Raw genomic sequence first — 101,179 nt, forward strand, 5'->3', positions numbered from 1 at the left:
AGGAGTTTCCTTTCCCTTGTTTTAGGCTTCCTGCTGATTCCTTTACCATTTCCTGCTCAGCACAGGGCCTCGGAATCTAATCGCTGTGGTACAAGGACATAAAAAGTGCACATTTTGACCCTCCTCAAGAAGCCCGTTGGTTATGAAATCTATATATGCTACTCAAAAAAAAAAAAAAAGAAGAAGAAGCCAGTTGGAACCAGCCAGAAGTGTGTCCACAACCCCGGGACTCCTCCAAGTGCAGCAACCAACCCCAGCACTCACCAGCCCAGAAAGCTGTTCTCTTTGGAATATTGGTTTCAGTTTGAAATATCAGCTGTCATCTTTGGTCGCTTTTAATCCTAGCCTCCAATTTAGAACCCTGGCACCAAAACAATAATTCCTGTCAATAGCATCAATAAATTTCCCGCAACCCTCAGGGCTGATTAGAGCTTGTGCTTTAAAATGGTCATTTTGGAAGCTTTTTCCATTTGGGAACTTCATTTTTTTTCCTTCTCTGGGTCATGTTTAAAAACATTTGCCGTATTCATAAGCATCTGCTCTTCTCCCGCTACACCAACAGCCACCAGTTTCCAAATAGTCTTCCTGTAGTCTTGTTTCCCTAGTCCTCTTCAAGCTACTGAAGAGCAGGACAAATGCACGCAGCAGCCAGAAGTCCTGGGTCCAAGCCCATGTCCTTCACTTACTCCTCGTGCGTCCATCATTCTAGCTCTAACAATGGTGTGGATGTCCTCAAAAGCACACGGCACACGCTGTGAGCGATGTATTGGCAGCACTCCTCTGGGCTGGGCACCATCTTCTTGCTCAAAGATTCCTGCATTAACCAAGTAAGAAACACATCTTTCCTGTGTGTTTCCCTAAACCTCAACCTCTACAATATGGATGTTTTTCATAATTTTTTTTTTTTTTTGAGACAGTATCTAACTCTGTCCCCCAGTCTAGAGTGCACTGGCTCAGTCATAGCTCGCTGTAGGCCTGTAGCCTCTAGCTCCTGGCCTCAGGCAATCCTCAGCCTTGGTTGGCCTCTCAACGTGCTGGGATTACAGGCATGAGCCACTACACCCCCACTCATTTTATTAAAGCTCCGAGTTCAAGATTCTAGCACTTAGCAGCATCTAACCTCTCAAAGAAAAGCCAAGAAAAAGTCTTGGCTCATTCAGGCTCTTGACTCTGAACTGGGCACTGCATCAAAAAAAATAAACAGCAAATAGATCCTGTACCACATCTTTATGTCTCTGGAGGCCTAAAGGATGACCCTTGCAAGAATTTTTGAATTCTGGAACTGGAAGGGCCCTTAGAAATCATCTAGTACACCCACTCAAATGAGAACAGTGCAAGTCCAGAAAGATTACATGACTTGCTGCTGGTCGGTCACACAGTTGGTGAGTGACAAACCTGGTCTAGAACTCAGGTTTCCTAACTCATACCCCAGTGACAGGTAAGGAATGAAGGGGAAACAAGATTAAGATTTGTAAATAATCAGAATTCTTCCCTTTAGTTCATTTCTTTTAAAGGTACACACTACACATTTTTGTTTAGAATGATAAAATGACTGGGATTTGCTTTTTTTTTTTTTAGAATGAGTCTTGCTCTGTAGCCCAGGCTAGAGTGCCATGGTGTCAGCCTAGCTCACAGCATCCTCAGACTCCTAGGCTCAAGCAATCCTCCTGCCTCAGCCTCCCGAGTAGCTGGGACTACAGGCATGTGCCACCATGCCGGGCTAATTTTTTCTGTATTTAGTTGTCTGGCTAATTTCTTTCTATTTTTAGTAGAGACGTGGTCTTGCTGAGGCTGAGGCTGGTCTCGACCTCCTGAGCTGAAGTAATCCTCCCGCCTTGGCCTCCCAGAGTGCTAGGATTATAGGCGTGAGCCACCGCACCCGGCCTGGGATTTGCTTCTAAATAATCTAGTTTGAGAAGGAGATGAGAAGGGTATAGTGGTGGTGTGATAATCGCCGAAGCTAAGCAATGGGTATAATGGGTGGATAAGCTGCATTATACTACTCTCTCTACTTTAATTTATTTTTGAGAATTTCCATAATAAAACTTTTTTAAAAAAATCATCTTTTTAAAAAGATATCTTTATTTTATTTGGAACCCATATAAATAAGAAAACATCTCCTAATTCACGGAAGGACATTGCATAAAAAAAGAAGGCATTTCTTGAAAGTCATATACTATACTTTAAAAAAGTAAAAAATAAGGCCAGGCGCTGTGGCTCACGCCTATAATCCTAGCATTCTGGGAGGCCAAGGCGGGAGGATTGCTTGAGGTCAGGAGTTCAAGACCAGCCTGAGCAAGAGCGAGACCCTGTCTCTACTAAAAATAGAAAAAATTAGCCAGTCAACTAAAAATAGAAATTAAAAATTAGCCGTGCGTGGTGGCTCTCACCTGTAGTCCCAGCTACTCAGGAGGCTGAGGCAGGAGGATCGCTTGAGCCCAGGAGGTAGAGGGTGCAGTGAGCTATGGTGACACCACGGCACTCACTCTAGCCTGGGCAACAGAGTGAGACTCTGTCTCCAAAAAAAAAAAAGTAAAGAGAAAGAAAAGAGGTCTTTATTTGACTTCTTAACTCTTGCTTTTTCCCCAGAACCCACTATCTATCAATGCTACTCTAAAATTTTCTTGTGTATCTTTAGTTAATTATCTTTTCTAATGCTTACTATGGAGAAGCCAGCAGTTGGGGAATTACAAGGGGGTACTTAAAATAAAGGACAGTCCCTTGTCACCTTCACTACTACCATGTCTGGCTTTTGGCAATTTGAAGTAGCACACACCACTTCCCCTCATCTTCCTTTATTGCTTTTATTTTATACCCTACCCTGTGTACTACATAACCCCACCCATGTCTCCAGAACTAACTTGATTGTTGATTCCAGCCAATTCTATAACCTGTCCATTTTACCACCTGAAGACTCTAAGCTGCCTCCAAAGATAAGCAAACTGTCCATGTTCCCAAACTCAGTGACAATATTTCCTAGGCTTCACACCCCTACCTCACTCCTATTTTCTACTTCCCCAAACCATACCAAAATTACGCTCACATAACTGCAGTCATATTTAAGGTTATCAGTCACTAAGAAACAGAGAAGTTCTTGCCCCTTAATTTGTAACCACAGAACATTAACCAGATCTTCAACGGCCATTTCGTTTCAATCCTCAGAGGCTGACCACATTTACCAATTAAGTTACTACACTTTAGTTGGTTCTTATTTTTTTGCTAGACTCCAGGCTTCTTTTTTTTCTTTTCGGTCTTGGTTACAAACATAAAATATGAACAGAATTGTACGTAGTGAAATGCTATTTAGAAACTACATGGCACAGAGATGGTATGAATGTTTTTCTCATGGTGAATTTTAACTTTTAATCCTCACTAAAGAATAAAAGATGCAGCCAGCCTCTATCGAAAAAGATAGTATCTACTGCTGGAATCAGCTGCTTCTCTTCTCACATCAATGAAATGCTCTACGGCTTAATGACCGTTATCTGATGATATTCCCAAACGGACTGAACTTCCAGGTCAGCTTGGCACGGGCTATACATCCCCCCCAAGGCACCGAATGAATGAATAAATTTTGTACTAAATACTTCTATGTATTTTTTTGCATGTGCTAGTCTTGGCATCACACCAAGATTATACCAGTGATGTAGTTTTGACTGTTATAGAATATAATGGGCTCAAATAACTGTTGATTTCCAAAAAAGTAACAGTAGTATTTTCCAGACAGTAGGATGATAAATGTTTCTTGTTCGTCTTTTCCAAAACTATTCCAAATTTTGTAGAAAAAGGTGAGTATCATATTAATAGGAAAAAACGCTCAATAAAAATATTTTGATTGTGTACAAAAATTGGACTTTAAAAAACTCCTATTAATGGAGGTTATACTTTGGATAACCTCCACTGGGGCACAATGAGACTAAAGAAGTTTGTTCAGAGATTAGCACTCAGGGACCGCCTGATAAAAATAATTTGCCTCAAGACAACATAGCTGGGAAAACTACAGATCAGAAGAGAGGAGTCCAGTTCTCAGGAAGGTTGAAGGGAAGAAGACTTGTGAATTAAGTCGATAGTCCAAATCTCATCACGAATGAAACAAGAATAGTTCCTTTTCAGATAATAATACTGCTAGCTCATGGGGGTGAAAGTGACATCCCTACTACTCCTTCCAAGAACTTGGAACTAGGTACATGAGACCCCTTAAGCAAACTTACAATAGTGAACTGGGGGAAAGACGTGCAGATTCATCCTAACATGGCAGACTTTGGGGAGGAGGAGGCAAGGAGAGGCAGTCCTGTCCTCAGAATCAAGCCAGCCTTCCCCAAGGCACATCCTACCTCAAAGACCAGCTGAAATCTCCTTGAATAGGATAAAGGGGCTTTTCCCTAGGGAGACAGGGGTGGGAATGGGTGGGCAGGACCAGTCTGCAAAATATCTCCTTCACAGCACCCCTGATGTTTTCAGATTTAGCTTCATTCTGAACAAAATGGACCCAAGGTGCCCAGAAAGTTGCTGTCTGCTCTCACTCCGCTGCCTGTGGTTAGTGAGGCCCCCATTAGAGCGAAGCTGCTTGTGCTGAAAGCGTTTGTGAAAGCCGGGACCCTGCAGCATCAGCTCCGAGGGTCGCCCTGCCAATGCTGGCTTTTAAACAAGGCCACTTCACAGAGCTTCCAAACGGAACCCAAAAAGGCACTGTGCTTCCCACCCTAGGCTCTGCCTCAACTCCCCTAGTCTCAGCTGTTGTTCAATGAGGGTACGATCTCAACAGTTGCATCTTTTTAAAATTTTGTTTTATTGACAAATAAAAATATACATTTACTGTGTACAACACGATGTTCTGAAATATGTATACGTTGTGGAATGGCTAAATCGAACTAATTAACATGCAGTACATCACATACTTACTGCTTTTTGGGGTGAGAACACTTAAAATTTACTCTCAGCGATATTCAAGAATGTAGTCCACTGTTATTAACTCTAGCCACCATGCTGTACGACAGGGCTCTTCAACTTATCCCTCCTAACTGAAATTGTGTCCAATGTTTGCTTCTTAATAGAGGATGATAATTAGCGAAAGATTGAAGATCATTTTAGAATTTAATCCTCAAGAGAGGTTAAGGTAAAGGGGTGGGGCTTGTGGGGAGGGAGGAAAAGACCGTTAGGGAACAAGCAAGAGCTTGCTCAATATGTCTCAGTTCAGGCCCAGTGCGGTGGCTCCCACCTGTAATACTAGCACTTTGGGTGGCCGAGGCAGGAGGATCCCTTGAGGTCAGGAGTTAGAGATCAGCCTGAGCAAGATGAAGACCCCCATCTCTACAAAAAATTAGCCGGGCGTGGTAGCACAAGCCTATAGTCCCAGCTACTCGGGAGGCCGAGGCAGGAGGATCACTTGAGCCCAGGAGTTTGAGGTTGCAGTGAGCTACGATGATGCCACTGCACTCTAGGTTGAGTGACAGAATGAGGTACTGTCTTGGGGAAAAATAGTATATATACACGTGTGTGTGTGTGTGTGTGTGTGTGTGTATCTCAGTTCAAAATCACACTCTTGGAATGTGGGGCTTGCCTTGGGATCCTCCTTGTTCCATGTGACCAGAAGACTGCCATCTCAGAGGCTTTCCAGTTATCATAGTGTGATTAGGAGAGTTCTGGCCCAGCCTGACTAGGCCACACAAGCTCACCGCCAGGAGCCATCCTCCTGTCACTTAAAACTGCATTTATCCAACATGGTAGCCACACGTGGCTATTAAACTCTTGACATGCATCTAGTCTAAATTGAAATGTGTGGTATTTGTAAAATATACATTGGATTTTGATATAGTAAGAAAAAAAGTATGTAAAATCTCGTTAATAATTTTTTAACATTGATTAAATATTGAAATGATAATATTTTGAATATACAGGGTTAAAAATATATTATTAAAATCAACTTCACCTTTCTCTTTTAAAAATATACCTACTTCAAGAAAATGTAAATTACATATGGCTGACATATAAAAAAATTGAAATTACATTCATGGTTTGCATTATATTCTATCGGACAGTGGCTGGCTTAGAAAAATGGTGGCTCTTTTAAAATTAAGGAAAATCTTGGTTAGAAGAAAGAGATAGATGCATGACCTAAAAGTGTGCCTGCACTGAAAAATGTCCCCTACGTAGGCAGGCCTCAATGAAAAGCACTCAGACATCGTTTGCAAGAACAAATGTAACCCAAAGACAAAAGCACACAGTGGTGGCTTTCACTGGAACATTTCAGATGCTGTTCTGAGGACTTCGTGTATATTAATTCACTTGATCATCATAGCTGTTCTGTAAAGTCATTTTTATATTAAATACCTATTATACAGATGAGGAAACTGAGGCACATTTAATGGCTTAAATGCAGGTGGGATTTGACTTCTGGCAACCTGACCTTAGATCCCGACTCTTCCCTGTTCTGCCACCCCACACTTGAGTTCTCCTTCGTGGGATGTACTTTCCTGGGGGGACTTTCTTTGTCAGTCCTGTTTCCCCAGCAAGCTCATCTCACCTCTGCCCTGGCATTTAAAACCAAACACTCCTGTCTGTCGTGGGTGGGGAAAGCCCTCGTCTAGAATCACAGGTCTCTAAATCCCAGAGTTCGGGCAGAATCCACTATCTGCCAACATGATGCTCTCAAGTCCCTCTTTTTAACAACTCTGTGGATTATGAGAACACAATTTTGCATTTCTGGCCCCTACACCCTAAAGGCTAGGACACTCTGCCAGGTTTTATTTTTTTTTAATTTGTCAAAGACCGTTTTTTTCACTGTTTGCATAATACTTTCCAAACCTTCCCAACGGACGGACGGATGGACGGTTGCTTGCGAATGTTCTGAGCCCCAGCTAAGGAAGTGCTCACGGGGAGCACCTCGGGGCGCAGCTCCCACAAAGGGAGGATGGGGACACGCTGGCGAGAGGAAAACTTCTGCCTCTTTCACCTCATTTTTTTTCTTGACCAAAGGCCGAGCTTCTGCCTTTCTTTTCCTCAGAAGCCACAGAAGTCAGCTGGTTTTGCTTTATTTTAAAAAGTATTAATAATAAGAATAATTAACTTATTCACCCCAGAAAGATGCTGCCATTGCCATCTTATTTATAACATTATTGTTATTATTAATTATTAGAGAGCACACGCCGGCTGGTGAGCACTGGTGCTGGCTGTCTCCTTTACAGAGGAGACCACCGAGGCCCGGGCAGTGATCGCCTTACTCAAGGCCACGTCCCAGTTGTGAAAGAACCTGGATCAGAGCTATTTCTGGCCACATTTGTCTGATTTCCGTTGGCCCGGGAGCTTGGGCCCAGCGAGGTCCCCAGGGTTGGGTAAATCACCCCACCCGCAGGGCAGCCACAATGCAATTAGCATAGGCACGCAAGCCCCCCTCCCTCCCTCCCCTTGGCCTTTCTCAGACTCCTTATCTTTTGGGCGGCCCCTTCCTGATGTTTGTGTCGGATTTTATTTCTTTTAGGCTCTAGCTATTCCCTCCATCTGAAATGCTCTATTCCCAGACACTGGCAGGGTTAAACCCCTCGCCTCCTTCAAGTCTTGGCTCAAATCTCACCTTCATAAGAAGGCAGATGCTGGCCCCTGCTTAATGCCACACCCTCTCCGTGCCCTGCCACAGCCACGTCCTTTCCTTTTTCTGTGGCATTAACTCATCGTCTGCCACCCCCCACTAGAATGTAGCTTCCTGAGGACAGGAATCTCGTGCTCGCTGATGTACCCCCAAGTGCCCAGAAGAGGCCCTGGCCATAGTAGGTGCTCAATAAATACTGGCTGAAATGGAAATTGTTCAAAGCTGTTCTTGATAAGCACAAGCTCAGATTGTAAAACCCTCAGGGCCAGGATCCAGGAAGGCATCCCTGCCATACCCTCTCCTGGCACATAGGCCCTCAGGCTCAAAGCAAACTCTAACCTATATAAAAATGTCAGGGCAGGAGGGATTAGGAGTAACTTTTTCCCCCCTGCTTCTTTACAGTTTTATTTCTAAATGTTCTAGAATATAAAAATAACAAAGTAAGCACAAATAAAATTCTGAGCAGAGACAGAGGACCCCAAACAGTGCGTGGCTTGCTTTGGACCCTGTGTGTACCCTGAGCGTGACCCTCACTGTCCTGAGCATAAGCAGTGGAAGAAGAGAGCCCGGAAAACTCCAGGCACTTTCCTGAGGGCTGAGGACAGGAAACCAGCCTAGTGGAAAGGTGCCAGGTACGGGCTTCGGAGAAAAATGGGCTCAGAGAGATTTTGAGATACGGTAAGACGATTCTCAAGAGTGTGAAAGAACGTGCTGATCCGCAGTTTTCCATCTCCACGGGGGATGGAACAAGAGAAAATATTCCTAGTCCAGTGAGACTTAGAATGCCTTACTTAGAAGGAGATTAAATATCAGCAGAAAATAATGAGGGGAAATTTGAAATTTCCAACTCTGGAGTAAAATATCTTTCGATTAAAAACAAACAAACAAACAACATTCATAGAACAAACACCATGCTCCTTTTCCAAATTCCTGCGGCTTCTAACCATCATGGTAACAGGGTGGCAATAAAATGGTGTGGTTAGGAGCTGGGGCTTGGAGTCAGACTACTCGGGTCCAAACCTTCCACTTCCTAACTGAGATCCTAAGCAAGTTGTTTCATGTCCTTGTGCCTCAGTTTTTCTTTCTTTTAAGTATGGGATGATAATTGCACCATCCTCACAGGAACATCGTGAGGATCGAACCAGCGAACCAGCGCATCCTGTGCAGACCTGGCCCGTGGTGAGAGCAATGCCAGCAGCAGTCGGTGCCCAGTGAGGAGGCACTGTCACCAGCAGGGGCAAGTCAGAAGTGCCAGGAGGTATATGTCATTTCCCAGAGGTGAAGGGCTGGAATAGGGACCAGAAGGGTCACCCTGAGTTTAGACAGAAGCTAAAGGAGACACACTAGATCTGGAACTGAAGGATGGGAAGTCTGGGGGTAGGTGGTGGTGACAGGGTGGACAATTGGAAAGTCCAGGAGGAAAAACAACAGAAGCAAAACCTTTCCGAGGCCGGGCGCGGTGGCTCACGCCTGTAATCCTAGCACTCTGGGAGGCCGAGGTGGGCGGATCATTTGAGCTCAGGAGTTCGAGACCAGCCTGAGCAAGAGCGAGACCCCATCTCTACTAAAAATAGAAAGAAATTATATGGACAACTAAAATATATATATACAAAAAATTAGCCGGGCATGGTGGCGCATGCCTGTAGTCCCAGCTACTCGGGAGGCTGAGGCAGTAGAATCGCTTGAGCCCAGGAGTTTGAGGTTGCTGTGAGCTAGGCTGATGCCACGGCACTCACTCTAGCCTGGGCAACAGAGTGAAACTCTGTCTCAAAAAAAAAAAAAACCTTTCCGAGAAATCTTAAACCCACTTTGTTTGACCTTCTTCATGGAGGTGAGGAGGGCCTGCCGCGTGCCAGGCAGGGTGTGGGTGTGAGATCTCACCTGAGCCTCACGCAACTCTGCCAGGTTGGCCCCCCATCCCCGCCCCACAGGCGAGCGGAGACTCAAGGCCGGCTGGCAAAGGGGTGGGAGCCAGGACAGGACCGAGGCCTGCGCCCAGATCTGTTCCCGGGCCAAGTGTTATCAGAGCAGCGATCACTCGCACGTGCCACGCAAGCAGGCGCTGCTCTCGCACTTCACACGGACAGTAGCAACCGTGTAACCCTCCCCACCGCCCCCCGAGGACCGGACTGAAGAGGAAACTGAGGCTATGATTTGATCCACTGAGGCTGAGCTCCAGCGGGGCAAACACAGGGACCGGTCCAATTCAGGGCAGGCTTCCAGAACTCAAGCTGAGGTGGGCTCCAGTAGGGCTCACCCATGGGGGACAGTCCAGACGCCATCAATCCTGTCCCCACTGCGCAGCCAGAGCCAGCTTGAGAAAACATAAACCAGGTCATGGCTTGCCCCTTCAGACCCTCCCAAGGCAGAGACTACTAATCAAGCCCAATTTCTCCCCAGCAGAAGTTTCCACTGAAGGCCTCTTAATCCAGGCCTCAAACTCTCCTCGGGAGGGGCTTCTCTGACAGCGTCCTTGGGCGGCGTCTCCTATTCTGCAGCCTGCAGGTGAAGCAGAGAGAGGGGGGCCCCAGCGTGGGCGGGTGAGGCAAGACCCCCCAGAGGCCCAAGTCCAGAGATAAGCAGGCCCTGGAGACACCTGACCTCTTGCCTCAGAACCCTAAGCGGGTAACCATTACCTCGGGGAGCCATGCAGGATGAGGTTAGGGCCACCCTGCTTGTCCTTCCCAGGCAGTGGAGACGGGAGGTAGGGCCACTCCCTGCCTGGGCCCAGTGTCCTCTGGACATCCCAGCCCTCTCCCTACCCTGACCCATCTGCACACCATCCTGGTGCCATGACGCCAGGAGGTAAGCTCCAGGGCAGGGACTCCCAGGGCAACTGCGTTTTTGTGGCTCAGACACAGCGGGACCCGGCACTGACTGTAGCACACCCTGGGGGCAAGGAGGGCGCCAAGCCACGCTGCCCAGGCCGGCATATGGCTCTGACATCTGCCGGCCGAATGCCTTGGGGAGCCTATTTAACCTTCCTGTACCCCAGTTTCTGCGTCTGTTAAAATGGGGCTAATACTACTTCCTTCACAAGGATGTATGAGGATTAAATGAATTGAAACAGGAAGCCCTTGTGGTGCCTTGGCCCATACTTGCTTGATGGTGTTAGCTATTAATTAGCATTATTATATTTAGTTGCATGATACTAGGCAAGTCACTTATCTCTGAGCCTCCATCTTTCTTCCTGTAAAATGGGGATATTGTCTACCTCACACGGTTGTTGGGAAGATTGAAAGAGAATATCGTGCAGGGGGCTTAGTGCCCTGCCTGGAAAACAAGGGGTAAGAAGCCAGCCATTCTGTGCATTGCATCCCATCCCCTCGGGGTCTTGCAGGTTAAGGGACCAACTAGCTGTGTATATTAATTAATATTAGTAGGCCAGGTAGACTCTCTAGAAAAGGTAGAATTGGTCTGACCTTCCCCGACTAGGAGCACCTTATGAGTAGCTCCCAGACACAATTTCCCCCAACTTGATTCAGTGGTTAATTTTTTCCAAAGGAGAGTCAACTTGTGGCTCTTTTTTCGTTGAAGAAATGGCTCAGAGAGGGTCCCTTTCCGGATCTCTGCCTGAGCAGAAGCCTTCAAAACCCTGCTCTCAGAGAGTGACTGCCGGTGGTGTTTCAGAGGTAGGTGAGGAAAAATCTGGGGTTGAGACTGTCACCAATCAGCAAATACCAAGCCATCCCACTTGCTCCTCCCCACCAAGCCAATTCCTCCCATGTCCTGACGTAAAGCCCCTGGCAGGGCTGGCATGGCCGTTGACCTCAGCACCAGGACCCCAGGAGGGGAACGATGGCAGTGAATGCACCGCCACCCGCTCCACAGACGCCCACACTGAGAGCAAGAGGGAGGCCAGTCTGCACTTATCCATTGACTCTGGGTTTGAAGCCAAACGGGGACATCACTTGGGCTGCTGCCTGTCCCCGAGGGCAGGGCTTTACCACCCGCACTAGACTGGGAACCCACAATGGGGCCCATGTCTGACAAAGGGTTTTTCCTCCTCTTTTGTGATTTTATTTACAAAAGCTTAGGAGTATAAATAAATAGATAAATAAATAATTTGGTTACACATGTACTAAGCCACTTTAACTGAAAAGAACTAACTTATATGCAATCAAGACGAGAGGCACAGGACTTGAACTTTTCCTTTGGTTGGTAGTTTTGGGGACAGATGTGATTTCTTTTCTCAAGGCTTTATCTCCTGCAATCAAAATGCCTCTGGGTACCTTCAAAAACAGCTGACCTTTTAGCATAAGCTGCCCACTGAGCCACTGGTTCAACAAGTACTTACTGAGCACCTACTATGTGCTAGATATGGCCCTACTAAGTGTGGGGCTGTGGGGAGATGCATGAACAAAATGGACCCAAGCCAGGCACGGTGGTGTGCACCTGTAGTCCCAGCTAGTTGGGAGGCTGAGGAGGGAGGATCGCTTGAGCCCGGGAGTTTGAGGCTGCAGTAAGCTGTGATCGTGCCTGTGAATAGTCACTGCACTCGTAAGAGACCCCATCTCAAACAAAGGAAAGGACCCAGCCCTCAAGGATCTCCATCTAGTCAGGACACCACAGGGTCTCTGCCACTCAAGTCCCGGTTGTATCCATCATGGAGCACTGCCACAGAGTTTGATTTTTATATTGCAACAATGGTGTAACAGTCAAAATTTAAGAGAAAGCTTCAATGGTCACTGCCCATAATCTTACTGCCTTAACACAACTATTTCCATTTGCCTTTGCCTTCTAGTTTTTAACTACAATATATGCATGCTGTTCTTTCCTGGTTCTTGTCATTCTGGTTCATGTACCAAAATTCCAAAACTATTACCCTGTTGTTGGACTTCCACGATTTGAGGGCTGTTTTGGTTTTTGGTGTTGTGGAAAACTGCAGTGTTTGTCAACCCAGCAATGCCCGTGGGGCGCCTACTTTGTCCAGGTCCTGTGCTGAGATCACTGGGGGCCCAGGGCATCACCAGCCAGCCACGGTCCTCACAAGCTTAAGGTCCTTGGGCCTCATAGACTCAAGGCACACCAGCAAACTCTTTCCATAAAGTGTAAAGACACTTTGGAAGGCATACAAAGTGAATCATCCTGAAAGCCCCAGCAAAAGGGACGCCAGTCTGAGGAACCCAAAAGACTTACACGTTTTCAAAATGACTGAAGTAAAGTGTTTGAGGAAGTCCCAGCTCCTCCTAAGTTTTAGTCACCAGCGGAGCTGAAACTGTCTCTACCCAAGGTTGCAGTTCTAAATGGCAACTCTTCTGATCTCCTTGGTGACTGAGGGAAACTTTATTTCAAAATGAACCTTCTCACCCCACTGACCCGACAGGAAATCCCAGACCCCCCTGCTGCCCACTGGGAGTGCGTGGTCTGGCCTGTGTTCGGCACAGGGGAAGTACCGCGTGGGCTGGCCTCTCTGGACCTTCCTTCCTCCTCCCCGCTTGCCACGCCAAAGAGAGAACGGGAAAGAAGCCCTAGAAAGAGAACTACAGCTTGGGTTTCCACGTTAGCGATTTTTCCAGTGTTCCCTTAGAAATAAAAACAAGAACACACATTCACTTACTCTACTCCCCCAGGACTTTCTCCTCTATAAAACGCAACTCCCTGGTCTCCACCCGACAACCCCAGCTGCCAGAAACTGATGGAGAAGAAAAACCAAAGGTGCCCGGCTGGAAACTCGAGCTGCCTAGAGCAAGCTTATGTGTGTTTGTGGCTTCTCCCACTTCTGCTGCACTCCTAGGCCCCGCAGGGCCAGCTGTGCACCCAGTGGTGTGGAGAGGGAGAGACGGTTCTTGGTCAGATTTGCCCTTCTGGAAACTTCCGCACAGCTTCTGCACAGCAGAGCCCCTTATCATCTTCCCCTCCAGGGCTGGCTCCAAAGTCTTTCTCCTGTCTCATCACATAGGATCACACTGCATTGTGAAGAGCAGTGTACTTGACCCTACAAAGCCTTGAGTCTGAGGGCAGGACACAGAACCCACAATGACAGCCTTGTCAGTACCCTGGAATCCTTGAATACAGAGCCCTCTCCAGAAGCTGTATCTCTTCCCAGTCTTTATGAGATAGGGGATCCAGGACAAGCCACATCCAGATCCAGTTATCATCACCAGGACCCTCCCCACCACTAGAGGGCCACGTGCTAAGTCCACTGAGCTCCTTGGTCTGAATTTCTCTGGCTTTGAAAACATTTCAGAAGAGGAAATGCCCCACTAGACTCAGCTCAAGGGAAGGGGATCCCCAGTGGTACTCAACAGGTGCGACTCTTATTTCTTGACAAACCCCAGGAGATGTGGAGGGATCTGCAGAGAACCCCAGGTTGTAGCCAACAAGAGGCTTACAGAGGAGCCCAGAAACTCTAGCTCCTGGTTCTCAAACTCGGCCAAATATTGGGGCTTGGGGCTTTAAGGAATCCTGACGTTAAGGGAATGGGCATTTGGATCAATGTGTGACACAGCATAGTCACCTGTCCATGGTAGACTCTAGGTGGTGGGTACATACCCAGCTGTTCACTGCAGAATTCTTTCCATTTTGCTGTATATTTGAACATTTTCATAATACAATGTGTAAGGCTGGTGGCAGGCCCCCCTCCCCTCCCTAATGGAAAAAGAAGAAGCCCACAAGACCTGCCAAGGACAATGCCTGCAAGGCCCAGCTAAGTTAAAGGACGACCACACCTGGATGGTTACCCTGATAAGGGTCTCGGTTCCTAGAGTCCACACATACCACCGGCCCCTCCTATTTCTCAATACCCGCCCTAAAACTGCAACGGAAAATTCCTTGCTCTCCCCACCGTAAATCTTCCTGCCAAACAAACCCCTATCCCCAGCCCTAAAAACATATATAAGCACACTCAGACTTCTGGGCAATGCGACTTCTCAAGTTTCTCTCTCTCTCCCAGGACCCAAGAATCTCGCCCAGGCCCCTCTCTTGGGGCCCGTTACCCTCACCCAGGAACACCCCAATAAGGCCTCTTTACTTACCTCTTTCAACTCTGCTCGTCTTTCTTTCTCTGGTGCTGGTCAATCCAAAAAAACCTTACACTTGGTGCTGAAACCCGGGAGGGTGCTTTGACTTTCGGCTGCACCGCCCCTCCCGTGGACTCCGGTCTTAAACTTTACACAATGTAGGGAAAGAAATCCTGAAGCCTAGTTTCATCCCAGTCATTCTTACTTAATTAGTGCAGGCTGTGCATTGAGAGTTGCAAGAACTCCCCCGTGAGTCTTCTAATTGGACCCAATTGCCCCAGTCTGGGCCCGGTGTGGGCCAGACCAGCAGCATCAATATCACCTGGGAACTTGCTAGAAATGCAGATTCTCAGGTGCCCCAACCCAGGTGCAGAGTCAGAAACTCTGGGAATGGAGCCAACAATTGGTGTTTTAACAAAACGAACAAATGCTTTCCAGTGATTCTGGCGCATGCTACCTAAAGTTAGTGTTTCCCAAACTTGGCTGCACATTGGGATCACCTGAGGAACTTTGGGGGCAAAATAGACAAAACTCCAGGATAAGCTTGAGACCTCTGGAATGAGGCCTGCAGGGCAGGAGGCCTCCACATAAGGAACAGTGCCCTGCCCAATCCAGACGAAATCAAGGGTATCCGCTGCCCTCAGGGTAATCCAATGGGACAAGGGACTTCCCTCCTCCCAGGCAAGTCACCAAGTATCATAGGAGAAGATGTGAATAGGGTGGTGAGGATCAAAAGGGATCAAGTCTCCTGCTTTCTGACAGAAGAACTGAGGCTCCAAAAAATGGAGCAACTTGCCCCAGGTCATGTGCCAGGCAAGGGGAGCGCCAGGGTTTGAACCCAGCTCTGTCTCCAAAGACTGGGCCCTTCTTGCTTCCAGTTAGCCAAGCTAAGACTCAGAGCCAGGCTTCCAGACTCTAAGCCCAGTCCTCTTTCCTGATAGCCACTATCAGATAATGCAGGAAGGACTCAGAGCGCTTACTGAAAGTCACAGCCAAGCTCTCCTCAGAATAGAAGAGGTGACGGTGAAAGAGCAGCCCACCCAGCAGCTCAGAGCACGGAACCAACAGAGCTTCTGAGCAAAACTTTAGAGTCGGCAGTCCCAGCCCCACCACGACCCCTACTTCTCAGCCTTCCCAGCCTTGCGCCCAGCTCTCCGTTGTCAATCATTTCCCAGACCCTTGGTCTAGGTATTTTTGGAACAAAGTGACTGAAATCTAAAACATGAAAATGAGCCAGGCGCAGTGAAGGCTGGAGGATCACTTGAGGCCAGGAGTTCGAGACCAGTCTGGGCAACATAGCAAGACCTACCTAGTCTCTACAAAAAAAAAAAAAAAAACATTAGCTAGGCGTGGTGGCACGTGCCTGTAGTCCCAGCTACTCGGGAGGCTGAGGCAGGAGGATCCCTTGAGCCCAGGAGTTCGAGGTTATAGTGAGCTATGATGGGGCCACTGCACTCCAAGCTCAGGTGACAGAGCAAGACCCTGTCTCTAAAAAATAAATGAATAAAAATTAAAAAAATAAACACTAAGATCTGCCTGGTGATCTTTTGTGAAAAAATGGACCCTATTATGTCCCAAACCAAACCACATCCCAGGAGAATCACTAATGCATGCCCAGAAAAGGCAGGAAAGTTCAGACTTGTAGCCACTCACCCCTCTCTGACACCTGTGCCTGGCCCTGCCCTGTCCCTGCCTGTGCTGAGCTGCCAGGGACAGGAGCCAAGGAGTCTCTGGGCTTGTTAAGAATCCTGCTGTTCTAGAGAAAGTAGTAGGGTTTCTCCATACCTAATAAAATCAGACAGGAAAAGCTTAAGGGTCTTTTACATACAATAGAACCATCTTCAGGTCAGCTGACAGCCTGGTTCAAAAGAGGGGCTCAGGTTGCAACTCAGGGTCTACCAGAACCAGAAGGCACAGATGTGCAGCCGGCCAGGGAGACCCACCCTTGAGGGACAACAGATTCCAGGTGCCAGGTCCTTTCTGGCCTGGGGTTAACTTCTTGCATTTGTGACTTGGTAGAAACAGCATTGGAATTAAATGCAGGAGATGGTTTCATTTATCAATGCATCCATCTGTTTATCCATTCCTCTTTCATTCACTCGTTCACTCACTCAATAGACAGGTTTGGAGCATCTGCTATGAACCTGGCACTGCCAGGCACCAGGGAAGGAACGGTAGTAGACACCCCAAAGAGTTAAGCCATAATTTTTCTCAAAGGAGTCCATGTCCCTTCAAAGTGTTCTTAACTCCAAGGGACATCACCAAACCCCTTTAAGACATTGGCAAACACTCTTCTCAGAAAAATGACTATAACCATAAAATTATTCACATAATTTTAGGGGTTTTAATGAACCTTCAGAATTAGATTTCCCAGTTTGATGACTTTTATATGGGACCTGCCACCAATTCTCATGGACACATCCTTTCCCTATTCTAGGCCTCAGTTTCCCCATCTGTAACATGAATTCTCTAGACTCCCTTAACCAGATGGTCCCTGAGGCCCTCTCAGATCTCAAAGATCAATGATTCCAGAAGTCCTCCCATTCCTGGAGAGCTGGGCAGCTGGAACAGGGTCAGGAGGGAAAAAGCACGTATGGCCTTAGAAGTACTTGAGTGTGAACAGGTGGAAGGCGAAGCGTTGCCCTTGGGAGAGGGAGAGCGAAAGAATGTTTGGTCCCAGCCCAAGATACCATCGGTCTTCCCCTAGGACAAAGGTTGTCTGGATAGGACAGTAATAAGCCTCTCGGGAAGGTTTAGGGACTATGGTCGTACCCAGAAGCCACCCCTTTAATTAGAGGAATTCCCAGGAGGATGAGATCATAGAATCCCCTATCCATTCAACAAATAGTTACTATGTAGGCTGGGGGGTTGGGAGTGTGGAAGTGAACAAGCCAGAGGAGGCCCCTGACCTCATGGGACTTCCTTTCTGGAGAAGCAGATCAACCACTCACATGTAAAACAAGCAAGGTCACTTTAGGTAGTCACAAAGCAAGAAGAGAATAGAGCCGGTAATGGGATAGTCAAGGGGCAGGGCCTGCTTTACCCAGGGACTGAACTAGCCAGCCAGAAGAGGATGGGGAAAGGGCTTTCCAGGCAGAGGGAACAGCAGAGGAAAAGGTCTTGAGGTGGGAAAAAGCCTGGCAAAGAAGGAAGTTGTGGTGGGTGGGGCTGGGGGCTGGGAGGCAGGTGGGCCGCACTGCCTGGAGCCTTGTAGGCCGGAAGGAGCTGGAAGCCACTGGAGGGTTGTGCAGAGAAGAAAGAATGGATGGATGTCTATAAGGCTCTAGTGCAGGGGTCCCCAACCTATGGTGAGTTGTATAATTATTTCATTATATTTACAATGTAATAATAACAGAAATAAAGTACACAATAAATGTACTGCGCTTGAATCATCCCGAAACCATCCCCTGCCTTCTGTGGAAAAATTCTCTTCCATGAAAACGGTCCCTGGTGTCAAAAAGGTTGGGGACCGCTGCTCTAGAGGATCCAGCCCCTCCCTTTCCCCAACCACACTGGGCTCCTTGCTGTTCTACAAACGCGACCTTTCCGACCACTCCTACCTTGAGTCCTTAGCCCTGGCTGTTCCCTCTGCCTAGAGTGCTTTTGCCCCAGATAGCCAAGTGCTCCCCTTCCTCGGCAACATCTATCATCTCTGCTCAAATGACCCCCTTTCTAGGAGGCCTCCCAACCACTGAATGTTAAATTGCAGTCCCTCCTCTGCTCTCTTATCTCCAGAGCATTTACCCTTTTCTAGCAATCAAATACTTTGCATACTCATTTGTTTATTGTCTGTCAGCGTTGTCTGATGTCAGCTCCCTGAGGATTTTTGTTTGTTTTGTTGAATCACCCAGCAAGTGAAACAGTGCCCCAACACCAGTAGGTGTTCAGGAAATATTTCGGGAATGAATGAAGCCATTAAGAGGCAGCTGCAGTGGTTCAGACACATGTTGGGAAGGATGGTGGCGGAGGAGATGGAGGTACAGGTGGTGAGCATCCCGGAATGTCAGGTTGGCTGGTCCCACCCTGTTCCCCAGGTATGAGGCCAGGCTCAAACCTGCCCTCCTGCTCTCTCCCTTCTATTTGGCAGCATCGCCTGAAGTAGATCAGATGGGGGAAAGTCATTTTTGAGACTATTCCCAGATCCCCAAATTTCCTGCAAAACATAAATAAGTAGCCAACTTAAATTTACTCAGAATTTAATATATTGTTTTCCCATTCATTTTTTTTTTTTTTTGAGGTAGAACTCATATACCATAATAGTCACCCTTTTAAAGTGTACAACTGGGCCTGGCACGGTGGCTTACGCCTGTAATCCTAGCACTCTGGGAGGCCAAAGCGGGAGGATCACTTGAGCTCAGGACTTTGAGACCAGCCTGAGCAAAAGCGAGACTCCGTCTCTACAAAAAATAGAAAAATTAACCAGGCATTGTGGCGTGCAACTGTAGTCCCAGCTACTCAGGAGGCTGAGGCAGGAGGATCGCTTGAGCCCAGGAGTTTGAGGTTGCTGTGAGCTAGGCTGACACCATGGCACTCGCCCAGGCAACAGAGTGAGACTCTGTCTCAAAATAAAAATAGATAAATAAAAAATTAAGTGTACAACTACATGGTTTTTAGCATATTCATAACGATGACCATTATCTAATTCTAGAACATTTTCATCACTCGAAAAAGAAGCTCTGTAACCATTAACAATTTCCCCATTCCCCCACACACCCAGCCCTGGCAACCATGATCTACTTTCTGCCTCTATGGACTTGACTATTCTGAGCATTTCATATAAATGGAATCATACAATATATGGCCTTTTGTAACTGGCTTCTTTATTTAGCATAATGTTTTTGAGGTTTCATCATGTTGTTGCATGTGTCAGCACTTCATTCCTTTTTATGACCAAATATTTCACTGTATGGTTATACTTCATTTTGTTTATGCATTCTTCTGTTGATGGACATTTGAGCTATTTTCACTTTTTGACTATTATGGATAATGCTGCTGTGAAAATTCTTACACAAATTTTTATGTGGACATAAACTGTATTTTCAGTTCTCTTAGGTATATACCCAGGAGTGGAATTGCCGGGTCACATGGGAACTCCCATCTTTAACTCTTTGAGGAACTTCCAGACTTTTTTCCAAAGCTTCTCCTCTGTGATCTTCCTCATTTTGCTGACGGGGAAGGAGGGAGAAAAGGGAGGTGATTTGCTCATATTCACCAGCTACTGAATAGCAGACCCAGAGGGTGAGGGTTGCTCATGGAAAGGAATCCTCTGCTTCCCTCAATAATGCATTTCATCCATTCTTCAGAATTTTTTCTGAGACAGGATGTCACTTTCTCACCTGGACTAGAGTGCCGTGGCATCATCATAGATCACTGCAATCTCAAACTCCTGGGCTTAAGTGATCCTCCTGCCTCAGCCTCCCGAGTAGCTGGGACTACAGGCGTGCACCATGATGCCAGGCTAATTTTTTCTATTTTTAGTAGAGACAGACTCTTGTTCTCGCTCAGGCTGGTCTCAAACCCCTAAGCTCAAGTGATCCTCCCACCTCGGCCTCCCAGAGTGCTAGGATTACAGGCATGAGCCACTACCCCCATTCTTCAGAATTTTTGAGAAACTTCTTTTTTTTTTTTTTTTTTTTTGAGACAGAGTCTCACTCTGTTGCCCAGGCTAGAGTGAGTGCCGTGGCGTCAGCCTAGCTCACAGCAACCTCAAACTCCTGAGCTCAAGCGATCCTCCTGTCTCAGCCTCCCGAGTAGCTGGGACTACAGGCATGCGCCACCATGCCCGGCTAATTTTTTCTATATATATTTTTTAGCTGTCCATATAATTTCTTTCTATTTTTAGTAGAGATGGGGTCTCGCTCTTGCTCAGGCTGGTCTTGAACTCCTGAGCTCAAACGATCCGCCCACCTCGGCCTCCCAGAGTGCTAGGATTACAGGCGTGAGCCACAGCGCCCGGCCGAGAAACTTCTATGTTCCAGTCACTAATCTAGATACTGAAATTACTTCTGAGAGTAAGACAGGCATAGTTCCTGCCCTCTTGGAGATATAATCTAGAGGGGAAAACTGACAGTAAGCAAATAATTACAATTTTGACAATTCTACCAGAGGGTATGGGCTAACTTATCCTGTCCTTTGTATAGTGATGAAGAACTTGGACTTGGAGTCAGCTGCCCAGGTTCAAATCCCCACTCCCCAATTTCTACCTGGGGGACCTGGGCAATTTCCCTAACCTCCCTTTGTCTCCGTTCCTCATGTGGAAAATGGGCAGAGTGCTAGTGCCTACTTTAAGGGTTGTAGGGTCAATTCAATGCATCAAAACCTGTAAAGCACTTACAACCTGGCACTGGTAAGCCCACAATAAACACTAGCTGTTGAGGTTGCTATTATACTGTCTACGCCTTACCCATCACTGAAGGGTATGCCTCCTGGTCCCTCCAACTACCGCTGTTTCCCACCACCTCTCCCCACCCGACCCCCCCACTCCTACAGTGAGCAGGATTCCCACAGTGCTCTGTTCCAACATCCTGCAGCTGAGCTCCTCTGGTTTGGTGTTCCGATTAGAATCCCTGAATGCCAGGCTCCTCGCTGCACAGAGAAAGAAATGCGTTTAATATATTCGTCGTTTCTCCTTAACTAGACTGTGAGCTCCTTGAAGCCAAGCCTTCTCGCCCCTGTACTGCTAAATACTTTTAGTGAGAAAAACGAGTGGAGGCAAAGTACAGAGTGGGGTGGCCAGGCTGAAAGAGCACAGGCTCTGGAGCCAGCCAGCCCTGGAGCCACAGTCCCCAGCTCTGCTACCCGTACCTGACCTAGCCAGCTTCCTGGGGGCTCTCTGAGCCTCCTGCAAGCACCTGTGAAATGTGGGCAGGGGCAGCTGCCCTCAGAGCTGATGGGAATCAGCAGGGACCTGCAGAAGTCACTGGTGCATGGTAGGCCCCCAATACCTGGCAGTTGCCTCTGTTCTAAGGAGCCGGAGCCCTGCTGGGCAGCTTGCCCGGCAGAGGCAGCAAAGTGCAGGAAATACACAAGGTCAAAGGCAAACGGCTCTTGGAGATGTTCTCTGATCACTATCGTGTACGCTGGGTTGAATGGAACAGAACTTGCTGCTTGGGCGTTTTTCCTCTCCTAACCCCATAGATTCTTCTTTTGCTATTTTTATTAAATATAAACAGGAACAGAAAATATCCATTTAACTATCTCCAGTAAATTATTAAGAAATTCGTACAAGCAGAGATTGTGTAATTCTCAACCCTTGTCATCAGCCCACGAGTCCAAGAAATACTATCACTTCTAAGTTGTCCTCTGTTCCTAAGAAATTTCCTGGGCTGGCTTTATCACATTATTCGAGAGTCATGACAGAGGATAAAAAAACTTGCTCCCACTCGGTGACGCCCTGCAAAGGGGACCACCCATCAGTAGTGTCCCTCCCACGCTTAATCTTCAGACGGTGTGTGAGAGACGACATGTTGCCCCCTGAAAGCTGTCTTTTCTTCAAGTAAGCTTCCTTAAGGATGAGTTGTTTATCTGTATTAAAAGAGGGTCACAAAATTTTTCTAATGCAAAGAGCAAGAATCCAAAAATACAAGTCATATATATTTTTAAAATTTAAAAAAATTTTTCAGCCCCATCATGAATAGGGTTCAACAGGTTCCCTGTATCTGCCAGCATAGGGGTCATTGCCATGACATTTTTTTCTTTTTAAAAGTGGCTTTCCGGTTTGGTTTGTTTTGGTTTTTCCTGTGGCAATTTCAAGACGCAGGGAGGATTATTGTCCCTGAGCTTCCTGGGATATTGAAAAGAGGTCCTGGTAGTTCCTGCTTCACCTTTGTTTTTTATTTCAGACGTACTTATAAACCAGGAAAAATTTGTGCAAAAGGAGCCCCAAAATACAATTTTAGACTCAGGGAAATCTAACTCATTTTGGCAGGGATGGAGCTGAAATTTACCTTAACTTAGCAAACTCCTTCTGAGATAGAGGGGATGAATTGTGCAAACAAGATCAAGCGGGGGCTGGGCTCAGGCTCAGCGGCTCACACCTGTAATCCTACCACTCTGGGAGGCTGAGGTGGGAGGATCGCTTGAGATCACCAGTTCGAGACCCCATCTCTACCAAAAATAGAAAAAATTAGCCTAGCATGGTGGTGCGTGCCTGTAGTCCCAGCTCCTTGGGAGGCTGAGACAGGAAGATCACAAGTCTGAGGTTGCTGTGAGCTAGGCTGACACCATGGCACTCTAGCCTAGACAACAGAGTGAGACTCTCTCTCAAAAAAACAAAAACAGGCCGGGCGCGGTGGCTCATGCCTGTAATCCTAGCACTCTGGGAGGCCGAGGTGGGCGGATCGTTTGAGCTCAGAAGTTCAAGACCAGCCTGAGCAAGAGCGAGACCCCATCTCTACTAAAAATAGAAAGAAATTATATGGACAGCTAAAAATATATATAGAAAAAATTAGCCGGGCATGGTGGTGCATGCCTGTAGTCCCAGCTACTCGGGAGGCTGAGACAGGAGGATCCTTTGAGCTCAGGAGTTTGAGGTTGCTGTGAGCTAGGCTGACGCCACGGCACTCACTCTAGCCTGGGCAACAGAGTGAGACTCTGTCTCAAAAAAAAAAAACAAAACAAAACCAAAACCAAAACCAAGGGGGGATTTCTCAATGATTTAAGAAAACTTAAGAGAACAAACTCTTCACTAGTCAGTCTGTATTTTGTCCCAAAATGGTAAAATTTGACCACGAAATAAAAAATTGGTTGGAGTCAGGAAGAGGGAGTCAGCTCCCCTTTGATGGCAGCTAAAATTGGGCAATAAGAAAAGTCGAGAATGAAAACAGAGAACAGAGAAGAGAAATGAACGGGTCTACATTGAACTGATATTGAACAGAAACCAGTGAGGCCCAAGAGAGAAGGCTAGGGACAGGACTCTCGAAGCCACATGCACCCGAGGATGCCACCAAGCCCTGCCCAACCAGACACACCAGGACTTAGTAACGAAAACTTTTCCAAATCAGTAACCAGAAGCCAATGACTGAAGGGTAAGAGCATATATGAAATGAGCACTAACTCAGAAAATCCAGGGCTCCTGGGCACAGCGCTCCTAACCCTCAACCTGGGACACCTGCAGCCCAAGTCCCACCTGAGCCCTTTGGGGATGTGGATCAGCCCCGACTCTGGGAGGGGACTCAGCTCTCTAGAAGCACATTCCCCACCCTTTCCTCCTTGTTTGTAGGTAGAGGCAGTTGGGAGATTGTGGGTGACCCTTCACTTATTTCTGGCAGGTTCCATTTGTTGCCAGCCGCCCCCTCCACTAAAGCCAAGAGGAGTCTGGGGAGAGGAGTCCGTCCTGGGCTGCTCTGCCCATGCTGAGACGACACCACCTCCAAGCGTCTCCTGCACAGACGCCTCTGTCCCACCTCCTGTCAGATTTCAGCCAGGAGGGACACTGTGGGGTCACTGTGCTTTGGTTCTTGTTAAAGTCCTGAATCCTTTCTCTGCTTGAGGAGGAAGGTCTTGGATAAGTAAGAGGCTAGAAGACAAGTCTTTTTAAGTCCCCCAGGAGGAGGAGGAGGAGGAGGAGGAGGAGGAGGAGGAGGAGGAGGAGGAGGAGGAGGTCGTCACAGGTTAGGTCTCAGGGAGAAAACCTGCTGGTCTTTTGCACTGGAATCAAGAGGTCAGAGGGTGAGAACTGGGATGGACCCGGGGCCTCTGTCGCCTTTGGTACCTGTGGTGTCCCGTGCTTATTTCTACCAGTTTCCCCAGTGTGGTATGGAACCGGAAGTGTGGGCTACCCCATCTGACTTCCTCCTCTCGAAGGGAGACAGCGCAGGAGAGGGAAAGAGCTGCCAGCGGTCGTGGGAGCTCATTCCACCCCTGCAGCTTTGCATCTTCCCTTGGATGCTGGGACGGGGGCTTCTGCGAGGGGTGCGGAATTCGGACGACACCTGTGCGTGCTCCTGGGGAGGAGGCTCTGGCTTTCACCAGAGGCTAAAAGAGTTCCTCGACCCCAGGAGGAAAAAAGGTCATGCCTGGGGGTCCTGTTCTCTGGGCAGCACAGTGGCCACTGCCTGGGTCTGTCGTTGGACCAGGTTCGATGCAGGCTCTTGCCTCGGGGACCCCACTCTAGGACTCCTGCCACTCTCAACCATTATTCTTTTTGCTTTAACAAAGCTTTGTCTTTGGCTACTGGCCAACGGGTCAAGCTCCCCCATGGTGACACCGCCACCTGCCAACTGGTCACCAGGGTGCATGCCCACACAGAGTGTGTGCCCGTGGGAAGGCGATGCCCCGAGGGACACTGCAGTGAGCTGGGCAGCTGAGACTAGCTGTGCTGTAGCTCAGGCCTCGCTCCTCAAGCAGAGAAAGGGCTCGGGGCTTTAACAAGAACCAAAGCACAGTGACCCCACAGTGTCCCTCCTGGCTGAAATCTGACAGGAGGGGCCAGAGGCATCTGCAGAGGGCCACCTGGAGGTGCTGCCTTCTCAGCATGGGCCGAGCAGCCCGGGGCCCACTCTGCCAGCTGACCCTCACCACCCTGCTTCTCGTTCCTTCTACTCAGTCTTGGCCTCGCTGAGCTGCTCACCAGACACCCCAGGGTGGCGGGGAGTGCGGAAGCACCACGTGCAGTTAACCCATTGGTTTCTGGTTCGAGCTGTACACCTACGCCAGCTCCCAGATCCAACCTTTATCAGCTTTTCAGCTCTTCCTGCTCTGAGTTCTTAGCTCCGACTCCCCGGCCGGACCGTGAGCTCCCTGCGGGCGGGGACCGTGTCTGGGTCAGGGTGTCCGCAGAGGCCAAGGGCCTGCTGGGTTGAAGGGCTCTAATGGAGCACCAGCAGGCACTGATAGTCTCCCGGTTCCCTCCTGGGGCCGGAACGACGCAAGGGTGGCGAGGAGCCAGTGGTCGACACGCACCGGCCGAGGTCAGGGAACAGTTGTTTTGCTCCAGTCCAAGCTCTTATCTCCTCATGTTTGGGTTGTCCCCTCCCCTGTGGGTTGACATGGCAGAAAGGAGAGATCCACCCACGCCTCCCCCATAGCTGCCATCGGAGGCCACCGGGCACTTCTGCCCAGAAATGGGAAACCGAGTGAGGGCAGGGGGCGCCCACCCCAAGGGGGCTCAGGCAGCCCCAACCACGAGTAGTGTGACTTTTGCCTTCAAGCCACACAGGAGGATGAGAGGGGGAGTTACTGTGTCTACTACATGCCACTTTGTCTCCTATGGGGGCCATAAGGAGCCCCCTCCGAAGGTTTCTTACCTTCTGAAGACCTTCACTTTTGTCAGGGACCCCTTGGCCATCTGGGGAAGCCTATGGACCCCTTTCCAAGAGGGCTGTTTTAAAATACATCTAAGATACAGAGGATTTTGTGTTGTTTTGCTTTTTTTTAAGAAAACACCAGCAAGTGGCTGGGCGCGGTGGCTCACGCCTGTAATCCTAGCACTCTGGGAGGCCGAGGTGGGTGGATTGATCGAGGTCAGGAGTTCGAGACCAGCCTGAGCAAGAGCGAGACCCCGTCTCTACTAAAAATAGAAAGAAATTAGCTGGACAACTAAAAAATATATATAGAAAAAAATTAGCCGGGCATGGTGGCGCATGCCTGTCGTCCCAGCTACTCGGGAGGCTGAGGCAGGAGAATCGCTTGAGCCCAGGAATTTGAGGTTGCTGTGAGCTAGGCTGATGCCACGGCACTCTAGCCCGGGCAACAAAGTGAGACTCTGTCTCAAAAAAAAAAAAAAAGAAAAGAAAACACCAGCAAGTGCATAGAATTTTGATTAAAACAATTATATTGAATACCAGTAATCAAACTATTAGAATTTTTTAAATTGTGATATAGTGATATATATGCATCTTTATTAATGTATTCAACAACAAAATCTAGGAGAAAGTCTAATAATTTTCTTAATTTTGAGGTAGGGATGAGCTTAAATGATAGTTCAGGATGCCCACCACAACCGTAAAGTGATAGGAACATATCTGCGATTTCTAAGGGTGACACAGTCACAGGCGTGGTTGACACTGGTCAGACCACTGGAGGTGTCAGACCACTGGTTGACGTGGTCTGACACCTCCATCCATAAAAGAAGAAAACTCAATTTCAGTTGGAGGTTAATGAAAATCAAAGTAATTTGCTCCCATTCAAGTTCACCGACTCCTGTGAATTCTATCTGTGGTGCTGCAGGGTTAAGAATCCTTACCCTGGGTCCTTCCACAACACGGGGACAACTTCTAGAGCGATGGTTCTCAAACCTGGCCACACGTCAGTATCTCTCCTGATCCCCAGCATCCTGTTTTTTTAAGATTCCCCAGGGGATTTAGAGTCCACCATGCCACCAGAGTGAAGAGCCAGCAGCTAGGGGAGCAGTCGAAGGGAGTGAGCCCTGCGGGGTGAGAGGGTGGGCGCTAGAGCAAGTCTCAGCTCTGCTCTGAGACTGGAGCAGGAGCCTCGCTGCCAATTCATCAAGACTTCACCTGCTGGGCGCTGGCCCGGCCAGGCCGTGTGCTGGGCACAGAGAACACCGTGGAGGCTGTCTTCCACCCGCTCCTCCTGGCCCTGGGCTGGCACTGCCCTTTCTTAGGTTGGGCCTTCCAAGCTGTTACACCTGCCTGGCTGTGCTCACTCTCTCTTCTGAGCCCTGCACCTGGTCCAGCCCCAGCCACTCCCCACCTAACACACCCCCACCCAGGCACAAGTCCAGCGGCACCACTTACACTGTGTTCTATGAAAATGACGCCCCTGGAGCTGTGCAAGGAGGTGGTGCTGCCCACCCCACCCCCAATCAGAGTGTACACTTCTTGAGGGCAGGCTCTGTGTCCAGACCTTCTCCCCCTGACTCCCCAAAGAGTTCCTTTCTGTCCTCTGCATCTCGGTTCCCTCGTAGGAGACAGCTTGGACTCTTCCAGTTCAGTCGTTTAGGAATCTTCTCCACAATCCATTCACTTGTTTATTCATTTATTCACTCCACAAATATGTATATATATTTATTTTTTAAGACAGGGTCTTACTCTGTTGTCCAAGCTAGAGTGCAATGGCATCATCATAGCTCACTGCAACCTCAAACTCCTGGGCTCAAGCCATCCTCCTGCCTCAGCCTCCTGAGTAGCTGGGACTACACATGTGCGCTCCCACACCCAGCTGACTTTTTAGATTTTTTTATAAAGGCAGGGTCTCGATATGTTGCTCAGGCTGGTCTTGAATTCCTGGCCTCAAGCAGTCCTCCTGCCTTGGCCTCCCAAAATGCTAGGATTACAGGTATGAGCCACTGTGCCCGGCCATAATTTTTGTATTTCTTGTAGAGACTGGATCTCACTATGTTGCTCAGGCTGGTCTCAAAACTTCCAGCCTGAAGCCATCCTCCCATCTCAGCTTCCCAAAGTGCTGGGATGACAGGTATGAGCCACTGTACCTGGCCCCCACAAATACTTGTTGAGTTCCTGCTATGTGTCAAGCATTGTTCTAGGTGCTTGGGCTATACCATCAAGAAACAGAAGGTACAGCTCTCTACCCTCATGGAGCTTGCTATGTAGTAGGCTGGGGGTGAGGGTGAGACAGACACAGGTGACACGACAGGACACAGGGGACATGGGCAAAGGAAGGAGGCAGTTGAAGTGGGATGGGCTCAGGTACAAAGCCCACCCACCTGGCACCCGGGGGCAGGGTCTGGGGCTATGTGTCCCCTTCCAGAGGAATGCACGAGCCAGCCTCAGATGCTGAGAATCAGAGAGAAAAGTCCCAGGTGTACCCCTAAGAGAAGCAAGGAGGAAACTAGGGAGGAACTTTAGGACCTTGAGTTTCCAGAGCCAGCAGCAAAGCAAAGACCCAGTTCCATTCTATTGTCTTGAAAAGACTAGGACAATGGCATTGGACTGCTGCAGTGAGAGCCATAAGCTAACAGGCCTCAGTCCAGACAAGGGATGAGGGATGTGGGGCTGGGGGAAGTGAAACCTGTGAGCCAGAGGCCTTGGAAGTCCCCTCCCCTACTTCCCACCCGGGACAGCAGCTCTGGGCTGAGGGTGGGACACCCTGCTCCTAGCTCACTCCTCCGTGGGCAGCTCACATCATCTGCGCTCTTCCTGTGTGCTTTGAACTTGTCAAGCACATTCCCTGCTCCTAGGCTTGGCGCTTGCTCTTATCTCTGAGCTGAACCTCTAGCCCCAGGTACTTCTGCTACTTAGTGTCACCTCAGAGTGGTCTTCCCTGCCCATCCTTTCCTTTCCGAAACAGCCCCCACCTCTACCACCCTGTTCCCCTCTATCCCCCTACCCTGCCCACCCCAACCCAATGCCATATTACGTACTGGTACGTAAGGTGGACTGATTGTCGGCCTCCACCGGCATGTGAGCTCCACGGGGGCAAGGACTGTGTAATGTTCATCATTGTGTCCCCAGAGTCTAGACCGGTGCCTGGCAAACATCACACCCCGTCCCGCCCCTTCTTTGATTTGGGGATGCTGGGAAATTACCCAGGCACTGATCAGACTCTTTGGGAATATCCTTCTCACAAAATATACTCATCAATTGCACTGGGTTGAACAGTGTCCCCTGAAATTCATGTCCACTGGGGCCTCAGAATGCGACCTTATTTGGAAATAGGTTCTTCGCAGATGTAATCAAGTGAAAATGAGGCAATACTGGACTAGGCTGGGCTCTAATCCAATGACTGGTGTCTTCTTTGGAAGAGGAAAATTTGCTCACAGAGGAAAGAGGATGTGAGACAGAGAAAGAATGCCACGTGACCTCAGGGACAACGATCTGGGTGATGTGTCTGCAAGCCAAGGAGCACCAAGGATTGCCGCAGCCACCAGGGCTTGGGGAAAGGGAAGAGAGGATCCTGCCTGGAGTGTTCTGAGGAAGCACGACCCTGCTGACTTTGATTTCGGACTTCTGGCTGCCAGAATCGTGAGGGAACGTTGCTGTAAGCCCCCCAGTTTATGGTGCTTTGCTAGGGCAGCCCTAGGAAACTAACACAGCCATGTTACTCGGAACTCCACTCTTTCACAAGTGGCCAAAAAAGGATCACTCCATTTGCTGGGTGCCCATCCATGGGGAGATCCAGGAGCATTAAACATCTCCCTGCCCTCAAAGAAAGAGCTTTCAATCTTTATTTTTTTTAGAGACAGGGTTTTGCTACGTTGCCCAGGTTGGCCTTGAACTCCTGGACTCAAGGGGTCCTCCCGCCTCAACCTCCCGAGTAGATAGGACTACAGGCGCCCTGCTGGGAGCTTTCAATCTTGTTGGGGAAAACACAACTTACAGCTTGTTCCTGCCAAGATTCCCCTGCCCATTCTCGTAACCAGATTTTCCAGAAAGAGGAAGTGCAGGGCCGGCGCTGACTGAGAGGACAGGGCGGTGAGTCCCCACCAAGAGATGTCATCGCTGGGCTGGGCCGTGCTGCCCCGTCAATACCTAATGCCGGTCACATACTGCAATGTTCTAGCCACACTTTAAAACAGAAAAAGAAACAGGTGAAATTAATTTTAATAATATATTTTGTTTAACCCCAAATAGCCAACTTATCTTTTAATGTAGAATCGATATAAAAACTATTCACGAGATAGTTTACGCCCTTCTTCCTTCCAAGTCTCAGAATCCAGCGCGCGCTTTGCGTTAGGGCACCGCTCGGTTCAGACTGGCCCGAGCGCTCGGTGACCGCCGGTGGCCAGAGGCTGCCGCACTGGAGGACACCGTCAGAGTGGCTTCCAGACTGACCAGCGCTGCTCATCACGGGCCTGCGGACCCCTCGGGCTTCATGAATGAGCTTGGGGATGTCCATTAATTTCCCTGAAATTGAAGGTTGATAGTTTTATTAGATTTTCAAAGGGGTCTAGGCCTCCCGAAGGGTGACAGACCCCTGCCGTGGGTACAGATTTATGGGCTGAAGACTGAGTCCGGCTCCTTCATTTTGCAGGACAAGGTCTGTGGGCAGAGAGGGGGAGGTGCCTCCCTCGGGGGCCCCCTGGCTCGGCCTGCACTGGAAGCTGGGCTGCAGGACGGGTCAGGGGCCCCCAGCCCGCCCCCAGCCCTGGAGGGCGCCGAGATTCTGGGCCTGACGTCAGCAGCAGGACGGCGTGGGGGGAGCTGCAGTCTGCAGTTTCCACATCTTGTACCTACGAGGGTGACGCATGCTGCCCTCAACTCAGTTCTCACAGAAGTTTCCACAGAAGAGACACAACTTCCTCTTGTTTGCTGTCCCCACGTCTGACTCATCAAGAGCTTCGCTGCCACTCAGAGAGGCTCTCAGGAGAAACCCTGCTCTCCCCACCCAGGGCGGACCTGCCATGCGGGCTCTGTGCAGTGAGGTCCTCAAATCCACACTGAAAACGTAGGTGCCCGGGCCCCAGGCCCGCTAGCCCTGACTCTCTGCCGCTGATGAGTTCTCCCGGTGATTCTGTGTCAGCCGTTGGGTTGGTTTTTGGTTGTTTGCTAAAGAAGGTGGCCTGGCTGAGAGCCGGGCTTTGCAGTCATCTGAATTTTGAAGCCGGCCCCCTGCCACTTTCTAGCTCTGCGACCTTGAGTCTCCATGTCCTCACATGCACAATGGAGAGAGGAGAGATTACGTTATTCACAGATACAAGAGCCCTGCTCTTGTCCTTGCAGATGTCCCTGCCCTCCCCATCCCCTCAGCCTGCCCCTCGCTCCCCCTCCGCCCTCACGGAGAAGTGTGGTCTAGTGGTTTGAAGTGTAACCAAAGGCTTCAGACCCCAGCACAGTCTGTGTCAAGACTCTTCCTTAAGCTCCTCCCAAGATAAAGATAACTACTTTCCACGCTCAAAGGACGAAGAAGAATGTTCCTGCCACCAATTTCAGAGTCTTGACATGACCCCCGGTGAAGGTCACAGTCCAGTTCTACCTGCAACATGGAAGTGCGAGGCTCACCCTGCAGGCGTCCCACAGAGCCGGTGGCTGGGACCCTGCCATTTCCATCGGACAGAAAAGTGACTGTTGACCGTCAGCCACACTCACTTAGAGATGATATGTTTTTTCAAGTCCATAAATTTGTAAGTAACAAATGATTTCCAAAAGTGCCGTAGTGGATTATTCCCAAAGAGGCAACCTGAGGGACAAGCAGGGCTTCCCTGACTCCGGTGCCAGGTGGCTGATGCGGGGAGCAGGGGGCAGCTCCAGTGGCCCTGGCCTCTGTGGCCTCCTGACACCAGGCCCTCTGCCCCTTCGCCGCTCTGTGCCTGAGCACTGCTGGACCATGGCAGCCTGCGTCCCTGTCCTCACACACAGCCTCTGTTCCTCCCTGCCCTTTCTCTTCCCTCAAGCCCCACCTCCTCTGCGAGGTCTCCAGGCCTCTCCAGCTCCCGAGTTCCCAAGCCGGGATTACCTGCTTGCCTCCTTGCCCCCCTCCCTGGAAGCCGGAAGCATGGGTTCAGTGCGTGGGGCCTCGCACCAAACAAGTGCTTGACAAAGCGTTACTGATCGTTGGACAGGATATGCCGTACCAAGGAGTACAAGTGGAAATTCAAATCACTCAGGGCCTAGACGTTAGTTCTATATCAGCCTGAGCACTGGGCCTGCCTGTCTCATGTTTAGGTCAAGTTCCATTGAAACTGAAATTTCAAAAGAGAGGAAACAAGTGTTGTTACAAAACAGCCTAACCACAGTGCAACACATCTTGTTTGTTATCTGTATGAGGCTTTTGGTTTCAGAAACACAACCCTATTGCAAGACTAGTTCTCTGGGCCAGGAACTAGGTCTTCTATATTGGGTCAGCCGAAGACAGTGAGGGGTGGGCCTCTACCAAGGGTCAGGACCTCTCTCATATTCAGAAACACTTCCCCACAAATGGTCTGCCCTTTAGCAAAATGACTTACAAGGTCAAGAAGGAAGCATCATGAGAAAGAAAAGATCTTGCCCAGGTGTGTTTCTCCTGAGCTATAGATTCTTTTATCTCATGGACGACCAGGTTGAATGATGTCATTGGTCTAGTTTCCCTTTTCTCATTGGTCACTGGGGAGCTCAGAGCCAATCCTGTGACCCATTAAAGTGAGGGTGTCTGTTTCTGTATTAGTCTCTCAGCTGGCTTCATTTTATGCTTGTATCTTTATATTTCCTCTATTTTTCTCATCAACTTGCTGAAATTTGTCTTAAGTCCTAATTAGAATAAAGAGGAGGGTAAAAGGAGAAGGGAAAAAATGGTCTTTGCCCTTGAGCATTCAAGAATAGATAAGTAAGGAGATAAGTAATGATAATGAAAATAATATAAAAGTTAACATTTACTTAGCACTTATGCAAAGGACTGTGGTGTGTATCATCTCACTAAATTCCCTAACAGGGTCACCAATAAAAGTATAGAACTATTATTTTCACCCAAATTAGTATTACAGATGGGGAAAGGGAAGCTGAGGGAGGTCAAGTCGTGAGGTCGCTGGAAATGGTTATGACTGGGACCCCAAGCCTGGGTCTGGACGATGTCACACTTGGGCTCATTGGCACCACACCTGCAAAACCATATGTTAGAGGCAGAAAGTGAAGGTGCCACTGTGAGATTCGCAGCCTGTGCAGTTAGGGGTTGGCGAGCTCACTTTCTGCCGGCTGGCTCTAAAAAATGCCGATGTCTTTGACCCAGAGAATATTACCAGGCTCCTAGCGCCTTGGCTGTCATGCTAATGACGGAGATAGTAAAGAGCCTCCCTTCAAACCCAGCCTCAGAGATGGCGCTTGCATTGTACTTAGGCCACACGCTCCCTGAGGGCAGGGACTGTGTCTTGTCCTTGTTGGGTCCCCAGGTCCCAGCAAGGTGCCTGGCACGAAGTAGGCCTCCACAGTGCGTGCTGAGTGGCTAGGGGACGAATGGGCTCGCAGATGCGTCACAGTCCTCGCTGGCGCTGTGCAGACCGAGGGAGCGAGATGCAAACCTATGCAAATGCTCGCTGATCACACACATGACACAGACACACGCAGGCCCCGCGTGTCGCCTATGGAGGCACCTGCTTCTCCATTACAGCATTGCCATGGTTTATACGTAAGTGGTTTACAGTTTTTAAATTTCAATGAAAAGGAAAAAATAATAACCTAGATACTTTATATACAGAAATAAAATATAAACAGGTCTCCCCATTCAGGGTAAGGCAGAAGATTCAGGGGCTTAAGGAGACAGTTCACCTGAGATGGCTGGAACGTTGGTTTCCGCCAGCAGGGAAAGCTGGTGTGACGTGGACGCGGTAAGATGCAGGGTTAGCCCCGGGGGCCCTCACCAGGCAAGGCCACGGGAGCCTCTGGACTTTCTGTCCCCAGTGCTTTGCTTGATCGAGCCCTGGTTACCCCTCCAGGCAAATACGAGCGCTGTCAGCAGTCGGAAGGCAGAATGGGGCCCTCAGACCCCATTGCGGGCAGCGCAGTACTCAGGGTCCTCCAGAGAAACAGAGAGAGATTTATTTTGAGGAATTGGCCCGTGCGACTGGGGAAGCTGGCAAGTCCAAACTCTGCAGGGCAGTCTGGGAGACTGGAAAGTCTAGCAGGGGTTGATGTTGCAGTCTGCAGTCCGGAGGTAGAATTCCTTCCCCCTCCCGGGACCTCAATCTTTTCTCTTAAGGCCTTCAACGGGTTGGCTGAGGCCCACCCACGCTACGGAGGGCAATCTGCTTTACTGAAAGTCTGCTGATTTAGATGTTATCTCATCCAAAAATGCCCTCACAGCAACATCTGGAACAATGTTTGACCCAACAACTGGTTACCAAGGCTTAGCCAAGCTGACATAAAATTAACTATCACAGGTACTTACTAGCTTTGGCCTTGGCCTTGGTGAGGATATCTGTTTCCTAAAGGTATTGGAGGGTCAGAGAAGGGCACACACAAGCACTGTGTACAGCGTACGGAGTATGGTGAGTGGGGTCAGATCTAAGCGGGGCCCCTGCCCACGGAGTATGAAGGGGGTCCCAGCCTCTGGATTTCCACACGTGTGTCGGTGGCAGCTGAGCCACCCTTCCAACCACGGGCTGCATTCCACAGGCTCGGAGAGCAGCCTGGGCACAGGGGTGCACCCTTGTTCCCCATTGCTTCTGACAGCACAGAGGCCTGACCTCTCTTGAGCTCCACCCCGAGGGCAGTGACGCCAATGCACCAGCTGAGGGGAGGCCAGATCGCGTCCAGAGGAGTGCCAACTCCAGTGACCTATCTCTGTGTCCTTTGGCAACTAACGGAAGGATCAGGCCCTCAGATACAGCCATCCAAGAAAGCCTTGCAGATCACCAAGAGGCCCTCAGCAGGGCTGCATGCTGCATGACAAGGTTAAATGCAAAAGCATGTGTGAAAGGAAATCGTTTCCCTAAGAATTAATGTCCAAAGTCTATGTAAGCTCCCAGATCTCCACTATCCAATAGTTTTCAGCCATTGACACTGCCCTGAAACACCTGAAATAAAATTTAAAATTAAGAAAGGAGGCCGGGCACGGTGGCTCACGCCTGTAATCCCAGCACTCCGGGAGGCCGAGGCGGGAGGATCGCTCGAGGTCAGGAGTTCGAGACCAGCCTGAGCAAGAGCGAGACCCCCCGTCTCTACTAAAAAAAAAAAAAAAAAAATAGAAAGAACTGATATGAACAGCTAAAAATATTAGAAAGAATTAGCCAGGCATGGTGGGACATGTCTGTAGTCCCAGCTACTTGGAAGGCTGAGACAGGAGGATCGCTTGAGCCCAGGAGTCTGAGGTTGCTGTGAGCTAGGCTGACACCACGGCACTCACTCTAGCCTGGGCAACAGAATGAGACTCTGTCTCAATAAAATAAAATAAAATAAAATAAAGAAAGGATGACTTGGCCAGGTGCTATGGCTCACACCTGTAATCCTAGCACTCTGGGAGGCCAAAGAGGGAGAATTGATTGAGGTCAGGAGTTTGAGACCAGCCTGAGCAAGAGTGAGACCCCATCTGTACTAAAAATAGAAAAATTAGCTCGGCGTGGTGGCACACATATGTAGTCCCAGCTACTCGGGGGGCTGAGGCAGGAGGGTCGCTTGAGCCCAGGAGTTTGAGGCTGCAGTGAGCTATGATGACTCCACTTCACTCTAGCCCGGATGACAGATCAAGACTCTGTCCCAAAAAAATAAAATAAAATAAAAATAAATCCCTGCTGCTGACCTTCGAACAACACAGAGTTGCCCACGTAAGAAGCAGCTTAATTAACAATCAGTACTTAAATTTGGAGCTCGTAGTTCTGTTTATGGCAGCTTAGTACCATCTCTGCTGACCAGTGGTCACGCAGGCCTCTCACACTTTATTAACAGCTGTTCTGGAAGATTCTGCCTAGTCTCTAAGCACCCCAAAGTAACTCAAAGTGGCTTTCATTTATAACACATAACCATATTTCAATTCAAATCATTCCAAACATACCCTCTACATTTGGTGGGTATGCCTTATTGCATTCACGTCATAAGATACATATGATTTGTGAATTAAGAAGGTGAAAAGCAGGCCTGTGGAATTACTAAAATTTTTACAACTTGGAACACTCTGGCACATCCTCAGTGAATGAAACTTAAGCTACTTTTTCAGAAGAGCTTGAGAATCATTTCTCCTTATTTATAAGTGGAATGTCATTAGATTATATGGGCTCCACACACAGGGGGAAAAAAAAGGTGAAGGATTGACTATTCAGAAACAGAGTTCAAAACTCTTGCATCTAAAAGTCCCGTTGGAGGACTTAACATCAAGCCATCCTCCACATGGTTCTTGCACAAAACTAGTACAGCAGATTGGAGATTATTCTGTTTTCATTGTTAAAACTTCTTACATAATTGTTCCGTTTTCTCACTGCCCAAGCAATAGATTTGGGGTGGAAATTAAAAGCATAAAGATCATCCACAAGAGTACAGATGACTGTGCAGGGTGATGAGTCTTCTGATAACAAAACCTGACTTAGAGTGGCAACAGGAAAGGCAAAGCGATCGAGATAACCAGTGGAGAAAGAGCGAGTGAGATGCTGCAGGAGGAAGTGGGGGGACGAACCCTGTGCTGACTCTGAGCTGGTGTGTGGCTGCTGCGGGTCAGGCCAGAGTCAGCAACTCCTTATCTTCCAGCACTTTCTCAGGTTTGTTTTTCTTAACTATAATTTTTGAACCCCATTTTCACACAGAGCATATAAAAGACCTTCTTGTCACTTCCTATAGATGAAAAATTAATATTGGGTCATGACCTTCCTGAGAAGGAGGTTACTGGCTTATAGAGTCTGGTTGGATTTTTACGGATCCGCTGGACTCTCTCTGGAATTTCTCCTTGACACGTAGTTCTCAGTTGCTTTCTTGAATTTTTTTCCCCATCCTAGGTGTTTTCAAAGTCTAATAATAATGATAATGATAAATTTTTTTTTTTTTTTTTTTTGAGACAGAGTCTCACTCTGTTGCCCAGGCTAGAATGAGTGCCGTGGCGTCAGCCTAGCTCACAGCAACCTCAAACTCCTGAGCTCAAGGGATCCTCCTATCTCAGCCTCCCGAGTAGCTGGGACTACAGGCATGTGCCACCATGCCCGGCTAATTTTTTCTATATATATTTTTAGCTGTCCATATAATTTCTTTCTATTTTTTTAGTAGAGATGGGGGTCTCGCTCTTGCTCAGGCTGGTCTCGAACTCCTGAGCTCAAACGATCCGCCCACCTCGGCCTCCCAGAGTGCTAGGATTACAGGCGTGAGCCACCGCGCCCGGCTAATCTTCCCTTATTATAGCTTCTACCTGGCTTGGTAGCTTGTCAGCAATTTTACTTGAAGTGTGGTTGTCCGTTCTTATAGTCCATTCAAACTAAAATGGATATTAACAGAACAAGCAGCTTGTTAACTTTGTAAAAGATATTCATAATGACCTTGGTTCAAATAGCTCTGCCACTTACTGGCTGTGTGACCTTGGGTAAGCCTCAGGGTCACATTCTGTAAAAGGAGGATGACAGTACCCATGTCATGAAGGACTCAAGACAATTACATGAATTATTTAGTTATTTCATGCTTAGAAAGTGCTTAGCAGAGCGCCTGGAATAGATTAAACAGAATTCAGTAATGTTAGCTTGTATAAACACATTATATATACGGTGTTAAAGAAATTCCAAAAGCAAACCCATAAAAGTAAGAGTTGGCAAACTGTAGCCCGCGAGCCAAATCCAGCCTGTCAGTTGTTTTCGTAAGTCAAGTTTTATTAGAGCATAGCCGTGTGCATTCGTTGTGTATTGGCTGCAGCTGCTTTCAAGAGCAGCTTTGAGCAGCTGGGACAGAGCCTGCAGAGCTCGAAAAGTCTAAACTATTTATCACCCAGCCGTTTACAGAAAAAGTTTGCCAACCCCCCTCCCCACCCCCAGTATAAGAAGAAATTCCATTGACCAAAACAAATAGCATTTGAAATGTGGGCGTCTCTGTTTTCCAGTCAAAAATAAAAACAAAAATAGAAAGGAAAATATGTATCTTTATCAAGCCCTTCCTCTCACATGATTCAGGGAGAAACTGATGGCACGGGCTCAAACTGTGATCTGAGGAGCAGAGATGAACAAGACAGAGAAAATCCAGAAACTGCCACTGAGTTAGGCAATTGCAGCAACTTTCCCCAAGGAATTGCCAAGGAGAAAGATAAGTCTCTCCTTCATCCACTGTGGCCCCTGAGAACGTCAGCAAAGGAATGAGAATGACATTTAAACAAATCCATTCTTAATAACTAGGATTTCCCCGGGCAGATAGCCTAGGCTGTCTGGAAGACTTTCAAATTCATATACAAATTTCGATGTTTTTCTCAAACACCTGTTCAGGATTGACAGGTAATATGCAGTCTTCTGATGACAGGCATTCAATACGTATTGTTCGATAAGTGAATAAATGAATGAATAAAGTGAATGAATGAATGATGCCTTTGGCCTATAGCTGTCTAAATCTAGCAAGATTAAGAAGGAAACTGCAAAAGACTTTTGTGTCAAAAGAAGCATTTTTTGCTAGTATGTACTCATCGCCCCAGTAATTGGTTGTAGGGGTGAGGAAAAGAGGAAGAAAAAGTTGTCTGAAATAAATTCGTGGTTCTGACAAGCCATTAACACTGGCCCAGATTCTATCATGCTGCCAACACTTTCTAAGGATTTGGGGCATACGTATTTCATGTAAGATTTTGCAAAATTAACACAGAATAATGAACCAACTGTCTAGGTGAGAGAGAGCCCCTAATTACCCTTCAGCAACTCTACAGTAACAGAGATGAAAGCAACAGCTTTGGCAGAGTTCATGCAGATAAAACAGTATTAGTTAAAGCAGCAGACCCCAACCTTTTTGGCACCAGGGACTGGTTTCAGGGAAGACAGTTTTTCCACGGACAGAGGGTGGGGGTGGCGGTGGTGGGGGAGGCAGAGCTCAGGCAGTGATGCAAGCGACGGGGAGTGGCTGTAAGTACAGACGAAGCTTCCATCACTTGCCTGCTGCTCACCTGCTGTGTGTGCCCCCGCCTCCACCGCTCCCGCCACTTCCTAAGTTTCCTGGGAGACAGTTCTTTCACAGAAAAGCGGGAAGTGAACCGATACTGGTCTGCAGCCTGGGGATTGGGGACCGCAGAGTTAAAGAATCCAGTATTGCCAAGAAATCCAATATATTCTGTGGCAAAATAACAAAGACATGACATTGCCATGACTCCAGACTCAGCCAAAACCAATGTGTACTAAGTAATGGAGGAATCCAATTTCTTCTTTGGATGTGACTCTTAGACCAGCCACTGGAGCCATATTAGTTTCCCAAACCAACCATCAGCATCATCCACTCTGCAATCTGCCCAACTCAGAATAGCCTAGGGTAGCGGTTCTCAAAGTATGGTCCAGGGAACGTTGGGGCAATGGTGGCAGGGGGAGTCTCATGAAACTGTTTTCATCATAACAAGACATTACCTTTTTCACTCTCATTCTCTTACAAATGGACAATGGAGTTTTCCAAAGGCCACATGACATGTTATAGCACAACAGCTGTGAGAATCAAGCTGTTTCCTATGAAGCCAAGACATTAAAGATATTTGTAAAAATATAAAATATGTTACTCCTCTATTTTTTTTGTTTTGGAAAATAATGATTTTCATAAAAGGTTATGTTTAAATTTTAAGTGCAAAGGGTCCTTTTGGCTAAAAAGTCTAAGTGCTGGTCTAGAGAAGCAATGGAATCTTGGAAGGCATCTGTCTTTGGGAAGCCAGGCTCAGGGAAAACAGTGTTTGTGAAATAGGCTATGTGAACAGAGTGCAGCCTGCAAAGCAGCCAGCAAGATTTTCTGCTGATAACTAAAGACAAAGTCTTAAAATATAAGTCACTACAGACAGTAAATACTAATAGCAGAGTATGTTGATGGCTATTGGGATAAAGATCGGTTTTTAAGACCATGCCTGTTATACTTGAATTTTATCTTTTGAACTCAAGTTAAATAACATAATCTGGAAGAAGAAAAGCTAAGATTTAAGAGTCTATGTCTTGGCCGGGTGCGATGGCTCATGCCTGTAATCCTAGCACTCTGGGAGGCCGAAGCGGGCAGATTGTTTGAGCTCAGGAGTTCGAGACCGGCCTGAGCAAGAGTGAGACCCTGTCTCTACTAAAAATAGAAAGAAATTATATGGACAGCTAAAAAAAAAAATATATATAGAAAAAATTAGCAGGGCATGGTGGCGCATGCCTGTAGTCCCAGCTACTTGGGAGGCTGAGGCAGGATTGCTCGAGCCCAGGAGTTTGAGGTTGCTGTGAGCTAGGCTGACGCCACAGCACTCTAGCCCAGGCAACAGAGTGAGACTCTGTCTCAAAAAAAAAAAAAAAAAAAAAAAGTCTATGTCTTAAATATCATATTCTCAGAGCTTAGCACAGTGCCTAGCTCAGAAATAGCTCAGTAAAAAATCCTCTAATGAAAACCCAGGAAGTTTTCAAGGAATTTTCAAATGTTTGTTGGAAAGATAAAAATCACAATATTAAGGAAAGAATAAAAAATTTTATAATTCATTAAAATATGACTATTTCCATTTTTCCACCTTTCCAAGTATGTTTTTAATTATTGAAATTATAATGGATGTTAAATGTCTATAAATTAATATGTTGCTATCCTTTCTTGACATTCAGCCATTTACTTCCATGCTTTTACAGAAATTTTATATTTGTATAATATATACAAATGTATATAATATTCCATTCTGTTGCTATAGCTGTCTTTATCTCCCTTAATATGACCTCTGTTTCCACCCCCACCCCCAGTGTTTTCTTATATTTGATTACAAGATACACTGGATATCGAATGAAAAACAAAAGAGGTCAGTTAAGTATTTGCTAAGCAAATGAACGAATATATAAATGAAGTTATGAAGCTGAATAAGGTGGGCAGGGAAATGGCGATATCAAGAAAGACCTGTAATGGGATTCGTCCTAGAATCAGTTCTCAAGAGAGTGGAGTGCCGCGTCACCATCCTCAAGAAATCTCCCTCCCCTCTGCCTCCTCTTGATCCTCCTCGTTTTCCTTCTGAAGTCTGATGAACGGACGCTGTTAAGTAACAGTCATTCCATCTCAAGCTTAATATCCTAAACTCAACATGACCTAAATATAACTCATTCTAACCCCACGTCTCCCCCATGAAAACATGCTTTGTCTGCATACTTCCTCAACTTAATGTGGTTTATTCTTCTTTTCCCCTCACATCCTGCATGTAACCTTTTAGCCTGTCCTGTGCACAGTTCTACCTCCGAAGCACATACTGAACTTATCCACTTCTCTCCATCCCGACTCCATCCCCCTTGTTCAAACCACTTTTGCCTCTCACTTGGATTAATCTTAACACACCCTAGCTAGTCTCCCTGCTTCCTCTGGTTCCCCCACCACCTCCCACTTCAAGCTATCCTTGCCCTAGGAGTCAAAGTAGATTCCTTAAAAATTCCAAGCAAATCATGCCGCTCTTCTTTTTAACATTCCACAAAGGTTCCCAGTGCACCCAGAATAAAATCCAAACTCCTTACCCTGATCTACAAAGCCCTCTCCATCTGGACTCCCTACCACTGCCCTACCCCGTCCCACCCCTCCCCTCGTCTGCTCCAGCCACACTGGCCTTTCTTATCTTCTAAGATGCCAAACTCCTTCCTAAACTTGTTCCAGCCTAGCATTTCCCTAGAATACTCTTCCAAAGATGACTTGGCCGCTTTTTTCTCCCATTTAATTCTCAGCTCAAAGTCACCTCCCATCTTCCCAAAGGCCTTTCCAGACCTCCACAGCTAAGACAGCACCCTTTCCCACTAAAAGTTGCCATATCATTCTGTTTTCCTTTCTCAATAGCAGTCATGACCTAAAATTACCTTATTTGTTTACTCACACCATGAGAACACGACCTTGTATCCTCTATACTTTAGCGAAGTGAAAGCAGGGCCTGATCCATAGTAAACATAGCAAATATTAAATATTGAGTGAATTACACATTGCTGTTATACTCAAAGATTTTTTTTTCCTGGCAAATTGATATCAAAGGAAAAGATTTATTTTTATATGTATATACACACACACATATATATGTATATGTGTGTGTGTGTGTGTATATATATATTACATAATCTTAGAGTTCTGTTCCTAAGCTTTCAGAAGCAAATTAGTAGGCAAGCCAACCACACAGAACTTATTCTTGCTATTAAGTTTGTTTTTTTTTTTTTTTGCGACAGAGTCTCACTCTGTTGCCCGAGCTAGAGTGCCATGGCATCAGCTTAGCTCACAGCAACCTCAAACTCCTGAGCTCAAGCAATCCTTCTGCCTCAGCCTCCCGAGTAGCTGGGACTACAGGCATGTGCCACCATGTCCGGCTAATTTTTCTATATATATTTTAGCTGTCCATATAATTTCTATTTTTAGTAGAGACGGGGTCTTGCTCTTGCTCAGGCTGGTCTCGAACTCCTGAGCTCAAACCAAACGATCTGCCCGCCTCGGCCTCCCAGAGTGCTAGGATTACAGCCGTGAGCCACCACTCCCGGCCTTGATATTAAGTTTTGCAACTGATTTTGATTATATTGATTGTACACTGGATAGAGACTCCATTTCAATTCTGCATTTCTTAAAATGGTTAACACATATTCACAATGTTTAATTATTATGTATCAATATATATCCTTTTTCAACGCTTAAAAGTTTACAAATATACCAGGATCCTCTGATGGGACAATGCAGCCAATAAGATTTTCTGGCACACAGTAGCAGCTCAATAAATATTCATTAAATTAATGATATTTTAATGCTTTCTAACTATGCAATGTTACTGAAGAAATATTCTTCTCTGGCTTCAAATAGCTAATATTTCTGAAGTGTCAAAAAATAAAACCAATTCTTACAAGAAAACAAAAGAGGAAATGGAAGTTTTTATTAGTGAAACAAGTCAATTTTTTGTATTTCCAGGAAGGTCTTTTCCCCCTACAATTAAGACAAACTATTTTACAACACTTTACAACAACATAACTTAGTTTTTAGTATTTTCAAAAGGGAAAGATTTCTTTGGGAATTTAGGAAAGCAAATATTTTAGAAAGAATAACTACAGGAAGTTTTTCTATTTTAATATAATAACAGTCTTCTCTACCAGGTACATTACCCAGCATTTTTCTTTGTTAGGAGTCTATCAAGTACTAGCCAATGAAGAATCTACATTTAGAAACTGAGGCAAGAAATGTTTATATTTAAATAGGAAACAAGCAATCCAAAATACAAATCACATGTCACTTTTACAAGGCAATTTACATAATTAGGTGTCAATTATTAATTAACTTTATGTTGATTAAGGTCCTAGCAAAGACTCGCTTGATCTGACTGTATCTCAAGCTCAAACTGCACTCATCTGGCTGTACAGGTAAATATTAGAATGGAATTGGGCCTGTTTGACTAAGGGAAAAAATCACTTCCATATTGCACATTTCCTTTCTTTAAAAACAAAGATTAAGTCAGGGCCATCTTGGTTCTGAATCTCTCCATTTTTGTTGGGAGAAGACTAACCATCTCTTTGCTAAGTTCTAGCTCAACTTCTATTTCCTGGGCAGCCTCAGGGTGCTTTTCACAGTAATCAACGATAAATCTATAATGTTCCAGTGATGTTGCCAGATTCTCTAGTTCTTTCTTGGGATCTGCAGTGATGATTTTGCCATAGAGACGGGCAACTCGAAACTTAGCTAACATGGCAGGGCGAAGAACATCTTCCCCTATATGCTCAGGAAATACTTTATTTGGGTCTCTTAGGGAGTCTAAGAAGAGCTGGTAGTACTTCAATGCTGACTTATTAAGGCTATTTATTTTTTTAATGATGTGTGAGTCAGGATCCCTTAGCTTGTCTGCAATGGCAACCTTCAGATCCATCATATCATAGTAAGCATGTGCAATTTCAAACTGAATCTGTCTGTTGACCAACAGGTAATACTGTGGATTCAGGTCTACAATTAGGGGCTCTAGCATGGCTATTCTGCGTTTATGCATCTTGCACCGTCTCTCCATGTCAGTTTCAAAGAACGCAAGCACCTTAAACAGAGCACTGTGGTCTTGGACAACTTCAATATGGTCAGTGACATAACCATCAATCTGAAAGAACTCTTTTGCCTCAAAGACATAGTGCTGACCCAATAAGAAAAGTTCTCTGGCTTCTTCAAAATCTAAAGGTCTCAAATAGCTCACTTTCTCTTCTACTGCAGAGATGGCATCACACAGTTCACCGGTTCCAAACTGCACAGCTTTTTTCCTAATGCTTTCTTCCTCATCTAGCTCTTTTTTCCTTAAAGCTCTAAGTTCAGACTGTTTATCAAGATCAAGCTCTCCTATGTTGTCCTGAAAGAAAAAAATAAGTTATGGTTAAGAAAGACACTCATCTCTTGCTGTCAAATAATATTAAAGCAAACTTAAGAGTAAAGAAAACTCTCTTACTTCCTTGCCTTGTTTAGGGAGGTATTATAATCTTAAACATCTTTTAAAACTTCTTTCTTTCTTCTAATTATGTTCCAATTACATGAAAAACTCAAGAAATGTGAAAAAAGTATTTAAATAAGATAGATAAACTACTATATATTACTTATTCTTTCTGAGGAACTCAAACTCATTTATAGTTACCCCTTCAAATAAAATAAATGCTACATATGAAAGTACTTTGAGAATTGTGGAACATTATATACATGTAATACATTATCAGTAGTATTTACTTTTTAACTAGTACTTAAATTTTAGTAGTATTTATAATTTTATAGTAAGACTGTAATTTACATCCTAAAACTATTTCACAAAGATACCATTAAGATTAGTGGTATGATGTTTACGCTGTAAGTTACGTAGTGAAATATATTACAGAGAAATGCTCTACATCTCTTATAGACACTAAAGTGAAGACAGAGTTAAAATTACCTTCATAATTAAAGTTATCTCCCCTGCCTCTTGTGAGGGGGAAAAAAAAGAGCTAAGACAGTTAAAAAAAAAAAAATAGAGTAAACTTTTCCTGACCAACCAATAAAATTAAACACCAGATTCCTCAGTGCTCAGCCCTAAGTCCTTTTCTTCTTTTCACTTGACATTGTCTCTCCAGTAATCTTTCCAAAAACCCGTCAAGGTTACAGCCGCCCAGTGGCTCATGCCTGTAATCCCAGTGACTCAGGAGGCTGAGGCAGAAGGATCACTTGAGCCCAGGAGTTCGAGGTTACAGTGAACTGTGATCAGGCCACTGCACCCGGGCAACAGTGAGAGACCCTGTCTCCTAAAAAAAAAAAAAACACAACAATCCTTCAAAGCCCTGCTCGTTCTAGCCCCTTTCTATCTTATATCACACTCCCTCTCCCTCTGCTCCAACTTCACTGGTCTTTGCTCTATCCCTTCTGATACTGCCCTCCCTTATGCCACAAAGCTCTGAACATGCTGCTTCAGCTCCTTGGAACGGTATACCTTCTTTTCCCCAGGTACCTCCTACCCATCCTTGGAGCTTGCTCCAAATGGTACTTCCTCCTATCATGCCTTCTCATCTCATGTGTCTCTCCTCTGTGGAACTTATCAAAGCTGCACTTTTACATGAAGTCAAAGACCAAGTCTGTATTTGTTCATCATAGTATCCCTTGAATCTTGGCCAATGACTGCACAGAGTTGGCATAAACAAACACTTAACTGAATAAATTTAAGTATGTCTTAAAGCTTGAAGAAGGCCTTTCAGATAAATACACAGATGATCAAACGATGAAGTTTTTTTTTTTTTTAAAAAGTCAGTTTAAGGAAAATCTGAGTAATTTAGTAGCATGGCAAATATGTGAGCTTAAACTGATCAAGCAATGAAGTTCTAGTGCTAAATGAAGGGTAAAAGTTAAATCATAGTACATTTTGCTTGGCACAATGACTTCAAATGCAGGCCCTAAGTCTCTAAGTCTTGTTTACTTCCTTCCTGGGCTGCTTGTTTATTTACCTGCTCTCTAGGTTGCTTTCTTACATAACTCTGCTGTTCTAATGGTCCCTGAAACCCTCCTCTCCACAATCTTCCTTGCCTGACCAGAAGAAAGCTGACAGCTCTTCCTGGCTCCACCTTCTCTAGGTCTTCTCCCTACTTCCTCTTTTCCTAATATGCCTCATCTTTACTCTCTACCTCTAGAATGATATCATCTTTTTAAGACCTATGCTTCTGGGGTTTTGAGGTTTATTTGTTTGTTTAGTTTTCTTCTGTTTAGTAGTTTTACAAGGTTCTGTTATTATTTACTATTAAAAAATATTATACTTTAATGTATACAAACAGAAAAACAAAGTACAATGACTCTCCAAGAGAGCTATCTATGTGTCTACACTTAGTATACTGTATCCAAGTGACTTATTTTATTTTCCTCCTTAGTGGTTAGGCCCTAGGATTCAATATAAATTAATAATAATGATGATGTTAGTCAACAATTTGTTAAGGACTTAATATGTCTTGGGCACTTTTCTGAGGCTTTATATACATTGATTTAACTCTCATAACAACAGTATTAAGTAGGTACTATTATCTCTATCTTACTTGTGAGAAAATTGAGGCCCAAAGAGATTAAATAAATTGCCATGAACATACAACTGCGAAGTGGCAGGGCCAGAGTTTATGCCTGAACAGTGTTTCTAGAGTCTATGTTCTTCACTGCCATTAGTTCTGCTTCTATACTGGAACTATTACACTATTACATGAACTATTTCTTTTCTTTTTAAAGAGACAGGGTCTCACTCTGTTACCCAGGCTGCAGTGCAGTGGTGGCATCATGGCTCACTGTAGCCTTGAACTACTGGGCTCAAGCAATCCTCTTGCCTCAGCCTCCTGAGTAGCTAGGACTATAGGCATGTACCATGTACAATTGGCTAATTTTTTTTTTTTTTTTTTTAGAGATAGGGTCTCACTATGTTGCTCAGGCTGGTTTCAAACTCTTGGCCTCAAGCAATGCCCCCACCTCAATCTCCCAAAGTGCTAGGATTACAGGCATAAGCTACTGCACCTGGCCAACATGAACTGTTTCTTAAAAGTCTATCCGTTCAGATTTTATCAAGCCCATGCTATGTGTAAGATAACACTGAGAAGTAAATAAAGATTAGTAAAAATTATTTCCTGCCCTCAAGTTTCTTACAGTCTAAAAGGAAACAAAGAAATAAGATACAAATAAGAATACAAATAGGGGTAATACAAAACAGAATTTAAGTGACTTAGGAAGGGTCAAGAAAAGTTCTTGAGTTTGGAGGAGGGAAACAATATCAAACAAAATTTAGGAGCAACAGAGGAAATGACTAATGTGTTTGGCTATGTAAAACTCCTGTATAGAGAAAAAAAAAAACTTTTGGATAATTTTTTTTTTAAAACATCATAAGATCAGGCCAAGCGCAGTAGTTCACGGCTATAATCCTAGCACTTTGGGAGGCCACGTGGGAGGATCATTTGAGCCCAGGAGTTCAAGGCCAGCCTGGGCAACATAATGAGATTCCAACTTTTCTAAAAATAGAAAAATTAGGTGGGTGTGGTGGTACACCAGTAGTCCCAACTACTCCGGGGGCTAAGGCAGGAGGATCACTTGAGCCCAGGAGTTTGAGGTTGCAGCAGGCTACAATGGCACCACTGCACTCCTGCCCAGGCAACAGAGCAACAGAGCAAGACCCCATCTCAAAAAAAAAAAAAAAAAAAAGGATATGATGCAGGTCCCACCTCTCAAGGAGCTTATATTCTAGCCAAAGAAAAATCTTCAAGGAAGAGGTGTAATTTAAGGTAGGCCTTGAATGATGAGTAAGATTTTAAAAGGTTGAGAGGAGGAAGGCAAGAAATAGATATTTATGGGTTATTTTACACGCCTTTCATAATAAACACACAGTGAGCCCAATGAGCATAATCCCCATTGTGAGCTTTTACTAATATCTTGCTCATTTAAGGAAGAAAAAAGCAACTTTTGACTGCATTACCTGCATGGCGAGTTGGGCATTTTGCATGAGAGTCAAACAGTATTTGATCCAACATCTTGCTATTTCCCCTTTCCTTTGATGATAAAGTTCTGGTACATCTCCTTCAGCTTCAGGAGCTAAAAGGACACAGGTGATTTGTCTAAGATAATGATCACATTGTGATTTTCACTGTGTACTATATTCTTTTTTATATCACTTTTTCCTGATTATAAAAGTAACAGATCCTCACTGATGCAGGAGGGGAAAACCTACCCCAAATCCTACTACCTGGAGGAATTCATTATTATTTTTGCATATTTCTTTCCAGTTTTTTCTTATGTTTTGTAAGTAAAAATTAAGTTCACACTGTATATTCAATTTTGAATATTTTTTTTTTTTTGAGACAGAGTCTCACTTTGTTGCCCAGGCTAGAGTGAGTGCCATGGCGTCAGCCTAGCTCACAGCAACCTCAAACTCCTGGGCTCAAGCAATCCTACTGTCTCAGCCTCCCGAGTAGCTGGGACTACAGGCATGCACCACCATGCCCGGCTAATTTTTTCTATATATATTTTTAGCTGTCCATATAATTTCTTTCTATTTTTAGTAGAGATGGGGTCTCGCTCTTGCTCAGGCTGGTCTTGAACTCCTGAGCTCAAACGATCCGCCCACCTCGGCCTCCCAGAGCGCTAGGATTACAGGCGTGAGCCACCGCGCCCGGCCCAATTTTGAATATTGCTTTTTCTTTATATATTATACCACTAACACTTTACCCATATCACTATCAACTCTTTAGCTTCATTTTTAAGTATAGCAGTATACACAATTAAACAGATATTCCATACTTTAACCATTTTTATGATATTGGGAATTTGTTGTTTTCAATTTTTTACTATTACAAACAACTGTATGTCATGCAATGCACATTCGTAGGGAGGCTGCTGCTAAACCATTCATAGATGGCCTGCTTCTGGGTCAGAGTTTCATACATAGAAAAGCAGCTCCCTTGCTGCAATCTACTGAAAGTCAGCCCTCCACGTAACGGTTTATAAAATTAAAAAAAAAGAAAGATTAAAAAAGAAAACAGCTCAGTGCACTGGCACATGCTTGTAGTCCCAGCTATCTGGGAGCTGAGGTGGGAGGATCACCTGAGCTCAGGAGTTCAAGGTTACAGTGAGCTATGCTCACACCTGTGAACAGCCACTGCCTTCCGGCCTAGGCAACATACAAGACCCTAGCTCTTAAAAAAAAAAAAAAATTAAATTAAAAGAAAACAAACTCTAAACATGAAGATATCTGTGCATAAATCTGTCTAGATTTTGGATTACTTCCTTAGAACAGAACCCTAGAAGTGGAATTTGCCAGGTCAAAGAATTTACATAATTTTAAATATTCTCACAATATACCGCCAAATTATTTTCAATGAATACTCCAACTAACAATACATGGAGATGCTCAATGAAAGTAATTTGAAAACACTGAACATTGTCATTTTTTTCAGCTTTCTGTATCACTGTGAGTTAGTTTTCATTAATTTTTTTTGAAACAAGTACCTTTTAGACTTTAATGAATCTATAATTCATTCAACATAGTAAATAAATTAAGTGGAAAACCCAACTATTTAACGTGATAATGTATATTCCTTTAACTCTTCAAAGCCTTTGCATTCTTCTGATCGATCCATAATTAGAATGTCCATTTGTAAAGAAAACATGATATTCCAAAATCTAAAATGTCTTAGGTTAGAAACTGTTCAGCAGTGAGTTACAGAATCAAACAGAGGCCTACAGTATTCAGTACAGTAACATGCTGTAAGCTTTGAAGCCTAGGAGCAATAGGCTAAACCATATGGCCTGAATGTGTAGTAGGCTACACCATCTAGGTTTGTTTAAGTATGCTTGATGATGTTTGCACAAATTTGAAATTGCCTAATGACACACATTTCTCAGAACATATCCCCTTCATTAATTGATACATGACTGTAATCCTAATTTTCAGATAATTTGGAAAAAAAACTTTTTTCAGATTTGAAAAAATGAATTTAGGAAAGATTCTACCAAATATAAAAATTTAATACAAAGCTTACCAATTAAAAAGGGTCATAATGACCCAGGAATAGCTAATGACACAGAAGTAGATCAAATGGAACAAACTAGAGATCTTCAAAATAAACAAAATAGGGGCAGTATCTGGGAACTGAGTGTGTGAGAAAGGTGATATTTCAAATAAGCTCTCATGTGCCTACCCATCAGCCATTTCTCTCTCACTTCCTTGTTAACAAAGCCCCATTTTTGTTTTGGTCTTAACTCAGTATGGCTGACTGCCTTGTGCTGTTGAATAGGGTGTTTCCCTAGTCCCAGAGGGTGAAATCCTGGCTAATGAGACAAATGGGGAAAGTCTGAAGGGCTTTGGGGAAATATTTGTTGTTCTTAAAAATGATACAAGATAGGTATTTGCCCCCTCCCCTTTTCTGCTTCTCAGTGAAGATATGTAATGATGAATGAATGTTTGGAGCTAATCTGTAACAGCCATTTGCTGACCGTGAAAGGACAAGCATGGAGATGAAAGCCATCACACTGAGGACAGCAGGATGCAGACAGAAAGCACCTGAACTGTGCTTCCGAATTAACCAATCCTGGAACTGCTTTACCTTTGGATTTTTTGTTATTTGATATATTAAAATCCTTATATTGTTCAGGTTAAAAAAAAAAAAAAAGAATCAGAGGAAAAAGAAAATGATGAACTTATTACAAAACCTGTTAAATGACTCAAATACACATGTTAACTTAATTTTTTAAGATTAAATAAAATATTATAATTAAAAAGGTAGATATTTTGATATATCACTTATGCATGTAGTATTCCAACCAAAAATGTCTGATCTGAATCTTTTTTTTTTTTTTTTTTTGTTGAGACAGAGTCTCACTTTGTTGCCCAGGCTAGAGTGAGTGCCGTGGCGTCAGCTTAGCTCACAGCAACCTCAAACTCCTGGGCTTAAGCGATCCTCCTGCCTCAGCCTCCCGAGTAGCTGGGACTACAGGCATGCGCCACTATGCCCGGCTAATTTTTTCTATATAGATTTTTAGATGTCCATATAATGTCTTTCTATTTTTAGTAGAGACGGGGTCTCGCTCAGGCTGGTCTCGAACTCCTGACCTTGAGCAATCCACCCGCCTCGGCCTCCCAGAGTGCTAGGATTACAGGCGTGAGCCACCACGCCCGGCCTGATCTGAATCTTGGCATAAGGAAATATCAGACAAAGCCAAACTGGTGGAAATTCTATGAAATAACTAGCTTGTATTCTTCACAAATGCTATGTGATAAAAAAGAAAAAAAGGCTGAGGAACTGTTCTGGATGAAAGAAGACTAAAGAGATATAATAATTGAATGCAATATGCAATCTTGAACTGTATAATCCAGTACTGAGGAAAAAGAAAATGCTCTGAAGGACATTATGGGAACAACTGATGAAACAGAAATATGCACTGTAGATGAAAGAATTGTATCAATGTTACATCTCCTGAATTTGATAACTGCTCTATGATTATTTAAGAAGACAATCTTGTTCTCAGGAAATACACATTGAAGTATTAAAGGGCAAAGGAACCTAACGTATGTAACCTCTTAAATGGTTCAGAGAGAAAAATAAAATTTGATTGCAAATGAGGAAAATATTAAAAATTGGTGAATTTAGGAAAAAGATATATGGTACTTCTTTGTTCTGTTCTTGCAACTTTTCTAAAGTTTGAAATAATTTAAAAATAAAAAGTTTTTTAAAAGCTATGTAATGAGACATGCCCGGATAAACTTACTGTCTTCTGTAGCTGACACCTTTCCAGTTTGACCAAAAATGACATTAGCAGCTGATAAACAGTGCCTGGCCTCCATAAAGCATAGCTGTTGGGGAAATAAACAGCAGTAAATGTAACTCTCACACATCTTTATTTGCAACTAATACTTGCATAAAGTTTTTTAATATGGGAAAAGCTATAAAATCAGGTAAAATACTCTACTAAGGAAGCCCTTGTATAGTTGCAGAACATTAAGTACAAGAGACATATTAGCATATTATCTGGTTAAAAAGCTACCTCAAAGATTAAAATAACAATGCCCCCACACTCTTAAAAACTGGCTGAAATACAACTGCTGATTGAAAGTTAGCTCTCTTCATGCTATCAATAAATGTATAGGAATGCCTACCAACCTAGACTCAAACTGCCTCAAGGAGTCCTTTAGGTTCAGTCTGAATAGCCAAAATTTTGTGCACAATAAATTTTTAGACCATTTACATTCTGTCAGAGGATTGAAAATTTAATTTTTATGAAGTTTAGAGATCTCATTTATATACTACTGTTCAAAGGATAAATTCTGATAGGAAGAGATTCCTGTGTTCTAATATAATAAGGCTTCCCAACAAGTTTTAAGTCAACAGATTTCTACAGATGAACTTTATGGAACTGTTTTACTAACACATTTGAAGGCTTCGTATTTTAAATCTGGGCATAGTAAGCATCTCAAACACTTAGAGAAGATCTCCTTATTAATATAAACACTTTGTATTTGTCATGTAAGTCACAGGACCACCCAGCGGTAGTACAAAGTTAAAGTCCAACTTTTAGTTGGAAGCCACCCTCATTAAATAGAATACTTCACATGAGTAATACATAAAAAACTTTTAATGACTTTAAAACCTCAGCATTAAATGTATCTCTCCATTATAGTAAATTCAGAAGCCATCTTGAGAATATCTGGGCACCATTTGCAGTATTAGCCCAGCAACATTTATAGATCAAAATGTTGGTGTTAAATCTCGTAAGTCAAAAGAAAGTTACAGTTTACATGAAGAAAATTCAGTTATCCCCCTACAATCCTTTAACCATTATTATCACTTCAACTTTGTCCAGATTGTCTCCCTAAGAGCAACCACTGCCAGAACAGTGAGTGCCTTGTGCCCTCTAGGTGGCTGGTAAATGTGGGACTTTAGCACCTGCCAGGTAGGGACTCACCAAGTAACAAAACCTCACCACTGGAATCCAATGAAGATGATAATGATATAAATGACAATCGTATTTTTAAAAACATAGTTAAAATCCCTCTTTGTAAAACATAACTCAGCTGGTTATAATAAAAACTCAAAAAAATTTTTGGTAAAAAATAAAAGTACAGGGTGGGAGAGGTGCTCATGAAAATTACTGCATGCTCCACATAAGTAATGCTTAACAACTTTAAATTTTTAATCACACTTTAAATTAATATCTAGATATCTTAGTACTACCAATATCCATGGAGTTTTAAGTGTTAATTAAAATTAGTGAATATATAATTTTAAAGTTGCTAAACAGAATGAACAAGGGGCCTCCAACAGCTATAAAAAAGGTGCCACAAGCAGAGGCACTGGATAACACTTTTTGATGATGACCACAATGAAATGAATTCATGAGAATTAGAGTTAACTGAATGCTCTGATATATGCAGTAGCGTTACTTACACACTTGATCTTAGACCAAAGTCCTAGAGGCGATGCTGCAGTCACCACAGCCCTTTCTCTCCTGCTAATAGCTTTTCTGAATGAAATTCTGTGGGACAATACTTTAATCATAGGGCGCATTTACAGAACCAACACTAACAAAAAGCTTAGAAAGGATAAAGGCCCGAGGATAAGGCAGCAGGTAACCAGAGAGAGGAAAGAAGGAACTCTGATAAGCAGAGAATTACCAAAATTTCAAAGAGCCTTGTGAACTAGAAATACAAATAAAAGTAATTTCTATTGCTGTGATATCTTATTAAGGATTAACAGAAAGTCTGGTTGAGAAAGGTGGCTTAAAATTGTTTTAGCACTAGAAACTCTTAAGGACTAAATGAATAAATGGGTCAATTAAGAAGAGTACATCAACATGATCTAAGCAATTATGATAAACACCTAAGAAGCTCGAAAACATTGTGCTTGTGTAACAGTCCAAAAGAAGTATGTCATAAAGACATGGAACTTTGAAACCCAGCACAGATATTTCCAACACTGAAAAATTATTATACAGGAGTTAATTCTGAAAAATAACTGAAATGCATCACATGCTTTTATCAAAGCCCACATTTAACAGTCAACTTCCTCATACAAATTCTCAGAGTTACCAGATTACCATTACATAAAGATAAAGTTATATCTACAAGATAAAATCTGCAACTTAAGGTAATATCTCACCAAATGAATTGAGTTAGCGTGCCTATATCAAAAAAGAATTGGTCTTAGGTAGTCTGTAATTTTATGGGCTAGCAACACCTAAGACAATGATTAAACTCAGTATTTTAAGACTCAAAAGGATTCACGCAACGAAAAAACTACAAACTTTTAGTACAGTGGCAAACTGGGCTGCGTTTTTCTGTCTAGTTCTACATCATAAAATACAAGTTACCTGTTTTTAAAAGATAATATTTTCAAAGTACTACTGGTTCTATTTTCACACTCACTACTGATACTCTGTTAGATAACTACTTCAAGAAGCTTACCTTATTAATGTAAAATTGTGACAAGGTAGCAGCATTAATAGCCCACTCTATAGGATGGTAGGCATTGTGCTCAAGCTGGCGTTTTAGTGTGCTGTGGCAATAATGAGCAGCCTTCTCAAACATTTCCATGTGCTGGTAGACTTGAGCCAGATAATATAGATTATGAGTATAAACCTTCTCAAATCTGCCAAGAAAAAATAAACCAATATTTGCATAATGGTTTAAAAGTAAATTTCATACATATTTATCTTGATCCTCCCACCAACCCTTTGACTTGGATTTGGTTATTTTATCTATTTGATAGATAAAGGAACTGAGTCTCAGGTTTTAACAAGGTCACATAACCACTACGTGTTAAATGGAAGTTTTACTCTCATCAGAATCCACATTCTGTAACCTTTATATATGTACCTTGAAGCAGAAAACATTGTGCTTTTTTGAACAATCACCTTATCTCCACTATGTGGAAATGCCTTTGAGGGCTGATCTCTATACCTACTCACCTTTTTGATCTCTCTTGTTCAGTAAGTTTCTCTTCTTCAGGAAGAAAATGCTCTGCAGGATCAAGAGGAGGACTCCCAATCTACAATTAAGAAAAACAAGTACTTTAAAATTTTAAACTGTAAACACCAAGCGCCCTCTTCTGGAAGAACTGCAGAAATCAACTTTTACAAGCCAAACACTATTTTTTCCTAGTTCACTTTCCTGTCACCCAAGAAGTCATTTTCTTTTTTTTTTTTTTTTAATTTCAGAATATTACGGGTATACAAATGCTTTCGTTACATAAATTGCCTTTGCACCACCCGAGTCAGCTACAAACGTGCCCATCCCCCAAACAGTGCACACACACACACCCCCTTAGGTGTGAATTTACTGATCTCCTTCTCCCCACACCCGATAAATGTTACTTCCATATGTGCACATAAGTGTTGATCAATTACTACCCATTTAATGGTGAGGATGTGTGGTATTTGTCTTTCCATTCTTGTCATAAAGAAGTCATTTGCTTAACCATAAAATCTGAAAGAGTTAAACAAATAAAAGGAGATTGCCTACAAGCTCACAAAATTTTAAATGTTGTTACAGTTAAACAGTAAATATGCAAAAAGACTCTTAACAATTTGCTTTTAGACATATACAACTCTTTTAGGCATATATAATTCTTTAAGTATTTTAAATCTTAATTTTTTTCTGGTAAAAAAGGATATTTTAAAAACCTGCTTAGGGCCGGGCACAGTGGCTTACACCTATAATCCCAGCACTTTGAGAAGCCAAGGTAGGAGGATCACTTAAGCCCAATTCAAGACCAGACTGGGCAACATAGTGAGACCCTGTCTCTACAAAAAATAGCTGGGTGTGGTGGCATGCACCTGTAGTCCTAGCTACCTGAAAGACTGAGGCAGGAGGATCACCTGAGCCCAGGAGTTGGAGGATGCAGTGAGCCATGACTGCGCTACTGCACTCCAGCCTGGGTAACAGAGGAAGACCCTGTCTCAAAAAAACAAAACAAACAAAAAAACCCTGCTAAAGCATAACAAATAAGAAAAATGTATAAATGTATATATCCTTAGAGTAATATTATTCTAAACTGACCACTAATAAAAATCAAATCAAAGTTTTTAATATTCATTCTAGTATCTTTTTCTCAAAGAAATAAGAAAGTATATAGATTTCCCCCTTTCAATATAGGGACATTAAAGCCAGTGATTCCATTGTTTATTGCCTTGGACAAGTCACTCAATTTCTTGTACTTCTGTTTCCTCATCTATAAAATAAGGATAATAATAGAACCAACCTTATCAGGCTGTTATAAGGATTGAGTTAATATTTATAGATCACTCACAATCCCATCTTAAGTCTTCTGAAACAGCAGAACTGCTTGACCTCTGCCTCATTTCTACTTCTACAAGGATAGTCTCATCGACAAGCACATCCTTGCTTTTAAATGAATTCACTAAACTCCAAATGCAACAGTGCTGTCCATAAAAACTGTGATCTTACATTGTAGTGTAAACACTAAAAGCATCACAACTTGGGATCCTAGAATTCACAGGAAGTAAAAACAACTAAGATAGGAAGCAAAGCTCAAGGCAAACACAGTGATAGACAAGCAATTCTTAGAGACCTCTTCAACAATTCTGAGAGCTGTTTAATATGCCTATCCCTGTCTAGATGAGGGAAATTCATCAATGTGTTATAATATTTTATGTACATACTTCACTGTTATGGCCATCACATTTCATATGCAACACTAACAGCCAAGTCAGTCTCTTCTCTTAACTGAAACAGAGGTATAACTAAGCACAAAGAGCTTTGCTGCATGTGTTGTTGCCATATCAATACTATTTTTTAATGAAATACTGTAAGTGCTTAGTATATTCACATTTTAAATCAACGATTTCATGTACAAGAGTGTAAAGAAGACTAACACCTCTATTTGGCTTTGCGGCACTCTGCTCTTCATAGTACTTTAGTGGGAGAGTTAAAATGCCAAGGTAGAAGAGCCATGACTTTAAAAATTCTCCAACTTGGAGATATAATCCTCAGGGGAAAAAAGTGTTAAGGACCTATAAAACACATATTCTAAACATGCATTCTAAAATTCTTGTGGTTTTAATTAATATTTGATTTGCTCCAATCTGCATCCTCAAAGGGAAAGAGCTTTTTATGGATAGGAACCATATTTTATCCATATTTATTTCCTCAGCATTGTGCACAGTCCCTGGTACATAGTAATAATGATAAATGTTGGCCGGGCACGGTGGCTCATGCCTGTAATCCTAGCACTCTGGGAGGCCGGGGCAGGGGTGGGGGGGGGTGGATCGCTCGAGGTCAGGAGTTCGATACCAGCCTGAGCAAGAGGGAGACTCCGTCTCTCCTAAAAATAGAAAGAAATTATCTGGCCAACTAAAAATATATACAGAAAAAATTAGCAGGGCATGGTGGAGTGTGCCTGCAGTCCCAGCTACTGGGGAGGCTGAGGCAGTAGGATTGCTTAAGCCCAGGAGTCTGAGGTTGCTGTGAGCTAGGCTGATGCCACGGTACTCTATCCCAGGCAACAGAGTGAGACTCTGTCTCAAAAAAAAAAAAAAAAAAGATAAATGTTGTTGAGACAGAGTCTCACGAAAAATGTCAAGTAAACTAAACTGACAAAGCAAATAGGAATGCTGAGTGTATGCATTCTGCTTACGGCTCATTCTTTTCTGGAGCCCAATCACACGAGTTGGAATCCCACCTCCACCATTTACTTGTGTGTGTGGCTCTGAGCAAGTCACTTATCTCTGGTGTTTCTGTCTCTTCATCTATAAAATATGGGTAATAATAGTACCTACTTCATAAAGTTGTTATGAGAATTAAATAAATATTTGCAAATATTTATAACAGTGCCCGTGAGTACTCTAAGGAAGTACTGTAAATGTTTGTTAAATAAATAAAATATCTCTCTGACTTGTAAGATTTTTATCTCTTAACTGCCCCCCTAACCTACCAAGGAATAACTCTTCATTACTATAGAATATATTTGCTTCTTTATTCTCTTATTCTGTGTTTGAACAATTTTATGAAGAAAAAAGAATCCCTTTATCTTAATACGATAACTATTTAACTATATTATCATGGAAGGGAGCATGGTAGAGTAGAAAGAATAGGTGTTTGGAGTCAGACAAATCAGATTTAAATCTTTTTTTTTTTTTTTTTTGAGACTGAGTCTCGCTCTGTTGCCCAGGCTAGAGTGCCGTGGCATCAGCCTAGCTCACAGCAACCTCAAACTCCTGGGCTCAAGCAATCCTCCTGCCTCAGCCTTCCGAGGAGCTGAGACTACAGGCATACACCACCACATCTGGCTAATTTTTCTATTTTTAGTACAGACGGGGTCTTGCTCTTGCTCAGGCTGGTCTTGAACTCCTGACCTCAAGGGATCCTCCTGCCTCGGCCTCCCAGAGTGCTAAGATTACCGGTGTGAGCCACCGCGCCCAGCCCAGATTTAAATCTTGATTCTGCTATTCATACTATATGCTAAGCTCCCTGAATCCAACTCCTTACCTATAAATGGGAATAACAGTAGCTTCTTCACAGAGTTGTTATAAGAATAAAATGTAGCCTGCTTAAGCACTCAGCAACTACTAGTTTTTATTAGTTATATCATCCAAAACAAAAATGTTTTTATTAATTCACTCAATCATTTAGTTTACCTTTGCAAGGCCTTACCATAAAAATGTTTATACAGTTGTTATCAATGTGTACAAATGTATTGTATATATTTCCCATGTATTGATGATCCAAATATTTATCATTTTAATGATTATATAATATTCCCTTTTATTAGTGTACCATAGTTCACTTTTTTATAATTATTGAACATGTAGATTATCAGTGACTTTTATTATCTACTTTATTATCTGATCCCCACAACACTTCTGTATTGTAGAGTTAGGTGAGTTATCCCCATCTTACAGATGAGGAATGTGTGGCACAGGAAATTTGAGTTCCCCCAATTCAAGCCATTTGTTATGACCACAAGTGAAACTAGAATCTAGGTCTAGGTTTCCTATCCTCAAATTCAGCGATTTTTCTCCCCTTGTTTAAATCTTTTCTTTACCTAGAATATAGCCACTGATTTTTTGAAATGACAGATTCTAACTTCTGCCACTATTAAATAAATAAGCTTTATGAAATATTAAAAAGATTTTTATTCAGGATTACTAATTGATACCAAACAAGTAGAAAAAACCATACAAGAAATGAACTTTTCCAACTAAATCCAATTTTATATTTTTTAAACTGAAATCCTCCATTAAATTCACTCAAACATTCGCATATCAGTAATACTATTTTATTGTTCTTTGTATTGATCTGGATGGGCTATCATTCATTATTTAAAAAAAAACAGTATACTACTGCTTTAGAGGCTGGGGCTACAGCAGTGAACAGAATCGTAAAAAACATCCTTGTTATCATGAAGCTTACACTACACTAGTGAAGATGGATAACAAGATGAATCACTAAAATGCACAATATGTTAGCTAGTGGTAAGTACAATGGAGAAAAATAAAGCAGGAACAGGGAAAGGAACTTTTCGGGAGGGGTGATTTGCAGTATTGGATGGTGTGACCAGTAATTACTCATTCCATGGGGGACATTTGAATCAAGAGCCAAAGGAGGCCGGGCGCGGTGGCTCACGCCTGTAATCCTAGTACTCTGGGAGGCCGAGGTGGGCGGATCGTTTGAGCTCAGGAGTTCGAGACCAGCCTGAGCAAGAGCGAGACCCCATCTCTACTAAAAATAGAAAGAAATTATATGGACAGCTAAAAATATATATAGAAAAAATTAGCCGGGCATGGTGGCGCATGCCTGTAGTCCCAGCTACTCGGGAGGCTGAGACAGGAGGATCGCTTGAGTTCAGGAGTTTGAGGTTGCTGTGAGCTAGGCTGACGCCACGGCACTCACTCTAGCCTGGGCAACAGAGTGAGACTCTGTCTCAAAAAAAAAAAAAAAAAAGAGCCAAAGGAAATGAGGGAATAAGCCATGTATTAATAGATATCTGGGGAAAGAACATTCTAAGCAGAGAAAACTAAGTGCAAAGGCCTTGAGTTGGGAGCTTGTCTGGTGGGTTTTAGGAACAGTAAGGAGGCCAGTGTAGCTAGAACAGAGTGCGACAGAGGAGAATAGCAGATGACGAAATTAGAGAAGTAGTGGTGGCCTGATCAGATATGGAATTTGTAGGTCTCTGGGGTCTACTCTGAGTGGGATGAGAAGGATTCTGAAGGGGGCATGAAAACAAGACGACCAATTAGGAGACAACTGCAATAATCTCAGGAGGAGATGATGGTGATTTGGACCAGGTGTATATAATTTGAAGGTGAAGCTAACAGGATTTGCTGATAAGTTAGAGTGTCAGGAAAAGACGAGTTGCAAAAGTGTTAGGCCTTAGCAACTGGGAGAAAGTAGTTGGTGTTTATGGCAACTGGGGGGGTTGGGGAGGTGTGATTATCAGAAGTTCACTTTTAGACAGTTGTTTTAAAGAAAACTACTCCACAAAAAGTGCAAATGTCAAATTGGCAATTGGAAAGATGAGTCTGGAATTAGAGAGGTACAGACTGGAGATAGAATTTGGGAGTCATCAGCATAAGCATGGTATTTAGAGCAAGGAAGTGAATGCATATGGAAAAAAGAGAAAGGTCCCAGGACTGCACTTTGGGTACTCTAGTATTCAGAGGTTATGAAAATAAGGAAAAAAACATTAAAGATTGAAAAGGAAAACCAGACAAGTGTGGTCCTGTAACCCAAGTAAAAAAAGTGTTTAAAGAAAGACAGACTGATCAATTATGCCAAATGCTACTGATCAGTCAAATAAGATGAGAACTAAGAATTTACCACTGAATTAGCAAGATATAAATCACTGGTGAACTTGATAAGGCATTGATTCTTAACTCAAATATTGAGAGACCTCAAAACACCTCTGGTTATTTAAAGAAGTGCCACAAGTAACTTAAAAACAAAATTAAAATCTATTTTAATTTTAAAAAAAGACTACCAACTTCGAGTAGGCAAAAGTTTATTAAGGACTGGAATTAATCTATTAAGATTTCTGTACATAAAATTCTTTTTTTTTTTTTTTTTTTTTTTTTGAGACAGAGTCTCACCCTGTTGCCCAGGCTAGAGTGAGTGCCGTGGCGTCAGCCTAGCTCACAGCAACCTCAAACTCCTGAGCTCAAGCGATCCTCCTGTCTCAGCCTCCCGAGTAGCTGGGACTACAGGCATGCGCCACCATGCCCGGCTAATTTTTTCTATATATATTTTTAGCTGTCCATATAATTTCTTTCTATTTTTAGTAGAGGTGGGGTCTCGCTCTTGCTCAGGCTGGTCTCGAACTCCTGAGCTCAAACGATCCGCCCACCTCGGCCTCCCAGAGTGCTAGGATTAAAATTCTTAAAGAGGAAGCTATGATTTTACTAACATGATGTCACCAACTTAGGAAATCTGAAACTTTAATATCCTTTTGTAGTCAAGCATTCTGAAGGTTGAATTTAGCAAACATATTTTTGCATATTTAGTCTCTTTTATGTGGTATGTAATGTTTTTTCAAGTTCTTTAATATCATAAGAGCATTTTATTAATGGATTTTTTAAAGCAGATAACTGTGACAAATAGTAATCCACAAAAAAATATTGTGCCTAATAATGTCTCTTTCATATTAAAAAAAAGTTTATTAAGGAAACAGAAGGTAACACCGTGGTTTGTCACCTTTGCAGGCTATGACTCCCTCACGTGAGAGTTTTCAATCTAGGCTCCCCTAGAAGTTCTACAACACCTCTTTTGTACTACCATAGTGGAGAGGGAGGAAGAATCTGAAGTGGATTGGGTCCTTCTGACTTGCTTAACCAGAGTGGCTCGATCAATTTCCATATGCTGCATCAGAAGGGTTTCAAAGTTAAAAAAAAATCATTGAAAAACCATTGCCCTGAAATAGTGGTTCTCAAAGCACAGAACAGGACTTAGACCAGTAGCATGAGCATTATCCAGGACCTTGTTAAAAATGCAAATTCCTAGGCCCCACCCTAGAACTACTAAATCAGGGTCTAGAAACCCAGACTGCTGTGCTTTAATGAGCTCTCCAGGTGATTCTGTTGCATGCTAAAGTTTGAGAACCATTGCCCCAAAGACTTCAGATATTTTGTTCAAGCAGTTCATTTGCTTTCCTTTAAGCAATGCTTCTTCATTGGAAACCAAATAGATTTTTAGGTTATAAATACAAAAATATGCAAATAGTATTTTAGGATAACATTAGAATAATATTTCTCTTTTTTAAAATTTCTTTTATTTTTAGTGACAGAGTCTTGGTCTGTCACCCAGGCTGGAGTGCAGTGCTGCTATCATTACTCACAGCAGCCTCAAGCTCCTGGGCTCAAGGGATCCTCCTGCCTCAGCCTCCCAAGTAGTTGGGATTACAAGCTTGTGAGCCACCGTGCATGGCTAATGTTTCCTTTATAATTGTATTCAGACTAAGGTTGCCATTATACCTTTAAAATTTTGTAATTTTAAAATTATTTTTAAAACCCCAAAGTGTTTAATATACAATAATTTCAGCTATTAGATGACTTCCCAGACAGCTCTATAGAGAAGATCCTGGGAACACTGAAGTGTCACACCAACATTATGAATGAGGAATTCTTATTATCAATTCTTGACTAGTTTCAATCAAAACTTAAAGTTTATCTGACATGTAACATACCTCTTTCATATACTGATTATATAGTGCTTCTGATGACTCTAGGTAAGCCTGTGCAGTTTCAATTTCTTCTCTTTCAGACCACAAGATACCCAGATTATTCTGGAAAATAAAGAAAAGAGAAACAAACTATGATTATATGAAATTTCCAGTTAAAGTAATTTTCGTAGTTTTAAAGTCAATATTTCTCAATCAAATAGTACTGGAGTTTACCAATGAATTAATGATTCATGATAATATTGACCTTATGTAGTACGCTAGATAGCTGCTATTATAAGATGGACCCCCAATGATCCCTGCTTTCTAGTATTCATACCCTTGTGTAATCTCTTCCCTTGAGCATGGGCTGGATTTAGTGACTTGCTTCTAATGACTAGACGATGGCAGAAGTGATGGAAAGTCACTTCCAAGATTAGGTTACAAAACACTATGGTTTCCATTTTGAGTACTCTCTTGCTTTCTCTCTTGGAAAGAAGACAACTGCCATGTTGTGAGCCACTCTATGAAGAGCAAAGGAAATGAGAGAGGTCAACAGTCTGAGGCCCTCAGATAAAAAGCCTCTGAGGAACTGAATCCTGCCAACAACCATGTGAGTTGGAAGTGGATCCTTCCCAGTCTCAGCTAGAGCTGAGACTATAGCTCTAGCAAGTCAATGATATGGATGAGGAACTTGGAGCTAGAGGCCATCAGCTAAGCCATGCTGAGATTCCTGAGATGATAGACAAGGACAGATCAGAAACATATAATGCTTTCAAAATACTACAATCTCCTCCAGAGACCTTTAAAAAAAAAGAAAAAGAAATAGTCTCAATATTCACTGTTTGGTTCAAGCCTAAAAAAATAAGGGATGATCTCAGATTCCAGAATAGGCCATTCAAATTATATGGTATGGAAATTCTGAACATACTATATGTCTTTTCTCATCAGTTAAGTCATATTTCTAATGTTTACCATTTCAAACAATACAATATGTGCATTTTCTATAGAGTTCTTAAAATTATAGTTTTATAATTACACCCAGTCAATCAAAAAGTCATTGATTCTTCTTTCTCAGTGTCTTTTCTTGTATTGATCTCTTCCTTTTGATTTCCATTGCACCAACTTCCTTCTGTTACCATGAAGGCTAAGGTGAAGCTGACTGGATTCGGGGTTATATACTAAATACTTTAAAACCAGGTCAGTTTGTCCTCTGCTACATGTCTCTCTTATCAGGCCTGTTGAAATGGTCAGAACTGAAAATCGGAGGCCGAGCTCCCCTTTAGGCACAGGCTTAGCCTGCCCTCCATTTGCTGGGATAGTACTTCAGGTACAGGGATACGTCTGAGGCTGGGCTTCTACCGTATTTTGCTCACTTCCCTAGGGAAGGGAATAGGATAAGGAAAGAGTATTTAATGCAGAGATTCCTAACCTCAAGTCTATGGACCCCCACAGAATCCATGAAAAGAATTCAGAGTCCATGAATTTGGATGGGGAAAAAAACACAAATTTATTGTCACTAATCTCCTACTAAAATTTAACATTTCTTTTGATTATGAATATAGAAAACATACTGCAGCAATATTACAGTGCCTGGGACTTTGTGACCAAGAGAAATGGAAAAAAATCTTTATATTATGCTAGTTTGCAAATAAAACATCATTTATGCTCATCATTACTTCAGAATTATTGAAGCTATTAGACACATTATTATTGTTAATGTGTTAATAAAGCATGCAAACTATAACACATTTTGTTTTAAAAATATTTTGATAACTGTACTTCTATATTATTGATTTTTTTGTAACCTTATATATTTTATGCATTTAAAATCATTATTTTGTTTTATGAAATATCAGCTTCACTAGATCACCAAAGGGGCACATGGAACAAAAAAGGTTTATACACCCTACAGTTTAAAAAAGTGATTCGACCATTCCACTGGAACATAGCTCTTTGATCTTCTGGTTTCACATAATATATCCATTCTATAATTTTTTTTAAAAAAGTGACTTGATCAGTCCTCAGTATCCAGAACTGTCGGTCATAATATACTGAGATTGGTAGTTCTCTCCTCTATGTCACATAGGAGGTCCTTTCCAGGACCCTCATAAGTAATAGGAGCTTAAAGGGCTCTGTCTTCCTACAAATTTACTGATTGTCATTTTCTGATCTTAGAAATGGACCTACAAGTCACCTTTTCCTTATTCTCAAGTTCAACTTATTTTTCTTTTGATAACAGATAGTCCTTGAGAAACTCCATCTGGCCGTGACACCAATAAGCCCTACCCCAGCACGCTGCACCTAATCTAGACAGTCTAGAGACTCTCCTAGTACCAGTAATTACTATTTTGAGATGGGAATGTGTTTGGTGTTTGTCCTGCTAGATCCAGGGTAGACTGTGCCACAGAAGGCAACAACTTTGGTGTGTAATAAATCTTAAACCAACAGAGAACCTAAACTATGCCCAGAAATAAGATTCTTCTTCTGGACCATAACCTATTAAGGTCCTGAAGGTTAGGACCATGTAAGGTCCCCAGCCTTTTTGGCACCAGGGCCCAGTTTCATGCAAGACAATTTTTCCACAGACAGGGTGCTGGGAGGGGATGGTTTCAGGATGATTCAAGCACATTACATTTATTGTGCAGTCAAGCCTCTTTGCTAATGATAATCTATATTTGCAGCTGCTCCCCAGCACTAGCATCATCACGTCAGCTCCACCTCAAATCATCAGGCATTAGATTCCCATAAGGAGCACACAACCTAGATCTCTTGCACATGCAGTTTATAGTAGGGTTTGTGCTCCTGTGAGACTCTAATGGCCCCCGATGATCTAACAGGAGGCAGAGCTTATGCGGTGATGTGAGCCATGGGGAGCTGCTGTAAATACAGATGAAGCTTCGCTCACCCGCCCTTCACCTTCTGCTGTGTGGCCCGGTTCCTAACAGGCCACAGACTGGTACTCTCTGCGGCTGGGAGTTGGGGACAGCAGATGTAAGGGATCTAGAATGGCTTTTTTTTTGAGACAGGGTCTCTCTCTCTCTCTGTCAATTGGGCTAGAGTGCAGCAGTGCAATCATAGTTCACTGCAACCTCAAACTCAGGAGCTCAAGCAATCCTCCTGGGCTCAGCCTCTTGAGTAGCTGGGACTACAGGCATGTATCACTGCACCCAGATAATTTTTAAATTTTTTGTAGACATGAGGTCTCACTATTGCCCAGGCTGGTCCCAACTCCCGACCTCAAGTGATCCGTCTGCCTTGGCCTCCAAAGCTGCTAGGATTACAGGTGTGAGCCACCATACCCCACCTTAGAATGGCTTTGTTTTTAAAATTAAATTAACTTTAGTGTTTTGGGATTTAAACATTTTATTTTTAGTGTTGACTCCACAGAGATAATCGCTATTGACATTTTATGTAAATTATTTTTTAAATACAATATAAATCCTACTAAGGGTAGAAAAACTACATCAGAAGGTCTTGCATCTTTCACACATCACATCTTTGCCCTCATACCAAACTAGGTAGGGAAAAAATTAAAATATAAAATAAAAACAGCTAAAAAAGTATTACTGGTGAATTCTACCAAACACATAAGGAAGAAATAATACCAACTCTAAACAAACTATTCCAGAAAAAAGGACAAAACATTTCCCATCTCATATTAAACCAAAGATACAACAAGAACATTACAGACTGATACACTTCATGAACAAAGATGTAAATATTTTAAACAAAATTTTAGCAAATTGAGTTGAACAATATAAATAAGATAATACATTATGATCAAATGGAGTTTATCTCAGGAATGCAAGGTTGGTTTAACATTGGAACATCTCTCAATGAAATTCACCATATTAACAGACTGAAAATAAAAAGACATATGGACGTATGATCATTTCAGTAGATACAGCAATGAAATAGTGATGCTGAGTATAAGAAGTCAGTCCAAAATAAGAGTATATACAGTATGATTTCATTTATACAAAATTCTACAAAATGCAGGGTAGGGGGCAAGAGAAGGGAGGAAAAGAATACAGGAGGGAGGGAAGGATTACAAAGGAGTATAAGGAAACTTTTAGTGGTGATAGATATGTTCACTAACTACCTTTGCAGCAATTGTTTCACAGGTATATATTATACGTATGTCAAAACTCATCAAACTGTACACTTAAAAAATGTGCAGTTTATTGTATATCAATTGCCCCTCAATGAAGCTGTAAACAATAACAACACAAAATACTCCTTATACATATATAATCTGGAGGTAGGGAGTGTTAATGTACTAATTGCTTAGGAAATTTTACTAAAGTGAAGTAATCAAGATGGTAGTGCCAGTACATATTGCAGACAAGGATCAGAAGGAATGCCAGAGAAAAATCATTCCTAAGGTCCCCAGAATCCAGTGAAGGTAGAAAGGGGTAGTCTCTTTTGATATTATATAATCTGGGTCCAGTTATGTAGTTCTGTAGTTCTCCAAGAAGACACCAGATTAAGACAAACTGTGGGCCGGGCGCGGTTGCTCACGCCTGTCATCCTAGCACTCTGGGAGGCTGAGGCGGGCAGATTGTTTGAGCTCAGGAGTTCGAGACCAGCCTGAGCAAGAGCAAGACCCCCGTCTCTACTAAAAATAGAAAGAAATTAGCCAAAACAACTAAAATATATAGAAAATATTAGCCAGGCATGGTGGCGCATGCATGTAGTCCCAGCTACTGAGGAGGCTGAGGCAGGAAGATTGCTTGAGCCCAGGAGTTTGAGGTTGCTCTGAGCTAGGCTGACACCATGGCACTCACTCTAGCCTGGGCAACAGAGCGAGACTCTGTCTCAAAAAAAAGACAAACTGTGAGAATACCATGAATTCCCATGAATACTCTCAAACCTTTTCATATATATATGCACACATAAATATGTATTTGTATATATTATTTACATGTATATATATAAATTTTTCCTCACTATGTATATATGTGTACATATAAAATTTTTGTATATTTCTTATACAAAAATAGGATTTTTCTACATAATTCTAAACATGCCTTAAAGTCTTCTCCCTCCCTGTTAACACTGGCAATTTTTGCTGACAAATATAAATCATTATTTTTAATGATTGCATGCTGTTCTTCCATATGGATGTAACAGAATTTAATCATATCCCTACTGATGTTTATATTATTTTCCTTCTTTAGTAATCAACAATGCTGTGATGAATATACATGTTCACTTATTCCTATATTACATTAGACTATTGATGTGGAATTTTTAAGTCAAACTCTTGACTTATCTCCAGAAAGGTTCTATGAATTTATATTTCTACTAGCAATGAACGATGGCATCCATTCCTCACAGTCGCTCCAATATTGAGTGTAACTGATATCTTTAATAATCTCTGCTAATTTTTCTATATCATCCTTTTAGTCTGCTTACTTATTAGCAAGGTACAATCTCTCATCATGTATAATAAATATCAAATGTAATAAAATGCTAATGGTGTGGTACTGTCATTGGAATAAATAGATCCATGGAACAGAACTTTTTTTATATCCTTATTAGTTTGAAGGCACCATGGAACAGAATTATTTAGAAACAGACTACAACAAATAAAATGTAGTTAAATTACTATTGCTGTACTGTTTTAGTACCTGGTAATCTAGTTACAGTGCATTACTTTCCTTTTCATATTTTTATATTCACTTTTCTTTATGCTTTTAGATAAATGTATTCATTTTGTCAAGTTCTAAGAAAAAAAGCCTATTGTGAGTTCAGTAGGAATTACATTAGAATATTAACATATCAGGATAACGACATTTTCATGTTTAATCTTACCACCCAGAATGTGATATCTGTTTTAAAATTATTAGTTCTATTACCCCTAATATTGTGAATGCAAAATTTCTAAAAATATCTTTTAACCAGTTATAGTTAACATATAAGAATACTATTGATATTACATATTTATCTTACATTTTCCTGCTTTGCTGAACTGATAATTCTAATAGTTTCTCAGTTAATAGCTTTAGGATTTTAGGTATACAAGGATCACATATGCATTCGATGATTTTATTTTTATAAATGATTTCATTTTTTCAAAACTTGTAACTCTTATTTGCTTTCTTTATTTTGCACTGGCCAGAGTTTCTAATCAAGGTTTTGTTCCTGCTTTTAGTAAGAATATCTCTTATAATACAACCTTTAAAAAAGGATGATCAAAAAGATAGATCTAGTGACCAAAAAGAAAATAGAAAAAAAGAAAAAGATGGCTGTTTGAAATACTGTTATTTCATTAAATGTAAGATGTCACAATTGTAAGACATACAATTATTTTATATATCAACAAGAAAACACTGCCAATGAAATAATAAAAGATAACCAATCAGCTATATGATACATCCTGATTTCAGAAATACTAAAATGTGAAAAAATGTACATCTTAAAATCAGTAAAATATAGTATATACTGAAGATACCAAATTACATTAAGGAAAGTTCCTAATACTATATTTGAGATACAGAAGTAATTTTTTTTTTTTTTTTTTGAGATAGGGTCTTGCTGTTATCTGGACTAGAGTACAGTGGCATCATCATAGCTCACTGCAACCTCAAACTCCTGGGCTCAAACGATCCTCCCGCCTCGGCTTCCCAAGTAGCTAGGACTTAATTTTTTGTAGATATGGGGTCTGGCTATTGCCCAGGCTGGTCGTGAACCCCTAGCATCAAGTGATCCTCCCGCCTCAGCCTCCCAAAGTGCTAGGATCACAAGCATGAGCCACCACACCTGGCCTTGAAGTAATTTTTTAAATGTTTATTAAGGTCTTAGGTTGTATGATTACGAAAAATTTCAAATAATTGAGGTTTTGTTTGAATTCAACATCTTACAAATTTCATTAAATCATTCATCCACTCAACAAATTTTCAAACTGTGCTTACTATGTGTCACATATTTGGGCTATAAATAATGTGCAAAAAAAAATGTAGTCCCTGTTATCATATGGCTTTTAATTCTATTCGGCCATGATAAAAGAATATGACCTATACAATTTCCTCCTCAATTGAGGTTTTTCTTTGAGGCCTATTTACCACCTGATCAATTTTGGAAAATGTTCTCTGGATCTCATATTAGGAACTGGAACTACTGGATGAAACGGTGTCTGGGCCTAAGGCTTAGGCCCTAAGCAAAGTACCTAGAGCACATACAAAGATTTCATACATATTTGTATTTTAAAGTGTTATGTTCCCAATGCAGAAAGTCAAATTTATTTTTTAATAAACCAAGCACCATATAAATGAGAAGCAATAAGTATTGTAAGAATTCATAGGGAGGAAGGAGAGATAAGCTTGGACCAAAATGGTCCAAAGAAAGTTACTAAAAGGATGAGGTAATTCTTCAGACGGGTATTGAAGAATGGGCAGGAATTCCCTCGAGGGCAAACAAATGAATGTGGCAAGAATGGAAACTGAAGATTTCAGACATTTATTTTGAATTAAGTACTCTGGGCCAGGCACGTTGGCTCACACCTGTAATTCCAGCACTTTGGAAGACCAAGGTGAGAGGATCGCTTGAGTCCTAGAGTTCGAGGCTGCAATGAGCTATGATAGGGCCACACTGCACTCCAGCCTGAGAAACAGAGAGAGACTGTCTCTATTTTTAAAAAAAAGAAAGAAAGAAAAAGAAAAAAGTACTCTGGCCATTCTCTGTCATTTGCTTGAGACCTTAAGGTTTAAATTACTTTGGATTTTTTCTTTTTTTTTAGATACAGGGTCTTGCTCAGTCCCCTAGACTGGAGTGCAGTGGCGCGATCACAACTCGTGGCAACCTCCAAATCCCCGCTCAAGCGATCCTCCTGGCTAAACCTGTGTGTTAATAAACTCACAAGGGGGATTCAATGTTGTCCTCAGCACAGAAAGTCAATTATTGAGATGACGAGGATTGTTAAGGAGGAAAGGATTTATGTTTATAAAACCGGTTACATGAGGAGCTAGGACTGCAGAGCCGGCCACTAGGCCTGGCTAATTTTTAAAATTTTTTGTAGAAACAAGATCTTGCTATGTTGCCTCATTTTTCTAGTCACTAGAATGAACAGGATTTGGACTGGTGGAGAAGAGCTGGAAAGGGCATGACGATGCAGGAGGGTCTCGGCAACCAATGCGTTGCCCACGACTAAGTGAAGCAGCAAGTGATGTTGGAGTGGGCGACGAGGATGGAGAGGGACTTTGGAAGCCGACGGTGGGAGGTCTAGTTACAAGGCAATAAGTCCTTAAGACTGGCCTTTCTGAAAGCCATAAGATCCCCTCTGGGACTCATGCCAAAGCTTCAAAAACGTGGGGACAAACTGCGCCTTATTACGTTTGCTTTGGCCTTGGCAGGGCCTTGGCTCGGCGCCGGAGCCCCGCGGTGCCCGCTGCACAGCGGCAGGCCGGGATCGCTCTCACCTGCGCCTGGATGTAGAGGGAGACGCAGTCGTGCGAGAGCTGGTACCTGCGCAGCAGCCTCAGGCATTTCACCAGATGCTCCTCCCCCGCCGACAGCTCCTCAGTGTCGATGTGGTTCACGCCGAGGTGGAACTCAATAACCGCCAGCCTGATCGCCCGCTGGGCGATGGGCCCCTCGGCCTCCACCACTTCGGTTGGCAGCCCCAGGGCGTGGTCCCCCGCAACCAAGCCGTCATCAGCCTCAGGCCTCTCATCCTCGTCCTCGGGCGCGGGGCCGAGCAGCGCCTTGACCTCTTCCAGCAGCCCTCGGGCACTGTATTTGGACTTGTACGGTTCCTTCTCCGGGTTTTTATGCAATTCCACCCGTGACAAGGCCAGCGCCGCCTGGAATTTCTCACAGACTTCGGCCCACGGAGCGTTCGCCATAGCAGCCTCTACTACCTAGACCTCCTCAGTGTGCAGCCGGGACTCCAGCCTTCCTTCTGCTTTGCGACACTTCACTTGCGGCTCTCGACAGGCCCACTGCAGAACGGTAACCAATGAATTCCGCCAGAGGAACCGCAGTACACTCGGCAGCGACCAATGGGAAGACGTAGTGGTCACCATAGCAACCGTTGATATGAAACTGAACTTGTCAATGAGTGTGTTCCCCCTCCAGCCCCGCCCCCTGCAGTGGTTCGTTCATCTCTAGCTTGACTCCGTGAAGACGTATTTAAAAATATGTGTAACATTGGCTTACTTTAACGAAACATTTCAGAATATTGTTTACAAACAACTAACTTTACTCGCGTTAATTGATAGAAGCCGAAAGGCAAAAACCTTTTGACAATTGTGTATACCCCAGCCCATCAATGGATAAAAACTTTTTTTAGGCCGGGCGCGGTGGCTCAAGCCTGTAATCCTAGCACCTCTGGGAGGCTGAGGTGGGAGGATCGCTCGAGCTCAGGAGTTCGAGACCAGCCTGAGCAAGAACGAGACCCATCTCTACTAAAAATAGAAAGAAATTATATGGACAGCTAAAAATATATATAGAAAAATTAGCCGGGCATGGTGGCGCATGCCTGTAGTCCTAGCTACTCAGGAGGCTGAGGCAGTAGGATTGCTTGACCCCTGGAGTTTGAGGTTGCTGTGAGTGAGGCTGACGCCTCGGCACTCTAGCCTGGGCAACAGAGCGAGACTCTGTCAAAAAAAAAAAAAAAAAAAAAAAAAATATATATATATATATATATATATATATAAAAATATAGAAAAAAATTAGCTGGGCATGGTGGTGTGTCCTGTAGTCCCAACTACTTGGGAAGCTGAGGTAGGAGGATCACTTGAGCCCAAGAGTTTGAAGTTGCCATGAGCTAGGCTGACACCATGGCACTCTAGCCCAGGCAACAGAGTGAGACTGTCTCAAAAAATAAAAATAAGTAACATCAACCTTGACACTTTTGAACTGTACTTGTCAGGAATTGTGTTCACTGTCCATCAATTTTGGTTTGTTTGATGTGTTTTCATGACCACATTGAGGTTTAATGATTAGATTGTTTTGGGGCAAGAATACCATAAAAGATGTGCCTTTCCCAATGCATCATATCAGGGGGTACATGATGTCAATGTCTTACTATTGGTAATGTTAACTTTGGTCACTTGATTAAGGTATGTCCACCAGGCTTCTCCACTGTTTCCCCTTGGTAATTACGTATCTTTGAGGAGATACTTTGAGGCTATGCAAATATCCTGTTTCTTCAAACCCACTGATTTTAGCATCCATCAGTGGCACATGCCTGCAAGTTACCGACACTTCAAGACTGTCAAGGTATAAAGATAAGGAAACTGAGGCACTGTGATAGATTGGGTGGAGACTTAAGGAGACATGACAACTAAATGCAATGTTGGATCCTGGATTATACTCAGAAACGGAAAAAGAACATCAGTGGAAAAATCGGTAAAGTTTGAATTAGGTCTACAATTCAATAATAATAATGTACCAATGTTAATATCCTAGTTTTGATAATTATACTATGGATATATGAAATGTTCACATTAGTAGAAACTGGGTGAAGGGTATGTGAGAATTCTGTATTATTTTTCTAAGTCTAAAATTACTTGAAAATGAAATTTTTTTAAAAAATTACAGGCAGTATCATGTTCTTGGAGTACACACAATGACACATTTTAATGTTGTCAATTCTATGCAATTCCAATGGAAACAAATGACTATTTTAAAGTTGAGGGGAAAAAAAAGAAACTTGTCCCCAATTAAAACATAGACAGTATTTCAAAAATCAGTGAGATAGAATATACAATAAATGTGCAAAATTATAAGTAACTAGGGAGAAAAATAATGCTAGATGCCTACTTGATCTTCAAAATATCCCAGGATGAATTAAAAGCCACCAAAAACAAAGTATTACTATCTTTATTATGCCATAAGGCGGTATTTTACACATTAACTCAGCTTACAGTAGAAACATTTTATGTACAACTATAGAGTAACTGCTGCACAGATAGCTCCAACTTAAAAAATGGGTTGTAATTTTAAAGTTCATCAAGTTGTATGATATATAAATTAGAAAATATTTTCTCTGTAGAAAATAGTAAAAATGGTAACATTTCCCAAGTCGATTTAAACCAAATAGTAGCTGAGTACATTATACATTTATAAATACGATTTGAATCCAGGAGAAACATTAGTTTCATTTATTCAAACAGTTAAGTTTTTCTTAAGTTATGTGAAGTGAAATTCCTATTATTCTTCCCTATTACTCTTGATTTATGCCTTATTATTTTTCTTTAGGCTAATCCATAACCCACATCAAGGTTTTAGGTATTCCTTCCCAAAGGACAGGTACCATATCATTTAATCCACTTGATAAGGTACTCATTCCTACCCAAATCATGAAATGTTCTGGTTCTTATTAAAGCATACTCATCATTTGGGCAAAACCAGAATCTAATAAATTATAACCCACAAGGTATCTTCCCCTAATTCCCTCTGGCTTGATGAGAAACCATGAAGGAACCAGGAGTAGACTGATAAAATTGACAAGTGGATCAAGGAATAAAAGCCAAGAGAATTCTGAGAACTGAGGGCAAGAACACCTAGTCAGGATTCAAGGATAGACCTGAAGTTCCAATAGAAAAAGGATGTTGCCTCGAGGATCAGGAGTTGAGTTGGCTATGAGAGCCCCTACTGCAAGGTGATCAAGAAAACAGCAGTTAGAGGAAGCATGTGTGCCTGGCTTCTGGCCGGGCCTCTGATCCCCAGCACCACAAAAAAAAAAGAAGAAAGAAGAAAACAGCAGTTAAAGATTGGGTTAAGTGAGAGAAACCACACCCTAGAAAGATTTTTAGTTGTTCAAACTGAACAAAAACAAGACAGACCACATAGTTTTAATTTTCCTATCATAGTTTGTTCCAGGATTCCCAATACAGAATCTCTAGGAATTAAGGCAAGAAGACGATGCCACTCTCAAGCTCCTGTGCTATGCAGAATGTTTCCCAGAGAAATAACATCTGTGAAATCGGGCAGAGTGTTATCTGGCCAGGGGCTACATTACATTCTTCAGTTCCCTCAAATCAACAACTTAAAATAACCATACAGTTTGTCTTAAAAGGGAGTCTCTAAGCAGCTAAAAACCTTGCAGTAGAGAAACTGTTTAACAGAAAAGCCACCTATACAGTAGCTTTAGGAACAAAGCCATTGGAGAAACTAAATTGAAGAATCATTCTACCTAAAAACTCAATCTTACCCACTAGAAGTTAACCTCTAGAAACATTAATGATCCATTAAGTTTTCACCATTAAAAGATGTTGAATCATGCATCTTCACTTGTTCTCTTTGCTCTCCACAATTATGAATTTGTTTCCCTCTTGCACGTGAAGAATATTTCCAGTGGGTTTTTGTGACATACTTTTCAGCAATGCTCATCTGTGAACCCTCCTCCCTTAATTCCTTCTTGGTAAATAAAGTTAATCTTCCAATAGGAAGAAGTGGAGTACATTGTCATTGAAGCACCATTTATCCAGCCTTCTTACTTACAAAGAAAGCTATGGAGCCATCTTATATATTTGGAATTCCTTAAAGACAGTGGCTTTCTATTAAAATGTACTTCTATATACACTATCTGTGAAGAATTCACAGAAGCATGAATCACCTTATAATAACAAGCTAAAAATGTACCAAAATGCACGTAACAATGGGTAATCTATATCGAATTTACTACATCCTCCAAATCTAGAGCGTACAATGGCATACACTGTATTACAACCCCCCCCAGCTAAATCTGAAATCTTGTTTCAAATCATTGCTCAGTATTAAGTCTCAGAAGACATGTTATAGAACCACATGAGTAATTAATTGTTTGGCAGGTGGCCAAGGGATGCCAATTATAGAACTTTGACTTCCAAAGGCTCAAAGTGGTCCTCCAGAGACTGTTACATTCCCTTATTTACTTTAAGGAAGGACACTATTAAAAGACACTTTTAAGTATAAAAACAGGTCAACTTACAAAGTGTAGTCAGATACATGCTTGATTTTTATCCTGTAACCTATAGACAATGCATTAGAATAAAAGTGAAATGAATTTCCAACACCTTTTCAAAAGGAAAACCTGATAAAGAAGTAGAAATAAAGTTAAAATGAAAATGCTCAGATGAAATAATTTAGATGAAGCTTATCTGTCTGTAAGAGATGGACTGGGCAAGTGGTCAAAAGGAAGCACAATATGCTTGTAACTTTGTATGAAAAATAATGTTCAGTTCTGTTTCCAAACATAATTCTCTTTTTGCTATAAGATCCTCTACTTCTAATTATTTACCAAATGCTTTACTAAAACTTCGCTTCTGGCCTTTGTTTTGGGATCTATTACTTCTGTTGCCGCCTCCTGACCGCTGTCCCCTGAAGCCTCGACTGCCGTCCCGCTGTCCCCTGAAGTTTCTGTTTCCTTCCCGCTGTCCCCTGAAGCCTCGACTGCCTTCCCGCTGACCCCTGAAGGCTCGATATCCTTCCCGTGGTCCTTCCAGCTCTGGTTGCTCCGTGGCCACAGAGAGCTGCCAGCGTCGTGAATCATGCCATTTCTCCTGTTGAGAGAAGATTTTGTTTTCACCTCCTTTAAAGTTTACTCTATTTAGTTTAAAAAGGCGTAAGAAAAACACTCCCTCCCCCCATTTCTCCAAAGAAAAACCAGGTTGGTAACATAAGTGCTTAAAAGGTCATTGGTCAAAAATAATGACCTTCATTGTCCAAAAGTCAGTTTCCTGACATATGGGAAAATACGTCTCACTGTGAGAAGTAGCCCTCATCACTACTTCCTTTATTAAATCATTTATTCAATTCAATTGCTACAGAGCATCTACAGCTTTCAAGGGTAATAAAACATACATCATGTATAAATTTTCACAGTAGTACTGAATAAAGATGTAGCAATTTAAAATGTCTATAAAAACCTGTTTGATATACATAGCTGGGGAGTAGGAGAGATGATGTGTTCATAACTCTGTAGAAAGGGAAAAGGAGAAATGGACAGGCTCAACAACAAAAATGCCAGAATAAAAAGGTGAGGAGAGGCCAGGCATGGAGGCTCACACCTGTAATCCCACCACTTTGGGAGGCCAAGGTGGGAGGATCACATGAGCCCAGAAGTTTGAGACCAGCCTGAGTAACATAGTGAGACCCTGTCTCTGAGCCATGATCGTGCCACTGCACTCCAGCCTTGGCAACAGAATGAGACCCTGTCACCAAAAACAAACAAACAAACAAACACCCAAAAAACAAACAAAAGGCTGGGAGGAAAAAAAATACAAAAATTTAATTCTCAGTTGTCTTTTATTAAGAAGACTACTATTGTTTTCCAATTATTCTGTATTTTCATAATGAACATTTTACAATTTAGGTATGTTAACTTTAAAATCCAAGAGAAAAGAATACCTGTATTTCTTTTACTGATGCAGTAGGTACATCAAAGCAAACACCCTAGAAATCAAAGCAAATGGAAGTTAATCCAACCAATGAACATTAAATGACACTCCAAAAGGCCAGGTATTATGTAGGGGGGGAGAGAAAAAGGTATTAATTTTATATGAACTTTAGACCAAGACCAACACATTGTAGCTCCTAAAAGCAGAGAGGAAAGCCAAGAAATACTGAAGAAAAAGGACTCCAAAACAATTTTGAATTTCCTAACTACAGAGAGATTCTTGACTATCACACTGTGCTAACCCTCAAGTAGAGAATAGCTACAGTTTATAGCTAAGGAAACAGGCTTGGAGAGGCTAGCTGACTTGTCTAAGGCCTTACAGCTATTAAGTGGAGCAGGTATTTAAAATCTGGTCTGCATGGCTCTAAAACCTATAGTCTAAAGCCACTACAATATACTGCCTTCTATCAGAAAGGCACTGCTAACTAAAAGCAAAAAAATAAGTGATCTTCCATTGTTAATTTTCTAGTTTTCCTTAATTCAGACTCCTGTGAAAGAGTATGAATGGACATCTTATTACTAAAGTGCCATCCTTTCCAATCAAGGAAGTCATCAACAAATATGGCCAAACCACCCCTGTTAAGTGACACACGCACTCCCCTCCCTGCTGTCTTTAACTGATTATTTATGAGGAACACTCCTTCCACCCAACAATTTACCCAATTATAACACAGGAATCATCAGGTACTAGTGCATTTTGCCATTCATGGGAATATTCATTCACATATTTACTAAACATTTAGAGTATAATACTGGGCATTTATTGAGGAATAGGGATAACCAGAAAACAGTTTTCACCCTTGAGTAGGTCATAATGTTCTCTCTCTTTTTTTTTAAGACAGAGTCTCACTCTGTTGCCTGGGCTAGAGTGCCATGGCGTCAGCCTCGCTCACAGCATCCTCAAACTCCTGGGCTCAAGAGATCCTCCTGCCTCAGCCTCCCAAGCAGCTGGACTACAGGCCATGCGCCACCATGCCCAGCTAATTTTTTCTACATATATTTTTAGTTGTCCATATAATTTCTTTTTATTTTTAGTAGAGACGGGGATCTCGCTCTTGCTCAGGCTGATCTCAAACTCCTGAGCTCAAATGATCCACCTGCCTCGGCCTCTCAGAGTGCTAGGATTACAGGTGTGAGCTACCACACCCGGCCGGTCATAGTGTTTTTGAGGCTCTCAATCAGTAAGCAAACATAGCCAGGTAAAATTTATCTAAATAAACTTACATCCCAAATACTCTGAAGTACAGATGCCCCTAACTGCTTATTAAGATTTTAAGCTAAGCAAAGTCATAAAGAATACTGTGGAGGGGGAAAAAATAAACAATAGGTCCAGCATGCACTTAGAGTGAGACAAACCATGGTATACTTGGCATTGCTGGAATAAAGGGTGTTGGTGGTGATGAGTCAGAGGTGGAGCTGGTAAGGGGGACAGAGTTCAGGACATGAAGGATCTTATCCTCCATATGAGCGTTGGGACTTTACTCACAGGTTATGTGGAGTTGCTTAAGGAGGTAAATAACATGGTCAGGCATACGAGCTAAAGACAAACCTGATTTGGTTTACTAGGCCAGCACTCTCTAAGTATAGTCCAGGCATCCTTGGAAACCTGAGATCTTTCAAGGGTTCTGTAATTATAATACTTGGATATCTGCCCTATTCATGCTCGTTCTCTCAAGGGTACGGTGAAGTTTCCTAGACACTATGCGACGTGATGATGGCATTGCTCTAATGGCTAAAGAAACACGATATTGTGTTCTTAGAGTTCCAGGTTTAATTTCTAATACAGAAAACATCAATAGAAGTAACCCATATAAACAAAAGCTTTTTGGGGGTCCCCAATATTTGTTATGGGTGTAAAGAGATCATGAGACCAAAATGCTTGAAAGTTGCTGTGGTAGGCCATGCCATTAACCAAGGAGCAGGACTCAGAAGAAAAGACACTGGGTTTGGGAAGCAAGATTTAAAATTCTGATTTTGAATTCAAGTTTCTGAATAAGTTACTAATTAAGCCATCTAAGTGGACATGTTAGGGAAGCAGCTGGATCTTCAAGTCTAGCGCTGTGTGCAGAATGGTTTAGGCTAGATGATATAGATAGGGTAGTTGTCAATGACAGAATGACAACTGAGGGTCATGGGTGAGATTGCTCAGGGAAGACAAGAAAGTGAAAAGATGCAGTAACCCCATAGAACAGGAAGAAGCTATCATACTGTTTTCTTGCCCACATAAAGCTAGCAAACCAAAGCGAGGTTACAAGAGGCCCCAGCCTTACCAGCTTGCCTTTGAGGAAGACCATTCCCTTCACTTTGGAATCAACATCCTCCCCCAGTTGCTCTTTAAGTTCTTTCCAAGCATAACTAATGTTTGGCATTTCAATTGAGCACCGCAAGATCATGGTCACAAAACCCTTATGGAAAAAAGAGGAACAAAATTAATGTCTCAAAAACAAACTTCATTTCTCACCTTCAGGAGGAAGTGAAAACAACTGAGACGCTTAAATTCAAATCCTATGCAAAGCCCAAATTATGTTAGTGTCAGGAATGTGACAAGGAACCTTACCACATCTGAGTTGATCAAGGAGCGCTGGTCTACCGACGTGGCACCTGAAATATGGGCCAGTGCTGCCGCCAGGGCTTCCACAGCTCCCTTCTCCTCTATCAGCTTCTCTGCTGATTCCTTGAAGTGACCAATGGCAGTGGGAGGCACAGAATCCAAAAGCCTACAGTTTGATTGAGTATATTTGTTAGGAGGCAGAATAGAAGTGGATAGATTTCATTTCCAAGACGACAGCACCTCAAGATAAATCAGTAACTTTCAAATCAAATCTTTCACATGTGTAACACATCATTTTGATGCAAGAATCACATTTCTGTAATAATAATTCCATTCCTTTTACTGTATCTAATTCTAATTTACCACCAACTCCCCTAAAGTTTTATCCTAAGGAAATAATAAAACAATTATATTAAGATGGTCATCAGTGTTACTTATATAAAAATGCAAACAATTTTAAAATGTGCATCAGTATAGACTACTTACATAAACTACAAAACAGATACAATAAAATGTTGTGCTGTCATTAAATGTAATGATAAATAATGTTGAAATTTATTAGTTTTTTTTTTTTTTTTTTTTACAATAAGCATGTGTTACTTTTAGAATCAGAAAATATAGGCCAGGTGCAGTGGCTCATGCCTGTAATTCTAGCACTCTGGGAGGCTGAGGCAGGACTGCTTGAGCTCAGGAGTTCGAGACCAGTCTGAGCAAGAGTGAGACCTCATCTCTACTAAAAATAGAAAAATTGGCCAGGTGTCATGGTGTGCCTATACTCCCAGCTACTTGGGAGGCTGAGGCAAGAGGATTGCTTGAGCCCAGGAATTTGAGGTTATAGTGAGCTATGATGACGCCACTGCACTCTACCCCGGGCAAGAGAGTAAAACTCTTGTCTTAAAAAAAAAAAAAAAAAAAAAAAAAATCAGAAATTACTACGGCTATTTCCATTCTGAAACAAAAAGAAAAAAAGACACCCAAATCAGGTTATAAATGATAGGCACCTCTGTGAGACCACATGCACATTTGTTAGGGGGTCACTATTATGTTGGCAATAATAAATGTCACATCTCAACATTGAAAGAGATCATCTAGTAAAAGAATAAAAGGCCCACATGAGGTAGCCTCTGTGGCAGCGCTGCCACTCTAGAGGCTGTCTTTTCTACACCACCAGCATCTTTGTCTCTTTTCCCCTTCCTGGCCATCTAACCCCCTAATTCCTCAACTGGCACCCTAGGGAAACCCATCTGCAGGACACTTAAAGAAAAGTATGTCATACAAAAATAAATTTGAAAAATGCACAATTAAAATTCTTTCATTTGCAAAACTTCCCTGAACGATTAAGTACCATGCTGACTGATATCCAGTATTTCCTTTGATCAGACTCCCCACTGCCTATTTTTTAAATAAGCATTTATAGTAATTGTGGAAAGCACTGTAAAAATGATGCTCAAACTCAGTGGTTCTTTAGCAGAGGATGTAGCTCACCACTAGGAGGCATGTTGAAAATAGTTTTTGGTTTTCATTATTGCCAACCCTACTTACTCCCAGGAGTATGCTGCACAGGGGCAACAGCCAGGGACTCTAAACAGCTAAAGATACTTCAATGTATAGGAAAATCCCACACAAAAAATTACTCTCTTGCCCGCAACGCCAGTAGCACCTCCACTGACAAACACTGTTTGTTAACCCAATCCTCACCATCTAGATATTTACTATAACTTCAAGAATCAACTCTTATTCTACCAGGCAGGGAACTGGATTAATGTAGATATGGAATGTAATCTGCTCTCCACTCTGATCAGTGGCTAGATGGGAAGCACTTATACCATATTTAAGTTACCATTCCTTAAAATGTTCAAGATTAAACCAAACTATCAAATATTAGTAGTGGTTTTCTCTCATCAAGACTGGGCAGCGATGAATAGAAATGATGATACTTACTTTAAAGTATTTGTAATATTCTACTTTAGCACAGTCTGTTTTTATAGTAAGCAGGTTATCAACTGTTAAAAAAAAACATGCAGTATATAGAACAAGCATTAAAATAAACCACAGTGGTGGTAGGGAACATACCTAATGGCATCTTTGCTGGAAGCTTTTATTATTTCTGTTGCAGAAGGGACACCTATTCGTTTAAACTTAATTCCCTAAAAGAAAATGAACCGTAGTTTAATGAACAATGGCCATCAATTGTTTTCATCAAAATTAGTACTTCCCTGATTTTTTATATTCACCAAATGTATTTATTACATATAAAAAATAAATTTTGGAATGCTTTTAGATTTACAGAAAAGTTACAAAGATAGAGTTCCTGCATAGCATGCACCAAGTTTCTGTTATTGTTAACATCTTACATTACTATAGTACATTTGTTTCAACTAAGAAATCAACTTTGCTAAATTACTATTAACTGAACCCCAGGCTTTATTACATGTCTGGTTACTACATGTCTTGTTTCTCATAATCTTGACAGTTTTAAGGCGCGCTCATCAGGTATTTTATAAATTGTTCCTCAATTTGAGGTTGTCTAATATTTTTCTCAAGCTTAGACTGGTGTTACGTGTTTTGGAGAAGAAGAACAGTGGTGTGAGCCTATCTCACCACCTCTTACCAGGGGGACATGCTGATCGCTGATGATGTGAATCATAATCACCTGGCCCAGGGAGTGTACGCCGATTTCTCCACTGTCAAGTCCTTACTCCCCACAATATTCTAGTCTTTGTAAGTAAATCACTAAGTCCTCTCTCAAGGGAAGGGGGCATGGGGCGGGGGCGTGGTGGAGAGAAGCCCTGCCTCCTGGAGGGGGAAGTACCTACATAAATTATTCAAATTATTCTGTAAGGAATAATCGAATAGTTGAAAACTGCCTTTCAAACATGAAAATGAGACCACTGTTTTCAAATGCAAAGTTATTACAAAATGGGTTTTATTATCATAGGACAACATAAAACATGTACCTAACAAGTTTTCAGTCATGGCCACATGCTAGAAACAAAAATAACAATTTAGAGTGAATAAAAATTGAATAAAGAACTCAACATTTGTCGAATAAAAGCTAAGAAAATAGTTTTACCGCTTTTTGTTCCACTTGTACTAATTGATATTCTTCCTTGTGCTGATAAAAGCAGATGCAAACCCCTGTCCTTCCAGCTCTACCTGTCCGCCCAGAACGATGAATGTAGGACTCTACATCCTATTGAAGTAAATAAAATACATGAGTGACACTGAGCAGTAAGAAGACGCCAGCACCTGAGCAGCTATGCAGGTCAGTGAACACTAGCAAATGTGGTTATATATCTGGAGGCACAAAGTAGGAGGTCCCTTAGCACTTCATTTTAAATTAAAGATACATGGCAATTTTTAAAACCTCTACAGTGGTCCCTATAAACAAATTTGCAAAGAACATTATCCAAATAGTGCTTATCCACTAGATGCAAATATGTAATTCCAACTATCAAATTTCTAGTCGCCACACTAAAAAGTTGAAAAAGTTAATCTTAATAATACATATATTTTATTTAATTCAATATAGCCAAGTCTTATTATTTCATTATACTACCTCTATATAAAACAAGTCTCTGAGATATTTTATATAAGTCTTCAAAATCCAGAGTGCATAATATAAAAATCCAGTGTATATTTTACACTTACAGTACATACATCAATTCAGACTACCTACATTTCAAGTGCTTAACAGCTACATGTGGCTAGTGGCCACAATATTAGACAACACAAGTCTACGGGCTCATGAAACAATGTCCATGTCACACATTTATGGGACTTCCTTTTTAAGAATTGGTGAATTCAGGCTGGGTGCAGTGGCTCACGCCTGTAATCCTAGCACTCTGGGAGGCCAAGGCGGGTGGATGGCTCGAGGTCGGGAGTTCGAGACCAGCCTGAGCAAGAGTGAGACCCCCGTGTCTACTAAAAATAGAAAGAAATTATCTGGCCAACTAAAATATATATAGAAAAAAATTAGCCGGGCATGGTGGAGCATGCCTGTAGTCCCAGCTACCCGGGAGGCTAGTAAGATCCCTTAAGCCCAGGAGTTTTTTTTTTTTTTTGAGACAGAGTCTCACTCTGTTGCCCAGGCTAGAGTGAGTGCCGTGGCGTCAGCCTAGCTCACAGCAACCTCAGACTCCTGGGCTCAGGCGATCTTCCTGTCTCAGCCTCCCGAGTAGCTGGGACTACAGGCATGCACCACCATGCCCGGCTAATTTTTTCTATATATATTTTTTAGCTGTCCATATAATTTCTTTCTATTTTTAGTAGAGATGGGGTCTCGCTCTTGCTCAGGCTGGTCTCGAACTCCTGAGCTCAAACGATCCGCCCACCTCGGCCTCCCAGAGTGCTAGGATTACAGGCGTGAGCCACCGCGCCCGGCCAAGCCCAGGAGTTTGAGGTTGCTGTGAGCTAGGCTGACACCATGGCACTCACTCTAGCCTGGGCAACAATGCAAGACTCTGTCCCAAAAAAAAAAAAAAAAAAAGAATGAGTGAATTCAGGCCAGGGCAGTGGCTCACACCTATAATCCTAGCACTTTCGGAGGCTGAGGTGGGAGGATCAACTGAGGCCAGGAGTTCAAGACCAGGCTGGGACATAGCAAGACCCTGGGGCTCTACAAGGAAAAAAAAAAAAAAAAATCAGCCGGGCATGGTGGCATCCACCTGTAGTCCCCGTTACTTGGGAGGCTGCGGCAGGAGGCTCACTTGAGCCCAGGAGTTTGAGGTCACAGTGAACTATGATGATGCCACTGCCCTCTCCAGACTGGGAAACAGAGTGAGACCCTGTCTAAAAAAAGGGTAAAAAAAAAAAAAAAAAAAAAAAAAGAACTGGTGAATTCATAGTCATGAAGTTTTCTTCCTGTTGTTGTAAGCAACCTTTAATTGTAAGGATTTGCCAATTTGAGGGGAGGTTACAAGGTCTTCATGTTGGAAGTGACTGGAAGAGGCTCCTTTAGAATAACCTTTATTTATTTGAAGCACTATCCATACCATGGTAACAATACTTCAGGGCTCTTCCCAAGAAGTTCCCATAACCCATGAACCTAAGCATCTCTAACCACAGAAGTTTTTCTTTTTTCCCAGTGAAGCTATCCTTCAAAAGAAGTTGTTAATTATAGGTCTATTCTCTTTTGCCCACTAGCTCACGCAGTTTTATGTATCTTACCCTTCCCCACGTAATTTCTTACACCCATCTTCAAGGTGCATCTCAAAATTGCACTAGTTGCCATAAGCTATCTTTCCAACCTCTGGCCACTGACTGCACTTCTACTCAATTGCCATGTTGAGAATTATAATTTTTATCATTTTAATTACATGCATTTTTAAAATCACCCTTAGCATCCTAGCATTTCAGAGGTAGCTGTTATTAATCATATGCAAATAAACAATAATCTCCAATCTGTTTTAATACCCAAAAAAACCAAAAGCAAATAAAATCTAAGCATAAAACACATACCTTTGGTGGACAGCTCTGCACAACCAAATCAACCTCAGGGATGTCTAATCCACGTGCAGCAACATTGGTTGCCACCAAAACTCCAAAAGTACCATTTCTGAAACCTTTCAGGGTGATTTCCCTTTGCTTCTGTGGAATGTCTCCATGTAATGACTGAGCATCCTGCCAAAATAAACACACTGACCTAAAACACCAGTTCCAACAATAAAAGTGTTTTTTATCGTCATCCATTAGGCCTGTAAGAGATATGTGTATTTTTGTGATTCTCCTACAAAAACATTACAAAAGGGAAAACGTATACCTTAAATGGACAAACCTCAAAATTATTTCCAAATCCTCAATCATTAAATCCAACTGGATCCAATTATACCTACTGAAGTTAAAAATATCAGAAAGAGCAATCAAACCTACTTTGTCAGTATAACCCTAGATTTGAGCCACCATTTCCTCATCTGTAAGATGAGACATCAAGACAGATTAGTTGAGCTCTAAAATGTACACTCTGACCATTAGTTGAATGAAACTTCCTCTCATTTGTAACCTAAACTGGAAGTCACTGGATGAATGAAAAATAGACCCAGAGCAGTTACGTCCAAGGTAAAGATCTGTTGATACCCCCAGCTTTGCAGGCATGAGGGGAAAGACCAACCTGCTTTATAGCTGAATTCTGTGACAGCTCCTGGGCTTCTTTCTTGGTTTCACAGAAGATGATAGTGCGTCCTTGATGACCACTATACACTCGGATCACATCCCCAATCACTGCTGCCCTCTGAGTCCAGTGGCACTTGATAGCCAGATGCTTTTAAGAGAGAAAGAAAAAAAATCTATTTAGTAAAACCTTGCTGGAACCTGAAATCATCTGCTCAACACTAATGATCTAATGTCTTAGTACTGGAAACAACTGCTCTAGCCTGGCAACAGGTGTCTACTGCCACCATTGCCTAGAGAGAAGAAAACAAAACAAAATACTAAATAAACCATTAAAGCAGAGAGCCATATATGGTCTATTCCCCTGTGCCTCTCCCCTTTGACCAGAGAGTATCTGGCTTCTTTATCTATTTTCTGACTTAACCAGGAAAATGAAGGAAAAGGAAATGTCATTCCCCAGATTCCATAGGAAATCAAATAACTGATGAGTTTCTGCATGTTTTGCCCTTTCATCCAACTAAAAATGCAGTCCATAGTCAGTTACTATATAGGTCTATTCCTCAGGTGAAATGAAGTTAACTGGGTATCAGACCTAAAGATAAAAACAGCTTCAATGCAAAGCACTAAATTTCTCTGCTGCCTGCAGTGTTTAAATTCTAAGTGTGATTTCTCTGTTTATATAATTCACACAGATTTAGGTTCCAAATGATTATGAAATAGAAGCAGGCTACCAGGTGGTCAAATTTAGGAAACATAGATACCATATACAACTCAAATAGAAATATATCTTGACTTCGCTTTTAATATGGATTTACTATTTATCTGGGAAAAGGGTGAATTTGCCAGTCTTAGTATTATCAGAAAAAGATATACAACTTTATATTAACTCCAGCAACTAAATAAATGATTTACCTCCACAGTTATTGCCGTTTTCTGTGTCTTTTTACCAATCAGGTCCACCTGTTCATATGAAGATTTCATGTATTTCTTAGCAACATTAAATACCCACTGAGGGCAAGTTGCAGAAAAAAGCAATGTTTGGGGATTGTCTTCAGAATCTTCAGGGGGAAAAAAAGTCAGTGTGAATAATTCAAATAAGCCTACATAGTATCCACCTCTCCTAGTACTTCCACTGTCCATCAATAATCATCAGCAACCACCTGAGGCCAAGTCAGGCATCGAGGACACAAAAAATGAAAGACACAGCAGTTTTGCAATAGGCAAAGAAATACTGCTGAAAGAATTAATATAAAGGATCCCTGAAATAGTGAAAATACTTTAAACTTATTTTGCTTTCTGTCTACTGGGCTTTATGAATCACAAAGGAAATCTGTCCAATGTAGCAAGACCTGGACAATTCATGAAGCCCAGTAACTAAGCAGTATAGACTTCTAAGCAAATAACCTATAATAAACACCTGAACAGATTCTATACTCCCCAATACTTCCTCGATATTTTATTAATTTAGAATTCTAGTCTACTCATCCTTTGGGTTCAGCTACTATTTGGTTTGTACTTAAGAGAACCATTACATCCTCCTACATTTCAAAAGTCAATGTAAACCTGTAGAACACTTTTGGGGAGCAATTTGACAATGTATATCAAGGAGCATGAATTATTTACACATTTTAATACAGTAATCCGACTTCTGGAAATCTATCCTAAAGAAACAATTCCAGATACTGAGGTGTGAGAGAAGCTATCTGCATGAAAATGACTATAAACAGAATTATTTACATTGAAAAAAATTAAAAAATAGGCAGATAGTGGAATTAAATCATGGCCAACCACTTAAAAGAATATCATCCTGAATTTTTACATGTACAGTCAGATTATAATTAACACACATACATACTAACACATATAAAGTCAGGGAGAAATACATCAAAAGCAAAATAGAATGTGGAATTTTCCTTCTTTTATTTTCCCAAGTATTTCCCACTGCAGTTATGTGATAAATCATAACTTTTTTAAGACAAGGTATTGCTGATGCCCAACCTAGAGTGCAGTGGCATCATCATAGCTCACTGCAACCTAAAACTTCTGGGCTCAAGTGATCCTGGGACTACAGGCACACACCACCATACCCAGCTAATTTTTAAAAACTTTTTGTGGAGACAGGGTCTCACTATTGCCCAGGCTGGTCTTGAACTCGTGGCCTTAAGGAATCCTCCAGCCTTGGCCTCCCAAAGTGTTAGGATTACAGGTGTGAGCCACTGTGCCTGGCCATGACTGTTTTTTTTAAATACAAGTTTGTCTGAATAAAATAAGTCCCCTTCCAATTTCACAAGGCTTCATTTATCTCTTAGAAGGCCACTTAATCATCACCCTTCCTTCGGTCCCTTTTATCAGTGTCTCAAATTTGGGGCTTACCTTTTTTATATGCAACACTTAAAATCTCTTCCACTTGATCAGCAAAACCCATATCCAACATCTGATCAACTTCATCCAGGACAACATGTTTAAGTTTGGTGAGATCTAGCTTGCCATTCTGTAAGTGGTCTTTGATGCGACCTGGTGTCCCAACCAGGATATCAATCCCATTCCGCATGCGTTCAACTATAAAGAGCACCAATGACAAGATTTTCTGGGTTTTTAATAAGTCTTTTATCAGTGTAGGGTATCAGAATGTATTGTCATTCCAAAATATTTATTATACAACTACCAAGTACAAAGTAATATGTTTTGTTTTGGAGATAGAGTCTCATTTGTTGCCCTGGCTAGAGTGAGTACCGTTAGCCTAGCTCACAGCAACCTCAAACTCCTGGACTCTACCAATCCTCCTGCCTCAGCCTCCTGAGGAGCTGAGACTACAGGTGTGAGTCACCACACTAATTCTTGTTTCTATTTTTAGTTAACTGGCTAATTTTTCTTCTATTTTTAGTAGAGATGGGCATCTCACTCTTGCTCAGGCGGGTCTCAAACTCCTGAGCTCAAACAATCCGCCCGCCTCGGCCTCTCAGAGTGCTAGGATTAGAGGCGTGAGCCACCATGCCCAGCCAATAGTAGCTTTCTATAATGTAAACAGGTATAGGGATGATCAGACAGGAGATGGAAGGGCAAATATTCCAAAAAGGTATAAAGACATTGTGAAAAATGTAGTTCAATATAAATGGGATGAGATGGTTTTACTGAGTTGCTATTGCAGTCTAGGGATCTCATTAGGCACTTTACATACATTATCCAATCCAATCTTCACAATACCCCTGCAGGGTAGGTGTAGTAATCCTGTTTCACAGATGAGGAAACCAAAGGGCAGAAAAATTAAGCAGTTTGAACTTGAACACCACAGCTACTCTGTGAGCAGAGTCCAGATTCAGGTCCTTCTGATGCCAAACCCTACGTTCATTCCACCACAGCTAGAAAGACACAATCATGAGCTTTGTGTGCCAAAGCTGTTTTTTAATGCCTTAAATCCCTTCCTGATTTATATATCTGCTCTCCATAATAAAGCTCCACGGTTTTGAACTGGCAAGTAATGGAATATTAGAGCAGGGCTGTAATATTTGGGCCTTGGGCCCCAAGCAAAGAAAGCCTGTCTATGCAAGAAAGAGGCAAGAATGCAAAAAAAAGGGCAGAAACCCAAGGTCCAGACTGATAAAAAGAATAATCTTAAATTCTGACTTTCTGGTTCCCAGGACCCATCTGGATGCTGTTGTCTTGGGTTCAATAAGTTACCTTTGTAGCCTTTAGCTAAAAATATAGATAGATAACACAAAAGTCCTAAGAACCATAAACAGGATTTGCTCATCATCATGCAGGATGATGTTCCTGATCATGTTTAAATGACTACAAGGTAAAGAAGCCAGATGTCAAAGCCAGAAGAAATCCAATCAGGATATCCAACAATAGATGGCATTTTCTTTTCCTCACTTTTAAATTTACTTACTTTGACCTCCATAGGGGGTTCCACCATAAAAACAGGCCACTGCCAACTTTTTTGTGATGTCACTAAAGTCTTTGCTTACTTGATTTGCCAACTCTCTTGTAGGTGCAAGAACTAGTACCTGGAAAGGAAAAATAATTGAATTCAGTTGTTTCTTAATCAATTTGGAATTCACAAGAAAGTTCAGTTCATCCTAACAAGTATTCTCAAAACATCTATTCTGTGCTTTACAATGCACTATATGTATGGAAGGATCACAAATATAATATGGTTCTGACAAATATACTCCCTAAGGAAGGCCTGTGACCAGGTCTTACCTATCAGAAGAGAAGTAGATGCCCAAATGTATGGTACTCCAGCAGGCTGGAGAAATTGGGAAAAGTTTCATGGAGCTACTAGTCCTCAAGGAATAGCATTCCAAGAAAAGAACAACCTGAGCAAGGAATAGTACTGATGATGGTAATATTAGCTAATATTTGTGCTTTTACAGGCTCCACTAAATACTTTATATGCCTTCAGGCAATTGGGCCCCCAAACCTATAGGTAACTTCTACATTATAGTGAATTTAAAGGAGAAAAAAGTTAGGTAATAACGTAAGGCCAAAACTGAAAGAGGCTTTGACTCCTACAGCAGTCTGTTTGATCCAAGACATACATGAAACTACTATAGATCCTTGAACAGGGTAACAGTATGAAACAAATATGACTTAAGGACAATCTAATACATTCATCCAAAAGATATTTAGTGACCATCTACTATGTGCCAGGCGGTACTATTCCAGGTGCTAGGGACACAGCAGTAAACAAATGAATTAATGATGGGGGGAGCATCAACACTGGAAGGCCAGTGAGCAAGTGAGGTATGCACAGAAAGACAACTGCAAGAACCCACAACCAATGTGACAACATGGACATCCCAGGTTTATCAGTGAGGTTAAAGTTTGTTAAATGCCAGGTTCTCTAGAAATGAGCCCAGTGAACACCATCCTGATAAGGGGCCTTGGCCTCTTCACCTCTCTGAGTGCCTTCCTTCTATTCATCCTTCTCTACTACAAATGCTTTCTCCATCTAAGCAAAAATGGTCAAAGACACTTGACCAATGCTGTGAGTCCCAGGGACAACTAACTGTTTGAAGGGAATATGATGAGCTTATTAATTTACATGATCACAACCATGGGACAAATTACAACATTTACATATACAGAGTTTGTGGCCAACAGTCTTAAAAATTATCCTGGTTTACCCTTCAGAAAAAGGCCCACAGTAAATATAATGGGGTGACTATAAGAACACAATAAAAAATAGTGGGGTATATAAACAAAGCCCAAGAGATGTTTTTTCCTATGTTGATTTGGAGCCCCTGAGTTATGTGTTTAGTTACCTTAGGGGAACGACCTCTTTTCCTCTCTTGCAGTTCTCCCTGAAGTTTCTCAATCAAAGGGATGGCAAAGGAGAATGTCTTCCCAGTTCCTGTCCGCGCCTGTGCAACTAAGTCCTTCCCACTGTAGACATGATGGAAAGTCTTTGCTTGTATGGGAAACAAGAAGGTCACCCCTCGGCCTGTGAACAAATGAACTGTGTTACCGGATAATGCAATTCTTAAAATAACAGCCACACTGAGGGACTGAAGCATACTCATGCTTCTGGTCCTGCAGAATTAAGGAATTCTACCTTTTGGTCAACATCTACAAAGTTAGGATAAAATACATTCTTATTTTATCCTGGGCTAGAGTGCATCAGCCTAGCTCACAACAACCTCAAACTGCTGGGCTCAAGCGATCCTCCTGCCTCAGCCTCCTGAGAGGTTAGGATTATAGGCACACACCACCACACCCAGCTAGTTTTTTCTATTTTTAGTAGAGACAGGATCTCACTCTCACTCAGGCTGCTCTCAAACTCCTGACCTCAAGCAATCCTCCCCCGTTGGCCTCCCAAAGTGCTAGGATTACCTCAAATATATTCTGATAAAGAACCTGATTACAAAATATCACCAATACTTATAGTACCAAATTATATTACTATTTATTATTTTAACAGATTAAGTTGTCATGAAATTTCTTCCATAGGCCAAGATAAACCTGAAAATTTGGTGCTCTGCAGTCCAGACTTTGCTGCACCTGATTTAAAAAGCACCTAGTTGAGCATCTGTAACTACCTAGCTAGTTTCACAGACTGTTAAGATGAGTTGAGTCAGGCTGGTGTCATTAACCTAGAGATGCCTGAAGAAGTGGAAGAGGATTAAAAAAAAACACCCCAAGATGGTATCAACTAATTGTTTAATTTCACTAGCACTATCAGTCATTATATTTCTGAATATACATATTGTATTAAATAAATTTTAATCACTTGCTTCACAGGCAGCAAAGATCATCACTACAATAGTCCTATACTGAATATACAGGCCTATTTCATTATATGGTTACATACAGATTATCTATCCTACATTAAGAATATGTCTTGGCTCATCTCAACAAAAACAGTAGAACACTTTAAAATAGTATGTTCTAACACTGTACAATATTTCCAAGAATATTACCTTTGAGAAGCTTAACAGTCTCTTCAGATATGGGAAAATTAGAGAAAGCTCCTTCTTTTTGTTCCACAGGTATTTCCTATCAAGTAAAGGGCCACAGAAAGAAATCAAGAACTACCCATACAAGTTAATACAGAGAAGCCTTCTAAGAAAGGGACAAAAAAAAAAGCTATTCAAAAGCAACTATTCTCAACACATCAGTTTAAAATTGACCAAAAAGACACAAAAACCTTGGTATGCAAATTGAGACCTAAAAAGGAAATAATCTATAAAATCCTAACAAAAGAAAAATCTATAGCAAATATATACTGCACATATATTATGTATGACTAGTAAAGGCAGATTGTCTCAACTAGGAACTATTTTCCACACCATCTCTTGTATACACATGTCCATAGAAAATAAGGGACAAGCATTTATCAGTTAGTGGTCACTGTGGCATTATTTGATAGTAAAAAATTTGAATGCTCAGCAAAAGGAGTAATTAAATGAATTTCTAAACATTTATATGATGGATTATATAACCATTAAACATACTTAATATTTAAAAATGGGAAAATGCTTATACAAAAACAGAAAAGTCAGGATACAACATGGCATATAGTACAATCTTAATCTGATTAAAAAATAATAGATGTATACATAAAAAGTACTGCACGTTAACAACAAAATTTAACAACAGATTACCTCTGTACTTGAAAAATGCTTAATATTTACTGAATGAATGCATGCTGAAATTCTAGGGATCGTTTTTATTTTTTATAAATTTCTACATTTTCCTAAATTCTCTAAATCATATTTTTTTATAATCAGGAAAAATATTATAAATATTGATCATGACCTATGGCAAATAGAAAATTAGCATTAGGATTTTTCTTCCATGACTAAGTTTCTAAAAGATAACGGAAATTAGGTTCTGAACAAACATTTAATCATCCTTTTCAACTCAGGTTAGTTAATGGCCTAAACAAAAAGATTTATGCAATCAAGCAAGCACCTTTTCAGTGGTTCCACTTAATTATGATTTATTTGGTTAAACCTCTTAGAGGGAAACTAGGATCCATTTATATAGCTATATTTCTCCTGTTGATGTCTGACTTGCAAATAAGCAGACCAAGACCATCACTAAGCTTGAATAGATCTGCATATTTGCAGAGGAGGCATTCTGACACCATGTAATTTTTAAGATGAAATCTCACTCTGCACCTCAAGGTATTCCCCCACAGCCCCACCCATGAGGTGGTGACAGATCCAATTTTCTCCTACTGTTAAATAGTTAGGTGTAGCAATTACCTACTTATTTATCAGAAACAACAACGAAAGATACATTCTATCCTTAAAGTGAAACTTTACCTGCTCTATCTCACTGTTACTTTCTTCACTGGCAGCTTCACTGGAGTTAGAGTCAGGTTCAGAATGAGAGAATCCATTCTTCAGTTCTGGGTTCTTCTCTCCTATTTCTCCATTCACTTCCTTTTCTTTCTTCATCCTCTTGGGCTTAGAAGCACCTATTTCTTCTTCAGAAGGCTCCTCACTGATTGTATTTTTGGTTTTAGGAGAAACAACTTTCTTTTCCAAGGGCTCCTTTTTCTTTTTCACACTTTTGGTTTTCGGAGAAACAATGTCATCTTGAGTTGGCTCCTCTTTCTTTTTTGCCTTTTTGGATTTAGGAGAGTTCATGTCAACCTCAGAAGGTCCTGCTTTCTTTTTAATTTGTTTAGCTTTGGGGGGAATAGTTTCTGCCTCTTCTTCTGCCTCTTCAGTCTTACTCGATTTTGGCTTCTCCCTTCTTTCTTTCTAAAAAATTAACAAAGAAAACACAAACCCTAAACAAGGCATTTATACATTTGTGTAATTTATCAATTCTGGACTATTTCAAGATCATTGTCAATTATGATGAACAAAATTTTGGGGCATTTCAACATTTATACTTGCAACTTTGTCATAAACTAAAAATCAAACTATGTTTTTTTAGTACCATTTTTCAGCTATATGGAGATAAGTATATACCAACAAAATCAAAAATACCTCTTAGTAACTATCGAAGTCATGTGGTTGAACAATTATAAAACCAGATTTTCGTAAGGGACTTGGAGTAGCTCATTAGATACTCCAACAGCCTCTAAACTAAATACTATAGAAAGTGATCAAGTCCAAAATTAATTCTTATAGGGCAATAAGCCCATATATGTCCACAGACAAATGATGCTAAAACAGATTTTTCTTTCTCCCTGCTAAAATTCCAGGTAAAACTGGAATTCACAGTATCTGTGTCTTGCCTATCTCACAAGATGAAATGGATTTACATAAAGACACTTTATGAAACAAAAAGCTATAAAAATTCACAATCTATCATCCTATGTGTAAAAAAAAAAAGTACCTAATTTAAAGTAAAGCAAAATATATGCACAAGTTACAAGGATATGGAAGGGGTGAAACCTCAAAACCAAAGCAGACATGACTATGGATCCTATCTGAAATTTCTGATCCTCTCCAACTCTTCATGTTACAAAAACAATTAGGCAGTGTAGCCTCCTAAGAACCTTTTTAGCAGGGTCCCATGCCAATCCCAGAAGTATGGAGACTATTATATTGAGCTAAAATCTGCCTCCCTGAAACTTCAGGACTTGCCTCTGCTTTCAAATCACAAATTAAGGGTAATCTCTCTGCCACATGACCACCCTTCAGATATATGAAAAACAAACTAGTCTCCCCTCAAGATTTCAGTTCTTTCATCCCTTAGTTCCAACAAATAAGTAAGAGTGAGTTTCCCATTCTGGCGGTCTCTTTTGGAATGTAATGCAGTTTGGTCATGTCCCTTTTGATTTGAGCATCCCACATTTTGAACACATTGAACACATTCTGACCACTACCTCCCCACCCAGTGGGTACAAATTTGCCCTCCCGCAGCTTCCTACAATGCCATAATATTGCTGGTGTAAGAGCTCTACATCAAAAAGACAAAAACAACAAGGAAAGAAAATTCTAAATCACGTACAATGCAAGTTAAGGAACAGTCTTTGTCCCCACTGACTTTACCTCAGAACAGACACAGTCACAAGTTAAATTACTATCTAGGGAAGCAACAGCAAAGATGCAGACGGCTGTCAAGGTACTTTAAGACGTAATGCACACTGTCGGCCTCTATTAAAAAAATATGGTGTATAGTTAGCAACCACAACAGGTCTTCATATCTCCATGAGAAATCTGGTCAATAAATGCTAAGAGGAACTGAATTACGTCACCTTCTAAGGGTTACTTACCGGAAAACTGTACTTCCCTTACTAGTGGTAAAAAGAACATCACTGCAGACGCCGCCCACGTGCGCAGATGAGGTTAATTAAGATCTCGCTAGTATAAAGCTTCAGTCCCTACTTTGACTTGATTTAGAATTCCCTTCGCGCACGCTCACACCGCGAGTTAAGTCTGATCCAAGAACATGCGGCCTAAGTGTGAACGTCTAACTTTGCGCACAGGGTGCCGGTCGCCAAGGACCACGTGGGACACTCAGCCCTCTCCCTTGTCCGATCGGGCCTCTAGGCCAGAGCTCCCGGGACCGGTGGTTAGGTAAAAGCCGAAAGAGGTCGGCGTGCGGCGGACCCAGCTCTGTCCGACCGGCAACGCGCCCACTGGCCCGGGAGAGCACTACTCTTGGGCACCGCTTGCCGAGACCCACGCCTGGGCTCTGGACGTGCTGCTCCTCGCCACGCGCTACACGTTCCCAGCCTGAACACTTCTCTCGTACCACAGGACCCCGCTCTTCTCAGCGCCCCGGCCCTGGCCCGGCCTTGCCCCAGGTCCCTCGGTATCACCTTCTCAGCTTGCTTTCGCAGCATCTCTACTTTTTTCACGGCTGTGTCTGATTCCAAACCGGCGTCACTACGGAGTTTTCCCGGCATTATTCAGCACAAGCTGCTCAGGCCGACCGGTCTCCTCAACCGCGTGGAGAGGAAGAGACAGTACCGCCCTTCAATCCCACCCGGTTTTCGTCACTTCCTGTAGCAAAGCATTTCCGGCGGAAGCAGGAAGCCCAAGGAAGGCTCAGGTCGGCTTCATAAATGCAACTTTCTGGACTCTGACTGTGGTTGGGATTCATGAATTGATTGCTTACAGCTCTTGGACACTAAAAGGCACCTAGAGAAGGGCGGAGCTGGAAGGAGTCACGAAGGTTATCTTAGTATTCTCAAACACTGGCCAGGTCTTCCCTAGTCCCAGCCTGATAAGTGAAGGCTTCTAGTTGCTTTTGAGTGGCGCTTCGTCCGTGCTTTATATTAGATTGCTAGAGTTTGAAGGGTCCCTTTACGTACTGACGCGCCGGATATGTGTTCTTAAGCATCTTATGCAAACGTCGACTCTAAAAGGTGACGGCCAAACTCACGAGCCTGGAGAAGAACCGGAATTCAGTAGGGTTTGTTCCTTCATTCATGCGTGCACTCACCAAACATCCCCTCAGCATTCTCTGTGTCAGGTATGAGAAACGTGGCTAGGATTCCCTAGCAAGCCTTGTCCTGAAAAAGCTTTATAGACTGGTGGGAGAGAAAGGCCGTGTCGGTTGTTTTTAAGGCACCGAGGAGAGGCACTAAACCGGCCTATGGAAAGGGCATCCAAATCAACCAGACCCTAATTAGAATTTCACGGGGGTTATTAGTCATGCATAATTTAGACATACTACTTCGAGCAGTTAAGGGAAAGTGGCCCATTGAATGATCAATGACTACTGTTAAACTTTTTCTGAAGAACTAGTGATCCAAAGAATTGGGAGACAATTTATCATAGTAGTTTGAAAAAATGGGTTAGAATCATATCTGGCTTTGAAAATCTGCCTTTGCCACTATTTGCTGTGATTTCGGACACGTTACTTAATCAGAACCAGAGTTCCTCCTGCATGAAATGGGGATAACAAAACCTACTTCAGCCAGGCCCGGTGGCTCTTCCCTGTGATCCCAGCTGCTTGGGAGACTGAGGCAGGAGGATTGCTTAAGGCCAGATGTTACAGACCAGAAATGTGGCTGGTCTCCTCTATAAATAAAATAAAATTTAAAAAATTATCTGGGCCGGGCGCGGTGGCTCACGCCTGTAATCCTAGCACTCTGGGAGGCCGAGGTGGGCGGATCGTTTGAGCTCAGGAGTTCGAGACCAGCCTGAGCAAGAGCGAGACCCCATCTCTACTAAAAATAGAAAGAAATTATATGGACAGCTAAAAATATATATAGAAAAAATTAGCCGGGCATGGTGGTGCATGCCTGTAGTCCCAGCTACTCGGGAGGCTGAGGCAGGAGGATCGCTTAAGCCCAGGAGTTTGAGGTTGCTGTGAGCTAAACGGACGCCACGGCACTCACTCTAGCCCGGGCAACAGAGCGAAACTCTGTCTCAAAAAAAAAAAAAAAAAAAAAAAAATTATCTGGGTGTGGTGGCACAAGCCTGTAGTCCCAGCTAAGAGGAAGGCTGAGGTGGAGGATTCCCTCTGCCCAGAAGTTTGACGCTGCAGTGAGCTACGATCATACCACTGGACTCCAGCCTGGGTGACAGAGCAAGACCCTGTCTCTCTCTCTCTCTTTTTTTTTTTTTTTTTTAACTATTTCATCAGTTACTTAAATTAAATAAGATAATGGATGAAAAGATTTGGCATTGCCTGGAACATAGAGCACAATAAATGAGAGCTATTAAAACTCATAGGTGTGTCACAAATGTTTGGAAAGACAATCAAAAATATTACATTTTATGACAAAGGAAAATGTTGGAAGTTTTATTTCTGTATTTCATGAGATTAGTTATTTTATTTTATTTTATTTTATTTTTTGAAACAGAGTCTCGCTTTGTTGGCTGGGCTAGAGTGAGGGCCCTGGCTTCACCCTAGCTCACAGCAACCTCAAACTCCTGGGCTCAACCTATCCTCCTGCCTCAGCCTCCCCAGTAGCTGGGACTACAGGTGTGAGCCGCCATGCACATGGCTAATTTTTTGTTTCTATTTTTAGGTGACTAATTTTCTTTTCTATTTTTAGTAGAGACAGGGTCTCACTCTTGCTGGTCTCGAACTCCTGACCTCGAGCGATCCTCCCACCTCGGCCTCCCAGAATGCTGGGATCACAGGCATGAGCCACTGCACCTGCTGAGATGCCGAAATTAGGTTTGGTTTGGTTTGGTTTTGTTTTTGAGACAGAGTCTCACTCTGTTGCCCAGGCTAGAGTGCCGTGGCACCAGCCTAGCTCACAGCAACCTCAAACTCCTGGGCTCAAGCAATCATCCTGCCTCAGCCTCCCGAGTGGCTGGGACTACAGGCATGCGCCACCATGCCTGGCTAATTTTTCTATATATATTTCTTAGCTGTCCATATAATTTCTTTCTATTTTTAGTAGAGACGGGGTCTCGCTCTTGTTGAGGCTGGTCTCGAACTCTTGAGCTCAAACAATACACCCACCTTGGCCTCCCAGAGTGCTAGGATTACAGGTGTGAGCCACTGCGCCTGGCCAAGATTAGCTTTTTTTAATCTGAGAGTTTTAAGGAAAAATTTTGTTTCACCTAAACTATTATTTGAACTATTATTGTTTCACATCTCAATTTTAACAATTTGTGTGAACATGCAACAATGCTTTAACTTAAACTCTGTGACAGCCTTGAGCCAGGATCCTTGATTTATCCATCTTTGTGTCATCAAAATTTCAGACAGTACCTGGCGCATAGGAATATGTCATTAAATGTTCATTGAACATTAACATGGCAGTGGTGTAGGGGAACTCCTTGAAATGAATTTTAGCAATATGTCCAGGTAGGAAAACACTTACGTTATCCTGGTATTAGATGTGAAAGAAGGGAAAGCAAGCATGAATGCAATCCACCAATTGGCCAACAAAATGCTTAACATCTGGGATTTGACCATTGTACCAAGGACTTTGGAGTGAGTACGTAAGTGAAGACCTAGTCCTTGCTTCAAGGAACCTGCAGTCTGGTTGATAAACCATGAAACTATGTCATGCTGCTGTACTTGATAACTGTTGTATACAGTACAGGGACATGTTTTTATTACCAATAGATGTTCAACAAGAGAGTAAGCCCCAGAACATTACAAAATGGAAAATTGCTGACAAAGCTTACAAAGTATGTAAGTTCCTTTGTAACATACCTGCACATAGGTACAAACCCAAAATTCCAAGAGGAAACATGCAAAAGGCCCCTTTGACCACAGGTGGCCAAATTATCACTATAAAACTCGGTAACAAGTAGAAGAATTGTATATATATTTGATAGGAAATGTGAAGTTCTGTTTGAATACTGACTCTGCCAGACCAGTTTGCTCTGATCTAGGTGATGTAATGTTTTCATAAAATTAGGGGGAGAATTTCTATTTTAAAAAGTATGTATACACACACACTTGCACACACATTGAATTCAAAAGTCTACACAAAATGTTAGCAGTAGTTATCTCTGAGTAATGTGATTATGGGTGTTATTTATTTTCTTCCATTTACTATTCTATTTTTTCAGATTCTCGACAATGGACATGTATACTAATAAGAAAAAAATGGAATATGGTTTTAAAAATCTACTGTGAAGCACTAGCCCCCAAACATAGGAAACAATGTGAGAGAAGGCTCTCAAGACATTCACACCTAAAATGTGTTATTCAAACTTAAAATGCTGAAGAGAATAAAATAGATGCTATTTCACTTATAAATTCAAAAACCAAAGATCAGTGTAACTGATTGAAGTTCAAACAGCTGTTAAGTGACCAACTAGAGGACAGAATACCAAACAGGAGGCCAAAAGCCAAAAAGTAGTGTCGTGAAGGTGCTGGGTTCTAAAAGGAAGGAGCACAGTAAAGATACTTGTGGCTGAGTGCAGCCCAAAGCTGAGATTTTGATGAAAAATTTGCCCTGTTTCATCTTTCTTTCAAAAGATATGCACAGCCATTATTTTTGTTAGGACACTTGCTAACAGGGAAGCTGACCTTTAGCAGGTAAATCCCTTCAATCCATCCACCCTTCTAGAATTTACCTACACACTTATCTTTTTCACTTGTCCCTGAAACCCTTCAATGGCTGTCCAAAATAAGGCTTCCAAGATAGGACTCTTGCCTTGTTCTCACCACTGCTTTCCTCACAGTGATGATCCCAGAAACAAGAGCTACTTATAGTTCCCCATACTCAGACTATGTTGTTTTATCAGCTTTTCTGTACTTTTGCCTGGATGCCCATTCCCACTAACCTGTTTTTTACCCGACTTAATTAATGCTGAATCATCAGATCTAAAAAGCTTTCTCTGAATCCCCTCTCCAATTCCTGAGCTGAGTGTCCTTGCTGAGTTCACAAATCAGTGCATTTAGTCATTGCTGTGGACCTAGGTTTATGTGTCCATCTATTTCACTAGATTCTGATCTCCTTAGTGCAGAGACTGGACAAGCACACAACTGGAGATTTTAGCCTTAGATGACAGAAGCACATCTCTTAACATTTTGTCAGCAGAAAAGTATAATTATCTTGCAGATGTTAAGGTAAAAAGTTAGAGACAATTTGTAGTGGCTACAATTAGAGCAACTGAGTGGTTTCCTGTAGCAACACCTAGCATTCTATTGTATAAATGGGGCTTATTATGTTACTCACCCAAAATGTAATGCCTGAGACACTGTAGGCACACGTGCTCTGACTGAATGTACTAGTAACTCATGCAACTTAGTAGGAATGGAGCCCCTATTTCATGTGGTTATAAATCTAGAACTCAGTTACTCAAATGCAGAGCCAATTGAGATTCCCTTCCCCTCCGCAATCATGGCTGTCTGAACCACTGTTCCCCATAATCAAAACTTCTCCCTTCCTTAATCCAGCACTGGATCCAGCACTGATGCAGTCCTTCCCTCCTCCCTGGCTTAACTGAAATCTGGCTCACTCTTAAAAATACACCCTCTGCAAGCTTTTTCACACAGATGTTGCTCACATTGCACATATCTCAGTTGGCATCAGTGTCCTCTTTTCCTTAAACCCATTTCCAAACCATTACTCCTTCACTTTCATATAAAAGCTCTTGTCCCTTTGAAGGTAAGTAGAATGTTACTCTATACCCCTCCTCATTCAGGTAATTTACCAACCTCCATCGTTCATTGATATTTTGGAACCTGACTTAGTCTTCCTTCCTTCTCAGTCCTGACTTGTTTTCATCCCAGGAGA

The 101,179-nt window shown here is 42.4% G+C and overlaps 2 protein-coding genes across 3 annotated transcripts; both read right to left on the reverse strand.

Annotated features, from left to right (window-relative positions):
• Positions 1-42,827: 42,827 nt before the first annotated feature.
• Positions 42,828-71,431, reverse strand: KIFBP (kinesin family binding protein). The gene is made up of 7 exons (XM_069460410.1): positions 70,978-71,431; positions 62,582-62,680; positions 54,855-54,934; positions 54,352-54,535; positions 51,660-51,744; positions 47,872-47,987; positions 42,828-44,274 (listed from the first exon to the last, which is right to left on the reverse strand). Exons 1-7 carry the CDS (start codon positions 71,401-71,403, stop codon positions 43,399-43,401), a joined length of 1,866 nt encoding a protein of 621 aa, XP_069316511.1. The 5' UTR covers positions 71,404-71,431; the 3' UTR covers positions 42,828-43,398.
• Positions 71,432-74,565: 3,134 nt separating this feature from the next.
• Positions 74,566-95,961, reverse strand: DDX21 (DExD-box helicase 21). Of its 2 annotated transcripts, XM_069460069.1 has the most exons (15): positions 95,834-95,961; positions 93,375-93,818; positions 92,025-92,100; positions 90,870-91,048; positions 89,492-89,609; positions 87,976-88,161; positions 86,515-86,660; positions 85,604-85,753; positions 84,955-85,116; positions 82,568-82,687; positions 81,568-81,641; positions 79,501-79,660; positions 79,214-79,348; positions 76,895-76,939; positions 74,566-76,047 (listed from the first exon to the last, which is right to left on the reverse strand). In XM_069460069.1, the coding sequence occupies exons 1-15, from the start codon at positions 95,918-95,920 to the stop codon at positions 75,778-75,780; spliced, it is 2,352 nt and encodes a 783-aa protein (XP_069316170.1). In that variant the 5' UTR covers positions 95,921-95,961; the 3' UTR covers positions 74,566-75,777. The 2 variants fall into 2 exon arrangements, with proteins under 2 accessions (XP_069316170.1, XP_069316171.1); XM_069460070.1 differs by lacking the exon at positions 84,955-85,116.
• Between the last annotated feature and the right edge of the window lie 5,218 nt (positions 95,962-101,179).

The sequence above is a fragment of the Eulemur rufifrons genome, chromosome 28 (assembly GCF_041146395.1).
Source record: "Eulemur rufifrons isolate Redbay chromosome 28, OSU_ERuf_1, whole genome shotgun sequence".
In the NCBI taxonomy this organism is placed as follows: domain Eukaryota; kingdom Metazoa; phylum Chordata; class Mammalia; order Primates; family Lemuridae; genus Eulemur; species Eulemur rufifrons.

Bases quoted from the DNA above. Each gene is read 5' to 3' on its own strand.
- DDX21 (XM_069460069.1), bottom strand. From the start codon at position 95,920: ATGCCGGGAAAACTCCGTAGTGACGCCGGTTTGGAATCAGACACAGCC. The intron at 85,754-86,514 runs GTAAATCATTTA...CTCTCTTAAAAG, and splicing joins AAACGGCAATAACTGTGGAG to CATCTGGCTATCAAGTGCCA. The intron at 79,349-79,500 runs GTAAGGTTCCTT...TTTTTCCATAAG, and splicing joins CCTTGATCAACTCAGATGTG to GGTTTTGTGACCATGATCTT.
- KIFBP (XM_069460410.1), bottom strand. From the start codon at position 71,403: ATGGCGAACGCTCCGTGGGCCGAAGTCTGTGAGAAATTCCAGGCGGCG. The intron at 54,536-54,854 runs GTGAGTAGGTAT...TTTTCTTGGCAG, and splicing joins GAACAAGAGAGATCAAAAAG to ATTTGAGAAGGTTTATACTC. The intron at 44,275-47,871 runs GTAATGCAGTCA...TTTTTCTTTCAG, and splicing joins ATGCCCAACTCGCCATGCAG to GACAACATAGGAGAGCTTGA.